Source organism: Crassostrea angulata, chromosome 5, assembly GCF_025612915.1.
Source record: "Crassostrea angulata isolate pt1a10 chromosome 5, ASM2561291v2, whole genome shotgun sequence".
NCBI lineage: Eukaryota > Metazoa > Mollusca > Bivalvia > Ostreida > Ostreidae > Magallana > Magallana angulata.
This window is the reverse complement of record NC_069115.1, coordinates 44,636,330-44,744,508: the sequence shown is the minus strand read 5'-3', so window position 1 is coordinate 44,744,508 and position 108,179 is coordinate 44,636,330. Positions and strand designations below refer to the sequence as shown.

The window sequence follows — 108,179 nt, the reverse complement described above, 5'->3', positions numbered from 1 at the left end:
TTAAGAATATCTATGAAAACCATTATTTATTATTTTCATAGAGTACGTTTTCTCTTGGAGAAAACGTATCCGGGTACGTTTTCTCCTGGAGAAAACGTACCCTATAAATTGGGTACGTTTTCATCTGGGTACGTTTTCTCCAGCATTCATTTTAGATTCAACTTTCGGCAGCTCCCTGCTACACAGTTGCGCATGAGTCTTGGTAAAATGGGTAGGCAAACCCGGGCCGGGGCAAAATAAAAGCCGGGGCAGATCGATATTTTTCTATTTTCATTGTTAATAATCAACCAATCTACTTGAAATTTTCAGGATATGTTACCAATTGATATAACTGTATTCGCTGTAAATATTTCTGCAAAACAATGTATATTAAGTAATTTATCGACGATTGTTGATTTTCAAGTTGGTAAAATGGGTAGGCAAACCCGGGTCGACATTTTACGGTTTTGTGGACTTATTTAAGACAAAACTGAACATTTCACGTTTAATTCCGGTAAAACATATGAAATACTTATAAGAAGTAATCATTTATAGAACGGAAAATAATTTATCTTCGATTAATAACAGTTTTAAGGAAAAACCGGGTCACTAAAACCGGATCCGATCACCCGGGACAAACTTGATAGTTCCGTAATAGTTGCGTGTCTATGTTATCCCACATGGATATTATCTATGTTTTATTAACGTTACTTTTCATTACAATAATTCACATAATTTGAGAATAAAGATAACAGATACTCTGCGTAGCTTTAATATTATTCTATAATGAGTTGAGTGCTTTTCAAAAAACCTTTATAAGGCTTCCACAAAACTTACCGCTTTTCTCATTCAGCACATGGACATCAATCTGATGTCTGTTCTGTAGTTTTTTTTTTAAAAAGTAGGTATGAATTATAAAATTTGTATTTTCTTTGAATAAGTAAATGTTGTATACATGCATCTTGTCTTTTTATCTCATCGGGCAGGAAATAATGAATTGATATGCTGTATTTGTCGCGGTATGGGGTTGCAATTTTATGATATTAATTTAATGATAATTAATGTTGTAAAATAATTATATTTTGTTAAATAAACGGCATATTGATTGCTTACAAAATAAAAATAAAAAAAAAACAAAAAAAAAAAACCACGAAAAAATCCACGAAAAACCCAGCATGCGTTCATATTATCACAGCTCTTTTAAATAATTAGTGATATATAAAATTTACAAAAAACAAAATTTAATAAAAAAAAATATTAGTGGTTTTAATAATTTCTTTAAATATTTATTGAAAGTTAAAATTAATGTGTAACACCAAAACATTACTTTCCTTTTCAATTCCGAATAAATTAGGCTCTAATGAGGATACCTCCTTAATTGTGGTTAGAGCTGGGCAATGTCTCAATATTTGTGATAGCTAACATCCTCATAATTTCGGAATTTTTAAGTTTGTCCCGGGTGATCGGATCCGGTTTTAATGACCCGGTTTTTCTTAAAAACTGTTATTAATTGAAGAGTTTTTACTTTCCGTTCAATTAATGACTATTTCTCATTAGTATTTCATATGTTTTACCGGAATTAAACGTGAAATATTCAGTTTTGTCTTAAATAAGTCCACAAAACCGTAAAATGTCGACCCGGGTTTGCCTACCCATTTTACCAACTTGAAAATCAACAATCGTCGATTAATTTCTAAATACACAATGTTTTACAGAAATATTTACAGCGAGTACAGTTATACTGATTGTTGACATATCCTGAAAATTTCAAGTAGATTGGTTGATTATTAACAATGAAAATAGAAAAATATCGATCTGCCCCGGCTTTTATTTTGCCCCGGCCCGGGTTTGCCTACCCATTTTACGGGATGGTGTAAAAGTAGTCCCGGACATATGTCCCGCGATGTCCCAATTTTCTATTTCGCGTCTAACTTATTTTCCAGTTACTTTTTTCAAAAATCGTTAATCGGATATCAAATGGCATCTTAATCTAAGTCGATGGTATTCTTTCTGCTTCTTAAAAAACACTAATAAGTTAAAAATCGCCATTTTCCTTCGTCGAAAGTGTAAATGTAGTCCCGAGAAATCGACAATGTTTTTTTGATTTCCGGTTTTTGTTTTGCCTTTGTATATACATTAAATATACATATTTCTATGTGCTTTTTCTTGTTGTTGTCTCTTTATTATTTGTTTATGGTAGAAATATTAATTATGTATCAACTTTTAACCTTAAAAGCAGTTATTTACACTTTTCCCTGCGGGACATTGAAGTTTACGTACAGCTGAAAAGATATAGTACAATTGGAAACCCAACAAAGTTACATGTAAGAGTTCCGAATAAAATTCACGTTTATCAATAATTTCATATAATATTGAGATGAATTGAAAAATATATATTTGTAAGCAAATATTAGTATTATTATTAATAGTAATTTTATTTATATTACTTTGATACTAGAAAATGCGTTCAATCATTAATTAAAGGATTCCGACAGCAATTATCTTCTCAAAATCATTGAATAATTATTTGATTATTTTACTTGTTGTTACAATAATTATTGTCTCAATATTAGAATTAAGATTCTCGACCGTGATTTAATGTGCAATTTAATGCGCGGACATATGAAAATGTATTGGATTATTTTGAAAATGTCCCACCCCCTTCCCTTAAGCAATTTTAAATGTGCGCGCAACCTAATTGCATCTGGTATGACCACGACTGGGCTAAAATTGTAACAATTAATGTCTCATCATTAATTTTCTCCATAAAATACCTTGTACCAAGGTCCGCATCGAAGCGTAGGGTGGACTTTTTAACTATTTTTCTAACAATAAAATGGCTCTTAATAAAGGAGGCCTCCAAGTGGCATGCAAGAGCTGGGCAACGGTATATGATATATAAATGATATACCGGCTAACATCCTTTACAGAATCGTTATACGGAATTGCAATATACTACCCCTGTTGGGTTTTCGGTTTTACTATTTCTTTTCTGTTTCTTGTGAACTGCGATGTCCCGCGAAGAATTGTGTAAACAATTATCTTAGGGATTGAGAATGACTTAATAATTATGTTTATATTATAAAACAGTATTTGATATTCAAATACAGTATATAAACATATAGAAATATGTATATTTAATGTATATACAAAGGCAAAACAAAAACCGGAAATCAAAAAAACATTGTCGATTTCTCGGGACTACATTTACACTTTCGACGAAGGAAAATTGGCGATTTTTAACTTATTAGTGTTTTTTAAGAAGCAGAAAGAATACCATCGACTTAAATTAAGATGCCATTTGATATCTGATTAACGGATTTGGAAAAAAGTAACTGGAAAATAAGTTAAACGCGAAATAGAAAATTGGGACATCGCGGGACATATGTCCCGGACTACTTTTACACCATCCCCCATTTTACCAAGACTCGTTGCGCATGCGCATTCAGACTTCCGCTTTCTCTTCTTTCACTTCGTTTCAGCGCAGTGAGAAGAAGGAAAAAGAGGACGTCGTCATATACAGAAGCCTGAGAAGGTAGCGAATATTTTGAGACAACCTAAAAATCAAATGCTAGCTAGGAGCACGCTTTCAATGAGTTCAATCTTCTCTTTTATTAACAAATCTTTAACGTTCAAGTACTGCTACAGTTATCTTAACAGAGTACAGGAAACACGGGCCCTGGAAGTTATTGTAAATATATTGCATGTGCATGTATAAAAAAGTACTTTTTTATACATGCACATGCAATATATTTACAATAACTTCCAGGACCCGTGACAGGAAATACATGTGCATCGTCAGCTCGATTTTTTTCTATCAGACGAGGACAATCCCCCAAATGGCCTAATGGGTTACATGTCTACTAGCTGCAGGTCTGAAGCTCCCGATCTGAAAAATTCGGATGGAGGACCCAGGTTGTCCATCCGAATTTTTTTCAGACTGGGAGCTACAGGCCTGCAGCAACATGTCTACAAACTAGTAGCCCTTGAAATTATTATTCCAGATTGTAAATAAATTTAAAGTGCAAAAAAATTGAACATTCTTTATTTAGTTAGAAATGTAACTACTTTCACTAAACATTTTTTTTCTGAAACTCCACTGTTACATGTAGATTGATCAATCTCTCAAATGTTTCTTTTTGATAAATTTTACATACTTTTCACCTTTGATAGCCAAGGGTTTACGATCCAGGATGACAATGACAAACTAGACCTGAAAGGAAAACTTTCCAACCAGAAGTTAATCGAATATGTCCCTGGTTGTTGTATTTGATTTGCATTTTTGTGGATTTATTTTGAAACTTACTAATTAAAATAAAAAATTTCAATTTTTTTGCACTAATTTCGTATCCCATTTTGGGTATTTTAAAAATCTTAAATGGGTTATTATAATCGATTTGGGTGATTGATCCCAACCTGTGAATTTGTTATGGTTTGAATTGGTAATATACGTCGTTTATTTTTTATTTTATAGGAAAGATAAAATATGGAATCAGTGAGCTCGATGAAAAGTGTAGGAACCATGGTTTGTATAGCATATAAAGTTTTAATCTTGATACTAAGCTTGCATATTTTTTCTTAAGAATTTGATGCTTGTAAAGATATGATCATTTGTGACACTGCCTTTATAGACGATGAAGAGGAAGAATTCATTTTTAGCTCACCTGAGCTGAAAGCTCAAGTGAGCTATTCTGATCACATTTTGTCCGTCGTCCGTCTGTCCGTCCGTCTGTCTGTCCGTCTGTAAACTTTTTACATTTTGAACTTCTTCTCTAAAACCGCTTATCCAATTTCAACCAAATTTGGCACAAAGCATCCTTATGTGAGGGCGAATATAAATTGCAAAAATAAAAGTCCGATCTGTATTCAAAGCGGAGAAAACCTTGAAACTGTAGAAAAAGGGGGGTGCATTTTCAAAAATCTTCTTCTCAAGAACTACTGATTCCAATTCAACGTAGTTTAGCATAAATTATCCTTATGGGAAGGAAAATATAAATTGCAAAAATTAAGTGCTAATTCTGTTTCAAATCTGAGTTATTACGAAAATAATAATAAAGGAAATGTGTGTTTCAATCAGTTTAATAGCCTCGGGTTCGGCATCCGGTAATCCGGCATCCGGTAAAATGGGTAAGCTAGACTTGGTCTGGGCAAAACAAAGATTGGCAGTTATTAATCTGCCAATCTCATTAAAATTTCAGGATATTTGATGGACCAGTATATTTGTATTCGCTGTAAATATTGCTGCAAAATAATGCGTATTTGGAATTAACGATTGTCGATCTGCCTTGGCTTTTATTTTGCCACGGCCCGGGTTTGCATACCCATTTTACCTAGACTCGTATTCCATACTTCTAAAACGAGGTTCTTTGTTTAAAGCAGCCATGACATTATACGAAAAAGGGTCGATCTGACTATGATGAATTTGCTTGTTGTGCAACAGTTCGCGTATGAAGGGAAATTTTTGAAACATGCAAAATATATTGTTGCCGATTTTGTGAAGTAAATTGAGGCTAAATATTTCAATGCGTTGACAGTTTTCACACATGACGTTGGTGTTAGCTTGTTCCGACATTCGTTTCGTTTTCATTATTTCTGCTTGTAACCTGGGAACTATCGTCTGTATTATTTCGTGATTTTTATGTATCAAATCAAACAGAGACTTTGGTAAATCAAACAGTTAACTGTTTACCTGCGCAAATTAAGCAAAATCTGATGTATCAAAAAATAATGAAATACAATTCATTCTATCGGTAATTCGATCGGCATTATCTTTTGCGTAATGGTAGATTAATGCAATAGGTTTTGTTGCGATGCTCGGCATTTTCTCGAGTTTATTCAGTTTAAATAAAGTTTGACATTGCTGACGGAAATATGTAGGTATATACATGTATATATATGATTCATTTCGAAAAAATAAATTGTGTTCTTTATTTGTTATAGTGAATGTTTCTTGTGTTTAATTGTTTTCAATTTCTATTTACTAACCATATTTGAGTGTTCAGCTTCAAATTATAAGCAAGATACAGAGATTTGCTCACAATTCTATGTTTGTACACAGATCTTAAAAACTAAAGATTAAAAAAGTAAAAAATTTGTCAATATTTATTAAGAAAATTTTCAAAGTCTGTTCGTTCAGAAACCAACTTTAACATCTTATTGTATTGTAAACTTAACATTTTTTGGTCATTATTACTCCTACTGTACATGTGATCCTTCACTGTGTTTGTGTACATTTGTATAAACTGATTTTGAACCTCCAATACCAGTGAACGGGTCTTGAGTGAATAAAAGAATATAAAATCTTAGGCCATTCTTTTTTTCCATTTTAAATGCTGAATAGGAAATACCAAGTTAAAAATCATAAGCTGAATGTAATAAACTCATGTGAACAAATTATGAATCAAACCTAGGCGAACTGCGAGCTCTGTATCTTGCTTATAATTCTACAATTGACGCTGAAAATTTGGTTGAACATTAGAAAATCTCTATGAATTAGAGTATGTTAAATACTTGTACAAACAAAATAAAAGAATGATACTCAGTATTCTGTATATATCTACTCTCTGGGGCCCTCTCTTTATACAATAAATAATGTCAAATCTACATCAATTTTGATAGTTTTCCAGACACGAGTAAATAAAAACGACATCTTTAAAACAGTTTCCATATTTCTGACACATTTCTGTTGCGGGGATAAAGAAATTATCGCTATTCCTAAGAATATCACAGCGGAAAATTATCCTGGTTTGTACGCTAAGTAAATAACAGTCATTTAATCAAATAAAATTTTTGAATGTTTTTAATTTGAGGAATTGAGCACATTGAGGTACAATTTTCTTCTTCACATCTATACATGTAGGGTTTTTAAAATAAAATAAACAATAACTATTATTTTTTTTTAATACAATAACTAGTAAGTACTGAGTAGTTGATGAAAAAAATGTACCTTTATGCTCTCATATATTTTGATCGCTTTACAAAGGGGGGGGGGGGGGGCAGAACGAAAATATAGGGATTTGGATGTTAACAACTTAACAGTATACCTCTACCAAATGTTTAGTTTTATATCTTGCGTAGAAATTTCTTATTCTGGTAAAAAATAGTATTTCATGAAGGTACAATGTCAAAGATTACATGTATACAAAAAAAAGTGTAAAATTCGAATACTTTACAATATTTATTTTTTGTTTTTCTACCGAGGGACCATACGGCACAATATCTCTTGAACGCCCATTTGTTGCTCAGGTGAGCGATGTGGCCCCATGGGCCTCTTGTTTTTTTTGACATATAATTTATTAAGTTTATGATCACATGTTGATGCTTATAAGGTACCATATATCCTTGATACATGTATGTGACAACATTACAATGCATATGTGTCCCATTGAATGAAGTTGATCCTTGTAGGGGGTGGAGGAAATTTGACTTTCTGTAATTACATGTACTAGACACTTTTTTTCTAATATACTATGCAAAAGCGTTTGTAATTAAACTACAGGCAAGACAATATGTCTTAAAATCAACCCAGGTTTATTTATTTCAGGATGCCTTTAAAAAGTGAAACATCAAAGATATTGCAAATTCACTTGTTTATTTATTATTTATTGAATACTCTGCATGAATAAAAGCATCTGATTCCATTTCTAAGTTTTTGAAAGCTAGGAAGTGGTAAATTATTGGTCTTAAAGGGGAAAGCCTGATCTCAAGCCCCACAAATTGAATGATGGATGACGTTCTAATATATATACTGTTTTAGACGAGAATTTAAAGAACAAAATTAGGCAAGACATTAATCATAAGTTTTATTAAGATAATATAAATAAACTATAGATTTCCAGAGTAAAACATACCAATACATATAGAATGATACTGTATATGTGGAAATATTTGCCCCCATTTTATTTTTGCCTGATTCACTCTTGTTTTTGGGCCATTTCTAATGTCTCAAATTATCTCTTTTTCATCACAACTTTATCTGGGCAATTCAAGGTGGGGCAAAACCATTTGCACGTGAAGAAGGGTGAAAATACCTCTGTATACAGTTCCACATTTTACATTTGTCATGGTTTATCAGTTTGGGAGTTAATATTTACAAGTATTTGATGAGAGAAGATCATGTTTCTAAAAGCGTTTACTATGTAATGCTGATTTTCTTTTTTAAGAACATGGAATACAACCCGGGGTAAATCCCTGTACACCCTTGATTAGACCTGGATAAGTAATATTATACCATCTTCTGTCATCAAATACTCACAGATGATCGCGTCTTTTACTTATCACTTTTACTGATAAGACGCAATCACTCGTAAATATTCAATAATGACCATCATCTGGCTTTCAGCAAATGTTGCAAGCCTATAAAACTCATCCTGTCAGTCCATTCAATAATTTTTGTTTTGTGCCTTATTAATGTTTCAATGTTTTTTAAAAAATTTGTTCTGAACTAAAAGAAACACTAAACGTCCTTACCAGATAGTGCAACATTAAAAAAAATCAACCATTTTTCTTCTTCTTGTTTTTATTTTAGTCAACAACCAAGGTCTTAAAATTTACATATAGTTTAAAGAAAAAGTGTACTGGACTCCCGCTAGATCTGTGCATGGAGAGAGAGAGAGAGAGAGAGAGAGAGAGAGAGAGAGAGAGAGAGAGAGAGAGAGAGAGAGAGGAGAGAGAGAGGGAGTATGTGATATCACCAAGTGTGACATATCATGATCATGTTTTTGTATTGTTCATAGAACTTTTATGAAGACGACTGTGGTGTACCAGCTTATATGGCAGTAAGGAATTCTGTTACTAAGAGTGAATTAGATAAAGAACACTTAGAACTCGAAAGCAACCAACTTGAAGGTAAGGTCATAGTACAGAGTTCAGTAAGAACTGCGAACGCTAATGCCCGTTTCCCGCCTACATTTTACATCCAAATAATTTAATTGTGGTTGTAATGCACTTTCTGATTGGCTAAAAAAATTATTTTATATTGTATAAAGAATGTTGCTTACGTCATAGTAAGACTAACGTCAAAAATGTATCAATACGCTGACGTTACGTTTGAATTTTGTACAATTTTACGTCATTTTAAAGGTCAAATGATCATTTTTATCTACAATGAAGAGTAGAAAAATTAAATTATAAGCAATGAATTCAATATTTATTAGTTTTATATGATATAAAATGGTTTGAAACATTTTACGCTTTTTTTTTAAACCGCTTTGCGGTTTATAAAGCATAAACTGCCCCAAACCATTTTATATTGTATAAAGCAAATAAATATTGAATTCATTCCTCAAATATTTCGGAATTGCTGTCAGATATTAAAAAAAATAACTTTTCGACTAAAAGGTATAATCAAATCCTAATCAATTTATATCAAAATAAAATTTGTAATCAAATTATTTATATTTAAACATAAGTTTTGCTAACGCGGGGTCTTAAAAAAATTTCATTGAAATTTTCTATGAGTGAGGAAAATATTACAAAATTTACAAAACAAAATTCTTTTTTTGGAAAAACATGCTAAATAACAATAATTAAAACCCTTCAAAAGGAATTTTTGTTTCACGGGGGGTAAAGAAAGATGTTTTAAAAAACATTTCTGTTTTCCGTTATTTTCTATCATGAAATGAGTCAGTTTAACCCAAAATAAAAAGTTATCTCTCTTTGTTTGACCAAATCATTTATATTTAATGAAAATATACATAATTGTTTACATTATTATAAAAAAAATAACTTTAATTAGACAACTTTCAAAAAATGACTTTTAGTTAGGCGGCAAAACAGTGCTATCGTTCGCAGTCCTTTTATAATAATAATTTGAATTTCAAGTTTCCTACATAATGCAGAATCTTGGCCAATCAAGTACATAAAAATGAACATGGTACTTTTCCGACTGATATATACTTGTATATTTATGTTTATTCTCTCTGTAGATCATATCAACGATATACATGATTGTCAACAGGATCCAGACAACTTTGAAGGTAAGAATTCCTCAGGTGATAAGAGCTAAAGTCTATACAATGTATACCAGGCTTCACAATTAATAGTTGATTCAGACCACTATCAATAGTTTGTGGCAATTATAGCCACAATTAGCAATTATAACCGTTGATTTTAAATGTTTTAAGGCAAATCTGTGAAAATCTTGATCTAGCTGTCACCTACCTGCAATAATATAGCCCTCTCCCGATTTTTTTTTTTTATGGGGGGGGGGGGGGGGAGGGCTACAACTCCATAGGATCTCCGTAATGGTGCAAGTGCGAAGTGATTCAAGTGCGGGAGTGATTCACTCCTGCAACAATTTCGGCTCAAATCGTACTTAAATGACAATAACATTTACATTTCTTACCTGAACTCAAACATTGTAGTTGTGTATGGCATAAATCAATCCAAAAATATCAGATATAGTCCATATATTGGTAATTTTTCGTGTATGTCAACAACGCAAGTTGAATTTGTCCGCCATGTTTACTGACCTTGATTGGTTTTATTTTGGAACAGCCAATGAGAACTCAGGAGTGGATCTTAAACTGAATATAGGAATTCCCCTATTTTAAACATAATTAACGCAGTAGATATGAATTTTCTATTATATAGCATTTCCTTAAATGATGTTTCAGTGATAGAACGAGGAAAGATCGCTTATTTACACTGACATTCACATTATCAAGCCCATCAAAACTCCAGGCGTATAATCAAAAAAAAATTCGCAAGAACTGTCATGGCTGCTGAAAATGATAACTGGTAAACATGCTGATGTGTTTTGTCTGGTTTTGATTTATATACGATTAGTTTGTTCAACCTGAATTAAAAAATCATTTTATCTCAACAAATGTATATTGTCGCAAATGTCTTATTTAAAAAATTGTTATAGAGTTTTGAATGCTTCAAAATTTCATGAATTTTGTTTTAACAGCAACAAATGCAACCTTACATAAATTTCAGCATATAAAAACTTTTAAAACCATATCCTTTATTTAATGAAAATAATCATGTTTAATCATTGTATAATATTACATATGGAGAGCTGGGTCAGATTCATGTATATTTTTAAAGTTGGCTATATATTTTTTTTTCGATCAAGTAACGAAACATTAGCAGTTATGATTAAGTACCCCTTTAAAAACAGCAAGATATTCCTAAAGGGGTATCTTGATAGGGATTTACCCTGAGATGGTTATCACAGTTGGTAGTTCACACCTTCACTCGTGACAGTTTGTGTACACTACAAGAATATCGGAAGGTCTCGTGTCAAACACAGGTGATGTTTTCCATTGTCTTGTGAGCCAGAACTAGATAAAAATGGTGGCATTTAGCAAGAATTTCAAATTACTGTACAAATTTTCATATTCTCTGAATTTTGGTGTCCCTCTGGTACACCGGGAAAGGAGTAAAAAAAAAACCGGTACATTTTGCGTACCGCCGGTACATATCACAGGTATGCAAAAATCTTCTCAAAAATCATTTGGCCAGAAAAGTTAGAACTTTATGGGAGCATCTTCAGTGGTGTAGATTAAAATATTTTCAAATAATGATTTCGGGGGGGCTTGAGTTGGGTCCAATTTTTACATACATGTACGAATATATAGAGAACTAGATCGTTCTCGTTGCGAGCAACGAGTGGGTCTTCCGTCCGATTTATGAGTAAATGAGAAAAAATCCTTCAATTTTAAGACTAAATTGTTAATCAACTCAAAACATTAGGGGACAAAAATTTCGGCACCCGAAGCTTGAACCCGGGTCGCCTGGGCACATGTCCACGACTCTAACGACAGTACTACTCGGACTCTCGCTTCAGGACTTTGATGCTTAATATCTCGGGAACACATCAATCGATTTCAAAACAAATTACATATTCTGAATCAGTAAAAGAGTCTCTATCAACCCGTTAGAAAAATATATAAAAAGCAAAAAGTTAAAAAAACCGATTTTTTATCCTTCCTTCCGGTGATGACCGGAAGTGACGGCGGACGTTTTTATGACCATGTTGCAACAGGTAAAATTAATGTCTATCCTCACTGAAAATTTCAGCCCTATATCTTTATTCGTTCTTTGGATCTCTAGCCGACAAAATTGACTTTTAAAAATCGTAAACAGACGATAACTTCCGACCGGAAGTGGTTATCAAAAATTTGAAAAGGCGGTACAAACTTCAGATGCCGACACATCAACCCTTAAAATTTGAAGAAAATCGAATGAGCCATCTTCGAGAAATCGCCTGCACAAAATTTGTAAGACAAAAAAAGAATAAAAAGAATAATAAGAAAAGTGAAAAAGAAACAATAGAATAATAGTAGGGTCTTCCGCTGAAGACGGAAGACCCTAAAAATTGAAAAATCTTCTCAAAAACCATTTGGCCCCCCAAAAAGGGGTACTTGCATGGAAGCTTCCTCAGTTAGTGTAGATTCAAAGTTGTGAAAATCATGATCTCTGGGGGTAGGGTGGGGCCACAGTTGGGGGGGGGAGGTCAAATTTTTACATAGGAATATGTAGAGAAAAATCTGTAAAAATCTTCTTCTCCATAACCAATCCATTAATAAAGCGGTAACTTTAGTAAAAGCGACCTCATATAGTGTAGATTCAAGTTTAATTTGTCCAAATCATTATTTTAGGTGGTGTGTTGGGGCAACATTAGGGAGTGCAATTTTACATGGAAATTTTTTTTAGATTATTTTCAAAAACATAAATATTATAATATATGGGATTATTTGTATACAAGCATCTTGGCGTAATGTTGTTTCTTATTTCTTAGTTGTGTAGACTGTGGCCTCTGGACAATTCTTGGGCACCACAAGGGTTAAAAGGTTGATGTAGGGTCATATGTTAACGAGATCTTCATAAGAGATGCAATGCTTAATATGTGATATGACTATGATATCATCCTCTTACTGAAGGAACTTAATATTTAAAATGAGAATATTTGAAAAATAAATTTCAAAATCTTTTTATACAGGATCTATTCTACTACATCGTATACATTGTCCAGATAATTTGTATATGACTTCATAAAGCAGATTTTATTATAACAATTGCTGCTCAGGTAAGCAATGTGGATTATGGGTTTCTTGTTATTTTTTGTTATTGATCATTTAATCAAAGGGTTGCACAAAGCTTATTTCCAAATATTCCAGCTTTGGATACTAACAAAGCACAATAATTAGTATGGATATCAAGGAGTGACCGAGTATCGCTCGGTCACGTGATCATCGACTAAAATTTTCTTAATCAATTACTCGTTTAAAACAAAAAAAAATCAAAACAATTTGTTTGTCTTAACACGGCAGATTTGGGGCTTCAAATAAAAATAAGAGGTTTTTTTGTCCCAGCATTTTCGATCATGTTACACTTTTGTTTTATCGAACGGATGTTCCTGGTATTATTTTTTAGCGGCTAAAAATTGGTCTCTTTTGAATTTGTAGATCAAATTATAGTTTTGGATAGAAGTACTTACTTGAAGAGATCAATTTGTGGTTCATCTAATCAGTTATTTACTGTATTAGATGCTTGTATTAATGAAAAAATTAATCATTTCAAATCTCAAGGCATTTGTTTTATAATCATTAATTTTTCATTAATGATTTGGCATGGCACGGGACAATGACTTAACATGAAACAGGTCACGTTAGGTTTGTCAAAAATGCTGTGGAGCTCAATTATGTGCAAGTGTCACAAGAAAAAGCTAAGACAATAGGTAACGGATATTTAAATAAAATACTGATTAATTCATTTGAAATTAAATACATCTAGAATAAGTGCGTATTATCACAAATTTTTAAATGTTTATGGTTTAAGATACAGTGTATGCACAGTTTCAAATAAATTTAATGAGTCAGAGAATATCGAGTTACACCTGATTTGGGTGTGCCATGGACACTAATATAATTCTGGTGCTTCTGAGGGGATAATATGAATCGTTTTCAAAACAAACTGTCTTTTTTTATAACATCAGTATTCCAACTTTATGAAAGGATGTCCATAACGATGATTGCATAAATTATTTTCGGTGAATCACGTAGCACATATCTTATACCCTCGCATAAAGTTTGACAGTCAAAAACGCTGATAATATATATATATATATATATATATATATATATATATATATATATATATATATATATATATATATATATATATATATAACCACCATCATAAATAACACTTTTACAGTACTGTAATTGATGCACTACTAAGACTTGCTAGTATCCTCTCATAAAATACTTCCTTCCATGAGCCAACACCACTTTAATATTCACTTTACCTACTGCCTGTATCTTGGTATACAAGTTTTCTGTTCTGTTTTCCCTTTGGCCTCCAGAAGAAAGCCATTTTTATAATGCTGTCTTGGCCCTTGTTTTTGAAAAATGATGCATGAAACTTGCGCTAGATTTGGATTTTTATTTTGAGAGCTGTAAATTGCAACTTTGAACACGTAAGGAACTGTTGCTCCCAGCCGGGTGTCCATCTAAATTGTTTTTTAACGTGGAGCTACAGACCTGCAGCTAGTCTGAATCCTGCTTGTCCCTTGCATAGTGTGGCATCTTCAGAGATGGAGATTATTTTGATTTTGGCTATATTTCAAATTCGATGTAACACTAAATATTCTAGATACATGTATCAAAGTGAAAGCGTACCTTCCATTCTTAGATCTATGTTGTATTATTTTTATCACCTTGAAGGTTTATTGTTACAATAATGCATGTATATTGTTCATTCACTGTTGTAAAATATCTCATCAATAAACAAAAATGATTAACATTATATAAATAGTGCCTGTTTGGGAGGGTAACAGTTGAAATTGACACCCCTCGAAAACCATTGTCAACCTCCGCTTCGCGTCGGTTGACAATGGTTTTCTCGGGGTGTCAATTTCAACTGTTACCCTCCCAAACAGGCACTATTTATTTTGTTATACTGAAGGTCTTTTTTAAAATTTTTAAGAAAATTTTACTGCTTTTATATAGGAATAACGTGAATTCTACAGCGAACTGTACGCGCATAATTTTCGCGCATGTAACATTTTTTAATGTTACCCGTTGCCAAGTGCTTTGCTAACGCTGAGGGTAATAGTAAATATTATTAACTGCGTCTTAACCAATCAGATTTCAGTATTTAACATGAAAGTATAACATTTCATTTTGTTGTAGTCAATGTAGTATGTATTGGTAAAGAAGAAGAAGAAGAAGAAGAAGAAGAAGAAGAAGAAGAAGATGAAGGAAATGCCTCTAAGGTGGATGAAGGGGGCACAACTGTTTGTGGTATGTTATGATGATTCAACTCAATAGCTGCAGAATTTATTTTTATATAAGCTTAAAATAAAAGTTAATCTTAACTCTCTTAACCAGTCATTTATGAAAAAAAGCATAAACTTTCCATAACATTTGTATGAGAATATATTCCCTAGATATTGGGTTCATTCCTTCATAATTCTATTTTTTTCATATACCTGTAGAATATGAAAGGTCCTCATAAATATATGATTATGTAGTACCGGTAATAATAACCATTTTTACAATTGTATAGTCAATTTGCACATACTATGAATTGTTCATTCCTGTCCTTAAAAGTTGGGATTGCTAGGTCAATTATATATGAAAACTACATTTTCCTTCATTGTAGGGATTGCAGATGTACGGAATGATGAGAATGGGGAAATCACTGCAAAGACAGGAGTTCATGTACAAACTCAACAAACATCTGGTAGAATATCATGAGATCTAAAATTGCTTGATATCAATCCTTTTGTGCAATGATACTACCTACATGTTATGTCTTTAATGTTGTTTTGAGAAAAAATTCTCAAATCTGTAAACATGGAATATCTTAATTAGAAAGACATTCATAGATTTTTATCACTGAGATTTTATCTTATTATTATAGATATTAATAAAAATATTCATATAATGTTATAATTATTCATAAAAAAAACCTATGTACCAGTAAGGTAATGTTTTAGAAAACACCATTTCCCATTTTTGGCTCACCGAGACAAAGTTGGGGGGAGCTTACACTCAGTGTTAATGTTTTTTGAGCAGTTCCTATATCTAAGCTATACTTGTCTTAACTTCACAAATCTTGCATGGATAATACATGAACTTAAAAGGCTTGAATGCTGAATCTGAGCCATAAATTCCAGATGCTGGAGGGGGTTAAGGTTTTTGGAGCAGGTGCCTTTTGATAGCCATATCTAAGTTACAGCTTGTCCCATCTTCACTAAACTTGCATGAATGGTGCATCATATGATACTTATGCACTTAATTGGCTTGAATGCTGAATCTGAGCCATAGGTTTCATACTGGAGGAATTTAGGATTTTAAGAGCATGTTAAAGTTTTTGGAGAAGGTGCCCTTTGATAGACTTAAATATTATTGGTTTATCTTTGGAATACATGAAAAAAGTGTAGAAAAATTTTTAAAATTAATTTTTCTAAATTAAAGGGAGGTAACTTCAAAAACATCCTGATTTTATGCTTGCAGAATTTTAGGAATTTTTTAGCGGGTAATATAGCTCTTTAAAAAGCTGGCAAATGTACCCTGAAAATACTTTAAAACGATGCCTAAGGACTTGCTCTAAATGCAGTACACCTATTTGCATTCTGCTGTCAGGGGGAGCCTAAAATGCATGGGTGTATTGCTTTAGAGGCATCCTTTTTCTATTATCCTCATGTTTTGAATGTCAAATAAATTATAGTTTTAGGTTACATGTACATTATTCTTGAATATTTACAAAATTTACAATTTTATCTTTCTATTGATATATAGATATATATGTAACATGCTTTTACAATTTAAATTTCATATGGGTCAGTTTTGCTTGTCACTCATCCAAAAACGTCCTTATAACATTACATATAAAACTGTGTTTTGCACCTTAACATATGATATCATACAGTATTATGTAAAACCACCCATTAATAAATGTTAATAAAGATCAATATATAACTTTCATAAATAATGATAAAAATCAAGATATAACTTTCATAAATAATGATTTTCTCATAATGATAATTCCTCATCTGAGTAAGCTCTCTAATCTTTTATAACCTATATTTTGTAGTTGATGTCAAATGTGCCAAACAAGATGGAGGAAACAGCTCCAAATCCATGACAAAAATTTGTAAGTTATATAAAGCTGTTCACAATCAAACACTTAAGACCTTAATAGCTATGTTAATTTTATACTGATAAGGCTCTTATAAAATTGAGTTTTTGAGGCTTATTTGAAACATGATACCAAAGAAAGCTATGTTAACAATTTTATAATGAATGTTTTGAACCAAAAGTCTCTTATGTGAATTTCTTACTAGAGTTCCTTTGTAAGGACTATATGCGGTATTTCTAGCCCCCCAAATTAAACTTCTGTGAAGAGCTTTAAAAATAAGACGGAAGATAGTTTAATTGATTTCATATTAAAAATAAATATTTTAAACATTGCCTTTTCTGGATTTTTATAAAAATTTCGCATTTTTTAAATGAAAGAACAAATACTGCATCCTATCTAAATGAAATAAAAAATGTATGACTGCCCAACTGCATCTGGTTTTAAAAATGTTGGTCTGAGAACCAAGAAGAAATTAATTTTTTAAGGCCTGAATTAATGTTTTGGAGCAAAATATTGGTGTTTACAAGTGGTTTTTGGATTGGGAAACATTGAGCACATACATGATCAAGTACCATTTTGAAGTATGATGTATAAATTTATGAACAAAAACATGTAAACATCGTACTTACCAGACCTGTACTTCCAAATGCAAAATAAAAAAAAATAACCTTATTGTCATTTTTTGGCAAAATCGCAGGAATTAGATCATTTAGGTCAAGTCATAGACATACAGCTAATGGACAATGATGACTAAAATCAAGATTAAAGTGATAGGCATCCTCTGTATAGTGATTTCTGAAGATTAGATTTTTTACACGATACTGTTTAAAAATTGGGGGCAGGTATTTGACCATAACCAAAAAAAAAAAAATCCTTTATTGTCTTTTTACACATGATTGAATTTTCTCTTTTGTCATTGGAAGGGGATTTTCCAGGTTCATATGTACATGTAATATGAAAAATATGTATATTACTGCATTGTAGGGGGTGATATACCTAGTAATGGGGATAGAGATGGAATTGCAAAGATAGAGGGAGTCCCAGAACAGGTTCAAGGAACAACTGGACCAGGTACATTATCAGGATTTGTAATATTTATCAATATTCACATTACATCCTTGAATATTTAGCTCACCTGGGCTGAAAGCTCAAGTGAGCTTTTCTGATCACTTTTCGTTAGGCGTCCATCTGTCTCTAAACTTTTTACCTTTTCAACTTCTTCTCCAGAACCACTTAGCCAATTTCAACAAAATTTTTCTGATCACTTTTCGTTAAGCGTCCATCTGTCTCTAAACTTTTTACCTTTTCAACTTCTTCTCCAGAACCACTTGGCCAATTTCAACAAAATTTGGCACAAAGCATCATTGCATGAAGAAGATTCAAGTGTCTTAAAATGGAAGGCCACACCCCTGTTTCAAGGGGGAGATAATTAAGAATGGTTGTAAATTTGCTGGTATTTTAAAAAAATCTTCTTCTCAAAAACTGTTTGGCCATAAAAGTTGAAACTTATGTGGAAACATCCTCTGGTAGTGTTAATTTAATTTTTTTTTAAATTATGATTCTTGGAGGTAGAGTGGGCAACAATGGGGGAGAGGGGCAAACATTTTGAATTATAGAAATATATAGAGAAAAATCTTTTTAAACCTTCTTCTCAAAAACCAATTGGCCAATAAAACCTTAACTTGTATGGCAGTATCCTCAGGTAGTATAGATTCAAATTGTGTAAATCATGATCCCTGGGGTAGGGTAGGGCTACAATGGGGGTTGGGAGTTGGGTTGAATAGAGAAAAATCTTCTTTTCAAAAACCAAATAGGCCACAAAAGCTGTCACTTGTGTGAAAGCATCCACAGTAGTGTACATTCAAATTTGTTCAAATCATGACTCTTTGGGGTAGAGTGGGTCGCAATGTGGAGGTTGGGGGTGATTTTTTCATAGGAATATAATTATAGCGAAAAATCTTTTAAAATTTTCTCCTCAAAAACCAATTGGCCAAAGAACTGGCACTTGTCTGGAAGTATCCTCAGGTGACCACTTTCAACTGTGTTAAAATCATGATTTCCAGGGTTAGGGTGGGGCCATGTGGCATGGGAGTTGGGTCATATTCATACATAGGCATATATTGACAATTAAAAAAAAAAATCTCTTCTAAAAACCAACCGCCTAATAAAGCTGTAACTGGTGAAAGCATGCATACATGTAGAATGTGTTGGTTCAAGTTTATCAAAATAGTGATCTTTAGGGGTAGGTGGGACCACATTTTTTACAGGGGGGTTGGGTCCAATTTTTACAAAGAAAAAAAAATTATTCCTATAAACTCAAATATTTAAATATATTGTATTACTTATATGCAAGCATTTTGAAATGCTGTGGATTCTCATTTGCTTAGACTGTGGCCCCATGACAATTTTGGGGCCCCATCAGACCTCAATATAGATATATAATCAATTGTTTAAGAATGAGAATTGCAATGCTCAATATGTGATATGACTATGAAATCATCCTGTTATAAAAATACGGGTTCAATGTTTAACATGAGAATATCTAGAGAAAAATGTGTAATTCATTTTACACAGGATCTATTCTACTACATTGTCCAGGTGTTTTGCTTATGACTCCATGAATTTAATTTTATTATTACTCCTGTTGCTCAGATGAGCAATGTAGCCTATGGGCCTATTGGTTATTGTTTCATCACTTTAGTAATGCACTTCAAATAATCATCCAAAATTTTAGCGTCAGAGGTAGAGATATAAGCAAGAGACACAGCTCACAATTATTTGTTATGTATACAAGGTTCATGCCATGTTTTTGTTTACATTAGTTCAATATACCAGGTAAAGTTCATTTTCAAGCTGATTTTTTTTCTATCTGCTAATTCATTTTGAACAAATAAACAATTTTTATATTAAATAGCATATGTCAAATTCATTTTAGGTCTAAACTTGGAAATTTCTTTTCAACATTCAAACCTGAGCTTTGTTTACATAACAAAAAATTGTGAGCTTTTTTATCTCGCTTATAATACTGAAATTTTGATTGATTATTAGGAATGCCTTACTGAAGCATTGTAAACATTAAAAATATATAATTCAAAAATTTTGACCAAAATCGTGACCATACCTTTCTAAAAAATATTAGCCCATGGTAAGTGAAAAAATAAAACTTAGGTTAAATGAAGGCATCTTGACATAATAATTTGTCTATATGTATAATATTTCAGGTGTTCCAGGTGGAGTCATAAGGATATCAAATTTGAAAAAAGGAAAAGGTATTAAGAAATAATTATTTTAATGGAATCAAAAGTTTGTCTATGAGGTAAATAAAGATATATAAACCTTCCGAATATGATAGCAACCTCAAATGTCATATCATCAATTGTATAAAGAGAATTTGTTAAGTAGTAATAGTTAAAAAAAATTTGCCCCCCCCCCCTCCTTTCTTAAAGGAAGGGAGGGCATTTTGCTGCTGTCTGTCTGTTGGTTGTTCAGTCGGCTCACCAACAGTTCATGTTCATTTTCCTTGCAGAGGTTGCACATTCTGAAATGAAATTTAGCATACAGACTTGTTACATGTTATTCATGTATAAGAATATCTAGGTCAAGTTTGGTTTTGGGTACAATCGAGCAATTTTTGATAGAGTTATGCCGCTTGGACTTTGAAAAATTCCAAATATTTGCAGTTTCTGTTTATTTTCTTTGCAAAGGTTTTAGTTCAAGAGGTTAATTTCATTTCATTGTATACTTCCTTTAATTATACTGCCATTAATAGAGGCTTGTACACCCTATAATGTATGTCCAAGAGATCGGGGTGGGGGGCATAAATGTTTCAAAAACATCTCTTGTCACAATAGTATTCACTGTTTGTACATATACATACTATGGAAAGTTCATCATTAATGTGCTTGCATGCTGGCTCAAATATATGACAACAACATTTTCCTTCATGGTAGGGATTGCAGATGTACCGAATGATGAGGATGGGGAAATCACTGCAAAGACAGGAGTCCATGTACAAACTCAACAAACATCTGGTAGAATATCATGAGATCTAAAATTGTTTGATATCAATCCTTTTATGCAATGATACTACATGTACATGTATGACAGGTTGACCTTATGTCTTTAATGCTGTTTTGAGAAAAATTCTCAAATCTGTAGACATGGAATATCTTAATTAGGGAGACATTCGTAGATCTTTAAAGTTTATCACTGAGTACTTTTCTTTGATAAAATATTAAGCTATTTACCAGTAAGGTAATGTTTGAGAAAATACCACTGGCTTATTTTTGTAGATGATGTCAGACCTGCTAAAATAGATAGAGGAAACAGCTCCAAAATAAATGAGGAGTCCATGACAAAAACGTGTAAGTTATATTGAAGTGGAAAAGCTGTTCACAATTGATTTTATACCATTAGGGGATAAAGATGTGTTTAACTTTTTTGATCAATAATTACATCAAAAAAATGTGAATTGGGAAAAATAAATATCAGGTACCAGATACAGAAAATTCACTTTTAAAATTTGACTGACAAAAAAAACCCCTCAAAAACAACTAGTACCCATATGTCAAAAGAAAGTTAAAAAAAAAGAAGACAGCTTTAACAAATGAAGCCAGTGAAGTAGAGTCTAAATGGTTGCTGATCATAGATTGTGATATTAATGATACAAAGAAGATATTTTGCACATGATATCAAAAAAGCAAAAATTGACAATTTCTAATGAATATTATAGGGTCTGTTATGTGAATTTCTTACTAGAGTTCCTATATACAAATTTATTGTCTTTTTGTACATAGTTGGATTTTCATTTTTGTCAATATTATCTTCCAGGGTTGTATAATATGAGAATATGTATATTACTGCATTGTAGGGAGTGATATACCTAGTAATGAGGATAGAAATGGAATTGCAAAGATAGAGGGAGTCCCAGAACAGGCTCAAGGAACAACTGGACCAGGTATATTATCAGGATTTGTAATATTTATCAATGTCTAACCATGAAAAATAAGGCTTGGACGACTCAGGGTTCATTCGATTCGGTTCGGTTTCAATTCAAAATGCGTAGATATAATTTATCATCTAACTATGAAGGTACTACAGTAATGATGAAAAACTGCCATTACATCCGTGAATTTTGTACAGTAAATGCTATTTTAACGAATTGCTTTATACTGTTGACATGGAAATGTACCGTACATTGTATGTAGGGTGATTTGACCATGCATCGGACACCCTTGGATTTTTCTCTTTGATCACACTTCAGTCACAGTCCAGATATAAATACAACTTGTTTTAAAAGTTACAGGATTTTCCCCTGTTTAATTTTTGGAGAAAAAATAGTGAACTTGTTAAAAACAAGATAAAAAATAACAAAATGTTCTGGTTTTAATGCGAAAATACAAAGGCTCGGACAAAAAAATTATTCAATTGCTGTTTATATTTGTTTTTATTTAAATCCTTGAATGTACAGTAAGGAATTTAGACTAGTGCTTCTGTTTAAAGGAATATTTATTATGAGGGGTTCTTTATCATGCCAGCACCTACAGGAACTTTGGAGGAAAAAGGCAGTATCCATGAAACTCGAATTATAAGTGGTCTGAGGAAAATGTTGACATCAATTTAATATTTTTTCAATTTTTATTTTACTATACATTTAAAGTAAATCACAAGGAATAGGCACCTAACATGTTCATTATTAGAAAACAAAACCCCATTGCATTGAAAACTGTCTGATGCATGGTTAATTTGTATCTGATCCATAGTGAAATCATGATGGAGCAATAATGACCTTGTCATTGATTGTTCAAATTTCTAAGACTTATTTTAAGAGATTCCAAGAGATCGGGGAGGGGGGGGGGGGGGGGCATAACGGGGCATAAATGTTTCACAAACATCTCTTGTTACAATAGTATTTACTGTTTGTACATATACACACTATGGAAAGTTCATCATTACTGTGCTTGCATGCTGGCTCAAATATATGACAACTACATTTTCCTTCATAGTAGGGATTGCAGATGTACGGAATGATGAGGATGGGGAAACTGCTGCAAAGACAGAAGTCCATGAACAAACTCAAGCAACATCTGGTAAAATATCATGAGATCTAAAATTGTTTGATATCAATCCTTTTATGCAATGATATTACATGTACATGTATGACAGGTTGACCTTATGTCTTTAATGCTGTTTTGAGAAAAATTCTCAAATCTGTAAACACGGAATATCTTAATTAGGGAGACATTCGTAGATCTTTAAAGTTTATCACTGAGTACTTTTCTTTGATGAAATATTAAGCTATTTACCAGTAAGGTAATGTTTGAGAAAATACCACTGGCTTATTTTTGTAGATGATGTCAGACTTGCTAAAATAGATAGAGGAAACAGCTCCAAAATAAATGAGGAGTCCATGACAAAAACGTGTAAGTTATATTGAAGTGGAAAAGCTGTTCACAATTAATTTTATACCATTAGGCCTCTGATAAAAATGTGTTTTTGATCAATAATTACAGCAAAAAAATGTAACTTGGGAAAAATAAATATCAGGTACCAGATACAGAAAATTCACTTTTAAAATTTGACTGACAAAAAAACCCTTCAAAAACAACTAGTACCCATATGTCAAAAGAAAGTTAAAAAAGAAGAAGACAGCTTTAACAAATGAAGCCATTGAAGTAGAGTCTAAATGGTTGCTGATCATAGATTGTGATATTAATGATACAAAGAAGATATTTTGCACATGATATCAAAAAAGCAAAAGTTGACAATTTCTAATGAATATTATAAGGTCTGTTATGTGAATTTCTTACTAGAGTTCCTATTTACAAATTTATTGTCTTTTTATACATAGTTGGATTTCATTTTTGTCAATGGAAGGGGATCTTCCAGGGTTGTATAATATGAAAAATATATATTACTGCATTGTAGGGAGTGATATACCTAGTAATGAGGATAGAGATGGAATTGCAAAGATAGAGGGAGTCCCAGAACAGACTCAAGGAACAACTGGATCAGGTACATTATCAGGATTTGTAAAATTTATCAATATCTAACCATGAAAAATAGGGCTTGGACGACTCGGGGTTTATTCGATTTGGTTCGGTTTCAATTCAAAATGTGTAGATATAAATTATCATCTAACTATGAAGGTACTACAGTAATGATGAAAAACTGCCATTACATCCTTGAATTTTGTACAGTAAATGCTATTTTAACGAATTGCTTTATACTGTTGACATGGAAATGTACATTGTATGTAGGGTGATTTGACCATGCAACGGACACCCTTGGATTTTTCTCTTTGACCACATTTCAGTCACAGTCCAGATATAAATACAACTTGTTTTAAAAGTTACAGGGTTTTCCCCTGTTTAATTTTTGGAGAAAAAATAGTGAACTTGTAAAAAACTAAATTAAAAATAACAAAATGTTCTGGTTTTAATGCGAAAATACAAAGGCTCGGACAAAAAAATTATTCAATTGCTGTTTATATTTGTTTTTATTTAAATCCTTGAATGTACAGTCAGGAATTTAGACTAGTGCTTCTGTTTAAAGGAATATTTATTATGAGGGGTTCTTTATCATGCTAGCACCTACAGGAACTTTGGAGGAAAACGGCAGTATCCATGAAACTCGAATTCTAAGTGGTCTGAGGAAAATGTTTATCAATTATTTTATCAACTTTTATTTTACTATACATTTAAAGTATATCACAAGGAATGGGCACCTAACATGTTCATTATTAAAAAAAAAACCCATTGCATTGAAAACTGTCTAATGCATGGTTAATTGGTGTCTGATCCATAGTGAAATCATGATGGAGCAATAATGACCTTGTCATTAATTGTTCAAATTTCTAAGACTTATTTTAAGAGATTCCAAGAGAATGGGGGGGGGGGGCATAAATGTTTCACAAACATCTCCTGTTACAATAGTATTTACTGTTTGTACATATACATACTATGGAAAGTTCATCATTACTGTGCTTGCATGCTGGCTCAAATATATGACAACTACATTTTCCTTCATGGTAGGGATTGCAGATATACAGATTGATGAGGATGAGAAAACTGCTGCAAAGACAGAAGTCAATGAACAAACTCAACCAACATCTGGTAGAATATCATGAGATCTAAAATTGTTTGATATCAATCCTTTTATGCAATGATACTACCTACATGTTATGTCTTTAATGCTGTTTTGAGAAAAATTCTCAAATCTGTAAACATGGAATATCTTAATTAGGGAGACATTCGTAGATCTTTAAAGTTCATCACTGAGTACTTTTCTTTGATAAAATATTAAGCTATTTACCAGTAAGGTAATGTTTGAGAAAATTCCAGTGGCTTATTTTTGTAGATGATGTCAGACTTGCTCAAATAGATAGAGGAAACAGCTCCAAAATAAATGAGGAGTCCATGACAAAAACATGTAAGTTATATTGAAGTGGAAAAGCTGTTCACAATTAATTTAATACCATTAGGCCTCTGATAAAAATGTGTTTTTGATCAATAATTACAGCAAAAAAATGTGAATTGGGAAAAATAAGTTCAGGTACCAGATACAGAAAATTCACTTTTAAAATTTGACTGACAAAAAAAAAACCCTTTAAAAACTACTAGTACCCATATGTCAAAAGAAAGTTTAAAAAAAAGAAGACAGCTTTAACAAATGAAGCCATTGAAGTAGAGTCTAAATGGTTGCTGATCATAGATTGGTATTTTAATGATACAAAAAAGATATTTTGCACAGGATATCAAAAAAGCAAAAATTGACAATTTCTAATGAATATTATAAGGTCTGTTATGTGAATTTCTTACTAGAGTTCCTATATACAAATTTATTGTCTTTGTATACATACTAGTTGGATTTTCATTTTTGTCAATGGAAGGGGATCTTCCAGGGTTGTATAATATGAAAAATATATATTACTGCATTGTAGGGAGTGATATACCTAGTAATGTGGATAGAGATGGAATTGCAAAGATAGAGGGAGTCCCAGAACATGCTCAAGGAACAACTGGACCAGGTACATTATCAGGATTTGTAATATTTATCAATGTCTAACCATGAAAAATAGGGCTTGGACGACTCGGGGTTCATTTGATTCGGTTCGGTTTCAATTCAAAATGTGTAGATATAATTTATCATCTAACTATGAAGGTACTACAGTAATGATGAAAAACTGCCATTACATCCTTGAATTTTGCACAGTAAATGCTATTTTAATGAATTGCTTTATACTGTTGACATGGAAATGTACATTGTATGTAGGGTGATTTGACCATGCATCGGACACCCTTTGATTTTTCTCTTTGATCACACTTCAGTCACAGTCCATATATAAATACAACTTGTTTTAAAAGTTACAGGTTTTTCCCCTGTTTAATTTTTGGAGAAAAAATAGTGAACTTGTTAAAAACAAGATTAAAAATAACAAAATTTTCTGATTTTAATGCGAAAATACAAAGGCTCGGACAAAAAAATTATTCAATTGCTGTTTAGATTTGTTTTTATTTAAATCCTTGAATTTACAGTCAGGAATTTAGACTAGTGCATCTGTTTAAAGGAATATTTATTATGAGGGGTTCTTTATCATGCCAGCACCTACAGGAACTTTGGAGGAAAGCGGCAGTATCCATGAAACTCGAATTTTAAGTGGTCTGAAAATGTTGGTATCAATTATTTTATCAACTTTTATTTTACTATACATTTAAAGTATATCACAAGGAATGGGCACCTAACATGTTCATTATAAAAAAAAAAAACCCAATTCATTGAAAATTGTCTGATGCATGGCTATTTTGTGTCTGATCCATAGTGTAATCATGATGGAACAATAATGACCTTGACAATTAATTGTTTAAATTTCTAAGACTTATTTTAATCAAATTTTGTTTCTAATCTTACTTCTTTCAAATTATTCTAGGTAGAGGGTGCATTTTCACTAATTCACAATTAATTTCACAACATTCAAATAATCTTTTTTTTTGGTAAAATCTTTGTAACAAAATTTTCAATTATGGCGTATGTTGCCTATATTGCTATATTTTTGACAATGTGACTGTCAAATTCTTATTAATGATAAAGTTCATTAGTTCTTATTCAGGGATATACAAAACAACAGTGCATGCACGTTTATTTGTATATTTTTAACCAAAGTTTTCCGATCCAATGTATTTGTCTGATGCATGGTTAACTCACCTTACAATATTCTGAGGAACAAGTGTGGTTTTTAGTTGACATTGTCTTCAGATCATCTTGTAAACTGTTTAATGTTGTGTAACTACTGTTTCCACAATAGAAACCTTTTTAATTTCATTTTTATGCCAAAAAAATCCAATATGAATGCTTTGTAACACAAATACCATAAAATTTAAACTAAAACCAAAAGTATTGGTGTTCAGTATTGCAAAATCAATTTTTATATATATCAACAGTACAGATTTGATTAAAGAGACTTGATATAAACCTTTGTATGTATTTTTTTTCTGTCCTCACAGTTTGTAATGATATACCTCAGAAGCAACAGGATGCACATATCAATGGCTTGACTTCAAGCAACAACACTAGGAACAGAAAAGAATCTGGTATGCCAAAAGAATATCAAAGAATATTTGTCTTAGATTTTAAGAAATAATAATGCATTTAAAATCAGAAGAATATCAAAGAATATTTGTCTTAGATTTTAAGAAATAATAATGCATTTAAAATCAGAAGAATATCAAAGAATAATTGTCTTAGATTTTAAGAAATAATAATGCATTTAAAACCAACATATTTAAAAAAATTGTCATTGTTTCAGTAGTGAATGCTAAACAAGCTGGTGAAGAGGTAGAGAAGGGAGGAGGAAACACCCCAAAGATGGAGGAAGACCTCAATGCAAGCACTGGTATGTTATGATGAAGGGTTATTGTTGCCCTTGGACCCTAACATGGATTTCTTTTAATCCATTTAATATAACCAATATAATGATACCAAGGACAATGCCTCCTGTTTCATAACTCGTACAAAGTCAGGGACACTTTCTAATTTTCATGAAGTTTACAGTATAATGGGATGTTTACTTTAATTTGTTAATATTATTGAAAGTAGGTGTTGAGGTTTTATAATTGTATGAATCATTCTTTTATAGCAGGGAATAACTATTGTATTTATAGAGTGTGAAGACAGTGATGATGTAAATATACAAAAGATAGATGGTGCCACAGAAAACAGTAAAGAAAGACAAGATGGAGTGAACACCTCAGATGGTGTGTTGTCAGGTTTACAAAGAATAGCTACACTGTTAATGAATAAAACCAATGGAGCCACGCCTAAAATGGCTGCTCCTAATGAACATTTGTGCAAAATTAAAAGAATATGCCTTGTACAATATTCTTTCATTAAGATTAAGAATGATTGTTGTGAACGGCAGAATGCATATAATTTCTGTCATTATTAATATAGTGAATGCTAAACAAGCTGGTGAAGAGGTAGAGAAGGGAGGAGGAATCACCCTGAAGATGGAGGAAGACCTCAAAACAAGGACTGGTATGTTATCATGACATGAGTGATATGGCCCTTGGATTTTTACGTGTTGATTTTCTTTAAATTCATTTGATATAATTAATATGATTTGCCCTTCTTTATAAGCTTGTTTTACTGTACGTATAAATTATAATAAAGATGCAGTTAACACTCCCGAGATGGTTATTACCACAGAAGACAGCAAAGAGGAAGGACAGAATGGAGGAAACATCCCAACTGGTAAGTTATTAAAGAATATATATATTTCTAAAATGCATTATTACCGGTGTGAGACTGGTTAGTCCAATGTGAGACAGCAGTGTGAGATACGATACATATCACGATACATTGCAACTAAATGAAAACATGAATAAGGGTTTAAAATTTATTCAATCTGTCGATGTATTACTGCATGTCCAAAGTTATTTTATTATATTTAAAATGAGCGTTATTATATTTAAAATGAGCGTTGCACAATTTACAAAGTACTTTAGTCTTGTATACACTATTTTTTCATAAACAAGTAATCCAAACATTTTCCACACTCCAAATTTAGCTTCATAACAGTTTTAACAACTTTACGAGGTTTTTCGCCATCATTGTACCTTCATCTGAGGCGCGCGGACTAAAAATAGCTGATATATGAAGCTCGGATATTTTTGGAAAATAAGAAAACTTTTGCTAAGGTATCGTTGTATTAATGGTAAATGTATCGATCCAAATATCGTCAAAATAAATACCGTGATGCACCGGTGCATCAGTGGGTTGTCCCATCACTAGAAATAATGCCAGAAAAATTCAATGACATTAAATACTCATGTGGGATGGTGAAATTCTACCTCAGGGTTAAAATTTACTGTTTAGGACTCGGCAGAATCTTATTATCTCGGTGGAATTTTTCTATTCCACACTCACTTAACAGCCAATGAATGAAATCAAAGGAGAGTAGTTGAAATGGCTGCTCCTAATGTTTAAAGATAAATCACTGTTGAAGCAAATCTTTTGTCACCTATATATAATTGATTTGTGATTGTGTTTGATTTTGTGATGATTTATTTTTGGTGATTCAAAAAGTAACATGTAACAAGTACAATTTCAAACTTATGTTGAAGATGTAATTTTCTTTATTAATGTTCTAAAAATAGAATTTCAAATGTTTTATTTTTCTTATATAACTAATTTTAGAAACTGAGTTACAGTGATATCCTTCTAACTTTAATTCCCTTGCTTGTATGGATAATATTAGTTTAATGGACTTTTTCGAGGGTGTTTAGATGTATTTTTAAAACGTGAAGAATGATTATTGTGAATGACGTTTGAATGTTTATAATTTCTGTCATTTTAGTGAATGCTAAACAAGCTGGTGAAGAGGTAGAGAAGGGAGGAGGAAACACCCCAAAGATGGAGGAAGACCTCAAAACAAGGACTGGTATGTTAGCATGATATGTGTGATGTGGCCCTTGGATATTTATAATGTACAAGTTGATTTTCTTTTAATCCATTCAATATAACCAATATAATGATACCAAGGACAATGCCTCCTGCTTTATAGCTCACACAAAGTCAGGTAACACTACTCTCACATATCTAATTTTCATGAAGTTTACAGTATAATGGGATGTTTACTACAATTTGTTAACATTATTGAAAGTAGGTGTTGTGTAGAAAGAATAATCTTACCGTAACTAGGCTTCGCTCAGGTCACAGTTAGAATTTGTCCCATATACTTGCAATGTAGCAGCCGCGAAGTAGATCAGCTTCGCGTTGATTTTAAGTCTGTTAAAAATAATCTGCAGAGGAAAACCACATTTTTATACATTACAAACCTTTTTGAACATGCATATGTAGTTTAGTCCACAAAATATCCATTTAATGAGTTGTACCAAGGCAGTTTTAAAAATACGCGTTTGAATTTGGCTGCCATTTTGTCAGAAATGGCACTCAGAATGTCTCGGATTTTATCGTTAACATGGCAACCATAAACAGTGAATTTTCAAACGTGATGATAAAAGTGGCAGCGATTTCATTGCAAAAACAGTTAATGTGGTAATATGGCATTATAAAGGAGCAACATTGTAGGTACTTGAGACCAATCATATGAAAATTTAGGCGAGATACAGCACAATATATTTTTTTATTTGCTACGAAGCGAGTATATTGAATGTATTCTATCGTTAGAAAGGGTCCGTAGGACATCTGTTATTTTAACGATAGAACATTCTATCTAGGTGTTGTGGTCTTATACTTGTATGATAAGAGAAAAAACTGAATCATTCTTTTATAGCAGGGAATAACTATTGTATTTATAGAGTGTGAAGACAGTGATGATGTAAATACACCAAAGGTGAATGGTGCCACAGAAAACAGTAAAGAAGAAAGACAAGATGAAATGAACTCTTCAGATGGTGTGTTGTCAGATTTACGAAGAATATATAGCTACACTGTTTATGAATGAAACCCATGGAGCACTGCCTAAATGGCTGCTCCTAATGAACATAGTTGATAAGTTTCATTTTGTGTAAAATTAAAAGAATTTGTCTTTAAGAATATTCTTTCATTAAGATTAAGAATGATTGTTGTGAACGACAGAATGCATATAATTTCTGTCATTATTAATATAGTGAATGCTAAACAAGCTGGTGAAGAGGTAGAGAAGGGAGGAGGAATCACCCTGAAGATGGAGGAAGACCTCAAAACAAGCACTGGTATGTTATCGTGACATGAGTGATGTGGCCCTTGGATATTTACATGTTGATTTTCTTTTAACTCATTTGATATAACCATTGCAATATCACCATTAAATGACATTAAATACTCATGCGGGATAGTGAAATTCTACCTCAGGGTTAAGATTAACTGTGTAGGACTCAGCAGAATCTTATTCTCTCGAGGGAATTTTTCTATTCCACACTCACTTAACAGCCAATGAATGAAACCAAAGGAGAGTAGTTAAAATGGCTGCTCCTAATGTTGAAAGTTAAATCACTGTAGAAGCAAATCTTTTGTCACCTTTATATAATTGTTTTGTGATTGTGTTTGATTTTGTGATGATTTATTTTCGGTGATTCTAAAAGTAAACTTGACATGTAACAAGTACAATTTCAAACTTCTGTTGAAGATGTAATTTTCTTTATTAATGTACTAAAGAAAATAAAATTTCAAATGTTTTTCTTTTCTTATTTAACTTATTTTAAGAATTGAGTTACAGTGATATCCTTCTGACTGTAACTCCCTTGCTTGTTTTATGGACTTTTTCGAGGATGTTTAGATGTCTTTCAGAAAACTTTATTAATTTAAAAGAAGGAAGATTGAAATCATCTTGAAATCATGAAAAATGATACAACTAGAAAATTTGTGTAATGTAGTGTAAGATTAGAGAAGGATTATGGAAAGTATATATTTTTTTAAATGTGAAGAATGATTATTGTGAATGGCATTTGAATAATTTCTGTTATTGTTACAGTAGTGAATGCTAAACAAACTGGTGAAGAGGTAGAGAGGAGAGGAGGAGACACCCAAAAGATGGAGGAAGACCTCAAAACAAGCACTGGTATGTTATTATGATATGTATGATGTGGCCCCGGCGTGGACATTTACACATGTATTTTTTTAATCAATTTAATATATTTTACCTGTACATTATAGGATTGTTGATTTTGCAAACATTAATATGTTAAAGGGTACCTGCAGCCCAGCCGATGTTAAACTTATGTCATAGAATTTATTTACCAGAATTTAATGCAGAAAAGTTATGCCACTTCAAAGTGGCTATATATACCTGCTGTTAGAATTCTATTCAAGTTACTTTCTTTCGAGCGCTATGGTCATCAATTTAACTCTTTAACTCCATACAGTTTAAATTGTTATACTGACAACGAATCATTATGAAATCTGAATAAACTTGAACATTTTGACAAAGGATGTAATAAAGTGTAAAATGAAATTCCATTATCGTATTTTGATAGAAAATGAGACGGACTTTATCATGCAGCCATCCTGAACTTTCGCTATGATCCTTTAATAATCCTTTTTATTAAAATGTACATGCTATTCTGATTGTTATTGGTTCGAAATCAATATTAATCAGGCATGTAGCATCGTTTTTTAAAGTGGAGGGGGGCGGCAGACTCATCAAAAATATCTTGACAAGGAAAAAAAAAAAATTTCCAAATTTCTGCTGATGCTATGTGCCTGTTAATGAATAATCGGGCGACAGTTGTAATTTTATGCTTTGTACCAGGAATAGACCCCGCATTACCTTTTACAAAACATTTATTATCAATATTATTCATAATGCCATGGAAAAAATCATCCGAAAAAATGACAATATTAACAAAATATGTATCTTACAACAAAAGTGCTTTGATTGATTGTCATTTTGCTATATATGCTGTGCATTTATATGCAAAATATGTTACACATTGGACTAAATTCATGAAGCAAACAATTTCCCGAATTCAGCATTTTTTTCGATAAAATACGTGTTTAAACTTAAACAACAGTACATTTAGTCATCCAGGTTAGATAAGGAAATAAAATAACAGAAAAAATGTTCATATATTGATAAAACAATGCAAGAAAACGAACAGTTTTCATATGATATTCTTGTTTCTCATATAGCGGCATTGACCCTGTGAAGTCACATTTCATCTTGCGCCAAATCAGTTTGATTAAAAAATCATTCAGGTGTGAAATCGGGTTTTCCCAAAATATCTCGAAAACTACTTATGGAATCGCAGTACAATTTTCAGGATGGTGTCTTTACACACAGATCTCCATAATATAAAAAATTGATCGGCACTGCAAGTACCCTTAAAGTAGATTTTGTTGTCGTATGGTATTTTAATTATATATATGAGTGATAGAATTAATCTTCTACAGTAGAGAATAACTGTTGTATTTATAGAATTTGATAATAAGGAAGCAGTCAACACTCCCGAGATGGAAAGTACCACAGAAGACAGCAAAGAGGAAGGACAGAATGGAGGAAACATCCCAACTGGTAAGTTATATAAATAAAAAAAATCAACTTTCAATAAATGGCTGTTCTTACTTAAAATCCTTTAGAAGGTTGTGGTTGACAATGATTTAATGAAGAAATAATTTTAATTAAATAATTCAACTTGCTTAGTGAATTTTATTGTTAAATTCCTGTTTTACAACTATTTTTGTTATCAATTTGTTTTCAAGAAAACTTCCAACAATATATCAGGTTCTACAGTTATTCAGTAACATTGACAATACTAGCCTTTTGAATTATTATCTGTTTTTGGAATATGAAAGCATTTATTATGTTATTTGAAAGGTGAAAGATTAAGTGTTCAATTGAACACTTAATCTTAATTAACTCTTTCTTCAAGAACTGTTTACAAATTTTAAAAAAGCCTATCATTTCTGGTTTAAGTTTTATTTGTCGTATGATTTTTGTTTATGTGAATATTATTAATGTAAAAGACAACCATTATGCCCAGTGCATCTTGTTGACAGTTTGTCGTACATATGAGGTACATCGCCTATGTCTTTATTGTAGACTATAACGGTGAATGTGATAGCGAACAGGATGCAGACAACTCGCCTTCTTGGTTGAAAGGAACAAAAATTTGGCAGTTCTTGTTTTTTGGATTTTTCCTGATACTGCTTTATATTAGCACTCAGATTACTTGTATCCCAAGTGCATGTGGAACTCCTGCTTCTAATCCTCATAAATACATGTATGCAGCTGACCCTCAAAGCACCCAGGTAGGTTTTTACTGCATGTGCTTTATCATAAGATTAGCTGGAATAATTTGTTACACATTAATTTTTAAAATCAATTGTGGGAATATATTTTTGCTTGATATTGTTCTTAGCTTACATAACAAGTGGTCTATATAAATTTTTTTTTAACCAGGTATGACATTATATTGACAGTTGACCCCAAAACTTTGACCAAGGCACACCTTTTGAATTTTTAGCTCACCTGAGCTGAAAGCTCAGGTGAACTTTTCTGATCACTTTAATTTTTGTCCGGCATCTGTTTGTCTGTCTGTCCATCCGTCTGTCTGTAAACTTTTCACATTTTCATCTTCTTCTCCAGAACCACTGGGCCAATTTCAACTAAACTTGGCACAAAGCATCATTGGGGAAAGGGGATACAAATTTTTTGAAATGAAGGCCATGCTCTCTTTCTAGGGAGATAATTAGGATTTATTAAAAATTTGTTGATATTTTTCAAAAATCTTCTTCTCAGAAACCATTTGGCTATAAAAGCTGAAACTTGTGTGGAAGCATTCTCAGATAGTGTAGATTCAAGTTTGTTCAAATCATTGTCCCCGGGGGTAAGGGGGGGCCACAATGGGGGGGGGGGGCTCAAAGTTTTACATAGAATATATAGAGTAAATCTTTAAAAATCTTCTTCTCAGGAACCAATCCGCAAGGAAAGCTGAAACTTGTGTGGAAGCTTCCTCGTGTAATGTAGATTTAAAGTTATGAAAATCATGACTCCCAGGGGTAGGATGGGGCCACAATGGGGGGGGGGGGGGGGGGTTGGGGGTTGTAGTTTTACATAGGAACATAAAGTGTAAATCTTTTAAAATTTGCTTCTCAAACACCATTTGGCTAGAAAAGCTGAAACTTGTGTGGAAGCATCCCCAAAGGGTGAGCAAATAATAACATAGGAATATAAATAGAAAAATTCAAAATATATATTTTGCTAAAAACCATTTGCCCATAAAAGCTGTATATTTATTGAAAGCAACCTCAGATAATGTAGATTTAAATTCTTTCAAATCAAATCTTGAGGAGTAGGGTTGGGCCACATTTTGATTCCAATTTGAAAAAGGAAAATATTTTAAATATTCACAAAAAATGACATGTTATGATATATGCTTTTACTTATATGCAAGCATTTTGACATATTGCTGATTCTTTCAAATTGTTTAGACTTTGGCCCCTGGACGATTCTTTGGCCTCACAAGGGATTCAGAGTTTGATTTAGGTTTATATCCTTTATATAAACAATTGTTTACGATCTTTTTGAGAACTGCAATGCTCAACAGGTGATATGACCATAAAATCAGAACTTGATTATAAACATAAGAATATCCAGGGTAAAAAAAATGAACTCTTACTTATACAGGATCTACATGTATTATACTACATTGCCAAGATAGTTTGAATTATGACTCTGTTAAGCTGATTTTATCATGCCTATTGTTGCTCAGGTGAGCAATGTGGCCCATGGGCCTCTTGTTACCTCTTCTGCATCAAATGCAGTTTACATTTTAATTTCCCTTTTTTTTTTATTATTGGGCCACTTTGAACCAAACCTAGCCCTTGGGCTTTTATGTTTGCTAAAATGAATGACCAGGCCACTTCCAATGATTAAGAGAAAAGGACAGATTGGTGGGGTGTTTTAAAAAAAATGATCTTGAGATTTAAAAAGATGGTAATAATACAACTTTTATGTAAGCTTCACCTAAAGAACCTGTTGTTTTTGGCAACAGCCAATTTGTGTAGTATAGTTTATTCTTTTAATCAGGAAATAAACAGCAAGTGAAAAAACTCACTGGGATATGAACTTGATTGGTCACATGATCAAATCCTGTGAAGCCGGAAAGATCAAATACTAACCAAGTTCATATCCTGGTAAACTTTTTAACATTACTGTTTATTACTTATATATACATTTGAAAAAGGCAAATCGTTCAGAAATGTTAAAATTACTGAAATTTTATGTTTACATTTATTCAAGCGATAAGCGTGTGCTATGATTATTGTGACGTCATTAAAAAGTTCATACAGAATTCAACATTTTCGCTCTCCTAAGGTTCATATAAGGAAACATATTTGCAAATGTAAATATAAGCTTCTTATTTATTTTCAGAAATATTTCAATTGTGACCACTTCAGCACTCTTTTCATCAATGCATCAAGAATATTTGATAGTAAAAGTAGCTGCTACTGTGAGTCTATGAAAAAGAAGTGCTTATCTGGGTTTGAACGATTTTGTCTGCCATTGGTAACAGAAAAACATTTCATAGCTGGCTGCATCAACATTACAGGCCTCCATTTGCTTGGTATATAATTTTGTTAATATCCTTTCAAGCTATGTATTGAAGAAGTTGTTAAAACATTTCTAAATAATTTATCTCAAGACATCAGTAATTAGGTTATGTTAAATGCAGATAATAAAAACGATTATGGAGTGCTGTTGATTTACTTTATGTAAACTAACATGGTTTTTGTAGGTATTACATTGCAGTCCTTTCATTATCCCCTCGCGCAACTTGTCATGAAGGGGATATAGCATCGCTGCTGTGTCTGTGTGTATGTGTGTGTGTAATGTATGTATGTGTGTCCTCTTAAGCCTTTTTAGCAAAATTCAAAGAAAACCGTCGCATGCATGTTTATCAAACTTCGTACACTTCATAAGCATGTTTAAAGGACAAACCCTATTCATTTTCAAGGAATTCTGTTATATATTTTTTGAAATATTGTTAAAATTACAACACAAGAAATTTTATGTACGACTTCTGGTTTGTGTAAGTAAACATTTCAAATCAACAACTTGATATTTTGTTGGATGTAAGCCCTGTTAAGGTAAGCAAACGTTTTTGAGAAATGGGGAGTTAAAAGGATGTCCAAGTGAAAAACTGAAGAAAGCAGGAGATTAAGTTCACCCTAATTTGATCGAAACAAGCAGCTGTCTGAGCCGAATTTCGGGCTATAACCAGAGACATAGATAACAGAGATTGGCAACTGATGGAAATCTGTGTTCCCATTTTAAACAAAATATTATATTTTCATGAGTTTATGTCAAATAAACAATATTAAAAGAGGAGTTTTAGGAGGCAGTTGGCTACCCGTCGTCCGAGACTATGCTGATGTTTAATAGCTGGCCGATATTTTTTCTATATATTAATCTTATTTTTCAAATTTTTGTTTCAAAAATGTCTAAAACCTATTCACATGTTTCATAAGTACAATATACTTTTGGTTTAAGATCATTATCTCAGTTTACTGATATGTAGTTCTCAAAGTAAGGTTGGACCCTTAACAGTTTTCAACAAGAAAATATGCTTATGGCAGAGTTGCCAATCTCTGTTATTTATGTCTCTGCTATATCTAACGAATAACAGAGAGAAGAACAAGTTCATAATTCAGAAGTGACTCTGACAAATATCATCAACATGATTAACCAGGAATTCATTTAATGTAAATCGCTGAAGATACGTTACTCTTTTTAAAATATTGGGGTTAAAATTATTAACTTATTAAACTATATAACTAAAGTTTAACAAGTTTTCGGTGAGTTTTCACTAGTAATGGGAGGAATTGTACAACTAGGTAAATGCACCCATCCCCCATGGATACACACAGAGCGTGATTTTTAACACGTTAAATATTTGGTCTCTTTAAATTACATGTTTATTTCTGAATAATGCATTTCCACACAGAATATTTTCATTTTGCGAGGGGATGCTTTGCGGTACCCTTGTTTATTCGTCCTTCGAGTATCGATTTTGTAAATGTTTGAAAAATTAATTCCTTTGATAATGTTCAGTGACCAAAGCCAGGTTAAGAAGGGTGTATTCAGGCAAAATTTCTAAGGAATTTATTGTGCAGAAATGTGATTAAATTTATAATTGTTAATAAAAAATATGCCTACATAATTAAAGTCTGCTGGTCAGCCCTCATCATTATAATATTGAATATATTGTAGGTATCTAGATTAATTTTTACATGGTTACAAATGGAATGCAAATTATAAATTTGTTTTCTACATTAAACTTTATGACCATCAAGTAACTTAACTCAATGATTCAATCGGCTTTAACAACATAATAATCAAAGGTTGCATACAAGGTTTATCTTTAAGTATTGTGCATTAAGGTTTTGTCTTAATTGTCATTTATTTCAACCATGACTGCGGTTATTTTAGCAGTGTATATGAGATACTTCATGCTTTAAAATGAATAAGAACCTTGGAGGTAAAAATGTTTAACTGAGAGTATAATTAGCATGAATGTCACACAAAAATCTTGAATTGACTTTCTTTCTTTTGCAGGGGAAAAATGTCTTCTAGTTACAATTGTTGACGAGCACAAGAAGTATCATGCTGAGTGCCATGATAAAAAGTGCCCCATTTGCACCAATGCAAATTCTTTGGAAGAGAGGTTGAAAAGTAAGTTTTATGTAAAGGAGTTCTATGTAAATTACCTTGTAGAGTTTTTAGGTCACCTGAGTAAGCTCAGGTGACCTATTCTATCTGTTTTTGTCCGTTGTCGTCCGTCATGCTTTAACAATTTTACATTTAACTTCTTCTTAAAAACTACAAGGCTAAAAGATACTATTTTTGGTGTGAGGCTTCTCTATGGTAAGAGGAATCTAAATTGTGAAATTCATGGCACTGCCACCCCCAGGGCACCACATGTGGGGCCAAATATACAAAAAAAAGCCAAATTTTCCAAAATCTTTTTCTCTTCTCCTATACATGTGAGGAAAAAACTGGTTGCATAGTTATGATGTCCATGAAGCCCTTTACCAAAATTGTGAAATTCATGGCACCTGGGTCAGGGGTTCTGGCTCCAGGGTGGGGCCAATATGGCCATATAGTAAAAATGTAAATCTTCTTCTCTACTCCCACATATATATATTTGTTAAAACTAAATGCGTGATTATGATGTACATGAGGCCCTCTACTAAAGTTGTGAAATTCATGACCCCTGGGTCAAGGGTTCAGGCTCTAGGATGGGGCCAATATGGCCATATAGCAAAAATGTATTAAATCTTAGAAAATCTTTTTGTCTACTCCCATATATATTTGTTAAAAACTAAATGCCTGGTTATAATGTCCATGAAGCCATCTACCAAATTTGTGAAATTCATGACCCCTTTGTTAGGGGTTCAGGCTCTAGGGTGGGGCCAAAATGGCCATATAGTAAAAATGTTTTAAATCTTAAAAAATCTTCTTCTCTACTCCCACACATGTGGGCAAAAAACTGAATACATGGTTATGATGTCCACTAACTCCTCTACCTAAATTGTGAAATTCATGGCCTCTGGGTCAGGGGTTCAGGACATGGGGGGGGGGGGATATGGCAATATAGTGTTAATGCATATAATGTTTAAAAATTTTCTTCTCAGTCTGTTCTCACACACCTGTTTTAAAAACTGTATTATAATTATTATTACCAGGAAGATGTCTTCTGAAATTTTAATCTTCATGTCCCCTGGAGTATGGGTTTTGACTCTAGGGCAGAGCAAAAATGGATGTATAGGTGTTAATGCATGTAATGTTAAAAAATTATCTTCTTTACTCCCACACACCTGAAAGGAAAACTGATTTTGTAGTCAGATCTTTAAGTTTTTTGCCCAAATTATAGGTTTCAAAGTTCTTTTTGAAAGATTTCAGGCAGGGAGGTGGTTGTCATTACAAATTTATAATTTTTCTACTCCAGAATGAAACCTAATTAATTAAATGCATATATGAGACTCCTCAACAAGTTTGTGTATGGGTTATATGCTACTCAGGTGACCGTTAAGGCCAATTGGCCTCTTGTTTTTTTATATTATGATTTTCAGAATGAATATTTTATAGGAATTGTTGTTAAGGTGAGCAATATATCGTATAAGTTCTTTTAGGTACTGTGGTTAAAGTGTCTATCACAATCCATGTTTTTATTATGATTATTATATTCCTGCTCCAAAGGAGAATGGGTATACTGTTTTACCCTTCTCTGTCTGTTACGTTATCTGTCTGTCGGTATCAAACATTTTTGTCGCATTTTTCTCAGCAACTATAAATTGCAGGTGCTTGAAATTTTAAAGCTTAATTTATATAGGCATGCCATATCGTGAGGTGTATTTTGTACTAACTGGACGTCAACTTCCTGTTTAATGACGACTTTGTTTATTTTTAGCCTAAATTTTCAAATAAATTATTGTCAAAGATTTTTCAGCAACTATTTTTTGCAGATGCTTGATTTAAAACACTTTTTTGTATAGACATGCCATATTGTGGGATATATTTTTGTACCAATTGGATTCAAACTTCCTGTTAAATGTCGACTTTGCTTATTTTGCATATTCACATCAGAGCAGGGGTATCACTATTGAGCATTGGCTCTCAGATATCTTGTATTTATTTATTGATTCTTTTCTGTTTTGCAGAAGAGTAAAATATTTGCTTATATTAAGTAATAGAAATAACCATTCTTTACTTACTAGTGTGCCTTTTCCAGAAGGAGACCTCTGGAGACAGCCATAGTAATGGTAAGAACCTCATATTTTTTTTAAATGCAGGAAATGAATTCAAAATATGTAATTTACACAGTCAGCTAATTTTTATTAAATGGCACAAACTAATGGGCAAAGTTTCTGTGTGTAATGTGTTTAGAGTGATAAGTGATCACAAAATGAGAAATAGATAATTGCCAGAAGGAGTAATTTTTATACTGCATTGATCTCCTTTTAAAGAATTAGAATTTTTAAATTAAAAGAAAAACATAGGAAAATACCCAAATTTAGTAGGTAAAATTTTTATATTTTTTTCTCTACTAAGCTATAGTTTATAACTAAACAAACCATATGTAGCTAAAAAAAAAACATATCATAAAATTTCATGAAGATCTGAAGGTTAATTTGTTGACCATCCAGCCTTCTATTGAACAAATTGCAATCAAATGTTCTGTGTAATTCTTCTTTTTAAAATCTACAAAAAATGACAGCTCTCTCATTTGAATATTACAGATATATTGCCTTCTTAAATTCTAAAATATTAAGAGTCATTGTTCATTAAGAATTAATTAATCTAAATAGAGGAAAAAGTACCTTTTTGTGAAAAATAGTTGTTTCAGATTATAATTTTTTTTTAATCTCCCCTGATCAGATGTATTCAAAACCAGAAAATGAGTCTATAAATAGATCATATAGAAAAGTAGATATGACACTGCTAGCTGGTCCCTAGTTAGCAATTTATCATGTGTTGTTTTTTCATTGTTCATCTTTTAAAGTTTTAAATAAAGGCAGAATAAAAATTATATGGATAAAAATGCTTTTTAATAATTCTTTTTAAAAGAATAATCATTGTTTATTTTAGAGTGCACCCCTAAAAAAGGCAGCGCAACAAGTTAGTATACAGATATCCTTATTCATGCAAATTGTGGCATGCATTGCTATGAAACTGATTTAAATCTAATTGTTAATCGCTAATCAGTATTTTCATTTGATGTAAATTATGCTTAAAAGTTGATGGAGTCCCAATTGCCTTCTATTGCAGGTGGACGTGTACAGCCAACTTATTGGATCCTCTGTCTTTGCATTGCTTTTGTACTGTTAATAGTACTTACCAGTGATTAAAGGAATGATGGGAACAGTGATTTTTTGAGCATCTAGAGCAAAAGACAATCCATCTAGTGCAATGTTGTGAAAAAGCATAATTGTAAAGCGCTTTAAACAAAGATATTCTATTTTAATTTGTTGAATTGTGGGGAAAAAAGCAATTAAGGACACTGGGTGGTCAACAAATTATCTATCTGATCTTCCTTAAATTTTAAGATATGATATCTTTTATAGCTATCAACAACTATTTAGTAAAAAAAGTATATATTAAACCTTTTAAATTAGGGCATTTATTTAATATTCTTATAGGGCTCTCCTTTTTAAAGGAGATCAATACAGTCTAAAAATGGCCAGGACCATGGAGCCCTCTTAAGGTAGTATGGGACATCTGTCAATATAAATGTGGAATGAATTACTGTAACGTCGAAATTTTTTAAATTTCACAATATTTACATTAAAATTTACATTAAAATTTTTTGGTAGAAATATTTTGAAATCCCCAGCAGGCTTCAAACTCATTAAGAACAGATTCGTAGTGAACCCTCTAACCCACTGCACCAGGCTGTTAGGTAGCAAAGTCGGAAAAGAAACTATCTATTGAATTACCCGTACACTTGATTTTATTGTTGATTTTGATAAATAGTACCGATAAGTCACAACATGGAGGTGTCCCATACTACCTTCAAAAGGAACCCGTGTTGCTTTTATTATTTATGCAATTTTTATGCCAGTTTGTTAAGTTTGTTTTTTATATAGGCAAAAAATTTAAAGTTGTTTTTGTTTAAATGGGATACTTTGCTGCATAGTTGATTTTATTTTCTTTACTTTATCTGTTGGGTTGTTATTGCTAAGCATTTATAAACGTTATTTGTTCCTATATATTCTGTCATGTTGTATGCTATTTTTGTGAATTTGTTTACCCTCTTTATATCCATGACTTACATATCAAGTGATTGATGTTTTTCTTCTGTAGATAATGTACTTTTAATAACTTTATTCTTTGTTTTCTACTTTTATAGAATTCAACGTTTCAAGAAAACGAGAATTTTTTTATTCTTTACAAAAATAATAAATTCATGCATATTTTATTTTGATTTTTCCCCAATTCTGTGTGGCATAGGCAAAAAAAAATATGTTAGCAAAGTATTTTGAAAAATAAAATCGTTAACAAATATATACTCATTTATTCTTATTCTGATAACTGAATCAAATATAGCTGAAAATAATTTTAATTATAGTATCTGCGAAGAATAAATATATAATGTAAATTACCGGTTAAAATAATGTTACTTGTTATTACTGCTTTATCAGAATGAACTCTAACTAACTGAATTTTTGTTGTTAAGTTCTATATAACTAATATATTGCTTAGAAATATTATTTCATAGTATCAAACTATAATGATTATGATATTGTTTCTGCAATATACCTGGTATTTATAAAATTTCCTTCTTAAAACACAAAATTGAGTTCATTTATACAGGACTTTAAAGGGGCATGGTCATGATTTTGATCAAATTTTATTTTTCTGTTTTAATTATTTACAATGCTTTATGTATGCATTTCAAGTGAGCAAATGAAATTTGGGTGGCCGTCGATGAGTTTTAAGCAAGATTCAGGGCTCACAATTCTTCGTCATGTAAACAAGGCTCGTGCCCTGTTTTTGTTTACATAGGTTCAATATACCAGTAAAATATCTTTTTCAAGATGATTTGTCCATATTCTTATTCTTTTGAAGCATTAATAAACAGTTCCTAACGATTAACACATCAATTTTAGGTCTAAAACTGGAATTTTCACTTCAAAATTCAAAATGTTAACAAAAGCTTTGTTTACATAGCGAGGAATTGTAAGCTCTGTAACTCACTTATAACTCAACAAATGACACTCAAATTTTGGTTGCCCATTAAAAAATCCTTATTGAAGCATTATTAACATTTTAATCGAAAAAATAATTTTTGACCAAAACGTGACCATGCCCCTTTAAAATTGAAATACCCGGTACATGCGGTATGTAGAAAGAAAATTCAAAACCGTTCATCGCTCCATTCTGTTTTTCATCAGATCAAATCGGGGAAAAAAAAAATAAGTAAAGGATGCGGATGACAAATTAAGATATATGATTTCATTAAAATCCACCCACTGGTTTTTGGACAAGAGGCTCGTGTACAATATTGGTTAACAGGATATAAAAAAGCCTTGTGAGTGGTTCAAAGAATGTCATTTAATTATTGCAATTATTCTGTCCAGTACATTATTAAACAGGTGTTCATATTTGCATGATGAGAATTGCAGATCTTAACAGTATTCGGGGTATAATAGGGATTGAGGAGTATCTTATTCATGTAAAAGAGTTGGGGTGCATGCAAATTGTCCATTCGATTTCAAAGATCAGCTACATGTACTTTCAAAAAGAGTTACATGTAATGCAATTTAATTATATGAATAATAGAGCCCTTGTCTTTACACCAGAATCCTTGACTCTGAAGTCGAGATTTTATAAATGTTTAGATCCGCGCTTTTTTTAAATACCATCCAAACTAAACAACCAGCTACATGTAGATGTCTTGAAGAAGGGGATGTTTTCAGAGTCAATGCAGTATCATGGTATGAACAAAGGAACCATATCCTGACATTAGACACCCTGACCAAAGGAACACAAAGGATTTCACTATTTGTGCAAATTCCTGTGGAAACATCTTTGCTCATCATAAGCACATTCTTTACTTTGTATGAAAATAAGATTTTTAATGAGATTTTCTACATGATTGTGTTAACTATGGTACAAAAAAACTCTAAGTGTTCAGCCTGTTAGATGTTACAATATTTTCCAATACAGAACTCTTTGTCAGGTTAGAATGGTCCAAAATATCCGTCCTCTCAAGAATTTTATAAGTTTTCACCCCCCCCCCCAAGATGTGTAGTCTATGGGCAGGGCATAAGGATCTGTTCCCCTCCCCTACAGATACAACATACCAAATTGAGTGACCTCTTGGTGTGAAAATCTTGTTACATTCAAAAATTCATTTTGGCATTTAAGACTCAAAAATCATTTAGTACACAGGATCTTTACAGATGCGACTAAGATTAATCCTTACTCTCTAAACCAAAGACAAGCAAGTCTCAGAAAGTTCTGTATAATACATTTATTATAACCTTGTATACATTGTATTAACAATATGTACCATATGAAGCACACACACAATCATGTACAATAATCATACAAATTTCTGCTGATTTTATCAATTTCAAAAGTTAGTCCCTTTTTAGCAGACAAGAAATCTGTCATCTCTGATTTGGTCCTTGCCTCCAAAGTAGGCTCTGAAAGTTCAAAGTAAGATAACATGTTGCAAATCATATTGTTAAATAATCCGCATCATGCCAATCCTTCAATGAACATTTTTTTTAATACGAGGTTTTTAATTATTTAACTGATTATGAAATACAAACAATCATTGGAAGAAAAAATCAAGTACATGTAGTTTAATAAAAAAAGCTGATTGTTGAATGCATTTTTAAAAAATTCTACTCAAGTGTACAAATTAGTCAAATAACTAAATACATCTTTGTTTAAAAAATAAAGTCTATGGCAAGTTTGCAAGAGTTTATACATTTTTGTGACAAAAATGGAGAAAAAAATGACCTACATTTATAACAACATGGGAGTATAGACAGCCGAGGCTGGTATTACACTAGAGGTATACAAGAATCTTTGGTGACATGGCTCCTCGAAATTCATCACTAGAAGGCACAATTATGGGATATGTACTTTTTATAACTATACCTATAACTTTTAACAAATATAGTCTAGTTTACAATGACTTATACATATGTATATATAAATTTTTTTAAATATTTGGTGTTTTTTTTTTCATTGATATAAATGAAAGGAGACATGTCAATAAATGTTATAATTAAGTTTACAAGATACAGATATTCTAAAAGAAAAAAATGACCAGAATTAGAAGAAATCAAGCAAAAAAATACAACGTGGCAGAATACATGGTAACAGCTGACAAACTTAACAATATAATTGCTTTGCATTGACCACCCAACATGTTAAGAGAATATAAAAAAATATTTCACTATGCAGCAAAGTATCCCATTAAAAAAATAAAAACAACTTTACAGTACATTTCAGAATTTGCTTAAATAAGAACAAACAACTTTCAACCTATTACAAATGCGGTAGATATTACTAAATAATGTGTTGCATAAATGATAAGTCTTAGCAAAAATATAAATAAAACATTCTTTCCTGTTTTTTTTTTAACACAACACAATTGTTATATGTGCCACATTTTCCTCAGGAATGGCTTTACATGCAAAAAGGTCCTGATTGGTCATAGTTTGACTTTCTTTTCTAAGATTTATATTTCTTGATAAGCATTGCATATCAGGGCCTGTCCCAAATTTCTAGCAGAGTAATTTCCCTTTGACTGTCTCCACACCCATTACAACAAGGCTAGAAGTTTGACACTACCCATAATAGTTAATGCACCATGGAGTCATACACATTTCTGCATCACATTTAAGGTACAACAGCCAGTTTATTCCCCGGACTCATCCATGCCATTTGACCCCTCGCCATCCCCGCCACCATTGACCGTTGTCGTGGGAACACGTTTAGGTACGCTCATTGTGTATGTCTGTTTCTGTAATGTGGGGCGTCCCTTGATGCCTTTTCCAGCTGCTCTCATTTCATAGTGTTTAACTATGTCTTGATCTGAGGGAAGAGTTGCACTGAAAGCTGTTGTCTGGTATCCACGTTCCATATAATCCCAAATAGCAGTAAATTCCTCTGGAATTTTAAAGTCCCTGTATTGCTGCAAACAAATAACAAAAGTCATGAATTTTTCCTTCATTTCATAATGTTTAGGCTCAACTTAATATACACATTCTCTTTAAAAATAAAAAAACAAGGCATGCTCCTCTTTTCTTCTTCAATTCTTTAAAAGAGGGATTAACTATTTATTAACTTCCTATCTTTCAACCTAGAGACAACTAAATATTTTATTTTAAGATTTTCCGATTTCCATTATACCCTGACATTTGGAAAAGCATTCACATGAACAATCAGGGACTGAACAAATTATTTCCCAAACACTTTACAATGTACACACACTTCAAGACAAGAAAATTACCTCTCCAGCTAGACGTATGTGCTGTAGTTTTGGCAGCAAGACACAATCAGCATAGGCAAGGGATGGTCCCGTCAAGAACGGGGTTTCCTGCATCTCCAGATGGCTGTTCAAATTCCGTAAGTCTGATAACAACTTCTTGCCATCACTGCTCGGGTTTTGTAAGAATAAATTGAAGTTCTGGAACAAAATAAGAACAGAATATTCCCAACTTTCTAGCAAGTGCACAATATTAAATCTTATCTAAGTAACAAAGTAAATGTTGTTGGGGCCATAATCAAAATAATCAATTTATCTTTACATCAATCCCATGTGCTGTATATTGGATGATTCAAAATAAACAATAATATCATCATTAAATTCAAAATCAGGCTTTTTTCCCTTTTTGGTGAACTTGGTTTTTTTTTTGAAATTAAGGTTAAATAATCTTTGCATTAAAAAAATCCTTAAACCAAATGCTTTGTTCATCTGAATAGTAAGCAATAAAATCCTACCTTATATAAATCCTCAAATATTTTCAAACTTGCAACATTGGCCTGCTGGGTTCTCTTCAGTTTAGGGCAGTTAAAGTTTATACTCTCAAAGAATTTTTCAACATCGTCATAATTGTCATAAACGATCCCAGAAATATCCTGACCATTGACATTTTTGCCACTCGTTCCGATCACTACTGGGAATATTTTGCTTTGGACTTTGTCTTTGAATGTCTGAGGTGGTGTGTTGGCCTGTACTGTGAAAACCTTAAAGCTTGCATTCTTCTGTTCGGCCAGGAGATAGGCGATCATGAACCACTGTTGGCAGATCGGACAAGATCCTTTCATTTCTCCATCGATACTGGAGGCCTGTTGAAGTATAATGGAATAAGAAGTTTTACTATGTGAAATTAAACTAAAGCATTCAAATCAATGATAGATATTCGTATTAAAACAATTAAATAAATCTGAAAATCAATGTTCTCTACGTTTATTAACTTTATCTCAAATCTACTGAAGCTTCTGTGCAGGTGCTTCTATTGACAGCTTGAAATAAATTATAGTCATGAATGTCTCGATAAAAATCAAGATACACTGCATGGATTGACCTAGTTCGAATTTCACGAGGCAGGTCAAAAGTGTTAAACGTAAAAACAAAGCAGATTGTGAGCAATTAACTGCCACATGTGTTACAACAAAGGGAAGTAAATCTGCAAGGCTCGACGATAATGGGATGGTGTAAAAGTAGTCCGGGACATATGTCCCGGACATATGTCCCGCGATGTCCCAATTTTCTATTTCGCGTCTAACTTATTTTCCAGTTACTTTTTTCAAAAACCGTTAATCATATATCAAATGGCATCTTAATTTAAGTTGATGGTATTCTTTCTGCTTCGTAAAAAACACTAATAAGTTAAAAATCGCCACTTTTCCTTCGTCGAAAGTGTAAATGTAGTCCCGAGAAATCGACAATGTTTTTTTGATTTCCGGTTTTTGTTTTGCCTTTGTATATACATTAAATATACATATTTCTGTATGTTTATATACTGTATTTGAATATCAAATATTGTTTTATAATATAAACATAATTATTAAGTCATTCTCAATCCCTAAGATAATTGTTTACACATTTCTTCGCGGGACATAGCAGTTCACAAGAAACAGAAAAGAAAAAGTAAAACCGAAAACCCTATAGGGGTAGTATATACAATTCCGTATAACGATTCTGTAAAGGATGTTAGCCGGTATAGCACCACATTTATATATCATATACCTTGCCCAGCTCTTGCCACGTGGAGGCCTCCTTTATTAAGAGCCATTTAATTGTTGGAAAAATAGTAAAACATATTTGTAAAGCCAGTTAAAAGCACTAAATCTATTATTTACATGTGCACATTTTACAGACGTTTTATATTATCCAATGGGCACTAGTGTCTGAAACCTAGTCACCTTATAACGAGCACAAGCAAAACATATCTATGTATTTAAATAAATAATGGAACACATTTACATATATTCATTGTAGATCTGGACTGGTGATAACATAAAAATGTATCAGCTTATTTCTCGCAGGCACAACACCAAGAAAAGCTTGTAGAGTATTCTCCCGCAATATTCAAATTTATTGATTAAGAGTTTAAAAATGGACTTCGAACAGTACAACATATCCCATTGCCAGAACGATGATACTGTAAAAAAAGAAGAAGTTTTATTTATTGTTTTATTACATCAAAAAACCAAGCTGACCCGCGAGAAAGTTAAAGAAACCCGACATAGTGGCGGTACTTTAAAAAGTCCACCCTACGCTTCGATGCAGACCTTGGTACAAGGTAATTTATGGAGAAAAATTAATGATGAGACAATAATTGTTACAATTTTAGCCCATTCGTGGTCATACCTTAATTCTAATATTGAGACAATAATTATTGTAACAACAAGTAAAATAATCAAATAATTATTCAATGATTTTGAGAAGATAATTGCTGTCGGAATCCTTTAATTAATGATTGAATGCATTTTCTAGTATCAAAATAATATAAATAAAATTACTATTAATAATAATACTAATATTTGCTTACAAATATATATTTTTTCAATTCATCTCAATATTATATGAAATTATTGATAAACGTGAATTTTATTCGGAACTCTTACATGTAACTTTGTTGGGTTTCCAATTGTACTATATCTTTTCAGCTGTGCGTAAACTTCAATGTCCCGCAGGGAAAAGTGTAAATAACTGCTTTTAAGGTTAAAAGTTGATAAATAATTAATATTTCTAACATAAACAAATAATAAGGAGACAACAACAAGAAAAAACACATAGAAATATGTATATTAAATGTATATACAAAGGCAAAACAAAAACCGGAAATCAAAAAAACATTGTCGATTTCTCGGGACTACATTTACACTTTCGACGAAGGAAAATTGGCGATTTTTAACTTAAAAGTGTTTTTTATGAAGCAGAAAGAATACCATCGACTTAAATTAAGATGCCATTTGATATCTAATTAACGGTTTTTGAAAAAAGTAACTGGAAAATAAGTTAGACGCGAAATAGAAAATTGGGACATCGCGGGACATATGTCCGGGACATATGTCCCGGACTACTTTTACACCATCCCGACGATAATAACGCTTGGAATAATTTATAATTTCATTATATTGCATCTTGTTCTAATAATTGTTATAATTCAGACCTACATAGCAATGTATGTAACGTCGTTTAATTTTTTTTAACCGTATATAATATTTATGTAGCAAATATGCTTTCCAAATAAATAAAAACATCAAAAGGGCGCTACTGTCGAACAGCAGAAATGAAAAGGTGAATTGTTTTGAGCGAAAAATGTCAACAAACCTTGATATAGAGCTCGAATTTCGGCTTCGGATCCTCATCAGATTCCTGGGGCTCGTAAAAAGGTTTATCGTCGCTCATTTTAGCGATATGTTGTCGAAATCGACACGAAAAAACTTCTACAATTACTCGTCCTACCTATGACGCACTGCCTCGCCCAGAAATCCGCTGTTACACTTACGCATGCGTAAAAGACCAAGTCACGTGATCTTGTTTATAACGTGGGATTTTACGAACTGCAAAAAATCACTTCAAAATTTTACACGGCGGATAAAGAGTGTACGTTAATTAAAACAACGTACATATAGCCTTTATTAGCAATACCATTTGATGTCCCAAACTTAAGATAGGATTTTTTTGGTGTGTTGGGGGGAGGGGGGAGGGGGTGGTGAACCTTGGCGATGACAAAGCAACGCCTTATTCCTCAGAGCGCTTGGATACACGCTTATCGTTTGGGCGGGGAGATAATTATCACATCCTCAATAGCATAAATGGCCCATGCACCCTATCGTACTGTGTACTAACATAACATGAGAATCACGCGCGCATTCTGACTCTCACCATGCAGCTTTTGCCTGTAAGCGCAACGTAGCATCGTATTTGAAAGTGGGAGGGGGGATTCATCTAAAAAATCAGCAAAAAAAAAAAAATATTATAAAATATTTAAATAAAAAAACAGGCACGTACATGAATATTGTAGCATGGAAGGTGAGGGGGGGGGGGGGGTCTGTGCTCCGATGCCCCAGCCCCCCCCCCCCCCCCAAAAAAAATGCTACAAGGACATGGCTGAAGCGAAGCTTGCAAAGCACGAAATCTGGTGAGAAAGTGGAGAAGTTTGATTTCCTCAATTTACTTTTTATTCATTTTTCTTTCTTGGCTTCAACTTAAGATAGACTTAATTGCCACAGGCAATACATACTAAAATATTGAGCTGTTCGTACAGTAGTAATTATGATGGAGCGTTTGGTTTATAAGTTTTATTTGCTTTGTTAGTATTGCCACAAAATAAAAATACAAAACAAAAAACAAAGCAATATTCAAACAGCGTCACCATAAATCTTGGTGTCACTACATATATATCTCGTTCGAATAGTTTTTTTTTCATTTCGAAAAGGTGATCAGGACGTACGCAAAATGTTCGAACCAAAGGGCAAAATTCTCCCTTTCAGGGAAAATCTATCAAAAAAACTTCTTTTGAAATTTTAAGACACTGCTAAATAAAATAATGAGAGAGAGAGAGAGAGAGAGAGAGAGAGAGAGAGAGAGAGAGAGAGAGAGAATTCACGCATTGTGTGCTTTCTTCCTGCATGCGTTACAAATGACAAATACAATAATTACCCCTTACAAAACAACCGTATACTTTGAATATGCTACTACGTTGAAAAGAAATTGTCAAATTGGAAAGATATCATTTGTCAACCTTTTAATGGCATGACTCCATGAGTGACACAGACTTGTAATAGAAATCAAAATAAAAAGTATTTCAAGGATACAATGCTCAAATCATTGCATAATATTGCAATGGCCGATGTCCTTCGTTCCGAATTGCAAGACATTTCTTTTAAAAGCATTCCACGAAAATCCTAACAATTTATCCTGGCTCGTTACTCAGAATTTAATTACATTTTTTTATGTCATTCAAAGAAGGAATCCTTTTAAAAGTGATACACGTGTTCGATTGAAATAAAAATCAGCATAGTGTATCGCAAAGTGTACAGCGCAAACAATGGTAACAAATCGGGGAAATGAAAAAATACATGCAATGGCAGCAATTCTGAAAGTTTGTGTGTATGTGTGTGGGGGGTATCAATTTTTTCCCCTTGCAAACCTACATGCATAAAGTGACTTAATTTACCAATGGAGGGAGGAGTGGAGGGTCAGCCACCCTTTTTCCTAACTTTTTAAAATTGAGTTTGCATTATTTCAATTTCCTTTGGAAGCAAATAAAAGACCGACACTATAGTGCAAAAACAAGACTCCTTCCCTTTCTAATGACAGGAAGCCTAACAATTAGGCCACTGGAATGCAATAACTGTATATATAACCCTCCCCCAATCCGTTACTAAATTTTGTGGGACCGAGATGAAGAGTCTGTTTTAGCTATATGATAGTACTTCAACAGTACTTGAAATATAGTCTATAAATATAAATTATGTCAGTTTCAATATCATCGTCAAATTGAAGTCAGAAATACACAAAATGTACACTAAATTTCCGCACAACCGTTGATAAAAATAAATACACGGCATACAAAACTTAAATGGTTAAATGGTCTATACCATTATTAATATTTATTATATCGTGATTTCATTAATCAAAATACGTAGATTGTCCGGTTACCAGTACAAGTTTGTTGTGTTGATCGTTGTTTTCTTATTAAGCTTAAACACTATAGGCATTATTTAAAAGAAACACCGTCAACTGAATAAGCCGTATTCATGTACATATGCACATACATTGTATTATATTTTGCGTCTTGTTGTTGAGTACTTAACACAAGGACACACGCGGCTTGAGAAATTTATTTTTTCTTTATGAAGGGGGCAACGACTGCCGTGTTTATTCACAGAATCGATAGCTATTTATAAATCAAAACATCACTCTGTAGAGCTCAATGTATTTAAAAGTTTCGCGAAAGTATTTAATTACAAATATACAGTCCCTTTCCTACGACCATCGTAAGTCAATTAAAAGCATACAATGCTATAGTTTTACATTTTTCGCGACGAGATATCTTCACGAGGTTTGCAAAAACTTTTTAGTAGTGAATGATGTTGCTGCAAATCGGTTATAACAAGACTTAATCAGTTAACGACTTGATTTCGCGAAAGTTTGCCGTCGCAATGGATATATTACTTTGGTCAACCGCAAAATATAGTCGTCGCAATTAATAGTTAATTGTTTTACAGTGTATTGTCAAATCATCTGTGTGTTTATTTGCATTTAGCTACCTCTCACCCGGGGCCCCTTTCCACAAAACCCAACCCCTCACTCTCAATAAAATAACACTACACTTTTCTACATAAACCGAAAAAAATCCCACCAGTAGTTCACATCTGTATAGGATGTAGAAAATCTGCTGAGCGATGTTGTACAGCATTGATCGAAAATGTTTAATTGACTAAAAGATTCTCGAGATAACTCTTAACACCACATGTAAAGCAAGTATATATAAAGTCACGTGAGGGGAGTGCGTCGACCGCTGTACATGTATTTTACATCACAAAGTATTTAACTCAATGGAAATTGAAAAAAATCAAATAAAGACAACAAGGATGTTAATTAAACCAAAACATACATCGAATCTGTTGAAAATACATGTATATCTGAAAGGATCATAGTTATAGGATTTTTCAAACAAATATTGTGCATAACTTTGACAAGGAGGAAGTTTCTCGTTAAGATACTTCCGGTCCACGCTTCCTTTATGCAACATATATATACTACGCACTTCGTTGCTGAAACGTGCAATACAATTGCATTATGTGTGTTTGTTAAAGAGTACGAATTATTAAAGCTGATTGCTCGATACCGGACTTTTTGTTTTAATTTTATGCTAATGTGTTAACCCTAAAGCGAATGACTATCTGAACCATTGAACTTCTATTTCAATTTCAAACAAAATCTTGCTGTGGAAGATTTAATTCCATTGATCAACAATTTTACGATGGTGCTCGCCCAGTGTAATCTTGAGGACAACACCCCCACCTTTTATTCCTTGCTTGCAAAGGCGTCGAAAGCAAATGGAAAGGGGGGGGGGGGTAGACTCTTTACAAGCAAAAAGACAAAAAAAAACCCCCAAAATAATAAAAATCCTTATCCGGGGGTTGGGGTGGGGGTTATACCTACAGTTCCAAAAATTTTACCCACCAAAATCCCCCCCCCCCGCCAAATTATGAAATTCCTTATCCGTGTGTGTGTGTGGGGGGGGGGGGGGGTATACCTATGACTCCAACTTCTCAATATTTCCATCTTTTCAGGGTACATTTAGGAACAATTATCTTTGCTGCGAGAAAAAGTGGGGGTGGGGTAGGGCTGAACCTTCTATGATGCTATGTGCCTAATGGTTAGGTCTAACTTAACAACAAAAGAGTGCTAAGCCACCCCCCCCCTCCAGCCTCTCGGTTCCGAGTCCTATGGCTTCTGAACTTTTAACATGCGGTAATACGACGCATGTCACACAGATCAATGTGTGACACAGATTAAGCACAAATGATACACTAGTAGACGAAGCAAAAAAAAAAAATGAGATGACGAAATCAAATTAGACCGAAACAGACTTATCTTACTTATGAACAAAAGGATAATTTTGAAAATCTGTCACACTGGTTGTTTTTATCGTCTCAGGCTAGGCCACTGTGGTCTCAAAGCTAGTAAAGGTTTAAATATCGTATATATACTCATGTTTCTCCGTGATCATGCACTTTGGCTGTGCTTTTCAAGAATGTGCTGTCACTTGAGATGCTGAGAGACACTCTTTCTGATTGATTGTCCGTTGTTGTTTAACTCACCGCGAGACATTCGTGATTATGTTGTCAGATCTCTTACCGCCGGTCGTATCGTATTACCAAAGCAAACCAACGTTACGAGTAGAAGAAATACTCAGTAGTCATAACATGAATTGTTTATTAATTGTCAGTGTTGAACTTGGTATATATTGAGAACTTTCTCAGCGTTATTAGAACAAGAAGAGTCTAGGCATACATGTGTGAAAATATTGCACCATCCTCATCATAAAGCAATTTTCTAATCAATCAATCAATCAATCGATCGATCAACCAATCGCCAAACTTTCTATGTAGCATTTTTCTGGTCACACAAAACGTTCCTCTATATTGAGAGGAACCCAGTTTATTTCTCTCCGTAACGGAGAGAACGAAACAACATTAATGCACGACTCTGATGAGGAAGGAGCTGGCACACTGTATAACAGGCAATTAAGATTCATTAGGTAATTATGATTCATTCTTGGTTGGAAGAGAAGAAAAGGTAAGGTTAAGGAGACTGAAAGATGAGAGAATGCAATGAAACACGCCAGGTTCAATGCAATGTATTGACCCTATCCTATATACTAGTACATGTGTTGTTATACGGGCCAAAATACATGTAACTGGTTTTAACCTGTTAAATATCAGTTTTACCTGGCACGCGCGAACAAAAACATTCAGTTTTCTCTATTATATATAGGTATAAAGGAGGTAACAACAATATGTATGTAAATTTCATTATGCATGCTCTATTAACTTATTTTACGGCAAATGCAGGTTACGTAATGCACTGCCGTCTCCAAGAGAATTAAAAGGCTCTTTAAACGATGCGAAAGTGTTTTTAGTCTGCATTCCGTATGAGAAAAGGGCACACATACATTTGTTGATAGAGCCATGTTTCAAGACATCGGAAATTTTCCAGCGGTAGATATTAAACAAGGTGGATTTAATTCTTGGAACTGTCGTCAAGCAATACTCTAGGAGCGAAGAATGCAAAGCATATTATGTCATATATATACCGTATGCACCGCACAAATTAATAAAATATCGAAACTCCATATTATTTTTCAAAATTGGACAAACCACCCGGTATTTAAATCTTAGTGACAGATCATTATGGTGATTGTGACAATGGCAGTGGCTTTTTCCAGGAAGGAGGGGGCGGGGGCAGTTGGCCTTTAATCGTGGACTACACTGAAATCCAAGTTAAATAAACCTTTTTGTTCCAAGAAGCTACGAATTCCAATAAATCGACGAGATTCGCTTAAAAAAAGAGTATTTAGTATAAAATTTTCTAGCATGCCACCGTCATCTCTCCGATCGCCCCACCCATTCCGTTTACTGGGTCAGCAGAATTCCCCAAGTGACAGGGTACATACACGCTTTAATTTTGTCAATGGAGCAGCGGTTTATCTCCGGAGGTAGATAATCTTCAAATATTGACACATCGCCCCGACTGCTCTAAAGGCATACCTTAAAGCGACGAACTGGCGAGTTATCAGACTGAGGAAAAACGCTCTTTTGTTAGGTGTAACAGGAAATATAAAGTAAAATCACAGCCCTTTTATGGAATGACTTCTTTAAGAAGCCCAGGGTGTCTTTTAAGTTTCGTCCTAACTGCCTTTTTGCGTGTTGTAATGTTGCTCAATTCAGGTCTACCGGTCGCATTCTTAGGTGAGATAGTTTGAATAAACAGTTTAGATGATAACTTTTTTCGATCTTCTCTTAATTATATTGTATATATACAATGTCCACGTTTAATTTAAATGATCTAAATTTAATTCGTGGGAAATACAAGCAGTTAATTAAATAATTAGTATATATATAGTACCAATCATCTATATATTGGATAGAGAATCTCAATCATTAGTACCCCAGCTGATCAGCTAGTTTGTTTCCAAATCCAGGTCGTTGTTCGAGTTCTTTAAATGCATTATTTACAAATAGATCAAATGGCCCAAGCCGACCCAAGCTACTTTGTTAGTGTTGGCACAGTTTGTACGCAAGGCTTTGACACTTCATCATACATTCTTCATTGCATGAACAACCACGGTCACCAAGCCTTCACTATTCTTATTCAGTTGAACTGCAAATAAATCTGCCCGATTCTTTTTCAACGTTTTCCCTTGGGATACCTGTCATCCTGCAATGTAATAACACAACCAATATCGGAGCACTTCCATGTCTCCTATCATTTTAACCTCCCTCTTGTAAGTTGAGTAAACTTCGATTCGGTGGCGAAAATTACAGACCGCGAATTAAACTACGTTGGTTTAGAAAGTTGCAAAGGCTGCTGTGTTGTGAAATATCTAGTAGACCACATGCAAGTTAAAACACTTGACTTACTTTTTGATGTCTTATCGGAAGTATTATTTAAGTTAACACGTTTCGACACTTACAGAAAAAAGAGATTTATACATTTCACACCAAACTTTTGAAAATGCCAAAATTTATGCTATATAAGACTATATGAACGTGTCATGACACAGTCAGTGTTCACCAGATCCGAGATCACAGTACAGTATGGAAGTGTGTGAACTTCCTGAAAACCAACTGTTGGTATTTACTATTTCCTGAATCTCTCAATTTCTTTCCATCCTAGCTCTATTTCTATGGAAATGTCTGAAATTTCCGAAATCGGTACGTACATCACAACCCTAGATGCGCGCCGAAGATCGAATTAAGTTTGTACATAGACATATTTCGTTATATGTCTATGGTTTGTACAAAGGTACTAAAGGTTAACTGGTATGAACTTAGCCTATTACATGTTCTAGCAGGATAGTGTAAAAATTGAATGACTTAAATACCGGTAAATTCTGGAATAACGACTTGACAATTATTCTGCAACAAGGAAGTTGTTCCACACGACCGCTGATCCATAAGGCCTTTCACATTGATTCTTGAAGGTTTCCTTTTTTAGACTACGAGCCTAGAACTGTCTTTTCATCAAGGAAAGTTTAAAAATATAAGTAAAGGACAATAGAGTTCATGAATAATAAATGTTCAAAAGAGAGAGAGAGATCGAGGCATCAATTCTTTTTTATCCAATAACTATATTTGAACCGGAAAACTTCGACTGTGGCTAAGTAAATAACTTGGTCATTTAATGTCAGATTAAAGGACCCCTGCGATTGAAAAATTCAACACTAATACACACAAAGCTTCCCTTCATAAATCAAAACAGCGTGACGGACGGCAAGTTACTGTATATTTTCATCCTTCTTTGACTTTTAGACTTTTTAAGTACATGTTTTATGCGTTTGACTTCGCTCTCCTTGCATATTTTTATCAAGATAGTCCACAGGGCTATCTAAATTTGTACCGGATGACTGTGAAATATTCAGTGGCTTACGGTTTTTTTTCCATTGCGTTGCAGAATATACTAATTCAGAATGAACGTGCATTAATTAATTTAATTAGTTATGTAAAAATTCATTGAGATGAAAAAGGCTTGACAGATATACATTCTTATAGCTTGAGGTTCTTACGATTAGATGTCAGTGACCAGCAACGACAGAGAAGCTTGTGTCAAAATGACACTCAAATACACGTGTATATTGGAATTCAATCGCTGATTTTCTTGTACCGAAAGGGTTAACCTACGGAGGAGCGCAAGGTATTTTCGCAGCGGAAAAAACCTAATTACGACGTGAAGTCGTCAAGAGAAATTTTCAATGATGATTTCTATTTTTGAATAAAACTCCTTTCTTATCAAGTATAGATCAGATATTATTATGAAAGAAGCTACATATTCAGGAGAATCCTCTTACAATTTAGGACACCCCCCCCCCTTCGACGGAATAGCAAATGACTTAGGACCCCCCCCCCCCTTTCGACGAAATAGCAAAAACGGATATACCAAAAACTAAATATTCCAATTTTGCCTCTCTCTCTCTCTCTCCGTGTACTCTTCCCCCGACAATAGTCTTACGCTATATCTTACTAGATATGTTGCGTTATATTGATGAATGATCAGAGGGGAGCGATAAAACAGCAATGAACGATATGACGATTTATGACGACGCGTCGGCGACGGACAAACTTTGTCTACTGACCCTAAAGCCGTCATCTTGTGCAGTTCACACAGTCTCGCTCGGTGTTCTCGAAAATATTCTTTCAGTGAGGTAGCGAACAAAGTTAACAACGAGTTGTCAAAGTGTTGTTCTTGTTCATAAATTATACATGCTTCGGTTCACTTGTGTAAGTTTTTGCATAATCCTTCTTCCCGAAATATATTCCCTTCTTACTCCTTTACAAAGAGTGAATCGCAAGCATTTATAGACTTGAACAGATGTTGAATGGGGGAAATGTAGACAAAAGCAGGGGGGGGGGGGGGTGTTAAGTTATGGACTTTCCCTTCCCTAGAATGTAAGAGGATTCTCCTCAATTTTGAACAGCCTGACTAATAAACCAAATCGGTCGTTTGAATGTATGTGGCTACTAAGCTAACCCATGTAGGTTTACCCCCTTATCAAACCCTTCTGTTCAATAATTTATGACCCCCAAATAACTTATTTACATATGATGACCGTGGCTTAGCAAGGAGTGAATGGGCAGCACGTGAAATGTTAAGGGTGGGGTGGAGGTGATATGGTAGGGGGGTTGGATCTGCGGGATGTGCATAAACCTAATGCCAATCATTGTGTGTTAAATATCGAGACGACAAGCTAGCGGAACTCAACCGTTGCTAATTATATAGAATTCAAAAGTTACCCGGGTAGATGAATGGTTCCGATAGGCGATTGTTTTGTAAGCCCGTCAAGATGTACAAGATAATCGCTCTTAACACCCTCCAGATGAAAGAAATCTAGTTATACGAGACCTGCCCCATACTGCCGCGAGTTTCCTAAAACTCAACGGTTTAGGAAATGAGATAAATTCCGTTCTTTCAGGGGGGTTAATGCCCCAGCCCTATTTCAATTTCCACCGGATTTAAACGCCATATAACGTTTTAGAGTCGAACATATTTGCGTGGTTTTCGAACATTTTTAGAGTTTTCATTTCTTACTGGGCATTGTGTTTATCCCATCATTTCTCATAAAGATGATGGATGTATGCATTAAATCTTCGGCGAAGAAAATACGCGCACAAAGCTCCCCCACAACTGGTTAACATTCAGTTTTTTTGTGGTAAGAGATAAACGAATTTTTTTTATTGACATGAGTAAAAAGACAAATGACTATGAGTATTAACATCCCCATAAGAATGCCGAATATTCATCTTTTTTATCCGCCTACCCTTTTAATTCCCCGCCCTGCGGAACAAGATGTGACTTGGCAGAGCTGTAGATTACTTAGAAACATGAGGACAAGGCGGAAACAATGTTATAATATCTCAAGTGTTTACCGCGTTATTTACCGAGCTAAAGTCCCTACAAACTGGCCGATAAAATCACCTGATCGAGAACACATCGACCGAAAATGAACAAGCACCCCCCCCCCCCATTAAAAAGGCTCTCCGTCGATTTACGTGCGAAGATTCATAAGTATCGAGGCCAGATATACGGTACGAAGTGTAAATGTGATGTACTTTTGTTTGTCAAACTCGAGTACAACATTTGTGGAATTTACCCCCCCCCCCCCCCAAACTTCTTTTCTAAACCACGACAAACGTTGGTCTTTAAACATCATTTAAAGAATGACATATTTTTTTTTACAACAATTCGACAGAGTACTTCAGTGACAGTATTTAGAACAGCGATTATTATCGTGGGATACATTTCTGAGAGGTTCCCAGCTACCTACTAGTGTCCTATCACTTCAGAATGACATCACATGCTGTATCATTAATTTACCTCCACACCCTCTACTTGTCATTGTCTCGAGTGATCATAAGTACAGTCAACAAAGGACTTCATATCAAACGGGAAAATGACAAGGTCCGCTAGAAAAACTGAGTAATTTCTAATAAGTGCAAACACCTTGATTTGATATACTGTAGAGTAGAGACACCTCATTGTCAACTGCTCAATTAAATGCATCCAATACACATATATGTATACACGCAGCCCAGTTATATGTTCTTCTCTGTTGAATTTCGACACATCCTATCTATATACATTTCTATACATGTAGTTTATCTGTATAATCATATAATTGAAACAGGACTCTTGCTTTCCTGTGGCTAAATGAAAAAAAATATGATGGTATAATAACAAAAAGACAGGCGGCGACATTATGGAGGAATTACAAGGACATACTAAGGCTGTCAGATAACCTTAGACCGGCCTTCCATTGTTGAGACAGGATATGCACTTTGTCTTCCGATTAGCAGTTAACAAGTTGAGGCCCTTCCCCTGGTAATCTTGGCAAACAGATGGAGATACAACCTTTATTTTAGCAATGCAATGTCCTGCATATTCCTTCTTTTTACAAAATAACGTGGCTAAAAAAACATCAACAATGGGATAGACCGGACTGTAAGAAGAAAAACAGATGGGCAATTAATCCACATTTCTATGTTTGCCTGTTGATACCGCCCTTTTATTTACTTCCTTTAAATCATTCACCGATTCAGTAAAACCACTCATTATTTTAAAGGTATTCACCCAGACCCAAAAATATACATAGCGAAAACATAAAAATTCCTTCATGTTCAGTTTCTACCCTTAATCCAAACTATAATAACGACATTCTTCAGCTATACTATCAACAAACAAGACACACACTTTAACTGAATGAAATTTGTAGGTATTTAATTTCACAGTTTAATTTATGACCCAGTAAGAAGTCAAAGCAATTTTATTACTTAGCCAGGGTTTGATAGCTAAATCCCAGCTTATTTACCTGAGATATCAAGCAGGTAGATGATACCTGCATTCAGCTATAAAGCCAATGAACCGCGACTGTTGTCTTCTACAATCCCCCAGTAACCATCACTGCTCAGACGTCAGTACAACAAGCTGAGGTGAATCCTCTGGCGGCTTTGTAACGTCACTCATTAACGAGCAATAAACCCTGACAATACAAACAACAAGCATAGCTTCCACTTGGAGACTTTTCCCCTCTGTGCAGAGCATTACCTCTCCTTAAAGTCATTTATTCTTGGCATTCATATACTTGTACCATCAAAAAGCCTGCACAGAATTTTAATAACAAAACAATTAAATAAGTAAAAATATCCATTCAAAACAATGCAATAGGAAACAATATTTGATGCAAATAAAATTCTCTGTAAAATAAATTTTCCTAATAATCCAGACACAAACAAAGTTTCTGGGTTATAAGTTTCATTATGTTGTGCATTGTACATGTACAGTGTATATATCAGTCAATTGTCCAGAGGGTATGATTAATGTAACTGTACTAGTTTCTGGACAACAAAGGACTATGGCCATCCACACCAAATCATTGGTCACCTGCCATGCCTCCAGTGAAAAAGGAACTCCAAACACTGCACATCAAGTCGTAATGTTTCCTGGTCAGCAACTGTTGCCTTGACCTCAAGGGGAGTGTCATTTCCTTGTGTGTCCCTTTTAAATACAATGTAAGTTGTGAGAATTATTCAATCTAATTCATTCAGTCTAATATGCTTGGGTAGTGATGGTAAAAGCTGCTATTAAATAGTCTTAAAATTTTAATCAAAATGAATACTTTGATCATCCATATGTGTACATTACTAAATCTCTTCAGTATTAATGAAAATCTTTAACAACAAAATTGCTTCTTTACTACATACACAAACATTGATGAAGACCATCAATATTGCATGAGGTTGATAAATACTGAGAGTTAAAATAGTTTAATGCTGGCCGGAATTGATAAACGGCACTCACTTTATGGCTGCCTTTTTTCGTTTAATCACCACTGCCATCTGGAAACTGTCCCCCTGTATGTCCAGTTGTCTCCCCTTGCACCACATCACGGCGGCTTCCTTTTGTCTGTCTAATCTCCACAGAACCACCACACAATTGTACAGGGTTGTCAGGTTTTCTGGAGAAAGCAACAAAATGGTTATATATGGGTACTGATAGGCATCAACTATCTACAACTTCAAAAGGATGTTTGGTTGCTGGTACATGTATTTTCAATTTTCAAAAATTAATACCCGGTAAGTCATAGTCATTAGTCATTTGATGAGAGGTTTTGCATTGTTTCTAACAATTTTAAATTCATGTTGTTTTAAACTTTGTTGAAACCATCATTTTTCAGACCGAGTTTAAATACATGTAACATAAAAAAAGCTGTAAAAATCAAAAACTTTCCCTTTAAAATGCTTTCTGCAAGAGTCCTTTAAGCAATGAGGAATAAAGTTTCATCTATAGGGAAACAGCATTAATAATTCTGATGGGATTCATAAGACTCTTCAGATGGGTAAAACGGTTGATGTTACCATAATTGAAATCTAACCTTTTTCCATCTGAAGGCTCATTCGGAGGAAGTGTAGGGCATCTGTGAGCTTGTTTTGCCGACCAAGGCGGATTCCCAAACAACGGTAGACGTGTGATGCCTGGTGACCTACTTCTCTCCAAAATGAGACAGAACCTGGGGAACAGGTCCCTGGGTTGGCAGCACCATCAGAACTTAGTCTCTGTCTCTTGGACTCTTGTGAGGAGGACTCTGAAGAGGAGCAGGTATTTCTAAGTGTCTCCAGCACACTACAAGAATTATAAATAAATCCCATAACAAATTAAAATTACAAACATAAAATCCAAATTAAAATCAAATTAAACAACTAGATACTGGTATTCTTATGTGCTAACATCTACACTTTATTGTGACTTACATATCCAAACTTTCAATGGCCTCTTCGATTTTGTTGAGACAGACCTGAGCCTCAGCTTTATACAGGTGAACAAAAACCATCTCCATCTGTCCTTCATTCCTAGGGTCAGATTTCTCCTCCGATGATGCCAACCTTTTCCTTTTTCCCTGGGAACATGAGACTTTACACTCTTCCATGGATGTCTCCTGAGAGGAACGGTTTCCGAATGCAAATGACCCCATACAAGCTCTAGCTTGTGTAGACGTCTCCTGAGAATGAGCGGGTTCCTGAGAATGCTGGGAAAGGATGCTTGAAAGGTCAAGGACACTTGTTGGTTGGCATGACAACACACGTTCACACAAGACTTCACACTGATGATATTTCTTAGCTTTCAATAAGGAGACTATTGTAGACCTATAGATGTCAGATATGGATGGTATGTTTAACATTTCACAGCCTCTCATCTGAAACAAATATGGACTTTTATTATGAAAAAAATTTCTCAACAACTGAGACACATCTGGCATTGACAATTTGCGGCAGTAAATTAGCCTCGTTCATCAAATTAATTTTAGAATTATATGATGTTTCACCTTGAGATTTTGTGTATGAACTTTAATGTAAAATACACACATCAAGCTTTATAAATAATTATGGTTATCAGAACTGTTTTTAGGACAAATTTGTATTAGCTAGTTTGTATGCTATGAGCATAGCTTGATATTAACAAATGTATACTTGGTATATATAATAAAGAACTGAATTGACACAAATATAGCTTTGGACACAGACTGATGAAAACCTGAAGGTCAAAAATGAAGTAGACAAATTAGATCAACTTTTTTACATTTCAAAGATATCAAGTAACATGTTTCATGTCGAAAAAGTAAATTGCGTGTTCTGTATTCATTGTGTTCTTGAGGAATTTTTGCTTACCTTTTCAAATGTATTGTTATTTATCAATGATATCAGATGAATATATTTCTCAGCAGCAATGTCATATCTGAAACATTAAGCAGTAAACCATGTCAAGTGCAACAAGAAAAAGCAACAACAACCCTTCCCTCTTTTTTAAACATCAAAGGAGTGTCATGCTCCATAAACTGTGTGTGCATTTGTAGGACAACTGTATGTCAACACTTATATGACCTTGAAGAGAAGTGCGGGTTTCTTGCATTGTTATTATATACACTGCTGTGTGTATTTCAAGAAAGATCATGCAAGGAAAAGAGAGTTCCATGAATATTGGATATATAACCCCACCCAGACACCAGTACTCTGTATATAGCTTATCTTCCATTCCCTCAACACAAATATGCATTGTAAGGAATTCATTCCACAACAGTGTACAAGTGGTTATGAGGAATCCTGCACACACTATCAATCTAAAACTGTTTCTTATATAATCCTTTTAAAAGATAAAGATCAATATGCAACAGCAAACTAAAAGACATTCAAAATTGAAATGAAAGAAATTTAAATCACCAGGGTGAAAAATTTGTCATTTGGTGCGAAAAGTGTGAAAGCTTTAGAGCTGACAGAGTTGTCTTACTTGTGATGGATTTCACAGGCCTGGGCGAGATAAAACAGCGCCTGTGTTAAACCTATATCCTTGTTTACTACGTGCTGAAAGAAGATGCTTTCTGAAGACTCTGGTTTCATCTCTCTATTTTCTATGGCCTAAATAAATTTTAAAAATCCATAGAAAAAAGAAAATGTCATTTAATCCAGTAATGCATGTGTCAAATTCAAAGAAATTCTCAAATTCAACCTTGGTGAAAGAAATTTTAAGGTAAGTCACATGACTGACATTTCAAATTACCAAATTATTTTTAATTTCTACACCAGAGTATTAGGCTCACACATTCCACTTTTGTACATAACATAAGAAGACTTTTAAATCATATTGAAGTTTAAGTTTTCCTTATTAAGACTTATATCCTAGAACTAATTTTTCTTCAGACATATCAAGTGTTAAAAAAAATATAAAAGAAAAATACAACAATAGATTTAAAAAAAGGGGACAACAATAGAGTTTATAAATGACAGGAAATATTTTGATTGATTAAGTGCACATGTTGAGAGAGACAGATTGACTGAGAGAGAAACAAAAAATGAGAGAAAACAAGGAGAGAAAGAGAGAGCGAGAGAGAGAGAGAGAGAGATCTACAGTACATTAATTTTGTGAGTTAGTTATAAGCCAATCTTTACCGTAACAAGAAGGTTGAGTGCCTCTAACTCCGCCTCCATCAGACCTAGCTGTCTGTACTGTGTAGCTATGTTATACAGCGGTAAAAGGTAGAAAAAATCGGCATCTAATGCTTCCCTGAATTTCTGTACGGCACTGTGTGGCTTGTTCTGAATATCAAGTCAAACATGTTTTATGTAGGCATTTTTTTTGTCTACATAATTTTCTCTACTATATTGTGTTTATATCGAAAACAGTGAAAATAGCAATTATGTATAGGTATCTATATTTATACTGTTATGTCCTTTGACGTTGATCAAAAATAAATAAGTAAAAAGAACAGTCAAACATGTTAAATCAAGGATAAAATACATGTATATCCAATATCATATATGTGTACCAATAGAAAATGACAACATGAAAAATTTGATGGTCATTTCTGAATTTCATTTATTGGGGCTGGCAGTCAAACTTGCCTACCAGTATTTGAAAACTTGCTTAGATTAAATGTAAGAAGGATACATCTATTCTGTGATTTTACTATAACAAAGACAGATATTACCTCCTTTGTGGGGTAAATTATAATCCACTGGTTTGTCCCTTGTATGAATGCAATATACATGTATCTGACACTTTCACCTTGAATTAAAAATTCTATCCTTCTTTAGTTCGGATATACTTGTTTAATTATTCTTTCAATATTCATGACTTGAAAATCATGGTATGTTTTAATGATTAACAGTTGGCATACCAGTTGTGAAAGACACTTCCCAAATAGGTCGCAGTGTAGAGCTGTTAGCCTTTTGGTCATTTTGAAAGGAAAGGCAGTTATTTCAGACAAAATAATGATGGCCTCCATGTAATGCTCCGCCTTGTACTCCAAATGCGCTGCAGAGTTGGTATATATGCTTATGAATAATTATAATAAAGTGTCATAATAGATACATCATTGTGAATTCATCATTGAAAACCCATGGCCAGTCTCATAAAAACTTTCTGACCCTGGGCCAACTCATTGATATTAATATCATTATGAATGTAAACTTTTTTTTTGATTCACAAAATTAACTAGAAGTACTGTGATCAAGCTCACAATTGATACCCCCCACTAAGAAAAAAATCATAACTCATGTATTTTTTCTATTATAGAAAATATTGGATGAATCTATTTCACCGTCCACTTTCTATAAATAACAACTGCTCTATTTTTTAAAACTGTTAATGCTAATATGAGTACACAAACCAATTTCCATTCTCAGTTCAAGTTAACTGTTAATGCATGAGGACATTTGCATCCTTATGTTAACAAACATGACTCAAATCAAACAAAATTCCACATGTCAAGCAGCCATTTAATATAAACATTTTGAATTATTGGTATACTGAGCCCGATTTTTTTAAAACAATGACCTTGAGCTTCCTCCAATGACCTTGGGTCAAGGTCATGACACCCCTCAGGTTTAAGCAATCTTGATGTGAATTAAGAACTTCCAATATTTGTCCATCAGAAAGATATGGACTGGACATGAATTTTGCACTTTTCTGCCAGTGACCTTGACCTTGCCCGAATGACCTTGGGTCAAGGTCATGACACACCTTTAGGTCATAAGCAAACTTTGTGTGAAGTAAGAACTTCCAATGTGTCTCCATTGAAAAAATATGGACCGGACACATATTTTGCACTTTTTCTGCAAGTGACCTTGACCTTGCCCACATGACCTTGGGTGAAGGTCATGACACACCCTTAGGTCATAAGCAATCTTTGTATGAAGTTAGAACTTCCAATGTTTCTCCATAAGAAAAATATGGATTGAACACGAATTTTGCACTTTTTCTGTCAGTGACCTTGACTTTGCCCAAATGACCTTGGTTCAAGGTCATGAAACACCCTTAGGTCATAAGCAATCTTTGTGTGAAGTAATAACTTCCAATGTTTCTCCATAAGAAAGATATGGACCAGACACGAATTGAACAGACAGACGGACTGACAAGGTGATTCCTATATACCCCCCCCAAACTTCGTTTGCAGGGGGTATAATAAGAAAGCAAAACTTTTGATGAATGAAACTGAAGGCCATGTTATAAAAACAAGCTGATGCTTACATATGCTGCATTGCATTAGCATTTACCACAATTGGTGAGATTTCCTTCATGAAAGTTACAATGTACCTAATCACAATTTTTATACACTTTTTCTGTTATACCTTCCATCAATTTAGTGTAGGGCAGCCATGCCTGAGTTTTCAGTTTCTTTAGATGGCCTTGACATCTGTCAGACTCCACTGGAAACAAACACAAAGCAGAGAGCAAGTGCACTTCCTCTACAACACTGGCATCAGGGGAACAGGCCTCACCCCCCAGCAAACATACCTCGAGGGGCAGAAGCAAGCCTGACACAGGTTCCTCCTGGATTTAAATAAAACATTTGCTTTTTTTTCTTACAAGTATGTATTACAGCTTTCTTTAAAAGCTGGTGGACTTCGAGTGTTTTGAAAATGAATTCATAAACATTTCTTAAATGAAATGCTTTACCAGTGATATGTATAAATAATGTATTATATATGATCACTAAATCACAGTCTTACAAGTATATTTTATACGCTGTTTTAGTTATATTCTTCATACTTTTGAGATTTTATTTTCAATCAACATACCTACTCATTCTTTATATGTTAATTACCTGATATATTGTCCTTGACTGGGACTCAACAATAGACAAAATCTTGGAAGCTCTTTCTGGATTTTTGTTTAAGAGGAGAACAGCGGCCCATCTTAGACATGCCTCCAACAGAATGCTACCCAATGGTCCTGAAATATTACTACAGATTCAAAGAATGATACATACAGAATTCATTTAGAAAAATTTATTTTTGTCTCTCATGTTTTTAGTTCATGGAAGCCTTCATGAAATTTAATTTTATCATAAATTTTGTTTAAATGTATTTTTAACCCGATCTTCAAAAAATGAATTCCATATACCGGTAGGTACCTTGAAATGTATCATATCAAAGTTTATCACATGCACAAAATTTTACAAGTAACTTTTAATACATGCAAGAATGTTTCTGGGGATCAAAAAAACCCCCCAAAAAACATAAATGTATCTGTGAAACTGCTGTACAAAATGATTTTTATTGTAATATGTATGCTAAACAAACCTTCAGGCTTTCCCATTGTTCACAACACTACTAACTTACCACTAAGAGCAGAACTCATTAGATTCTCCATCAGACCGTGGATCAAATTTCCTCTTTTTATCTCGATGTCAGCTGTAGCACAGAGGTCATTTCCTGTTACAAAACAAAAGTCTAAGGATGAAATATATTGAATTACATGTAATTGATTATGATAAGAACAAATTACTTGCTGTGTAATTTTGAAATCTGCATTTTCATTTTTTCTTTACAGCCAAAACTTTAAAACGGCACTCCATGTAAATATGAAACGTTTTAAAATAACCTTCTTTTTTTGTAAGATTCCAACATTTCTGGATGGATGGCAATAATATCATCTGAGACTGGTCAACAGGGCAAATGCCTTGAATAAGATGACAAGTGATGACATTGCAGACAACACACAATTCTGCTACTAGGATCTCTTCAGTAACTGGGATGCCTGGAATAAAAGAACAAATTTACATTTGTGTATTATTTAAAAACTCTAAAAATATGCACAATTTGGATACAAATTGGTTCAAAATAGTTGCAACTGGAAATTTTTTTTTGCAGGCATAATTAGTTTTGTCTTAATATGGAAATACATACATCTTATTTTCTGAAGCAGATGCATAAATTCATCTTCAAAACTTAGGATTTTGTTTATTTCACCTGACAGAAGACCCTGTAATAAAATAAAAATAAAATAAAAGACAATATCAAAGACAAAACTAAAAAGATATACCGCGGTTATCAGAATCATTCGAGGGTTTGACATTTAAATTTGTATTGTGTGGTGGTTAGATAAGCAGGAATGGTCATATAAACAATGAAAATATATAATAGAATCAATAGACCCAGGACCCTTAATAATTACAGAGTTACAAAAAAGTCATAACTAAATGATGCAACTTTGGAACCAATTAGAAGTAGTGGTTCCAAAGTTGCATGACTTAGTTATGACTTTTTTGTAACTATTTAAGCCTTCAAAAGTCATGACTTTTTTGTAACTTTTTTTGGTATGGGTTGCAACAATAAACGGAGGGTTTACCATTAAGCTTCCCAGGCCAAATGGCAATATCCAAGGTCCATATAGACCAACCCTCTACATTTCTCTCCCTTAAAATGGTCTTTAACCCTGAAAACACAACACAAGTTCACCTAATTGCCAGGACTTCTAAATTTTCTTATATTGCATAAACAAGGAAAGCCATGGCACCATTTGTAGTAGGGAAGGAGGAATGAGCATATACATTAAAATAAACAATGAAATTCAGAAAATAAATGGCTGGACTGGATATTGAACCCAGGGCCCCTGTAACCTTATAGTCACAACTTCACTCACAAACTCTGAATTGAATTGAACATATTTTATTGATTAAATCAAATGGATAAGACACAAGTTCTAAAACTTAGATAGTCTTCTCCTAATAATGAATTAAATTTTATAAATATTGCCAGTAATAACGTTAGATATGAATACACATAAATATACATGAATAAACAATCTACTACATATATAATTAATAACACAAGCTCTACCACTAAGTTACCCAGGCTGATATCCACAGTATAACTCTTGCAACTACTAAAATTGTCTTCAATATTAAAATACATGAAATTTTTTAGTCATTTCAAACTCTGTACTATATGTAATGAACCATGGATTGGAGAAATAATTATAGACCAGACTGAGATTCTAACCTGGGCCCCCTGAATCTTTAGTCGAGTCAGGTGCTCTAACAGCTCTACCCACTAAGCTACATGTATCTGGCCCAGTATTTAAACCAATTATCTCAATGCCCCTTAAATAATCTTTGTCCACAAAGAATACCCCAGGCCCTTTCCCCGGCAGGAGTTAACTAAACATAATGGGATGGGAGAAAAAATGTTGGACCAGACTGTGACTTGAATCAGGCCCTCACTTTCTTATCAGTTGCTCTACCCACTGAGCTATCTGGCACCAGTATTCTACCCGGTCTGACTGTCAGAACTAGTAGCTCAGTTACATTTTCATTACATCCCAGATATTAGCTAGGCCAAAAATTAAAAATTAATTTGTTTGATGTACTCAACTCGACCAATCAAAATGACCCCTAGCTATCATATAATTTTTTTTCAGCATTTTGAATTTGAATTTATTTTAATTGTTTGTTCATGTCAGATATCAAAAACCCTTTAACAGTTATACAGCTGTTATATCTCCAAAATAATTCAGATAATGACATGTTTCAATTTTGCCTCCCCTCTGAAACACCTAACTACAGCAATAGGTTCTTATGAAATTTAATGCTAAACAATCTCAATTTTACTTAATTTATCGATAATAAGCACTCAAATAGATGATGATGTTAATTCTGATACCAGAGAAATTTCCACTGTGTTCAAATTGTTTTGCCACAAATAATTCTCCAATACAGATGACTTCGAAATAGTTTTTAAAATATTCAAGCATCGTGTATATCTTTGGGTCTTGAACAAGCTGAATATCTCCTCCATTTCTCTCATCTAGTCAGATACTGAATCAGAGACATAAATACTGTTATTTATGTCTCTGACTGAATGTCAACGTTTTCTGTTTAGATTTGCCGCCATTACAATCGCTTACAACATTACAAAGTAAATAAAGAATAGAAAATAAATCCTTAGCAGCTTCCAAAAACCAAGCAACTGCATATTGTTTCAAAATTATATCACAATCCATATGATTTATTTATGAAATGATACATAGAAATCAATTTGATTTAGAAGATATCTCCACAATCACCTAAGGGGCCTACTTTCATATTGTCCAAAACGGGAAAAACATGGCAAGTGATAGAGAGAAATTCTTGATTAGAAACACTCTAATTTCGCTCTTAAAAGCTGTGGAAGGAATGGTAACAACAGTAGAGTTAAGGAATGAAAACGCTGTCACTGGTCTGATTCAAAACGTTGATCCATTCATGAATATTGTCATGGAAGATGTTGTGTTCAAGTCATACAGAGGAATTTCTCATAATTTTTCAAGCTTTTTTGTCCAAGGAATGAATATCAGATACGTTCATATCCCAGACGAAATTGACATGAGAGCAGCGATTGATCAAGAAGTGAATAGAGAGTGGAGAATGAGAGATAAAATGACCCGTGAAATAAGAGACGCAGCTAAAAAACGAATTACAAAACGACAGCTGCAGGCAGATAAGGAGACAACTCTGAGGAGAAGACAAGCAGAACTCGAGGAGAAGAAGAAAATTAACCAAGAAGAGACTTGAGAAATAATTTGACTCTTCTTGTTAACGGTTTGTTTTGATGCAAAGATCTTAGAGACAGAAATTGCGATTCAAAATTGGACTCAGGAGAAATGAAATCAGGGATAGTGCAAAGAACCATTTGTACAATAATATCACAAGAACTGTGTTGCATAATACATATAATTTGGTCAAGGGCAAATAGCATATCATTAACCTGGCTGTTATTTAACAGTAATCACTGTCGAGTTATGCGCTTATGGTTAATCCAGTTCACTGTTTGATGACAATTTTGATAATTATTCATTAATACAAAATAAATATTAAACTCAAATTGATTAGTTTCCTTTTTGAGGTTTGAATTTTAAACGAGATCTGCTTCATGTTTTAATCCATATTCTTATTTCATGTTTTATAAATCTCTGTCCAAATGATGGACAAACAATTACTTTCAGTACATTCTAAAGTAAACTCTGTAGCACTGATAATTTTTTAGTGCATAAGTTACATTTGTGGGATTTTTAAAGGAGGCGATTCTTTTGTTATAGGAGAGGAGTAATGACCACATTTTGACTTGAACTCGGGATCCTTCAGTTTAAAAACCAACGCTCTACCGACTGAGCTAAAGGGTTAACCTACTAGCGAGTGTTACTGGAACGTGGCAGTAATGAGCTTTTATACACACACTATTACACTGTTCTGAGTTCCCCAATTCCTTTTTAGTTTTCTATCCCTTAGAAATCTCACAGAAGACTCTCTAGACCACTCCACATGGGTTATTTTGTTGGGCACCAATGTAACAGAAGAGGAGGAATGACCACATTTTGACTCGAACTTGGGACCCTTCAGTTTAAAAACCAATGCTCTACCGACTGAGCTAAAGGGTTAACCCACTAGCCAGTGCTAGTAGGAGCATACCAGTACTAAGCATTTATTTATAAATATTACACTTTTTTTAACATTATATTGGACAAAACATTATTCAGTTTTCCTCTTTACAATAAACTTTTAAATATTTCCGTAATTCATACAAATATATCTTTGTCAAGAATACCCAGGTAAACGTCAGATTAAAATACAGTACATGTATAAAGAAATTAATACTGAAGCCTAACACCATACTTTCATAATTTAACTATTCCTTTGTATGCCTATTTCCTGTTCAATTGTTGGATAATTGATTTGCTTACAATATGCAACACGATAGAATAACAAGTAATAAAATCGTCATGTTATTAAATATATTTATTTCGATTATATACATTTATAATCTCATGTGGTAACACAGCCTGCTTATAACGCAGAGGTAAAAGATATATGTATATATTGCATGATATATACGAAAGAAAGTTCTCAACTTTGCTCATCTAAGACACAAAACTCGAAATGGGTACAGATAACCAATATATGTTGTACATAAACACTAACACACCTTACAGGTAATAAACATACAAGCAACAATCGCAGGGATCATAAATACACAGAAAAAGGAAAATGTTTTACACAAACTGCTGTAACAATACAAATTGCATAGATTTTCATCCATCTATTTGAGACAAGATATGTACCGGAACAAGAAAAAATAAAGCACTAAACTGGTGAGCCTTCCTTTTTAATAGATAAAATATACACATAAAAATATCAAATTGTATACTGGTATCACAAAATGATAATGAAAAGTAAGTCAATATGGAATTATTTGGTTTGTAGCAATAGTGCGGAAATACTAGTATCATACAATAAATAAAAACCCACATACGCATACCAGTACAATGTATGTTTATACAAGAATTTTATATATTTGAGAAAAAATACTTATCCAAAAAAATAAGACATTATCTTTTAAGATGTAGCACATCATTTGTATAGTACAACTCATATTAGTTAGAATAAATTTCATATACACAATTAAAATACATTCATTCTCTTCATGTAAAATAGGAAAATAAACATAAGCATATATATCATTAAATTTGATTAAAATGTCTTTGGTGCATCAATAAATATAAAAATAGAATGTCAATTATCATGGTAGATATTTGTAGACCAATGACTTGGTAGATCAGAAGTTTTCTTTGTTGTAGAAGAACTTGGTCCCTCCCACTGTGGAATGCTTGTTGCACATTTTGTGTAGAGTCATGGAGAGGGCACCTGGTCCGCAGAAAAAAACACCTACACTGGTACTGAAATCAATATAAACCAACTCAATCAATCAATCAATATAAATCCTTTAATTAATCAATACATGTACCTGGTATTTTATTGATCTTATCTACACGCATCAGCTGATTATTATCTCTAAAGAAGTTGGTTTATTTTAAAGATAAACTGAATTTAATGTGCTTTTCTTGGACCAAGTATGAATTCTTGTTTCTGCATCATGATTTTATACCAATAATAACAATCTTTCAAATATAAATTTTTCTATATGTACTGAATAAGGTTGAAATAATCAATTTCAAACAAAATCTTTATTTCTTCCAATTTGACATAATCCCAGACAACGAGTTTAATAATGGATCTGATATCACTGTATTTTGACCTGATTGCTGTTAACCCTGATATCTTGACCTGATTGCTGTTAACCCTGATATCTTGACCTGATTGCTGTTAACCCTGATATCTTGACCTGATTGCTGTTAACCCTGATATCTTGACCTGATTGCTGTTAACCCTGATATCTTGACCTGATTGCTGTTAACCCTGCATGATATCTTGACCTCCTTACCTGGGGTGATTCTTTGTAATGTCCTGGAAAATTTTATCCCAGTTTGGTCGTCCATAATGAGTCTTTTGAGCCAAACCTGTTACTGGGTCCACATCTTCATGTTCGTGAAGAATAATGTTCTGAGCCTAAAATTATGCAGAAAAAAATAGAATCGAATATATATACATGTATATATCAATTTATGGTTATTTTAACCTACAGTTTATTTGTTAATACATGTACACCAAAATTAAAAAGATAAATGATCAATTCTCCCTTTTAATAAGCCTTGAACTACTTATATACAGTAAAAAACACAGTTATAGCAAACACACTTATAATGAATTGACGCTTACAGAGAAGTGAATTTCATCATACCTGTTAACCTTTCAAAGCTGCTATGTGGGAGAATCTCCCCCTTACCAACTTGGCTAAGGGGGAGATTTTGCGTACACGACGTTTTTTCACATGAAATGCAAATAGATGTTAAAAATACTGTTAGATACCTTATTTTACCATTGTAATTAATGCATTTGCAATCATTTTTAATTTTATTATTTCTTTGATTACCAGTGTGCAATTACAACTTGTGTTGTGTTCAGAAAACTATTAATTTGTTTGCATGGTACAATACAGGAAGTCAATAGTGCCACTTTTTATATTAAGTCTTCTTATTGTTGGGTATTGAACCATCACTGCATGCTGACATCTAGGGTAAACACAGAAAATTTATTTTGCGTATTTTGAATATGCAGTGAAACCCAGTTTAGAAAATACCAGTAAATAATATTCATTAAAATTATTTTTTGCCTTATATATTATAGGAAAGATTTTTAATTCACAAAACAACATGTATTTCTCCAGTATCATTTAAAAATGATCTCTGTTGTAATGTCTATAGCATCCCTGTAATTCATAGTACCGGCACTATAAACTTTAAAAACTCTTGTGAAATGCTTTTACACTTTTTCCTCGAGCTTCACTTTTATCGGTAGCTTGTATAAACACTCAGTGTTCCAAACTCACTTTGATTTTTACCGACAGTGCTGGCCAGACAGAATTAGTCACGACTCACTGCACGTGGCTTGGGTGCTTTACCTGTGCACCTGTTAAGTGACACCACTGGCTGTGTATTGTTTTCTTTGGTGTTACAGAGTAAAACCAAGATGTTTTAAGCTTTCACTTATTTTTTTATAAGGCCTATGCATAACTAAATACGTAACTGATTTAAGTCAAAACCGGAAGTAATCGTAAAAAGTAAACTGGACTATAACATGTCATACTATGATCACTTGGATGGATTTTGATATATTCAAGCTACACAGCAGCTTTTTTAGCTCAAATTCAGAGAAAAACCCGCAGTGGTTGTTGAAATTTGCATGTAAAGATTCAGAATTGGGAGGGGGAGGGGGGGGGGGGGGTATGGAGAAGACAAATACGATTGCGGGAGAAATTCGTCTCCCGCGCGGGAGATAGGTTGGATGCGTGAGATCTTAGATTTTTAGGCCGTTTTGCGGGAGTCTCCCGCGCAATGCGGGAGGGTTAACAGGTATGTTTCATTCCCAGTGACTTTATTACATGTTGTAATCTTGATGGATATAATGAATTACGCTTATAACGAATCAAAATCCCCTGTCCTTCGCACTTCATTATAAGCATATTTTACTGCATGATGGAGATTAGATTTATCTCCCTTTACAATCAGGTAAAGAGATAGAGTATGCAATTGTTCATGAGAATATTTATTATAACTTAGTTGGTGATGTTTGTATGTGCATAGAGAGTTATCTCCCTCCATAGTACTTTAGCACTCCTCCTAATCTATAGTTGTTACTTTATGTTTACATGTACTATCTCCCTTTATGATCAACTGAAGAGCATGAAATAACTTTGACTGTAAGCTCCTACCACCTCCCCATTGATTGGTGATATACCTACCTGGTTTTTGTCCCAGCCCCTGGTCAGGTAGATGTAGTAGTTCAGGAATTCCCCGAGTCCCTCCTCTGCCATCTGTTGGTCAAAGTTCTTCAGCAGGTCGTTAATCCACTCAAAGGAGTTTGTGTCAGGACACACCCAGTAGAAGTAAACCTTCCTCAGCTTCATGTCCGCCTTGGCCTCCTTGTGTTTATGCCTGGAAAAAATTACTTCATCATCTGAGGGATTAACTTTACAAATGATAAGATGATTTGAACTGCAGCATTACCTTTCAAAGTCCATTAAAAATTTTCAATAGAGTTTTATTGATGGAAAAAAAAATATATAAAAAATGAATCATTTACCAGTGCCATTTAAAGTGCATAAAATTGTAAAATGTGACATATTTCACCTGGATTGATACATTACATACAGGAAACTAAATTAGTGAATGGTTAAAGTAATAAATACCATTTTTTTAAGGATGTGTACTACATGCAAACAATTTTTCTATCTCAGATCATGAAAAGATATGAAAAGAAATGAGTTCTATAATCCCACTTATCCTTTTTTCATGATTTAGTGTAAGTCTTTGAGCTCACCAGATGTGTCTGAGGATGGAAGCAAAAGGAGTGACCCCGATTCCTCCAGCCACGAATACATCAACTTCATACCAGAATATGTCCTAAAATTCAAAAACATAGAAATGTACTAAAATTCATCAACAACAAAAAAGAAACAACCTTAGCGCATATATCTTTGAGGATATAACCAAATATGTTCATTTTCAGAAGAATGATGGTGTGTATAAACAAAACTGATATTGTAGTTTTTATGGACTATTTTGTTGATTGTAGAAATGGATTACACTTTTGATTAAACAACCATAATTACATACCTCTGTAGCTGTTCCAAATGGCCCATCAACAGACAATCTGTAAATAAATATTTAACAGTGTATACCATTGAGCAACATTTCTCATTTTGGTACTGATCAGGTGAGTATATAATTTTTTAAAGGACCTAGTAAGCTATGAAAATCAAAATTCTTTAAAATATAATAATTAAGCACATTCTATGGGCAACACAATCCCTATAAAAGTGTTTGCTAAATATGCCTTCCAAAAATATATATTCCTCCAAGATGCTCCTTCAGAAGGATGTTATGAAAAATGTAATTTTTGTTAACAACTACACTAATTTATAAATACTACTGTGGAATCATAAAAAATTGTGGGGGCCAATTTTTGGTAAGATACCCACAAAATCCACGAAAAGTGAACATTGAGCCCCCATGTAATTCTAATGATTCCATATTATATATTTTTGGGATGAAATTCCCAGACCTTGGCATTTTTCTGGAAGACTGGAATTCTCCGTCATCGACGTAGCATGCCTTGGCCAAAGCTTCCGTCCAATCACCAGCTCGTCTAATGTGTACCGAGAAAAAGTCATCCTCAGGGGCCTACAATCAGCACGGCAACAAAAAATTAGTACACTGTACAGGTACCAGCTTTACAATGATGAAGAAACTGTGCTATTGTATACAGAGAAATAATCACCCCCGTTTTTATTTTTGCCCCTTTCGCCCTCGTTGTCAGCGGGCGTATCTAAGGCTGGGTGAATTCCAATGTCTCAAATTATCTCTCTTAAAACACAACTATGTCTGAGCAAATTCAAGGCGGGGCAAAACTTTTGCAAGTGAAGGGCGATAATTACATGGGGCAAAAAATATCCCTGTATACAGTATTCTTTTTATTTTTTACACTCTTACCACTTCTTAATTCCATTTTTACCCTCTCCCAACTCATCTCTCAACACATTCAGGTACCTTGTGACCTTAAATTCTTGATGGTCAAATGTAATTTCAACTCTGATTTGTAAATTAATGCACAGTTTTGAATTAGAATTTTAATTTCAATATGAAATTTACAACATTCAAATTAAGGGGTCCAGGAATCTAACTTTCCAAACTCCATCTCCTTAATGAGATAATCAAATACATAAAATTATCTCTCCTTACCGAGGTTAGAGTGAATGGATGCCACTCCAGACTAGAGAGACTTGGACACTGGAGAAATATGTACTGTCCTGGGCCCATCTTAAATCCTTTCTTTTTCAACTGCAGTTCAAACACTTTGGATGGATGCTGTACCACCTAAACAAAGAATTGGGTAAAGATGCATGATACTGTCTATTCCTAATTAAACATGGGGTATTAATATTCGCATATTTTAAAATCTTGTTTTTATTTTTCTGACAGATATAAACGAATAAAATTATGATAAAAATTTGGTGTTTGCGATTTTATACTCTTGCAATTTGATGCAAAACGTTGAAACATGTAATAAAGCTTTTTTTCATCCCACTCCAAAGTTCTGACAGAAAAATATTTCACCCTTCATCCCCCCAAAGATCTGACAGAAAAATATTTCACCCTTCATCCCCCCAAAGATCTGGGCAATATTTCAATGTCTCCCCTCCCCCAGGTTTAAGCAATTTTACAATTATCTGCATTACCTTGGACACGACCACTACTTGCTTGCTCCTCCAGAACCTGACCAGTCTCTCTATGAAGTAGATCGCCAGGGGGCCCGCGACCCATTTCCAGGCCTGAAACAGAAACCAGACAATTAGAATAATATCACCAGGAATAAAACACTTTCTCTTCCACTTCCTTATAATCATTTTATCATACTTTAACCAAAGTTTTTGAATTTACATGCAATAATGGGTCTTCACTGATTTCTTGAGAGATATCTGACTGAGTTATATCAAAGCTGATATCCTTTTTAAGGCATTCATCTTTTTTTTCAAATTAAAATCTGTCACTAAAGTATGCACTTCTATAAAATGATGATCATTCACTGTATATCTACATCCATCCATCACATATCTACAGACATTCTTGACTCCTAACAATATAGTACCTCTAATATGTGTGACTGTTTGCTACATAATACAGTAAAACACGGTTATAATGAATTGACGCTTACAGCGAAGTGAATTTCATTCCCCAAGTCTCTATTTCATGTTGTAAACTTGACGGTTATAACGAATTACGCTTAATATAATGAAGTTAAATTGCCCGTCCCTGGGACTTCGTTATAAGCGTGTTTTACTGTATATGTAAATAAATCTTACATTGGGTTCAAGGCCGGCAAACTGTGGGTTGGGGCACCCCCCTGGTGTCCCCCAGGTACTGGATGAGTTCATACAAGCTACAGGGTCATGTTCGGCCACATTGGTCTGCCTCCTGACAATTCCTCTGTAATTATTGTAATATATGATGTAATACTACATTGTACACAGTATTCTAATGGCTACTGTAACGTTTATATACACAGACAATGTTACAGACAATTCGCCCAAGAGCAAATTAAGTTTCGTTCCCCTTATCTTGAAATTTTACAATAAATTCATTTGATACAACATCATTTTAATTCGTGATTTTTATACCCTTGATTAACTTTTTTTCTAGTGCATTCACTTCCATGCCTTGCAAACATGACTGATTGTACACATATATTTTATACCGGTAAGCCAAATATTCAGGTATTATGTACATTGTTGTACATGTATGTCTTTTATACTTATTACTTAAGTAATGTACTTACTGAAAGCCATGGACAATAAGGCCAATAAAAAAGATGATGAAAAGGTGATGGGTGAACCAAAAAATCTCAAAATATGAACGTCTGAAATAAACAAGTAACATTCAAAATCATAATATACTGGTAAGCAAATCTTTTTGCGAATTAAACTGTACATGTAATTATGATGCTAAATATCAACAGTGTATATATAATTTTAATATGAAGTTTTGTGATGTACTGTACTAAGTATAAATCATATTTTTTGGTTAAATTAAATTATCTACAAACTACTACCAAACTACGCAAGTACTTGATTAATGTGTGAAAGATGCTTAAATCTAGATGGAGAGGCAGTGGGTCTGGACCCCCTCCCCTCCCGTTGAAATTTTTTTTTTATTACAGAGTAAAATTAATGAACATATGCCTTAGACAACAACCCCCCCCCCCCCCAAAAAAAAAAAAAAAAAAGCAAACCTAAATATCCCTCTGATGCCCTCAAATATTTTCTTGATCCGCGTATAAATCTATAGCTATTCGAAAATACATAAAACTATATAACAAATCTTTGATCAAATCTTGTCAGAAGCTTTTGAAACACCCTGTACCTGATGAGCTCAGTTGCTGAGGAAACCATGACGATGAGTACGAGAGTGATGACAACCCCGGACACACCAGACAGTGTTTTCAAGGCCTCCTTTACTGCATCCTGCAACAGACATGTCAGAAAAGACCACGTCAGTCACAATGGGATGCATGAAATAAAAAGAGAGCGCACGTACACATATAATACAGTAATCACCAGGAAATCATACATGTACATGCAACATAAAAACCATAGAAAGTGTACATTAGCACATTAAAGGACATAACTCACAGGATTACTGTATAAATTACATGTTTTAGTATTCAGGAATAATATCTATAATTATACTGGATATTATGAAAAGTGATATCATATGTATGTTTTTCAGCTGTATAACTATTCTCATGCCTTTGTACAATCTATAATTTGATACCAATTTTGAGCACAAGTACATTTGGCACATCTCGGCAGATTCGAATCTCATCTAATGTAAGTTATGGAATCGGCCGAGGTTTGCCGAGTGGTACAAGTATTTTCATATACTTACAGTATTTAACTTTGTAAGTAATGAAATACAAGTTCATTGTGCAGTGAGACATACTGTGTTTGGTGAATCTATGAAGTTGAGATATGTGGTGCCTGCGGTAGGATTATCTCGTAATGAACTCAGCCTAACTAGCAGGTCTCGGCGAGCCTCATCTCTGCTGTTATAGGCCTCTACGTAGCGCTCAACGTTAAATATGTGAGCTCCCAAGTGTATGGCTAAAATTACAATAATTATTCATTTCCAATACTATGAAATATGATAGATAAAAATCAATTATACAGTATCAAGTGAGCATGTGAAAAGAAAACTGCAGTGATACAAATTAAATTGAAAATGCATTCATTTTGTTTTCTTCTAAATTTCTTGATTTTCGTCAAATTTAAAAATTTGATCAATGCAGACCTAATCAGATAATTTCTCCAATACATGCTAGTAGTATTTTGATGAAAATTCATCTCAATTTATTTAGCCCTTCTGTTGATTAATCATGAAGTATCCAAGGTCAATATAATAGCCCCAACTAAAGTATATATAAATCTATAACTATAAATCATACTCAATTGAATAATTTGTCTCACAAAAAATTCAAATAAAATATATCTAATGTATGGACCAATTCATATGTTTCATATGTTTACTTCATTAGAGAAAAAAAAAAACAGAGTATAAATTCTATATCTACAAAGTTTTCTTTTCTATTACGTTATTTTAGAACACCAGGATTCAAGTTGTGTTTAAGTATGCATTTGTAAGAAAGTACTTGTAATTCTATATCTATACTATATCTATACTTAAATTACCAGTATGAACACAGATCATATATGCTATGTAACGATGAAAGGTGATGTGCTTGTCCAGCTGACGACGTATATTTCTAATACAACACCTCTGAAATATAAAACAAATAATTTCTTTTTAAAAACAATATTGTATACACCAAAATATTCGCCCCCCTTTTTTTGGCCCCTTCCGCCCTTGTTTTTAGCGGACGAATTTAAGACTGGGCGAATTCCAATGTTCCAAGTTATCTCTTATTACACAAGTGTGTCTGGGCAAATTTAAGACGGGCCAAAAACATTTTCAGGTGTAGAAAGGCAAAGGTGTAGAAGGGCAAAAATAAAACGAGGTGAAAATAACCCTGTATACAGTATATGAATAATTTACTTAAAACAACAAAATATCTGTTGTGCATATATTACACTCTCTCCACTTTTGAATTAGGATATCCGAAAATAAAGCCGTAAAAAACACTTTTTTTTATAATCTTACCTAGAAGCAAATCAATTCATAGATCAAGGAAAAACTAATGGATAGCATTTATGAAAAAAGGGGTTTTTTGAAATATTCAGCAGATATAGCTCATCTTACAAATTACTTTATAGATAAAGATCATGGAAGTTTTTAACTTTTTCTAGTTTTTTTACCAGATTATTTAATTTGATCCAAAACTTCCTGGTATTTTTCTGAAAATCATTACAGACAGGATATAAAATCAAAAGAAAATCAATTTCTGCCAAAAAATCTTTCCACAGGATTTCCTTATCATCGATTTTTACCAAAAGCAGAGGCGCTGATACTTCCCGATTGCTTTCTGAATTTAAAGGAAGATTTCAAAAGCTCTAGATCTCTATAATTCTAAAAGAAAATCATGTGCAATCATAATTAAGATCTAATTTCATATCAAAAGGAAATAAGTTTAGGGTGTAAAATCCAAAAATACTTTGAAGTAAGTGTAGAATTGAGCCAAAATCCCCAAATTACACCAATTATATACTTAAAATTTAATACAACTTTAAAGTACCAGTATAATTTGGTATTTTTGCTAATTAGTAGATTTACGAAAAGGTACTTCCTTTTAAATTGCTTTCAAATTTGGAGAGAAAAAATTTATTGAAATAAAAAATATTTTTGGTCAATTTGGAAAACAAGATGATGAGTCATGTAAAATGCCTGTTAAACAAATATGTTCTCAATTTAAAGTTGAGAAATGTTAAAAAAAACCCAAAAGGACAGTAACATGTGGTAATACGCTCCCACATTGGTCTTTTCAGAGAGTCTGAACCAAAAAAATAATATTTTGTAAAAAAAGCCCCTGCAGGTCACTGTAGCACACTTCCATACTTGGAATGATCCAAAGATTCCGGACATTTGGACAACAAAATGCCCCCACACGATCTAAAGAGCATGCATATCAGCAAAATTAAAATTCTTTTGCCGTATAGATATACATGCATGTAGGACCCCACTGTAACACTATTTCTTACTTGGAATGATCCTCTGATGGCAGACAGCAGGTTCCTACAGACCGGCAGAAGTATGAGCATACAGTTTAGGTTGAGACAGGCTGCACTGGCTCGGGCCCAGGGAAGGGCGGGCTACAAGGGACACAACTCATAACGAACAAGGCCTCAACTCAAGACATAAACATATACTCATAATGAACAAGGGACATAACTCATAATGAACATGGGACATAACTCATAATGAACAAAGCCTTGGAGTCAAGACATAATGAAATCCTCATTAAACAGAATGATACCATACACTAGAACATTGAAAAAATTAAAACGTTGATGACGAACATGGCAAACTAAAAGTGAATTGCTGGTTCAAGAAGTCAATAAGAAAGTTTACAATTCATTTTTGAAAAATCCAATTCATACGAGTTCCATCATTATCCTTATAAGGGTAAGATTTTACAATTAAGGAATTGACGAATTGTTCAGAATTACATGTATGTAACAGTATGTTGCAGTGAACACCACAAAACTTTGCTATATTTAGTGTTTGTACTGAATGAGTTGTACTGAAACAATATGTCTATATAATCCTGTTTATTGATATTACTCGTAGTTGAAATGCCATAAAATTGCTTTTAAATAGCACCATTAAACATCTTACCTGTATGCTATTAGTGTTGTCATAAAAATAACATACAGCTTAAAAAAAGGAACCTGAAGGAGAAATTCTTTAACTAAACCAATTAAGTTAAGTGTACTAGTTGTAGCTCAAGAAAAATATAAGTTGTTGCTCACTATACTTCGACTAAACACAAATTCATTATAGTTGAATCACTGCATTTTACCTTTTTTAGTGGAGAAAAAGGGAGGAGAAGTATTTCATATCTAAACCAACTACCGGTAGTTAGCTCAATTGAGAAATATCTATTGTCGCTCACTTAACTTAGAGTAAAGACAGATTTATCATAGTTAAAAAACATATAGGTTATGAATAATTTAAGGCTCATTACAAAAATGTCTTTTTGCTGTTGAGATGGAGTTATTATGAAATTGCAAAGTACTAGAGCTGTTAATAATAGTTCAACATATTTCAATTATTGAGCCCTCTTGCTTTCACTTAGTGATGCTCTCCCTGTTTCATCTCCATGTCCTAATTGTGTCTTGTTAATGTTAATGCAATATCTTGAGGGCAAGAGAAAACTCCTAGATTTTTAAAAGTCAATTAATACTGAATTCTTACCCCAAGCATGAGGTTGGTGTAGTCGTAGGCTCTTGTCAGGAAGTTGAAGTAGGTAACGACGAAGTATACAATGTTTCCAATCAACCAAACAATCTACAAAAATTGTCACCAAAAGACATAAACAACATAGGATTCTTAATTCTATTAATGGAAGCATCAAAGATGTAACACTATACAGCTCCCCTTTTAAAATACGAAAATTGGGAAAGGGGGTGGGGACGGTCATCAGATTGAAAAAAAAAAAGTAAATGGGTAGAATTTAAATCATTCAAGTGATTTACTAGCTACTAGAGAATATCTAATTATGCACTGAAATATTGATGTTCATATTTGTATACAATTATTTTTCTAGTTCATACAATATGTGAATCTAAGCTAGAAAAATTCCAATTTATAATTTTAATATACCGGGTATATAATTAACACTGTATAATATGGTATGCAAATTTTATACTGTAGATATATACATAGTACCAGTAATCATTTATTCATGATAATTTAACATTGATAAAATATTGATCATCATGTTTTTAAATTATAGCCCAAATATAAGGCATTCAAAAAAAAAACACAGAAGAATTAAAATTGTGAAGGACAATTTTGAAGATTGTTTACAGTATGCTGTAATGCAGCATGGTTGTTATAACATATTATGTTTACAGTATAAAGGCAGAATGTTAAAAATATTAAAAAATCATTATGCAAGGGCAGATATCATGTTTAAAATTTAACAAATTTTTACATTAATCATGATCTTGGTACATGTATAATGCACTAGCTGCTTTGCAGAGTTTCAACAAATATGTGGGACAGCAAGAACTCTTGTATAGTTTTTATTAGTATCATTAGTACATATACAGTTGGACCATTATAAATATCTCAAACATAAATATTTTGAATACCAAGGATATGTTGAAGAGAATTGGAATGTAATTTATTCCCATATCTCTGAATACTATTGTCCGTTTTGAGATCTGACTGCATTTACAGCAAAACTCGGTTATAACAAAGTCACTGGGACCTAAGAAATTACTTCGTAATATCCGTAATTCGTTATTACCGTATAAGAAATTCATTAAATTTACATAGCTGGGGATCCAAGATGACTTCGCTATATCTGTGAATTTGCAATATCCGTGTTCGTACTAAACGAGTTTTACTGTACATGAACTGCATGAATTCTAAGTACCGGGATACATGTACTAAAAATATGCTTGACTGCATGAAAAAAATGATTTATACTCTAAAAAATTTCATTTGTACTTGTGCATGCAGTAAAATGATTGTAAATGTACTAAAAGTACTTAAAAACCAAGTAGACAACATACACCATGTACTTGTGCAGTAAACTTTTAAAATTCATGAGCACTTTTGAAGATTCAGACTTTACACTTTGTAAATCATCATTCTTTGGCCAGGAAATGGTGTTCCTGTGTATAAGTGAAGACTATCAAGGCAACCACTTGTTGACCTGCCATAAGTCTAGCTAATTCATTAAACAATCCACATCCTGCTTTGGATTATCATCTTCAGTGTAGTGAATAATATGAAAGTCTAATGTACATATTATCAAATGACCAATCAGGCATATAATCTACATGTATTCAAATCAAAAGCTGCAGTTTTTCTCAAATATAGTCATGCAAACAATTTCCTACAACAGAGTGAGACTGCTTGCTATCATTAGCAGCAACAGTAATGAATAATGCAAAATTTTCATATTTTTTAAACATCTTTTATGATGTTTAACATTTTAATTCAAAATAAAAGCAAGTGACACTCTGATATGATCGAATTTAAGTCTTTGTTCAGAAATTCAATTAAAACTTTTAATATAGTGAAGAAAAATCACATGATGACAGATACTGAAGTTTAAAATTTTTCCAAAATTTAGGCAATCATGTGCCTAAAAACATGCATGCAGATCTGCAGCTATTTATCGGTATTACACATTCCGTGTATATACAACGATTAAGTTGATAAGGAAACTTGTTCGTGTTACTAGTGTATGTAAGAGAAGATGATTCACATCACGATGTCACAACATTTCCTTATTGAAAACTGATTACTAACCTACTCTTCCGAAACATGCAACAGTGATCAAATATTTAGGTATTTCTAAATCAAGAAAATATATTGAAATAGCCAATATATAAATTAACATGTCTCTTCACTCATGAAAAAAGATATAAAATTTGAACTTGACACAAAGATATATATAAGTAACAGGAAGAAGATTGGGAAGGGAGGCTTAAGATAGGAATCATATCGGGGTGTTGTTCAATTTTAAGTGTATGATTTCACAGTAATATTATAACTTCACTACCCTGAAGATAAAACATACGTACATGTATGCATTTAAAGATATGACAATTAAAATAAAATAATTTTAAATGCCTACCACATGTACATGTTTTTGCAGCTATCAATGTGACTGTAAAAGCCAGAAACTTTCAATGTAATTAAGTTAATTATACGTGAACATGTAAATATAATTTTTACACAATAAATTAAGGATTATAAATATAGGCATTTGTATATATAAAAAATACTTACAATCACAAGCCATCTGGGTAAATCGTTCAAAATTCTCGCCATGTTGCTTTTATAACTGTGAAAACTCAACTAACTTATGAATCACCACACCGTTACACGATGTGGCTGTTAAAACCAACTGAGGAAATTCGAGATGAATGGGTGGCGCGCTCTTTCTCGTTCTTCTTTCTCCCACACATTCTTGCCCCTACAGTCCATTATTTAAAACTGGTTGTGAAACACATGATATTTTCCTTGTTCATTTCACTGTGAGAAGGATGAGACGATTGCTTCGATAGTCGATAGATCTAGTTGTCATGTCGGTTGTCACATGTGTTTACTTTGTTTTTGTAAGGTTAGACCCGCCCACTGTATATACTGTCGAATCCGTGTATTCGGAAGAACGAAATATCAACAAATGAAATTGCCATCATGACATCAGTAATATATATAAAAGATATCGATATACAAAATGTCGTACATCAATACGATACATATAAATAATGTATAATTAATTTAATTAATTTGTCGTGTTGTTGATGTATACAATAATTAAGAACCCCTGGTAAATCTCTCTGTGAAAGAAAAATGTTTTGTAACATTCTGACAAAATCTCTTTTCGCCGATCCGATTCCGAAACATTATTAAAAAAATTACTTCCATGCACCATACTTATATATTACTAATTTAATTTCACAATGTTATCTTGATCTTGTTTGTAGGGAGAGGACAAAAATAGGCCATGCATGCTGTCCGATCCTATTTCATTTTGAAATAAGATATTGCAACGAATTATTGACATTCATGTATCACAGGACAGGACCTTCCCCCTTTTTTTTTAAACCCCTGGGGAAGTTGACTTTTTATACAAAGTCCTTTATAGTAATGTACAAAACATGCATGCTCTATTTTAAATATAAAAAATTAACGGAAAATAAAACGATTTATGCACCCCCACCCCCCACCCCCCGCATATGAAAAGAGGAAGCTTTTAATTAACCCCCTTTTTATATGCAAGTTGGGGTTGTTTAAAATAAATCGTTTATTTTCAGTTAATTTTCAGGTATTTGATATGGAACATGTTGTGTACATCACTTTAAAGGAAGTTCTAAGAAGTGATCGGAATATAAGTACAGGTAGATATGTATACACGTACATGCATATATTTACAATTTCAGAATATGGTTCCCTCTATTTCTTACGAAAATCGATTGCAATTCATTCATGTATCTGAAGAAACTCACAGGACTGAAATCTACACGCCCCGTTTATAGACTGGTCGAAACCTACATCAACATAGGAAAAATCACGAACTGGACGATATTAACTACAGGAGACGACTTGGCTGCTTCTTTTAACTAACGTACTGATGTACATTCACCAGTAATTTGGTTAATTAAGGTCTTCCGTTTCCAACGGAAGACCTTTCTAATATTGTGCGGGTTAAGATTATTCTTATTTTTCTTTTTAGGGTCTTCCGTTTCCAACGGAAGACCCTCTTGTTATTCTACGGTTTCTTTTTCTTTATTATTAGGGTCTTCCGTTTTCAACGGAAGACCCTCTTGTTATTCTTCGGTTTCTTTTTATTAGGGTCTTCCGTTTTCAACGGAAGACCCTCTTGTTATTCTTCGGTTTCTTTTTATTATTAGGGTCTTCCGTTTTCAACGGAAGACCCTTTTGTTTTTCTACGGTTTCTTTTTTTAGGGTCTTCCGTTTTCAACGGAAGACCCTCTTGTTATTCTATTGTTTCTTTTTCATTAGGGTCTTCCGTTTTCAACGGAAGACCCTCTTGTTATTCTTCGGTTTCTTTCTATTATTAGGGTCTTCCGTTTTCAACGGAAGACCCTCTTGTTATTCTTCGGTTTCTTTCTATTATTAGGGTCTTCCGTTTTCAACGGAAGACCCTCTTGTTATTCTTCGGTTTCTTTCTATTATTAGGGTCTTCCGTTTCCAACGGAAGACCCTCTTGTTTTTCTTTGGTTTCTTTTTATTATTATTTTATTTTTTATTTTTTTTCTGACTCCTTCTCGGCTTTATATCTCAAAAAGTTTTCATCCGATTTCAATGAAATTTTCAGAGCTTTTGTAAAGTTACCGTGCCTAAAAGATGTTAAAGTTTCAGCATTTATGTCACTTCCGTTCAAATTTGGCGGCCATTTTTAAATTTAAAAAAAGTGATTTTGTCCGGAAGAAATCTCCGTAAACTTTAAAGATATCGCTTTGAAATTTTTACTGATGATAAATGTATCAATTCTATAATGTACTGGGGGGTTTAAAATTTTGTTCATCAATTTTGCTCAAAACCGGAAGCAGTTCCAATTTTTGGAAATTTTCATTTTTTTGTACAAAATAAGACAATACATCAGTCTTATAGAACTTGCCATGGTGAATTCAAATCTGAAATCCGTTTGAAAATCGGACGATGCATTACAGAGATATCGGGGTTTAAAAATTGATTTTTCCGGAAATTTTGATTCCTCATCCTTGGTTTAAAAAATAGCGTAATGTTCAAAGTAAAATTAACTCGTACCAAAAATAATCGCTAAGTCGTACTTGAACACATTCGGATTTTTTTGTTAAGTCGTTCTTGAAATCAGAAAGGTTTTTGTTAAGTCGTACGTAAAATCATTCGTATTTTGTTAAGTCGTACCAGGAATAATTCGATTTTTTTCATCTTTTTATTTTAGTTACTCTTGTTATTGGTTTAAGGGCTCTGCTTCATACAGGAACTTCCAGCTTTACTTCCGATATTAACGGAAGACCCACTCGTTGCTTTGCAACGAGCTTTGCTCTAGTTATTATTATTCTTTTTATTTTTTTTTCTGACTCCTTTTTGGCTTTATAACTCAAAAAGTTTACAACCGATTTTGATGAAATTTTCAGAGTTTGTGTGCAACTATAATACCTCAAAGTTTGTGAAGTTTCTTTGAAAACATCACTTCCGTTTTTACGTTACGTCATTTTTAAAATTTTCAAAAAGTCATTTTGTCCGCGGCGTTTCTCAAAAATGCTTTAAGATAGAGGCTTGAAATTTTCAATGCTTATGATTTAATCGATTTACCTCTGTAATAAGGCTGGAAATGAAAATCTGTCACTTCCGGTCGAAACCGGAAGGGAATCAAATTTTTCGAAAAAATAAATTTTCTGATCAAATCAAAAATGAATATGTGTTTTATAGAGCTTATTAAGCTGAATCTAACACTGAAAGTCGTTTTAAAATCGGACGATGCATTACAGAGATATACGAGTTCAAAAAATGATTTTTCCGGAAATTTTGATTCCGCGTTTTTGGTTAAGAAATTAGTATCAAGTTCTTGGTTAAATTAACTTGTACCTAAAAATTAATTGTTAAGTCGTACTGTAACACATTCGGATTTTTTTTGTTAAGTCGTTCTTGAAATCGGAAAGGTTTTTGTTAAGTCATACGTAAACTTATTCGGTTTTTGTTAAGTCGTACCAGGAATAATTCGATTTTTTCATGTTTTTATTTAAGGTACTCTTGTTATTGGTTTAAGAGCTCTGCTTCTTACAGGATCTTCCAGCTTTACTTCCGACATTAACGGAAGACCCACTCGTTGCTTTGCAACGAGCTTTGCTCTAGTTATTATTATTATACTTTTTCTTTTTTTTTCTGACTCCTTCTCGGCTTTATAACTCAAAAAGTTTCCAACCGATTTTAATGAAACTTTCAGAGATAATGTGAAACTATTATCCCTCAAAGATGTTAAAGTTTTCTTGACAACGTCAATTCCGTTTTGACGTAACGTCATTTTTAAAATTTTCAAAAAGTCATTTTGTCCGCGGCGTTTCTCAAAAACGTTTTGAGATAGAGGCTTGAAATTTTCAATGGTTATGATTTAATCGATTTACCTCTGTAATAAGGCTCGAAATGAAAATCTGTCACTTCCGCTCGAAACCGGAAGTGAAACAAATTTTTCGAAAAAATGAATTTTCTGATCAAATCAAAAACGAATATGTGTTTTGTAGAGCTTATTAAACTGAATCTAACACTGAAAACCGTTTTAAAATCGGACGATGCATTACAGAGATATTGGGATTTAAAAATCGATTTTTCCGGAAATTTTGATTCCGCGTCCTTGGTTTAAAAAATAGCATAACGTTAATAGTAAAGTTAACTCGTACCAAAAATAATTGTTAAGTCGTACTTAAACACATTCGGATTTTTTTTGTTAAGTCGTTCTTAAAATCAAAAATGTTTTTGTTAATTCGTACTTAAAATCATTCGGATTATGTTAAGTCGTACCAGGAATAATTCGATTTTTTTTCATCTTTTTATTTTAGTTACTCTTGTTATTGGTTTAAGAGCTCTGCTTCTTACAGGAGTTTCCAGCTTTACATCCGGTACTAACGGAAGACCCACTCGTTGCTTTGCAACGAGCTTTGCTCTAGTTATTATTATTCTTTTTATTTTTTTTTCTGACTCCTTTTCGGCTTTATAACTCAAAAAGTTGACAACCGATTTTAATGAAATTTTCAGAGGTTGTGTGCAACTATTATACCTCAAGGTTTATTAAGTTTCTTTGAAAACGTCACTTCCGTTTTTACGTTACGTCATTTTTAAAATTTTCAAAAAGTCATTTTGTCCGCGGCGTTTCTCAAAAACGCTTCTAGATAGAGGCTTGAAATTTTCAATGGTGATGATTTAATCGATTTACCTCTGTTATAAGGCTGGAAATGAAAATCTGTTACTTCCGGTCGAAACCGGAAGGGTATCAAATTTTTCGAAAAAATGAATTTTCTGATCAAATCAAAAATTAATATGTGTTTTATAGAGCTTATTAAGCTGAATCTAACACTGAAAGCCGTTTTAAAATCGGACGATGCATTACAGAGATATACGAGTTCAAAAAATGATTTTTCCGGAAATTTTGATTCCGCGTTTTTGGTTAAGAAATTAGTATAAAGTTCTTGGTTAAATTAACTTGTACCTAAAAATTAATTGTTAAGTCGTACTGTAACACATTCGGATTTTTTTTGTTAAGTCGTTCTTCAAATCGGAAAGGTTTTTGTTAAGTCGTACGTAAAATTATTCGGTTTTTGTTAAGTCGTACCAGGAATAATTCGATTTTTTCATCTTTTTATTTAAGGTACTCTTGTTATTGGTTTAAGAGCTCTGCTTCTTACAGGAACTTCCAGCTTTACTTCCGACATTAACGGAAGACCCACTCGTTGCTTTGCAACGAGCTTTGCTCTAGTTATTATTATTCTTTTTATTTTTTTTTCTGACTCCTTTTCGGCTTTATAACTCAAAAAGTTTACAACCGATTTTAATGAAATTTTCAGAAGTTGTGTGCAACTATAATACCTCAAAGTTTGTGAAGTTTCTTTGAAAACGTCAATTCCGTTTTTACGTTACGTTATTTTTAAAATTTTCAAAAAGTCATTTTGTCCGCGGCGTTTCTAAAAAACGCTTCAAGATAGAGGCTTGAAATTTTCAATGGTTATGATTTAATCGATTTACCTCTGTAATAAGGCTGAAAATGAAAATCTGTCACTTCCGGTCGAAACCGGAAGGGTATCAAATTTTTCGAAAAAATGAATTTTCTGATCAAATCAAAATTGAATATGTGTTTTATAGAGCTTATTAAGCTGAATCTAACACTGAAAGCCGTTTTAAAATCGGACGATGCATTACAGAGATATACGAGTTTAAAAAATGATTTTTCCGGAAATTTTGATTCCGCGTTTTTGGTTAAGAAATTAGTATCAAGTTCTTGGTTAAATTAACTTGTACCTAAAAATTAATTGTTAAGTCGTACTGTAACACATTCGGATTTTTTTTGTTAAGTCGTTCTTGAAATCGGAAAGGTTTTTGTTAAGTCGTACGTAAAATTATTCGGTTTTTGTTAAGTCGTACCAGGAATAATTCGATTTTTTCATTTTATTTAAGGTACTCTTGTTATTGGTTTAAGAGCTCTGCTTCTTACAGGAACTTCCAGCTTTACTTCCGACATTAACGGAAGACCCACTCGTTGCTTTGCAACGAGCTTTGCTCTAGTTATTATTATTTTTCTTTTTCTTTATTTTTCTGACTTTTTCAAAGCTTAATATCTCAAAAAGTTTTCAACAGATTTACATGAAACTTTCAGGGATTATGTAACATTATTGTGCCTCAAAGTTCTTAAATTTTCAACTACAACGTTACTTCCGTTTTTACGTTACGTCAATTTTTAAATTTTAAAAAAGTGATTTTGTCCAGGGCGTTTTTCAAAAACGGTTCAAGATAAAGACTTGGAATTTTCTGTGTTGAAGCAATGATCGTTTTTATTTGGACATAAGACTGGAAATTAGTTTCCGTCACTTCCGGTCCAAACCGGAAGTGTTTTAAAATTTTCGAATTTTCGAATTTTTCGTTTCAATTTAAAATGTTTACGAGGTTTGTAGAGTTTGTTATGCTGAACACGAATCTGAAATCCGTTTGAAAATCGGACGATGCATTACAGAAATATCGGGGGTTAAAAATTGATTTTTCCGGAAATTTTGATTCCGCGTCCTTGGTTTAAAAAATAGCGTAATGTTCAAAGTAAAATTAACTCGTACCAAAAATAATCGCTAAGTCGTACTTGAACACATTCGGATTTTTTTTGTTAAGTCGTTCTTGAAATCAGAAAGGTTTTTGTTAAGTCGTACTTAAAATCATTCGTATTTTGTTAAGTCGTACAAGGAATAATTCGATTTTTTTTCATCTTTTTATTTTAGTTACTCTTGTTATTGGTTTAAGGGCTCTGCTTCATACAGGAACTTCCAGCTTTACTTCTGATATTAACGGAAGACCCACTCGTTGCTTTGCAACGAGCTTTGCTCTAGTTTCTTATTCTTATTATTATTATTCTTTTTATTTTTTTTCCAACTCAAATATTTCAAAAACGCTTGCATCGATTGTTTTGAAATTTACAGATTTAATGTGTATATAAAAGAGCTCTATGATGTGAAAAAATTAATTGATGACGTCATCAATTTCGTCAGATATTGATGTTTTTCACGTTTTAAAAAGTGATTTTGTCCGGAGCTTTTCTCATTTTTGATTTAAGATAAAGCTATGAGATTTACAGAGAAGGTAGAACTATCGTTTTACTTATGACATAAGGCTGGAAACTCAATTCGGACACTTCCGGTCGAAACCGGAAGCAAAACCAATTTTTTTGAATTTTCATGTTTTTCAATTTTAAAAATTTTACGTACGTATCTTACAGTAACTTTCATGCTGAGTTCAAAACTGAAATCCGTTTTTGAATCGGACGATGCATTACAGAGATATCGGGGTTTAAAAATTGATTTTTCCGGAAATTTTGATTCCACGTCCTTGGTTTAAAAAATAGCGTAATGTTAATAGTAAAATTAACTTGTACCAAAAATAATTGTTAAGTCTTACTTAGACACATTCGGATTTCTTTTTGTTAAGTTTTTCTTAAAATCAAGAAGGTTTTTGTTAAGTCGTACTTAAAATCATTCGGATTTTGTTAAGTCGTACCAGGAATAATTCGATTTTTTTCATCTTTTTATTTAAGTTACTCTTGTTATTGGTTTAAGAGCTCTGCTTCTTACAGGAACTTCCAGCTTTACTTCCGATATTAACGGAAGACCCACTCGTTGCTTTGCAACGAGCTTTGCTCTAGTTATTATACTTTTTCTTTTTTTTTCTGACTCCTTCTCGGCCTTATAACTCAAAACGTTTCCAACCGATTTTGATGAAATTTTCAGAGATAATGTGAAACTATTATCCCGCAAAGATGTTAAAGTTTTCTTGACCACGTCACTTCCGTTTTTACGTTACGTCATTTTAAAAATTTTCAAAAAGTCATTTTGTCCGCGGCGTTTCTCGAAAACGCTTAAAGATTGAGGCTTGAAATTTTCAATGGTTATGATTTGGTCGATTTACCTCTGTAATAAGGCTGGAAATGAAAATCTGTCACTTCCGGTCGAAACCGGAAGTGAAACAATTTTTTCGAAAAAAATGAATTTTCTGATCAAATCAAAAATGAAAATGTGTTTTGTAGAGCTTATTAAGCTGAATGTAACACTGAAATCCGTTTTAAAATCGGACGATGCATTACAGAGATATTGGGGTTTAAAAATTGATTTTTCCGGAAATTTTGATTCCGCGTCCTTGGTTTAAAAAATAGCGTAATGTTAAAAGTAAAATTAACTCGTACCAAAAATATTTGTTAAGTCGTACTGTAACACATTCGGAATTTTTTTGTTAAGTCGTACTTGAAATCGGAAAAGTTTTTAAGTCGTACTTAAAATCATTCGTATTTTGTTAAGTCGTACCAGGAATAATTCGATTTTTTTCATGTTTTTCTTTTAGTTACTCTTGTTGTTGGTTTAAGAGCTCTGCTTATTACAGAAACTTCCAGCTTTTCTTCCGACATTGACGGAAGACCCACTCGTTGCTTTGCAACGAGCTTTGCTCTAGTTATTATACTTTTTCTTTTTTTTTCTGACTCCTTCTCGGCTTTATAACTCCAAAAGTTTCCAACCGATTTTAGTGAAATTTTCAGAGATAATGTGAAACTATTATAGCTCAAAGATGTTAAAGTTTCCTTGACAACGTCACTTCCGTTTTGACGTAACGTCATTTTTAAAATTTTCAAAAAGTCATTTTGTCCGCAGCGTTTCTCAAAAACGTTTTAAGATAGAGGCCTGAAATTTTCAATGGTTATGATTTGGTCGATTTACCTCTGTAATAAGGCTGGAAATGAAAATATGTTACTTCCGGTCGAAACCGGAAGTGAAACAAATTTTTCGAAAAAATGAATTTTCTGATCAAATCAAAAATGAATATGTGTTTTGTAGAGCTTATTAAACTGAATCTAACACTGAAAGCCTTTTAAAAATCGGACGATGCATTACAGAGATATTGGGGTTTAAAAATTGATTTTTCCGGAAATTTTGATTCCGCGTCCTTGGTTTAAAAAATAGCGTAATGTTCAAAGTAAAATTAACTCGTACCAAAAATAATTGTTAAGTCGTACTTGAACACATTCGGATTTTTTTTGTTAAGTCGTTCATGAGATCGGAAAAGTTTTTGTTAAGTCGTACTTAATATCATTCGTATTTTGTTAAGTCGTACCAGGAATAATTCGATTTTTTTTTCATCTTTTTATTTTAGTTATTATTGTTGTTGGTTTAAGAGCTCTGCTTCTTACAGGAACTTCCAGCTTTACTTCCGACATTAACGGAAGACCCACTCGTTGCTTTGCAACGAGCTTTGCTCTAGTTCTTTTTTTTCTTTTTCTGACTTTTTTGGAGCGCTATTTCTCAAAAACTACCCAACCGATTCGCATAAAATTTTGAGGACGGATAGAACATGATCGGCGCTACATATTATAAAATATCTAAATGATGACGTCACTTCCGGTTTCAGATATTGCTGATTTTGTAAATTTTTAAGGGTCATTTTGTCCACGCATCTTCTCTGAAACTAATCAAGATAGAAGCTTGAAATTTTCAGGAATTGTAGATGAATGTAAGTAGATGTACCCCCATGCTTCCAATGATGAAAATTGCAAAAGGCCTTAAAGCTCGCCTGAACCTGAAAATTAGCACCAAATTTTTTCACGAAGTTTTTGCACATTTTCTGTGATATCTTTTGATGTATAAATATTTTGTTAAAACATGTAATGCAAAAGTTGTTTCAAATTACACGGGCTTTCGTTTGATTTCAAGAAAAAGGGGCTGGCCCCTCAAATTAGGGGCCAAGAGGGCTGTAAAGTCTTCTTACAATAACTCTTTACTGAATAATAATTTGTTATTAATTATAGAAGCAAAAATGTTCATTGTTGGGCTGTTTATCTATACAGTGCCATACTTAAGTCATATGTTACGTAATTAGGGGTTTTAAGGGGCCAGAAATTCAAAATTTCGATCATTAACATATGAAAAAGGAAAAATATTTTGAAAAGCATTGTTGAACAAAAGTTGCTTAAAATAATGTTCTGTACAATATGCCACCTTAGAATTTTTTGATCATGACCCCATTTAGGAGATAAAGGGCCGGCCCCTAAAACACATTTGTAAAGATATCCTAAGAACGGTTAACATTTCGTGAACACTTGTTGAACAAAATATGTTTATATTTGCAAGACCTTTCATCTGATATAAAAAAAAAAGGGCTGGCCCCTCCAATTAGGGGTCAAGAGGGGTCTTAAATCTTCTTACAAGAACTCTTTACTGAACAATAATTTGTTATTAATTATAGAAGCAAAAATGTTCATTGTACAGCTGTTTATCGATACAGTTTCATACCTAAGTCATATATTACGTAATTAGGGGTTTCAAGGGGCCAGAATTCAAAACTTTGATCATTAATATCTGAAAAAAGGAGAAAGATTTTTAAAAGCAATGTAGAACAAAAGTTGTTCAAAATAATGTTCTGAACAATATGATACCATAAATGTTGTTGTATGTGGCCCCGGTAAAGAGTTAAAGGGTCAGCCCCGAAAGTACAGTTGTTTAGATATCTCGATAACGGTTAACCATTCGTGAACATTTGTAGAACAAAATATGTTTATATTAGCGAGATGTAGCGAGATGTGTGTTTTGTAGAGCTGAATCTAACACTGAAAACCGTTTTAAAATCGGACGATGCATTACAGAGATATCGGGGTTTAAAAATTGATTTTTCCGGAAATTTTGATTCCGCGTCCTTGGTTTAAAAAATAGCGTAATGTTCAAAGTAAAATTAACCCGTACCAAAAATAATTGTTAAGTCGTACTTGAACACATTCGGATTTTTTTTTGTTAAGTCGTTCTTGAAATCGGAAAGGTTTTTGTTAAGTTGTACGTAAAATGATTCGTATTTTGTTAAGTCGTACCAGGAATAATTCGATTTTTTTTCATATTTTTTTATTTTAGTTACTCTTGTTGTTGGTTTAAGAGCTCTGCTTCTTACAGGAACTTCCAGCTTTACTTTCGACATTAACGGAAGACCCACTCGTTGCTTTGCAACGAGCTTTGCTCTAGTTTTTTTTTTCTTCCTAGACGCGAACTTTGAGGCTTCATATCTTGCTTATTTCTGAACGGATTTTGCTCAAATTTTCGGGGCTAATGGACTTTACAAAACACTATCTTCATCAATTCATAAAAGTTAGAATTCCCTTTCCGTTAACGAGTTATTCCCCTTTTAAAAATTTTTAGGGCCTTTGGTTTCCAGACAAAGGTTCCGAGACTATGATAGCAGGGAATGGGAATCCAACGAATTTGAATAACAAAGACGTTGAAGTTGTATACATCGGTTTTTGTTTTTGGATTACGTTCCTTATTTAGGAAAAGGTAGGGGGTCAAAAAACAGGATTCCAAAAAGTGCAAAAATTTAGACATGTTTTCCTTTATATCTTTTTAACGAAAAATATTTTGTTAAGACATGTAGAATAAAATTTTTGCAGAATATCAAGGGCTTTCATTTGACACCAATAAAAAAGGGCTGGCCCCTTAAATTAAGGGCCAATAGCCCCTAAAAGTTTTTGCTTAATAACTCAAAAACGGTTTGGATTTTGATATGAATGTTGCTGGAAAAGTTGTTTGTTGGGATCTCATAAAGATCGTAACAATATTATTTTGTAAGTGATTTGTGTAGTATGAGTGTAAAAAGCTTTACATGTTGACATGTACCTGTTTTCATTTGACAAGTTAACGAAAGTCTTTGTGCGTACAACTGGCATAAAGTTGCCGCAGAAAGTATGCTGGTTTATACAGGAGGCATTAATTTATAAGAATTTTTTTTTTTTTGGAGTACATGCTTTTTTTTTAGGAGTTTAAGTCATTGTTGTTAAGTTCTTATAGTGCACAATCATTGAAAACGGCAATTGGAAAACAAAACATTCTTTTTCTTTTCTTTTTAACCACAAAATATGGAATTAAAAAACTCTATGCATTACATTTTATTTATTAACTCCATGCATTTAAAATCTACCTTGAATCAGAGCTGTGTGTGTGTGTACCATTACGTAAGCTCTCCCTCGCCCGCGGCCGAGAAAATCGGTCACCATGCTCGCGGCTGGACTACCTAGCGGTCAGCGGTTATCTAATACACGAGAGTTGCGCCTCTCATATATGAGTTTATTTAGCCGCGAACTCAAGAATTGTTTTAGTTTTGATTACACAAAATCTTTTGTGGATTAAACGATTGGATGTCAAGTAAGAAATAGTTCATTTAATTAATAAAAGCAATGTCATTCTTTAAAGCAATAATAGACATAGATCAATTGTGGGGTTTAAGTTTAAAATATATAACTTCTATTTGATAGAGTAAGGTCATTATATTGCAAACTTTTCAAATCTTCCTTGGTTGTGAGCTGTGCGTTTCTGTGCGTTGTACCTTTACGAAATATATTCTTTGCCCACGGCCGAGGAGATCAGCGACGGCTGCATTACCTAGCGGTAAGCGGTTATTTAATACACAAGATTCGCACACCGCGACTTACACTTACATGCATATGAACGTGTTTGAGTTAATATAGCCGTATATACAAGAACTGTTTTAATTTTATGTTATAAAAGTTTGTCCTACTTGTATATATTTAATTAAATATTTGAGTGTAAATGAATATTAATGAACGATATTACTCCAAATCGGAAAAATCGTTAGACATAAACTAATGGTTGGTTTGTTTATGTAAACTACTTTAAAAACTGTACAATTAATGTTTTAAATCAACACCCCCCCCCCTCAAATATTAAACATTTAAATGATGATAATCCCTCGCACATGGCTGAGGAGATCCGGCGCGAGTGGATAAGTGATCCGCGGTCGGTTCGTGTTCTTCTACATGTACCTTATGACGCGTTTATGTTTCATATTTTGCACGGACACAACTATATTTTATTATGTTTTCAACTATTATATTGGTTTAAGATGAAAAGATAAATTTATTTTACTTGTACAGTTGATTAAGCATTGATTTATACGATAGCGTATAAGGTACATGTAGTTTAAAAATCAAATCAAATTATAATCAAAGTTCCATGTTACATGTTTGCGGTAGGTGCTAGCACGATAAAGGAATGCCTTGAATTGAGGCATTCGATGATTATTTTAAAAAATATTCACATGAGTTTAAACAACTTTAGATTAGATTCTATCGGTCACATATTAATCACTACTGTAGTTTCATTGTGGAAGCGAACTCATTGCTGCCCCCCCCCCCCCCTCCTCCCGCCCCGCTGACTGGTGCTCGCGCTGGATTTTTTTTTTTTAATTGGAGAAAAGATAGCAAGATCTGTCGAAAATCATTTTTGGTGGTTTCTTATGTGTAACATTTTGTTTCACTTTCCCACCCCTTTGTTTATTCGGCCAGTCTGTGTTAATTCAATTGCCGCATGCGACCCAGAATCTTGTGTCGCTTCAGCGCACACAGCTCAGAACATTTATAGCCCCAGGTCATCAATTGTTATGTAATTGAGTAACAGTTGGAAGGGTGATTTTACTACATAAAATAATAAAATCATAATATAATCTATTTGAATTGAGTACCATGCGTATAGATTCCCATAATAATTAATTTTTTTATTACCTTTCTATGTTTACATTTAATTTTGTTAAAATAATTAATAAATTTTCTATCATTTAAATTGTGTGCTTCATCAAATACGTATTCCGATTACCTTGAAGTCATTAATATTCCAGTGGCTTTTGACAAAAGAGAGACGCCTGACCATCCAATGAAAACAAATACACAGAGTTTGATTGACAGGTTTAGCCAGGTGCAGGTCTCACCCGATGTCCGAGGTTATGTGTGCTGCTTGTACACAGCCGAATGGTCTCAGTAAGAGTTATCGATGTAAATAAATAATAAAAATACATGCTTATCAAAACATGATCGTGCAAGTTAAAGTTGATTTAGGTTTGTTCCAATAGAAATCATGTTTCACTAACTGTATTTAATATTTTTTATGTATAGCGAATTTTAATATTGTTTCAGTACTGAAACATCGCATGAAAACGTTCAATATACATGTAATTATCTGTTACTAGTCGTCTTTTAATATATATACCTTTCTTTTGTTTGTTAAAAATTCGCTCAATTTTGTTAAAGTAATGTAAAACACGGGCGCCATTTTGAAACAATTAACTTGTCAGAGAGTTCCGAATGAAATCCGATGAACGTTTCACACGGTTCTCGCACGCTTTGCTCGAAACGATTTACACGCTTTGCCCGAAACGCTAAACGGTTTACATGAAACTCTAAAAGGTTTACACGAAACGTTTCTCGCACGTAGGCCGCACGCTTTTTTGGTGTAGTAGTACGTTTTAGGGTCTGTAAATTTTGTCAGCACGCAATTCTAAACTTGCACATAGTCTTCAAAAATTTAGAAATATTTTAATATAGAAGTTATCTTTGAGAAAGGTTTACGTGTTTTGTAGGCGGGTTCAGTTTAAAAAAGAAATACAATTCCTGACATGAATCACGAGTACATACTGTTTATAGCAATGCTTGCTACCCTTGAAAATTTAACTCGCCATTAAACATCTCACTTTTAAAGAATGTTTGAAACGATTACATAAACTCTGCTCGACAAATAGTTTTCCTAAAATATTTTCTTCCTTTCTTTGTTTCAAAGCACGTTTTATATACAGGCTTTCAATCACAACACGTTTTTAGAACAAAAGCAGAACTGAAAGTATAGTCATTATAATCGTTTGACACCATATAACATATATTTTCAACTCGCAGCAACAACGGAAGACCTACTCGGGGCTTTGCCACGAGCTCTGCTCTAGTTTTACTTACTTTTTACAATCAATTTATTAATTTGTCAAAAGAAAGGTGTAAATAAAACAATAAAATGCGTCCTTTGATGATTCGTGCGGAATATGAAGGTAGCGATCATTGCAGAAAAATTACATATACTGCATGAATCACCAAGAATACTAGCAGCCATTTCATTGTTGAAATAAATTGTAAGCATCCCCCCATTTTTAGTAAAAATTCTCGTAAAGCCTTAAGATTTGCATTAAAAAAAAAAAAAGAACTACACTTGCCCTTGTCTAGTAAAATTATATAATTAACCGGAAGGGGGGGGGGCGGAAGATACAAACACGTTTAATCAGAAATCTGTATGCGCAGATAGATAAGATAGCTTACAGATCGTTACACCGAATAAGATAAAGGATGTTAGAACGGGGTAAGTAAACATACAGTTTATTCCACACTTTCTCTGAATATTTGATTGTGTTACAAATAAGTTCACGGCGCATTAGAATTATTTTTTTAATTAGTCAAGAACATTTCGGGAATCAGAATTTAAAGATAGGTTTTCAATATTGCAAAAAATATTTGTAAAAAAGTGATTTTTTGAACCAAATTTAGTGCAAAATTTTTACATTTGAAGCCCTGTTTTATTTAAACTGACAAATTTGACCCCAATTCTCTATTTTGTCACTCTAAATTTTGAGGACATGTGAAGACAAATAACATTCAATTTTAAATATCTTGAAAAAAGCGTTTACATTTTATTACATTTCGAATAATTTTGCGACTTAAAGAATTACCCAATGATAGAGACAAACAAAAATCGCTGAAAATATTATTAAGTTGTGGTCAATTTTTTCTTTTCTATTCAATTTAATCATTGTGCAATTCTAAACAATATTCATATCATTTTTTTTCGCTAAGTTGATAATACCTTACGGGCAAAAATTACAGTTTTAGTGCAAATACATGTAGGTTAAATCATAGACGCCTATAGTTAACTAAGTGGACCAACTGACTCCACCTTTATTGCAATTTTAAAATGTTTTTGCAACAGATTTCAATGATATACTTGATATAACCACATTGGAAAGTGATATAATTAATTCAATTAATGTGCACAATCACTATTGAAGTCTCAGTTCTTCGGTACTTTCGAATGAATAAGTGACGCATCAAATGAATTGAATTTTTATTACAACTTGAAATTTGCGACTTCCCGTACGTTTCAAATATGCTAAATTGGCCAAAATAATTGAATATATACAAACCGTATATGTACGTGCATGAATATCTTGCCCCCCCCCCCCACCCCCACAAAAAATAAATTAAAAAAACCTTGAAGATAACCTATAATTATACGATATCTGAGTTTACGAGGAAGTCACGAGATAAAAATCCCATCGCCAGGGAAACCAGGACCTGAACAATAATGGAAATATGCAAGTTTAAAGATGTGCATGTGTACATAGAATTTACTAAGGAGTTACTGTAAACAACATTTTTGATGCCTTATGACCAGGCTTGAGCTATGCCTTTTATACATATTTTATTCACACTCAATCAGTATAAACATGTGTAGTACCCATTGCTAGTGTCTAAAATTTGAAGTCATACATCTATGTTTTAGAGTGCTAATTCTGAAATTTTTTGAAATATGTAGACAATATAAAAAAAGTATTCAATGCAACTACAATAATTAATGTAACTCTATATCAAAAACAAAATATGTATATATAAATGCATTGTATTTTGTTTATTGCAGCAAATAAAACATAAACATTACACAGAATCATAGTATATGCTCTTATTTTGCTCTAATTTTATAATGAATTTGTTGCAAAGGAATATGTGTAACAAACCAAAATACATGTATTACTTAACAAGATCAGCGAAATTTTCAGTACAAATCATATATATATAAGTTTTCTAAATACACATGTATAAGAAAAATCTACTACAAACTATAATAAATGCAACCAATTTTTAAGAAAAAGACAAAATTCTGTTTAATATTATACATAAGACAACACATTCAATGTCCATTTAATTTGAAATCTCAAAATGTGCCCAGTCATGCCGATACTAACAGATAGCTTTAATCATGGACACACACTGAGTAACGGTCAAAATGTGGATTGTTCTTCGCAAGTTTCCTCCTCTTCCGATAGACTCCACGCCAGTCTGGTGGTGAAGCGAGGGGAATCAATGGGAGGATCGTCGTCACATTTCCCGAGGTCATCAGTAGGAGATGGAGACCCCAGGCTTGTGTTCGAAGCCACAGTAGACAAGCAGCATTCGTTCTCATCAGACATCGTCGTCGTTTTTGTGGGTGTATCAATGCTGCTGTTAAAAGGAGTGGTGAAATTTTCATCAACGTATCCCCTGTTTGTTTGCCCACCAGATACCTCAGCAGGACCAGTCTCGGTTTCAGTTGGTTCTAGTTTCTCTTCCCTATTTGGCTGAGTATTTTCCCTTCTGTCTGCTAGGAAAATTTTTTCCTGGTTATGTACGTTTGCTGCCAATGTTTTACTTGTTTGTCCGTAGATTGGTTTCGACTGCATTTCAATACATTGTGGAAAACGGGTAGCTGCCTGAAATAAGTGAAATAAACATATCACATTTCTATTGCTTGTTATAAGATATTTACATTCAGTGTATATTTCCCTTTATGTTTGCATTGGAAATCTGCGACGTTCAATTTTCTATGAATACACTTTACTAATTTATGCGCCATGAACACAAATATAAACGTCTTTACGTGTTGAGTATATTCATTTTTGTATGATTAAATGAAACGTTTAATCTTACATAACTAATTTGATATATACTTTTGAAAAATAATCATCAAATCATTTCTGCTCCATAATAAAAAAGAATTTTCTCTACATAGTTTTGGCACTATATTTTTAGTTGCGGAAGGGAACTAAATAACATGTTTATATGGCTGTTCCATGTATGTTTCATATCCCTAACTGAGAGCGTATACAATGGCTTTTACACGACAATACACATAAATTTCACACAAATAGACTTCAGTATGAATATAAATATAAGCACTGAATGCCTTTTTTGGATATCGTCGGTCCTGTAACACACCAAGCGGTGCAGACAAAGGATGATTGCACTTAGCGCCAGGTTTTGGACCCTTTTCGGTCGCCTCTGTTGTGTTTATTTCTTAACATAACATCGCTTGTGTTAAATGTTTTAAAGAGTCTAGTCAATTTCCAACACCAATTAAGATTTTATACTGTGATACAATAAGCTCATTCTCTGTTTTTCTCCTTACAACTTTGTAAAAAAGGAGAATTTTTGCTTATCTGCCCTTGATCAAACGTAAGATTGATATTGATATGCATGAGAGGTGGAGTTGACATTATCAGAATGGTACTAAAATTAGACTAGCATGAATAACAATGCCATGTATAAAATTTCTGTGATCAATCTTTCACCTTGGCAAATTAACGTGTTTGAAAACATTGTCCTAGTTAGCACATAACTGCTACCTTACATGTCACGTGATAGAATTTTGTATTCAAAGAGTTACCTGAGGTGAGAAATCATAATTGTAATATTCAACATGCATCAGCCCTTGGTTACAGCAGGGAAAGCGAAAGCAAGAAGCATTTTTTTTTCTCATTTAAACCATGAGCGCATGTTTGTCTATTAATCTCTTTTTGACATAACTTTGATAATGCAAACATACAACTACTGCTTAATGGAGAACAAAGGACAAACATGCGCTGAATATGTATGAAGTCAGTATAAAAGTAGGCATCTTCATTATTGTATGGAGATTGAAGAAATCTTGATGAAAATAAATTCGTACTTGGTGTCAACATTTAACTCAATTACGTAAAGTTGCAGTTTAGATGTTGACAATTTAAAAGAAAACAATTAAAAGAAAAAAAATCTTCTTTTAAAAGTTTATTTTCTCGCAAATATCGGATGTCCTAAGTGCAGTCATCCTTTCACACCGCGCTAACGCGCAAAATTCAATTTGTCTGCACGTGTGTTACAGGACCGATGACATCCAAAATAAGCATTCATTGGTTAAATGAACACCTTAAGCTATATCGATAAGTACTAGGTTTGACAAATATAATTGCAATTCATCTTTTATTAGCCTTTAGGGGTCTCTGCAATATCTTTAATTCTTATAAATTTCGATTCGATATATTAAAAACTTCTTGAAAATTAACCGAACGTCTTACTGGATGTATTATAGGAGCAATATATCACTTTTCTACATTTTTTTAATCAAACTAAAATGACCTTTTTTGTCAACCACAAGACGCCACGTTCCCTTTGGCCTCGATAATGACTGATTTTTTAGTAAGTTTTTGGAAGAAGGTTAGTATAGCCAAGTATTCGTAAGAGACAATTATCAATTATTTCTGCACTGATTTAGATGCTTTTAAATTATATTAACACATGGACCCGGTTTTTTAATCCGGGAAGGGGAGTCCAAAAGGGGCATTGTTTCCAAAGGGAGTTTCAAAACTTTTTTCGGTAAGTCTGCAATATGAATTCATTGAGACGTATAGAACTTACGGGAGGGGGATGAATAAAAGATTCATCCTTTTTATGGGTGGCTAAAGCCTTGGCAATCTTTTCATAAAAATCCTGTGTGTCTACTTCCAAAGGAGGTACCGAAGAAACATTTTCATCTTCATCTTGGGCACAGTTGTTTTCATTCTCCCAGTTTTCATCCCAGTTTGTATTTGGTGGAGGATGTACAAAGAATTCATCTTCGTCTGATGTGGAATATTTATCAATGTCATTCTTTTCATGAAATATGTCATCCCTCTCAGCATAGGTAAAAAATTTTTGAATACCATCATCCTGTCCAAAAACGAAACAAAATTCCTATGTGGTTAGTTAACATTTTTAAAAATGTATGTTTGGTTTATACGGAAATATATTTGTGTTTCTAGAAACTTACAGTTTCAAAGTTGTCTGTGTTTGATGTTGAATATTTATCTGAAAAAGAAAAGAAAAAAAAACATTGTCACATACCGGTATTCATTAAAAAATATCATGCAAGGAAATTTTAGAAATTGCACAGCATAGATGCCATTTCTGTAGCAGTAGTAATTTTTTTTTTAAAAATGAGATAAAAATAACTCTTTAAGTAAAAATAAAAAATTAAATAAATTTACATAGTTTCTAAACGTTTAGATTAAAAAACCCCACATACTATCCTAGTAAGAAATGATTGCTGATTGTATAAAGATTAATAATGTCAAATAATAAATAGGTAAGTTGAATAATAGCATGTACATTTTCTATTTATTTAAATATATGGTATCATGGCTCTGGATTCTACAGATCACAAGTCTTTGTTATTGTTATGGATTTTTTGTTCGAATGAAATCATATGGAATCCATAATCCTTTATTGGACAAAAAAAAAAAAAAAAAAAAAAAAAAAAAATTTTTTAATACCATGGCTGCCAGTAACAAACGATGAGATGGACTTTTCTGATGCTCTTTTGCTACAAAAAAAATCAAAACAGATAAATCGAATTGTGCATCAATTGATATATATATATCATATATATATATATATATATATATATATATATATATATATATATATATATATATATATATATATATACTGTAAACCAACTTTTATTCGCGTGCGAGAAATTTTCGCGAGGTTAGCAAGAGCCTTGTCGTCGCGAACATTTCTCGCTAAGAATAAATCCTTTGCCTATAGTTTTTATATCAATACAGTCTAGATAAGGTTTGGTCACAAACATTAGTCGTCACGAACCAGTTTATCGGCAGTTAAGCGCGAAATAAAGTCGCCGCGAATGAAAATTGGTGTATATATATATATATATATATATATATATATATATATATATATATATATATATATATATATATATTTATATGACATTTGGACATAATGCAGCTAAAACTTCATAAGGGAAAGGTAGAATTACG

At 33.2% G+C, this 108,179-nt stretch overlaps 5 protein-coding genes across 5 annotated transcripts in view; 2 read left to right on the top strand and 3 right to left on the bottom strand.

Annotated features, from left to right (window-relative positions):
• Positions 1–3,434: 3,434 nt before the first annotated feature.
• Positions 3,435–42,338, top strand: LOC128185449 (uncharacterized). The gene is made up of 34 exons (XM_052855041.1): positions 3,435–3,514; positions 4,454–4,504; positions 8,715–8,826; positions 9,906–9,956; positions 15,123–15,233; positions 15,595–15,675; positions 17,032–17,091; positions 18,061–18,147; positions 20,298–20,345; positions 21,027–21,107; positions 21,369–21,440; positions 21,947–22,033; positions 23,085–23,165; positions 23,427–23,498; positions 24,004–24,090; positions 25,110–25,190; positions 25,435–25,506; positions 26,018–26,104; positions 27,579–27,665; positions 27,881–27,967; positions 28,236–28,328; positions 28,525–28,608; positions 28,744–28,824; positions 29,930–30,013; positions 30,894–30,989; positions 31,206–31,289; positions 32,048–32,134; positions 33,491–33,586; positions 34,115–34,323; positions 36,449–36,641; positions 38,633–38,749; positions 40,795–40,839; positions 41,666–41,695; positions 41,846–42,338. The coding sequence occupies exons 2-34, from the start codon at positions 4,466–4,468 to the stop codon at positions 41,923–41,925; spliced, it is 2,862 nt and encodes a 953-aa protein (XP_052711001.1). The 5' UTR covers positions 3,435–3,514; positions 4,454–4,465; the 3' UTR covers positions 41,926–42,338.
• Positions 42,339–45,038: 2,700 nt separating this feature from the next.
• On the bottom strand, positions 45,039–50,563 carry LOC128184753 (chloride intracellular channel protein 2-like). The gene is made up of 4 exons (XM_052854338.1): positions 50,385–50,563; positions 47,543–47,890; positions 47,052–47,228; positions 45,039–46,733 (listed from the first exon to the last, which is right to left on the bottom strand). Exons 1-4 carry the CDS (start codon positions 50,460–50,462, stop codon positions 46,458–46,460), a joined length of 879 nt encoding a protein of 292 aa, XP_052710298.1. The 5' UTR covers positions 50,463–50,563; the 3' UTR covers positions 45,039–46,457.
• A 10,972-nt stretch (positions 50,564–61,535) lies between these two features.
• On the bottom strand, positions 61,536–87,882 carry LOC128183868 (uncharacterized). The gene is made up of 29 exons (XM_052853061.1): positions 87,531–87,882; positions 84,975–85,067; positions 83,759–83,869; positions 82,295–82,382; positions 81,549–81,709; positions 80,970–81,070; positions 80,386–80,466; positions 79,913–80,036; positions 79,289–79,381; positions 78,792–78,926; positions 78,115–78,233; positions 77,667–77,703; positions 77,371–77,453; positions 76,793–76,985; positions 74,876–75,000; positions 73,716–73,755; positions 69,590–69,602; positions 69,222–69,377; positions 68,960–69,052; positions 68,443–68,570; positions 67,967–68,168; positions 66,514–66,650; positions 65,786–65,932; positions 65,127–65,254; positions 64,511–64,577; positions 63,596–64,038; positions 63,220–63,467; positions 62,646–62,802; positions 61,536–62,342 (listed from the first exon to the last, which is right to left on the bottom strand). The coding sequence occupies exons 1-29, from the start codon at positions 87,570–87,572 to the stop codon at positions 62,225–62,227; spliced, it is 3,663 nt and encodes a 1,220-aa protein (XP_052709021.1). The 5' UTR covers positions 87,573–87,882; the 3' UTR covers positions 61,536–62,224.
• On the top strand, positions 71,682–72,488 carry LOC128183867 (U7 snRNA-associated Sm-like protein LSm10). Its single transcript, XM_052853060.1, has one exon. The coding sequence runs from the start codon at positions 71,725–71,727 to the stop codon at positions 72,169–72,171; it is 447 nt and encodes a 148-aa protein (XP_052709020.1). The 5' UTR covers positions 71,682–71,724; the 3' UTR covers positions 72,172–72,488.
• Positions 87,883–103,419: 15,537 nt separating the features above from the next.
• The window catches only part of LOC128183252 (uncharacterized), a 181,761-nt gene continuing 177,001 nt past the window's right edge, over positions 103,420–108,179 (bottom strand). Inside the window, exons 214-217 of the mRNA XM_052852197.1 lie at positions 107,670–107,719; positions 107,168–107,205; positions 106,777–107,067; positions 103,420–104,816 (exon numbers count right to left, since the gene is read on the bottom strand). Of these exons, the coding sequence (XP_052708157.1) occupies positions 104,349–104,816; positions 106,777–107,067; positions 107,168–107,205; positions 107,670–107,719 (847 nt within the window). The 3' untranslated portion in view covers positions 103,420–104,348. The remainder of the gene's footprint in view (positions 104,817–106,776; positions 107,068–107,167; positions 107,206–107,669; positions 107,720–108,179) is intronic.

Excerpts from the sequence above, each read along its gene's own strand:
- LOC128185449 (XM_052855041.1), top strand. The coding sequence starts at position 4,466 with ATGGAATCAGTGAGCTCGATGAAAAGTGTAGGAACCATG. Across the intron at positions 15,676-17,031 it reads ACAAACTCAACAAACATCTG|TTGATGTCAAATGTGCCAAA; the intron begins GTAGAATATCAT and ends TATATTTTGTAG. Across the intron at positions 28,825-29,929 it reads TGGAGGAAACATCCCAACTG|TGAATGCTAAACAAGCTGGT; the intron begins GTAAGTTATTAA and ends CTGTCATTTTAG.
- LOC128184753 (XM_052854338.1), bottom strand. The coding sequence starts at position 50,462 with ATGAGCGACGATAAACCTTTTTACGAGCCCCAGGAATCTGATGAGGAT. Across the intron at positions 47,891-50,384 it reads AATTCGAGCTCTATATCAAG|GCCTCCAGTATCGATGGAGA; the intron begins GTTTGTTGACAT and ends ATACTTCAACAG. Across the intron at positions 46,734-47,051 it reads ACATACGTCTAGCTGGAGAG|CAATACAGGGACTTTAAAAT; the intron begins GTAATTTTCTTG and ends ATTTGTTTGCAG.
- LOC128183867 (XM_052853060.1), top strand. The coding sequence starts at position 71,725 with ATGGCAAGTGATAGAGAGAAATTCTTGATTAGAAACACTCTAATTTCG.
- LOC128183868 (XM_052853061.1), bottom strand. The coding sequence starts at position 87,572 with ATGGCGAGAATTTTGAACGATTTACCCAGATGGCTTGTGATT. Across the intron at positions 81,071-81,548 it reads TCATAGATTCACCAAACACA|GATGCAGTAAAGGAGGCCTT; the intron begins GTATGTCTCACT and ends TGTCTGTTGCAG. Across the intron at positions 63,468-63,595 it reads GCCATTGAAAGTTTGGATAT|TGTGCTGGAGACACTTAGAA; the intron begins GTAAGTCACAAT and ends TAATTCTTGTAG.